Below are 144,179 nucleotides of genomic sequence, written 5' to 3'. Positions count from 1 at the left end.
CATAATCATCATTTTTCCCCAATTCTTTCCTCTAGTGCTCTCATTTCATTTATAAAATTATTGTATATTCTTTTCCCAACCAAACTTTTTCTTTTTTTTTTCTTCCTGTAATTATGGCTAAAACATTCTCTAGATATTTTGCAGTAATGACTCTTTTCCCAAGTACAATGTCTTGAGTCTCAAGACCAGTCAATCTGGTGTTTTATGATACTATGTTTTTTGCTCATCTTTCTCATCTTATTTCATGAATTGGGATTTTGTTTCAGGGACCAGGCTCTGTGAATTCCTGCATGAAGGTGTGTACCTTGTTTAGGCCTACCTTGTATTCCCTAAACTTCCAGATGTTGAGTGCTATGTTCTTCAAAGATCTCAGGGAAATTTAAGATGGGCTACTCCTAAAACTTTTTATTTTTATTTTATTTTCTTGTTGCTACCTGTGGTAGCTTTTCATACTTTCTTCCTCCTTCCTCATATACCCTTTGCCTTTTTCAGACTCAAGTGATTGCTGTGGAGAAACATAATTGGGGAACTCCTCCATTTGAACTTCTAATAGTACCACCCCACTCTCTGGTAGAAGGAAAGTTCTGGGTTTTTCATGATAACTTCTCCTTTGTCTGAGACCTATACCTGAATGTACAATTGTAGGCTTTAGATTAAATTTTATGTTGAATCTAAGACCCCACTTCAGGATCAGAGATGCAATGCTGTTATCTGCTTTTGTTCATGCTGCATTTAATAGGTCCTGTGAGATAGGCCATATCATTATTCTCATTTTATAGATAAAGAAACTGAAACAATAGAACGGTAAATGATGTAAAGTCACACAATTAATGTGTCATAATTGCAGTATGGTATGATTGGCAACATCTTAAACACTTAAACACTTTTTTAACTCATGTTTTCTTGACTGAGTTCAACACTTTTTCCATTATGCAACACTAATTCTAATTATTTAAGCACTTAGATATTGAAGTATTCCCAAGCCAAGACAAGAGTTGGTTTAAAAGAGATCTTAAGGGTCTTAATGTATTGCTAAGATAAAAATGAGTCAATGACTTGATATGGATGTCAAGATGATTAATTTCATATTAAGCTATATGTAAGAGAGAACTGACATCCAGGATTATAGGCAATAGTCCCACTTTATTTGCCATTAATTGCCCATAATTAGAGTATTATGTTGGTTTCTAGATGCTACATTTTACAAAATAAATTAGTAAGATATATTCACAGGAGGTTAAACAGGATGGTAAAATGTCTTGATATCATATAAGAATAAGTTGAATTCTAGAGAAGACTTAGGAGTGACATGATATATATATATATATATATATGTGTGTGTGTGTGTGTGTGTCTGTGTGTGTGTGTGTGTGTATTAGTAGGTATCTACCTATACACACTTATATGACTGTAACATGAAAAGACATAGAAAAAAGAAAATGTAGTCTTAATGTAATTTTAGTGCACCACTCCCAGCCAGACTCACACTCTTGTTCTCATATCTACTTGGTTTCAATACACCTCAAAATACATATAATCAGTTTGCATTCCCAAAGTATCTGCACATATTCGTGGTTCTAGAGGTAACTCTTGTGGTTGATTACTCTGGGTACTGTTCTTGAATGTCCTCCATTGTTCTTTTTCAATATAAAGCAGGAAGATGAATTGAATTTTAACAAAAAAGTATTTACTTGATAGGCAAAATAAGAACAAAAAGCACTTAACCTTCTATCTTTACATATGGTAATTAACTCCACCACTAATGTACATAATGCCAAAAAGGGAAATTTAAAACACCAAGGTGAGGAACACATGTGACCAAGGCAATTCACAATAGTGGAACTGCAGATGGCATCATTGTCTTTTTTTTCTTTTTCAGGGACTATTCCCATAAAGTTTACTAGCCTCTGGCACAATTAGACTGCTCCAGTATGGACTAGATATATTTACTTTATGTTCGATTTCTGTGCTAGACTGGGCCACTTTGCTACTGACTCATCTGCTCCTCTTCTGGGTCATGTCTCTTTGTTTTGAGGATAGTGCTGTATTTTTAAGAAAGGAGAAGAGACCCTTAGCTTGGGATTTGTAAAATCACTTCTGTTAAGGGTTTGATCTTCCAAGTAGTAGGTGCCAGGACAAAGACTCATAACCTCTTCTTTCAGATTCTGAGTTCCTATTCACTTCAAGTCTCTAAAGTGAACAGTCTCTGGTATGTTGGAACAATGCAGGTAAGGGAAGTAGGTGGATTCCTAACTTCAGAGTAAGGATTGGCTCTAAAGGCTGGATAAGTTGATCTGGGATTCAAAGCCAGGTGCACTCTCTAAAGATTGAGCTCTAGGGAATGTACTAACTGCAGAGCAGTATAATCCTATGAATGTCAAACTGACATTGTCATAGAGTTTAAGATGTTGCCAATCATGTCATACTGCCAAGTAGTTCAAAGGTGGAAGGTCTGAGAGGCAAGGCCTTACTGATAATTAATCCATCCACAAGCAGGTTAGGATATATTGAGTACTCGCATCCTGTGGCCAGATGTCACATGCTGCTGCTTCCCCTGTGTTGCTGCTGAGCCATGTTGTCTCACTATATGGGAGGAAAGGAAGCCAAGGAAAATCTGGGAGAAAAGGCAAAACTGATGATTAGAGAAAGGTTAAGATATACCTGGTATTCTAATGTTATTAAATAATACATAATTGGTGCTTGCCTATTTTGATAGTCTTTGGGCGTGTCTCACTGATTCAGAAGGAAGCAAAACAATTTAAGGCCAAGAAACTCCACAGCAACCAGACCATCTCCAGTAGTAGTTTCCTATCAATCAAGCCATGAGGTGGAACAATTCTGGTAAAAGAAAATGAGAAGGATGCCTTGCACAGCTTACAGATCACTATAATAAACATAATTATGCAACTTTTGCCACCAATCACTTGGTTGGTTGGTGTGGAAAAGGAGTAGTAAGAATAACATAGGGGTTAAAGTACCAAAATAAAAGTCCTCACTTTAACTTATGATGATTAGTTAGTATATCACCAAATCTCTATTGATGCAAACTAAGCCAACAAAAAAATAAACATTTTACTAGACCCTCAGTGAGTCACTTAACCCAGATTATCTCAGAAAAAAAATTAAAAAATAAATAAACAATTTTTTTTCTAAAAATCTCAAAAAAGTATTCTGGTTGATATTTCCCCATTTTAACTCCTAAATTCTACTGATCTTATGCAGATGAGCATTTGAAAAAGTCTATAAACATCAAAGTATTCTTTTTAAAATAAACCTTTCTCTGAATTATTATGCTAGTTTCAAAATCATTTTTTCTTATCTATATTGTATTCAAAAGTTACTCTCTTTTCTCCTTCAAAAATAAACAAAAACAAACAAAAAAACCCCAGTTTTTCAACCTAGCACAGCAAAGCTAAATAAATTCAAATATTGAAGATGACATATATGTGTATATACATATATACATATATATACATATATATGTATATATATATATATATATATATATATATATATATATATATATATGGGTTCTCTTTATAATGGCATCACTGAATCAAAGGCATTTGACAGATTTGGGGATATAATTATTTATTGCTTTATAGAATGTCTTGATCAATTCAAAACTCTACCAAGTACATTAAAATATCTGCACAACTACCTCTCCTCTCCAACAACTGTCAATTTTCTTTTGGAGGGAGTCATCTTTGTCAAGCTAGGGGGAGTGAAAGGGAACATTATAGTTGTTTTAATTTTTATTCCTTTCATTATTAATTATTTCGTGCATTCTTCCTTTGAGAACTAACTATTCAAATCGTTTAACTATATATTGGAAGGAATAGTTATTTATCTTATTTATTTGAATGCATTCCCTAAATAGTGAAGTAGCTTGACTTAGTGTTTAGTAAACTATCCCCAAAGCTATAAAGATCTAAGTTCAATTCTCATTTCTAATGAATAGAGGACTTTTTGGAGAGATTTGTTTCCTTCTTGTCTTCAAGTCCCCAGTGCTTACCACAGTGCCTGATATTTAATAAGTACTCTAGTTAATAAATATTAGTTATTTGATTTTTCTTCATTGTACTCATGCTATTATCCATTATTTCTCAATTGTGTGTACAAAGGCTTATTCTCTATTTGAAAAACCTTCAAGAACACAATCATTTCTATAACAAAATGAAGTACAGAAATGAGTGCATAAGTAAGTATTACATGTGTGATTTGAAAATATATATCTGTATTTTAAAGGAAATTATAATCAACAACATAAGACAATGTTACTCAAAGAAGATAAATATGAAAAGGCTTGTCTTAATTGGTTTAGACTTCATTTTAAGCTCAGAAAAAGGATTTTTCTTAGGTATTGCAAAATAAAATCATGTCTTGGACTTGAAAGAGTTTCAAAGATCATGTAAGTCATTTTATGGGGAAATAAACTGGAGACCATAGAGCTTGGCTTGTTCAAGGTCATACATTCTTCAAAGTAAGTGTGGTGCATGAATCCGGGTTATGTAAATTATAAATTTCTTTCTTAGGCATCCATAGTGATCTATACACAAACACATGCAAAGAATTACAATCTAATTGCTGATTGGGAAGGCATCCAGAACATTGTAATAGTGCCATGGCCAGTGAGAAACATTTCCAGAATTTCTTTTTATCCTCATCCAGATTCTAACTCTAGCCTTAATGTTCTGCATTAAATAATTGATTCTCAACCTCTGCAGGTGTGATTAGGAACACTGACACAAAAGGAATGGGGACATGCCCTGCTCAGCAACGCCATTATTATTTGCCTTTCAAATACTGTTCATTTGAGTTAATCAGTGCAACTGATCCTTACCTCTGGAATCCTTGGCAGAGTTACTAAACCAGCAACTGCAAGCAAAGTGGCATTATTCAAAATTCAACTCCCTGCATGATTGCAATACACTGTCAGGCCAAGTTCAGCACAGCTATAATCACAGATGACCTTACTGAAAAATAGAATTTAAATTCAAGGTGTTATGTATAGTGGGAAGGGAAGGAGTGGGTTGGGGACAGGGGGAGGTGGGGCAGGGAAGCAATTCTAGCATGGATAGAATAAAATATAATGTAATTGTAGGATGTTCTAGGTATTTGGAACAGAAATCCATAGATTGCTGAAGGGGTGTGATAGAAATGAGATTCATCAAGCCACAGAAAAATATTGAAAAAATTGAGAATCAAACATGGGTTTTAAATATGAAATCACAAAACATTATTATTTAATGGTTGAGAATGGTGATATTTAAAGAGGGAGACTGCGTGTTACAGCAGGAACAAAAGGGCTGATCTTGAAGTCAGGAGACATTAGTTCTAACTCTAGTTAGGCCAGATAAATCACTTCATCTACCTCGATTTTAATTTCTCTGTCTATAAAATAGAGGACTGGATTCATGACCTCTAAAATCTATGACCTGGTTCAAAATGTATGATGTTATGAAGAAGCACCTTGCAAAGATAAAATTTTCTCAATTTGTCAATTTCCTAAACATTGAATGTGATCTCTTTAAAACACTGGCATAGCTGCCAATTTAGCAAAGTATACAATTAAATAAACTTTTTTTTTATTCAAAATGTTTCATCCTGGTTTAGGAAAAACAGAAAATTTTAGCATCAGTATTACTGATCCTTCTCATTTCTGCTTTAGGGCAGAGGTTTCTGCATTATCTCAATTATGCTGAAAGGCTTGGAAAGTATAATATTCTATTTAACCACAATTATAAACTGAGACTATAGAACTCTGTAAAGCCAAATGAATCTCTCCATTGACTTTGCTATCAGAGCCATGTGTCATCTAGGAAGAGAGCTGCTGATGGAATGTATGGATTTGTATGTATTTTTGGTGGGTATTTTTGTATGTATGTACACATAAACACACACACACACACACACACACACACACACATATATATATATATATATATATATATGAATATGTATATTTATATAGTCAAATTACTGGTTTGATGGTGTTGCTATGTGCACATAGAAGTACAAATAGAGACAAAAGAGTATTTTCTTCACTAAGTGATCACTTAGATAAGCATCTGTGATTACTTCTGGTTGATTTGTTATTATTTACTTCTTCAGCTCTGCCTCAGGGCTTTTACAATATTTTCCCTTCATATTGAATACTCTATTTTGAACTGTCAGACTTATCCTGCCTAATCCTCAGCAGCCATATTGTTTCTAGTTCACTGGGTTTTTTTTGTTTTGTTTATAATTTTTTGTTTTTTGTTGTTTTTCCCTATTTCTTGAATTGATCTTATTTATTTATGGAACAATAGCTTGTCTATCTACTTTCCCCTTCATTAATCATCCCCAGTTATCCCAGTTGCAATGGAGCTATAGTAGCTATAGAATAATGCCTTGCTAGTACTTAACTTAAGGGTGATTTGATCTTATTAATAAATGTGAGCTGTGGATTGCTAATGCAACATATAAAATTGATCCAGAAAGTAGAATGGAATCTTTGTAACAGAATCATGGTTTCCCACTTATATTATCATTTATATAGTTCCTAGTATTAGGAATGTTTATATTATTCTCTATTTTGAAACAACTTTCATACCAGAAAAACTATAGTCTTATGATTTCAAACTCAGATTTCATATTGACTAAATTTTCCCAGTAATTTTCCCAGTAATAATCTATTCATAATAATACTACTACTGTTACTAGTGCTATTGCTGCTGCTGCTGCTGCTGCTGCTACTACTACTACTACTACTACTACTACTACCACCACCATATAAATCTTTATTTTTCATGACATTTTGTTAATTTATTACCCTTTTCATCTTCATCAGAAATTTCTTGGTTGATTACTGGCTTTTGCATTCATATAATGACTGAACCTTTCCGAACACTTTGCTATACAAATATCTAATGCAATCATCATCATGTATTACAGCTTATGTTTATGCTCTGAGTAGATTGATTATTTGACAGTAATATAATCTCCTTCAGGAAGGAAGGAACAGGTTATTTATTATGAATCTACTATAAGGTCTAGACATTATACTAAGCACTTTACAATGTTATATTGTGAACTCAAAACTATAGTTCAATTTTTTAATATAGAGTAGAAATAGTTACTTTAGAGTAAAGTTATATAGTGGAGTAGTAGATTTAGAGGATTTATACTAGATTATTCCCCTAATCTCTCAAAAATAGTCTTATGATTTTTACTTTTAAAAGAAAAAGTGTCAAGAAGCAGTTTCCTTACTGCACTCCATGAAGCACCAAGAACAACTTGGAAGAACAGCAGGGACATCTTCCAGAGCAAGCTTGAAGCCCAGGCCCTCAGCCTGGCACTCAGCATAGCCCAGATCTCAGGAAACAAAAGTAGGCTCAGGGAGTCACCCAGTAGTAGCCACTGGCAACTGTATCTGAGTGCTCAGCCCACAGAAAGTAAAGGACTGGAAAGTGACTGACAAGGTCTCTCATCTGTCCCTGAGACAGGACTTTGAATATTTGACTATATTCAGACCTGGTCCCAGTCTGGGCTCCCCATAGAGCAGAGAACCCCCTCACAGCCTCAGGGCAGAGGGGTATATTTTAGGTCATTCAACAGACCAGGAGAGCAGCCAGAAACTCACAAACTGAGGTCCTTATGAGGGCATCCCAATAACACCAAAAGCTCAGGAAACACCCTAAAACTAGGCACAGGTTGGGGAAATTAGTAAACAGGAAAAAAAAAGGAAGCTGACCATAGACAATCACTTTTGTCCCATGGAGGATCAAAATACTCAATCTAAAGATTAGAAAGTCCAAGCTTCTGCATCTAAAGACTCCAAGAAATATAATCAAGCTATGACAAAGCTCAAAAAAATATTTTGAAAATCAAATAAGGGAGATAGAAGAAAAATTGGGAAAAGAAATGAGAGAGATGTAGGAAAAAACACGGAAGCAAAGTCAGCAGTTTAGTCAGGGAGATCCAAAATAATGCTGAAGAAAATAACATGTTAAAAACCAGCTTAGGTGAAATGATTAAAATAGTGCAAAAAGGTATTGGAGAGTAGAATGCTTTAAAAAGCAGAATTGGCCAGATAGAAGAGGTGATAACAAAGCTCTATGAAGAAAACAAATACTTCAGATTTAGAATGGAGCTAAAGGAAGCTGATGACTTTATGAGAAATCAAGATATAATAATTTAACAACAAAAGAATGAAAAACTAGAAGAAAATGTGAAATATCTCACTGGGAAAAAATGATCTGGAAAACAGATTTAGGAAAGAGAATTTCAAAATTATGGCTACCTGAAAGTCTTGGTTAGGAAAAGAGCCTTGACCTCATTTTTAAAGAATTTCAATAGGAAAATTGCCCTGATATCCTAGAAGCAAAGGGTAAAATAGAAATTGAGTGAATCTCCCCTGGAAAGAGATAAAAATATTATAGCCAAGTTCCAGAACTCCCAAGTCAAAGAGAAAATATAATAAGCAGTCAGTAAGACATAATTCAAATATCATGGAGCTGCAGCTAGGATTACCCAGTATTTAGCAGAATCTACATTAAAGGTTCATAATATTCAGGAAGACTAAAGAGCTTGGAATGCAACTGAGAATCAACTAACCAGCAAAACTGATCATCCTCTTCCAGGGAAAAAGATGGACTTTCAATGAAACAGAGGAATTTGAAATGTTCCTCTTGAAATGACCAGAGTTGAAGAGAAAGTTTGACCATCACATGCAGTCCTCAGGTAAAGCATAGAGAGGGAGGATGAGGAAGGCAAATCATAAAGGATTTAATGATGATGAACTGTGTGTATTCCTGCAAGGAATGATGATAGTGATAATATTCATATAAACCTTCTCATATAATAGAGCAGGTAGAAGGAGCTTTGATAGATGAGACATAGGAGAGAATTGCATTTCAATATGTAATATATTATAAAAATGGAGTCAGCAGGTGAAAGGGAAATGTACTGAGAGTAAGAGAAAGGACAGGTAGAATAGGCCAAGCTATTTCTTATAAAAGATATTTCATGCTACTTTTGCAATCATATGTAAAGTGGGAAGGTGAGGGGAAATGAAGGAGCTTTCATTCTCATTGGAAATGACTCAGAGAGGAAACTACATACACTCATAGGGTATAGACATCTAGAAGAAAAAGGAGAGAAGGGGGACAGGGGGAGGTGATGGGGGAGGTGGGTGATATAAAAGAAGGTAGGTAGATCATAGGAGAGGATAGTCAGATATAACACATTTTCATTTTTACTCTTTCCAAGGTGGTGGCATTGGGTGGCCTGTCTGGGCCCATGTGGCTGGCTAGTTGCTGTGTCTCTGGGGTGGCATGTAGGTTTGGGGCCTCTTGACCCCAGAGCCAATGCTCTCTCTGCTGTGCCACTCGGCTACCCCACAACACATTTTTGATGAGGGACAGAGTGAAAGGAGAGAGAAAATATAATAGATGGAAGTGGGAAGGAATGAATGGAGGGAATTACAATCAGTAACAGCAACTGTGGAAATATATGGAAATAACTTCTCTTATGGACTTATGATAAAGAATGTGATCCACTTGAGACAGAGCTGATGGTATCAGAACACTACAAAAAACACATTTTTTCCCTTTCTTTTACTTTATTTCTCATGAGGTTTTATATTTTTGTTTACTCTTAAACAAGAATATTTTAGTAATGTATAAATGAATTAATCAAAACTAAAAAAAAATAGTGTCCCCAAAGTCACAGTACAGCATTAAACTATTAAGGCCTAATGTAACATTATGACATTTGGGACAGCCCATGGTTTACTTGTCCATGTAAACCATTTTCTCTAACTATCTACTTCAAATTAAAGGAATGTTTAATTTCTCTTTAAATTCTCAAATGGTGTCAGGTCCTCGCAAGTAATCAGTTATTAACAAATCCTTGTGAAACTGAAAACTGTGAGAACTTTGGATTCAAAAGCCCTGAGTCTCAATTCCAGCTCTGCCACTTAGAACTTGAGTGGCCTTGGATACATTGTATCCTCATCTATAAAATAATAATTGACTTGATCAACTCTGCAGTCCCTAGGTGGCACAGTGAATAGGGTGTCAGATTTGGAGTCAGGAAGACACCTACTATCTATGTAATATTGGGAAAGTTGCTTAACCTCTTCTGGTCTCAGTTTCCTCATCTATAAAATGAGCAGGAGAAGGAAATGACAAACTACTCTACTATCTTTGCAAGGCAAACCCCAAAATCGGGGCATGATGATCTTCAAGGTATATTACAGTTATAAATACATGATATTGAAAATTGACTGTGTGAGAAGCCATCTCTGCATACATGCTTTGTAATACCAGGGTGAAAATACTTAGGAAATGGTGCAAATGGTACTGTTTGGAAACTTTCCACCTTGAAAGGCAACTCTTATTCAGCTGGCACAGCACCATCAATCACCCACTCCAAAGATTTATCATTCATTTTAGCTTTTAAATCTCTTTATACTACATCATCTATCCTTGAATTTTGTGACCTAGCTAAATTGATAACAAATGAAAGCTAATATCACTAAATATCAAAATGATCCATAGCAATGGGTGCATATAATCCCTCCTTTGGTTTGGCTCGTACTAGAAATAAACTGAATAAATGATGAAATTAAAGGTGTTTAGGTTTGAGACTTCTGTGCCAAGATGGCAGAGAGAGAAGATGGGCACTGTATTAAGTGCTCCTGGTTCCCCTCAAAAACAACATGAAGGAAACCTCTTAACAGAAATTCAATCCACAAAACCTAGAAAGACAAGCTAGGAGAAGAACACCTACCAAAGAAGGTCTGTCTCAGGGGACTATGGGTGAACTGGGAGCGAAGAACAGAGGGCCAGTGCAGGGACAGCAGTAGGGGGAAGTGAGAAGCCTGGGCTTAGCCACAGAGGTTTGGTGAGTGGCGAGTACAAGGACCAACTTTAGCTGTGGAATCTTTGGTTGAAGGAGAGGAGCTCTGGGGATCCCCAGACAGAAGGGTGAGTTCCAACACATAGAGTCACAGAACATGCCTGGAAAATGACCAGCTGGGCAAGGGACCTGAGCTCCATACATTCAGCAGAGCGCTCTTCTCAGAAGGAAAGATATCACCTCCCCCCACTCCCTTGGCCTTAGGTGTGGGCAACAGAGTTCACTCAGGTGAAAGGGAGATTAACTCCCTCACCCAGGGACCAGTCCATTGTTCAAGGTCAACTCAGGCCCTGCTGCTGAGGGCCTGAAACCCTCCAGAGAAAGCAACCAGAGCCCACTAATGGCTAGTCCTTGGAATTACTAAGCCAAGGGAACAAAGCCTCTAGCCATTTCAAAAGCAAACCTTTGAGAGCCAGCCCCAAACACACACACACAAGATCCTAGGAAGATGAAGAATGGCCAGTGAAAGAGAGGCCCAAGGAGAAATACTCAGAAAAAAAATAGATTCTAATCCAGAGAGATCTAGCACTACTATGGAGAATATGAATTGGTCTTCAGTCCAGAAAGACTTCCTTGCAGAACTTAAGTAAGAGTTTAAAAATCAGTTGTAAAAATTGGGAAAAGAAACTCAAGAGAAAATTAACACACTGCAAGAGAATATTAACATCTCAAATAAGAAAACAAATCCTTAGAAAATGCAATTGGACAAATACAAAAATGAGAATTATTCTCTCAGATCCTCAATTGGGCAAATGCAAAAAGAAAATAATTCTCTCAAAACTACACTTGGGCAAATGGAAAATTCCTTCAAAAATAGAATTGACCAACTAGAAAAGGAGTTGCAAAAGGTAAATGAAGAAAATTTTTCTCTAAAAAAAAAATGGAATCGTGGGAAACTAATGACTTCATGAGACAACAAGATTTTGTTAAACAAAACCAAATGATCAAAAAAATAGAAGAAAATGTAAAATAACTTATCAGCAAAACCACTGACCTTGAGAAGAGATCAAGAAGGGATAACCTGAGAATTATAAGCCTTCCTGAAAACATTAAGAGAGAAAAAAAGCCTGGACTTAATATTACAATGGAAAATTGCCCTGATATCATGGAACCAGAGGGCAAAATAGTTATTGAAAGAATACATCGATCCCCTCCAGAAAGAAATCCTAAAATGAAAACACCAAGGAATGCTGTGTCCAAATTCCAGAGATATCAGATAAAAGACAAAATCCTGTAAGCAGCCAGAAAGAAACAATTTAAATACCAAGGAGCCACAGTAAAGAGTAAGCAGGACCTGCCTGCATCAACATTAAGGGACTGAAGGGCCTGGAATGAGATATTCCAAAGAGCAAAGGAGCTTGGAATGCATCCAAGAATCCACTATCCATCAAAGCTGAGCCTTCCCTTCCAGGGGAAAAGATGGACATTTAACAAAATGTGAAACTTCCAAAATTTCCTGATTAACTAAATAGAAAACTTGGGCATCAAACAGGAGGCTCAAGAGACACATGAAAAGGTTATAAAAAGGATAAAGGAAAATAAAATGCTATCCAATAAGATGAAATTGGCTATATCCCCACCTGGGAGAAAGATTTTTGTAACTTTTGAGAATTGAAACCCTATTAGAGAGAAAAGTCACTCATGACTTATCCATGAGACTGTTATCCAATAAGATAAAACTGGCTATATCCCTGCCTGGGAGAAATACCTTAATAACCCTCGAGAATTATAACTCTATTAGAGAGGATATACTTAGCTAGAAGTGATAGACACTCATGACTTTCCTGTGACTCAAATAGAAAGATTTAAAAAAAATTAATCCTTCAAAAGGGGGACAGTAAGGAGACAGGAAAATGGAGAAGATTGAATGGGATAAATCTCATTACATTAAGAGGTACAAAAGACCTATCTTTATCTCATCAGACCTGCCTTAAAGTTATCTTACTCACACTCAGTAAGAAACTTATCTTACCTTTCAAGTATTAAAAGGGGAAAAGGGGAGGGGGGAATGGAGACAGGGAGGGGTAGAAAAGAGGAACTAACAGAATGAAGGGAAGGAAGAAGGGGGAAAGAGAAAGGGAAAAGAAATGGGAGGGCTGATATAGGAGAGCAAACATACTGAAGGTGGTAATATTCAGAAACAAAATACTGGGCAATATGGATAAAGGGGAAAAAGGGGGGAAAATACAATCAGAGGGAAGATAGCATGGAGGGTAGTAAAGAGTTAGTGATTATAACTTTGATGAGATAAGGTAGGAAGCTATATCCTTCTAAAAGTTACCATAAATAATAAAGTAATTTCAGTACTAAATATGTATGCACCCAGTGGTATACCATCCATATTCTTGGAGGTGAAGTTGAAAGAGCACAGGAAGACATAGACATCGAAACTCTGCTAGTTCGAGACTTCAACTTCCTACTTTCATGTTTAGATAAATCCAATCATAAAATAAATGTGAGGGAAATTAAGAAGGTAAATAGATTATTAGAAACCTAGATATGATAGATTTATGGAATAAATTTGACAGGAATAGAAAGGAATATACTTTTTTTCTTTAGTACATGGCACTAAAAGCCTAATGATCAATTGCAGAAAGGCAAAAATAGTGAAAATATCTTTCTCAGATCATAATGCAATAAAAATCATATGCAATATTGGGCTAGGGAGATAAAGATCCAGAATTAATTGGAAACAATTTAACCTTATTTTAAAAAATGAGTGTATCAAACAACAAATTATAGAAAAAATAATCATTTAATCCTAGATAATGACAATAATGAAACAACATACCAAAGCCAATGGGATACACTCAAGACAACTGTTAGGGAATATATTATATCTTTAAATGCTTACATGAATAAAATAGAGAAAGAGGAAATTAATGAATAAAATATGCAACTAAAAAATTAGAGAATGAACAAATTGAAAATCCCCAATTAAATACCAAATTAGAAGTTCTAAAAATTAAATGAGAAATTAATAAATTCAAAAGCAAGAAAGCTATTGAACTAATAAATAAAACTAAGAGCTGGTTTTGTGAAAAACTAATGAAATTAATAAACCTCTGGTCAATTTTATTTAAAATAAAAGAAAGGGGGTGGTTAGCTGGTGCAGTGGATAGAGCACCGGCCCTGGAGTCAGGAGTACCTGAGTTCAAATCTGACCTCTGACACTTAATAATTGCCTAGCTGTGTAACCTTGGGCAAGCATTTGCTTCCATGGCCTGAGACAGAAGAAATAAAGAGGGACTATTGAGGAAAACCTAGAATAAGCCCTACAGCACCTAGGGAAGAGATTTCAGCAGTACAAAAGACCATCAAAAAAGTAAAAGATCAGAGAGACAGTTTGATGGATCTAGGAGTTGAGTTTCAGTCATATCAAGTTATTGAGACGCCAGATCCTTTTAACCCAGGAAACCTTAGGTGAAGACATAAGCCACTAGATAGGCTGTGGGGAAATATGGAGCAAGATCACCTTTTGTCCAGCTACAATTGGATACTCTTGCATACTCCATATTAACACCTAATGATTGGAAGCAGATACAGCATGTTTGTCACTCGGAGAATCTGTTATAGAGCAATGTAGACAGATGGCTTTGAGGCATGCACAAGGTCCCAATGCCACCATATATTATGAATAGTTAAGTGGCACAGGTCAATTTTTCAACAATGCAAACCAACTATATTATGGATTAGAGAGATATGAAAGAATTGCTACCTGTGTAAAGAATGCTTGGGGATGTATTCCAACACAAAATGATAAAGAAAGAACCATTTGCACTGATTAGACAAAGAAATGATGAAGCTTTTGTAGATTTCTTTGCCCAGTTATAGGAAGCAGTAGGAAGAACTTTAGGAGATATAGCAGGAATAGATGTATTAATAAAACAATTAACATGGGCTAATGCAAATGCTGATTGTCAGAAAGCAATGATTGACTTCAGAAGGGCTGCCACTATTGAAGAAATGATTCAAAAATGTGACAGAGTAGGGTCTCAAGTGTATCACAGAGAATTTATGAAAGAGACATTTGCTAAAATGCACATGGGAAATAAAGTGAAATGGACTTGGTTTGTTAGTGGAAAATCTGGACATTTAAAGAAAGATTTTTGGCATACCTAAGGAACTAAACCCAGAAAGGTCAGGGAATATCATCCTAGAACTCCATGCCCAGAGTGTAAAAAGGCAGAACATTGGGCATCAGAATGTAGACAAGGAAATTTAAATGGAGTTACAGGCCCTCTCCCAGGGATCCCTTAAAAACAATCATGTGGTTTGACAGTTCAGGACCAGCAGCAGAATGGAATCGAAAAACCAGTTTTGTAGTTGTAGCAGCAAGCCAACCCATATCAAACTATTGATATTCAAAAGTGCTGGGAAATTTAGGGTGCCTCCCCATGCTTCTACTGCATCCTTTACAATTAATGGATGAGGAGTTTGCAATCATTTTGGCTCCATCTAATCCAGATTATACTCACTTTATACCTTTAGTAAAGCAAGTGAGTGGGGAAATTTTCTCTATTGCAATAATGAATGATAATGATGATGATAGCTATATAAATGAGCACCAATGCATAGCTCAGTTATGTGTTTTTTCAAGATCTGGTATAAATAGGAAGGAAAGTGAGTTGAAAAAGGGGTCAAAACAGAGAGACCACAATGAAATTATGTTTACAACCATGATTTCTTCAGAAAAAACCTCTTTGTGTTATCCAAGTAGAAGGAATTGCTTTCCTAGGCTTGAATGACACTGGGCAGATCCGACTGTGTTCCCCACAGAAAACTGGCCACACGCTTACCTAGGCAGGTTGCTGATACTAACCTAGTAGGCATTGGACGTAGACAGGAAACAGAAATTTCTTGTCAGCCTTTGAAATGGAGAAAAGAAGATAAAGCAGGGACTGTCACTCCTTTCGTAGTTGAAGGACACCCTACAATATTATGGGGAAGAGACATATTATATCAATTGCGGGCTAGAATTAGCACAGTTTCTTTGATTGGGGCCACTGTTGAGTTGGGAAGTGGAGTCTCCAGGGCAGCTCCGCAGGGGGACAGAGCTTCCTTAAGCAGCAAACACAGAGGCCAGCCCCATTGCTAGCGAAAGTGATAAGTCAACATTGAGGAATCAGGCAGTCCTGCAGGGAATGAAGCTTCCTGCTCAGCAGGAGTCCTTACCAGCACCAGGAACAGGATGTGGAGGGCCTGGGTGTTGCTCCTTTTGGCCGAGGCTGCCAGCCTGTTTGCGATAAGCTCCTTAAGTACCATCCAAACCCCTAAACCTAGGGGCAGCTTTAGAGACTTCTCTACCTTGCTGATGACCCTGTCAAAGAGCCTGAAGTTGAAGCAGACTTTGATGCAGACCTTGACTCCGAAGATTAATACAGCGAGTTTCACTTTTCAGTCCACAATCCCCGGCTTCAAGGTCGAGATACTTGCTCCAGCAGCAGAGGGCTGTGAATTGTGGGCTCCTATGTTGAGAGAGAAAGTGTTACATGCTGTTGGACAGTTTGTTATGGTGATGGTAAGTATGGAAGAAACTTGGATTAGACCAACACCTCATACCCTATACCAAGACAAGATCAAATTGGATACAGGATTTAGAAATTAAAAAAATATATTAAAAGCAAACTAGAAAATCAAGGAGTAGTTTACCTGTCAGATCTCTGGAAAGGGAAGCAGTTTATAACCAAGGAAGAGATGGAGAATATCATTAAAAACAAACTAAATAATTTCGATAACATTAAATTAAAAAGCTTTTGCACAGACAAAGCCACTGTACACAAGATCAAAAGAAATGTACTAAATTTGGAAACAATTTTTACAGCTTTTATTTCTGACAAAGGACTCCTTTCTAAAATATACAGAGAACTGAGTCAAATTTATAAAAAAACAAAAACAAAAACAATTCATTCCCCAATTGACAAAGGGTGGAAGGCTATGCAAAGACAATTTACAGATGAAGAAATCAAAGTGATCCATAGTCATATGGAAAATTGCTCTAAATCATTACTTCTTAGAGAAATACAAATTAAAGCATCTCTGAGGTACCACCTCACACTTCTTAGACTGGCCAATATGACCAGAAAGGACAGTGATCAATGTTAGAAGGGATGTGGGAAATCTGGGACACTAATGCATTGTTCATGGAGCTGTGAACTTATCCAAGCTTTCTCGAGAACAATTTGGAATTAAGCCCAAAGGTCAACAAAAATGAGCATACCCTTTGATCCAGCAATATCACTACTGGGTATATACCCTGAAGAGATTATGAAAAAGCATAAAAGCATCACTTGTTCAAAAATATTCATAGCAGCCCTGTTTGTGGTGGCAAAGAATTGGAAATTAGTTGAATGTCCTTCAATTGGGGAATGGCTTATCAATCTGTGGTATATGTGTGTTATGGAACACTATTGTTCCATTAGAAACCAGGAGGGATGAGAATTCAGGGAGCCTGGAAGGATTTGCATGAACTAATACTGAGTGAGATGAGTAGAACCAGAAAAACATTATACACCCTAACAGCAATGTGGGGTTGATGATCAACCTTGATGTACTTGCTCATTCTTTTCAATGCAACAATCAGGAACAATTTTGAGCTATCTGTGATGGAGAATATCATATGCATCCTGAGAATGAATTGTAGAGTTTGAACAAAGACCAAAGATTATTACCTTCAATTTAGAAAAAAAAATACCGCTATCTTATGACGTAATTTTGCTATCTCTTATATTTTATTTTTCTTCCTTAAGGATAAGATTTCAACTTAACCAGATCCAGGAAGACCCCAAAGACTCCTTACCCTGTAGAACATCTGTTCTACAAAGATATGTAAGATACGCAAGGGATATCCAGGATAGAAAAAGGAGCATTGGCCTTATTTGAAGTCATAAGTGTACCCAGAACAGAGTCCCCTGCTGCAATGTTGACTATCATAAATTTCTGGTCAGAATGGTGACTCTCTAGGGAATGTTAATGAAAATACAGTTGTTGAAAACTGCAATAGGGGTAACTATGTGACATAGTAGATAGAACACTGGTCCTGGAGTCAGGAGGACCCGAGTTCAAAACTCATTTCAGATGTTTAATAATTGCCTAGCTGCATGATCTTGTGCAAGTCATTTAACCCCATTGTCTTAAATAAAAATTTTAAAACAGAGAAAACTGTGATAAGTGGGATGAAGGGGAAGATGGAGTAAATTCCTCTCTTTACTTAGGACACCTTTAGAAACCTGGGTCAGTCCCTCCCTTTCCTGTTGAAGAGGAGAGGAGAAGAGAGGAGAGACCTGGACTGTCTTCTTCCTTCCCCCAGGAAAGTTGGTAAGTTGTCTCCCTACCTTTGGGTGAGGATAACTCCTGTGGGCCACTTTCTTCCTCCAACTCAGGTAGCTCTTCTCCCAGGGAAGAGGTGGAAAATGGGACTGGGAAGGAGGGCAGATTTATATCCCTAATTAACTGATACAATAGCCTAAAGAGAATAAAAATAATGGACATGGCAGATGGTTTAAAAGAAAATTAGAGGAAAGAATCAACCAATATAGATGTCATTTTCAAAGAATTTATTTATGAAGGAGAGAAGAGATATAGGATGATCACTGGTCAAAGTTTTTTGATTTTTTATTTTGCTTTTTGCTTGTTCATTTTAGGATAAAAGAAATGTGGAATAAGCAGAGCTCCAATTAAGCCTTGAAGAAAGCTTTGATTATATCCAGAGGAAAAGGAATGGCATAAACCAAAACCAAAACAAAAACAAAAACCAAAACAAAAACTTGCTTCTACCTGTGATGGTCTAGATCATTCGACATTCAGTGTCTGACCTACTTGACCAATATTTGGTATTAGAGAAGCTTGTTGACTCTTATTTATCTAATGTGTGATAGCTATTTTTGTTTGTTATTATTGCTGTTATTTTCCACGTGCTTTAATTTTGGGAGCATTATCTAGGTCAGATCTTTTCTGAAGGGAGTTAATTTATAGAGATTACCCTTAATGGGCTTTGGTATTTCCATAACTGATAATTCCACGTATTAGCCTATAACAGCCTTCCTGATGTTTTTGTACATTTCATAGTGCTGTAATTTTGCCTGTTTCCCTTTCCTCACCCCAATATACACAGGATTTTCACCCATAGGAAATCTAGTGCTTGTTTCACCATTAAGCTATCTGTATTTTGGTATGAGTGAGCTGATCTTTGCTTCTTTATAGTTCCATTTTGAGATGATTTTAATAAACCAAATGGGATGTGGCATATACAAGGAAAGTGTTGATGTGAAGAGGATTAATTTAGAGACACACATTCCCTTCACCTAAAAAGAGAATTAAAAATAAATTAATATTTTTATTTAAAAATCTTATCATGACTTCCTACACTTCCTCTCAGTCCTTCAAAATACCCTACTTCTATATATTAATTGCTGAAAGCATTTTGGTTTTGACACAGTTGGCTTGGGGAGTAGGGTGGAGAATTCTTCAATTTAATAACTGAACTGTAGCATTTGTATAAAATATGGGCCAATTACTTTTGGCATTATTTTATCATGATATGAGAGCCAAAAAAATACACCAATATAAAAATCAGCAACTGAAGATATGGAGTAAGTCCTATTAAGTTATATGGTCTAGGTTTACAAAGGGTTCTGTTTAAAATATTAATCAAACTGTTAACAATTCATGCTTCAAAAATTTCAACACCAACTCTAACACAACCCTTAGTGAGTTCAAACTTCCTTAGTGATAATAGGAGACAAAAAGTATAAAAGCTCTTACGACCTCATTGGCAAAAAAAAAAAAAAAAATTTCCATTTCCTCTCCATACACTTCTGAACTTGTATATAAAATATCTATGCCAATACATCATAAATCAAATTCCATTTGAGGACTGTGCTGCAAGTGTTACACTTGAACAAGATATTTGGTAGGGGACAGAGCAAAGAGGGGAGACTTGGAGGAGGGAAATTCTGCTTTTGCCTCCCCTAAAGGCAGTTTCAACCAGATCAGTCAGTTTTTAATGGTAGCAATTTTCCTCAGTTCTAAGAACTGTCAGCTAAAACAAGTTTCTGCACAGTCAATTGATTATTTTGTAGGATAGGATCCCTTATTATGAAGTGTATGTGAAACATTGTCTGGGAATGAATGGAATAAAGGTATTTATTAAAATGCTAAATATTTTGATCCAAAGATTGTTCTAAGCTCTAAGGATATAAAAACAAATGTGAAGAAAATTCTTAGCCCAAAGTACTTTACATTCTAACAGGGGCCATAACACATTTAAAGGAGTGGTATACAAAGAAGGGTATTTTGGGACTGAAAAGTAGCAAAGATAATGAGAGATGATATACAGGAAGTAACTGACCCACCCCTTTCAGAAGCAATGGAAGTACTGATTTGATTATAGTTCCCAGATTGAAAGATAGAAAACAGGTTGGGTGAGGTCATGATTGCATAGAGTCAGGGATGGCAAGAATTTTGCTGTGGAGGATGACTAGAAAAGATGTGAAACTGGCTCTGGGGTGGACCTTTTGAATTTGTGTTTAATCACTGAACTATCAGGATAACTGCCAAAAAGATTCCCAGCATTCAGGTATCTTTTTACTTCTGGTGCCTGGCTAAAAGTTATATATTTACTGAACCCTTCCATTTTCCTTTTGCCTTCTGTTTTCTGTCTGAAGGTTTCCTGATTTCAATCTGTTTCTTTGCTATGAATTATACCCCATTTCTAGACAGGTCTTCCTGGTATGTTTCTAGGTCCAACTTGTCTCTAACCTGATCTCATCCACTTCCACTTATCTTCCTGGAATTCTAATCCTGGAATTCCAACATAATATAATTAATAGACCATCAGTATTCATAATACAATCACTCCTGAATGAAAGTTAAACATAAAGCATTCACTATTTGAATAGTCTTTTTTTATAGCATGCTGAAGTTCTAGCAAATGAGTATTTCTTAACTTCTGTATGTAGCCACTGATTTTTTTCTTGGGTTCACTTCTTCCCCACCAGGAATCACGACTCAGACTTGGGAATGTAGGTTTTGCAAAGAAAGTAGAGATTTATTAAAGGAATTTAAAGCATATTAATAAAGGGACAGAAAAGTTTGAAAGCATTTTAAGCGAAGACCATGTGGATTGCTGATTAAATTTTTGGTCAGGCCAGTTGGCCAGCATTCCACAGGAGACTGGAAGATCAAAGAGGCCTCCTTCCCCCTTCTCTCCCAGAGTTTGTGGTAGGGGGTGGTGACCTGGGCATAACCCAAGTCCCTCATTGGAGAATTTGTCTCTTGGGGAGTCTCTTTTGGGTGGTCTTCCAGGACCTGTGCTTCCTGGCTGCCCCACCAAAAGAGAATGCAACCCAAATCAGGTTGAAGGTCAGGTTCTCAGGTGTATACTAAATTAGATGATAAAGGAAGATTCCCTTTACAACTTGAACAAAAGGTTTACAAAGTTTGCCTCCAACTGATCTCATCACTCCCATGCCCAGTTTTCCCTGCATCATGTATAGCCAAATTCCACTAAATTATAAAATCACACACCTACATCATATTTTGAACTTTTATTAATCAATATTAATCAATTAAGACTTATACTTTTGACAATCAATCACCCAATGCACACCAGTCATGTGACTTTCTATACCAAAAACTCCTTTCCTAGTTACTTCTCTGTGTATCATCTTCCCCCTTATATATCCTTGAAGGATAGGGACTCTTAGGTCCCAAAGGTCTTAATCAATTTTTAAATTTTAATTACTTAAAAATACTTTAAAATTTTGAAAAATGAACTAAGATCTTTCAGGTAGCCAGCACCTAAAAGAGGGCTTTTTCATTAGTAAATCTTTTTATACTGCTGTGTTTACCCATATGATACCTTGAGATAAATTAAGTTTATTTCTTAGTTTGTTTGTCCTTATTTTTCAGATGAAGCCAACTGAGGCTCAAATAATTTATAATCTGCTCAAGGTCACATAGTGAATTAGTTAGTGACAATGCCAAGAGTAGATTTTTAAATTTTCTAATTGCTATTCTAGAGTTCCATTCACTGCACAATGTGTCCTCTCTTACTCAGCTGCTCTTAATTTCTCAGTGCCTAGCTTATTACCAGGAAGTGATTTAGGGCTTGGGGGGCAATGAGTTCAGTGAACAGCTGCACAAGATGAAGCAGATAAGGTAAGTGCTTAGAGAATCCTCTTGTTTACTTGTCCTCTATGACTGCATGGGACATCTTAGCCTAGTCCTTATTTTGTTCATGGATTAAAGAGAAGTCAATGATCAACTGTTAAATAGCAGTGTTTATTTACTCTATGTTTGGCAAACATTTGTTGAAAGGTTGTACTTTGATTTTTCTCACATTCAGGAAATACATGTTTTCTTAACACAAAGGAGGGAGGTAAGTAGGATGAATATGAAGCCAGAGACTATTCTAAGAAAATGGAATTTCCTCTTTTGAACTTGAGCTAATAGTAAAGGGCTTCGGTATTTCATGCATAGAATATGTAAAAATAAAACACAATGTCTTGCTTTTCTACAGTGAATCTTAGAATATTAATAGCAGAAGAGATCTAAAAGAATAACTAAGATATTAAGGATATGGAAACAGATTGGAAAGATGAAATAACAGTGAGATACATACACATGCATATATAAATATATGGTGGTGAAACTGAAGTCAGAAACTATGTGTATGTATGTAAATGTATATTTATGGTTATACATAAATATATATATATATATATATATATATATAGTATTTGTATAGTGACAAGATTTCTTTACTCATTTTCAGTGAATATTAGCTGTTTCCTACAGCAAGAATAAATTTTTAAAAATACATGAATTACAGCAAAATTATAATTTTTTTGATTAGACTACTCAATAAGGTATGTTGATCAAGGCTTCCTGATGTGTCACAAAGACTTAGAAAAAGGTAAAGCACAGACAAATACATAGTTAAGCAGTCCACATAATCTGGAATCAGGATAAAACCAGAACATAAGAAAAAATGGGATATTGTGCTATTCAGAGTCCTAATGGTCAAAGAGATTGGTCAGGAAATGTATGACATAGTTATGAACTTACATAGACAAATTAAATAATCAATTCAGAAATCAAAACTCAATATATTCTGAAAAGATCATTGAAAGTATCTTGAAGATAAGCAGATGATTTCCAGGAATTTTATACTAATTTAATTGAGATTTCAAGTCTTGTCTTAGGGCATGTGATAAATTTTTATTATGAATTGGTTGAAAGAGTACTGATAACATGCTATGTGAAGTGTGGATTTGGTGCCAATTGGTGAGAGACTTTGGAGGAGATCACATCTTTTTGGAGAACATCTTTAACATGTTTTTGATTTAATAGTTTTTCTTCTTAGAGACTTCAGAGAAATTCCTATATGCTCTGAATTCAAAGAAAGGTTTTAAAATCAAACTGTCTTTGACCTGTGATGTCCTCAGCTCAATCACAAAGTTTTTATACTATGTGCTTATTCTAATAAGATTTATTTGATATTTTGAATAATTAGATTGCTTAATCACTCTCTATGATACTAATTGCTATATATGATTTTATTTTGTGTAACAAGTCTTTCATAAAGAAAAAAGTGAAGCAAAGGGAGAAAGAGAAGAGAATAAGCATTCATTAAAGGTCAGGCTCTGTGCTGATCACTTTACAGATAATTATCTTTTGATTTCTACAACAATACTGTGAGGTAAGTGCTATGATTATCCATATCTTACAATCATGAAAAATGAAGCAGGTAGAAATTAAGTGACTTGCCCTTGGTCACACAGCTAGCAAAGGTCTAAGATTCAACTTGAACTCAAATCTTCCAGACTTCTATATTCTCTTAGCTAACTACAAAGGACCAGGCTAAGGATTAGTGGATAGGAAAGAATGTTTTGTTTTGCACTTATGGAAATATACCAAAGCCTGGATCAGCTGGATGCCGCAAATAGTGATCCATGTTATTCTGTGTGGCTTTCCTTCATTTTGAAAATCAATATAAATAAATGTAACATATGTGGACAAAAATTATTATTTTTATTTTTTAATTTAAAAATATTTATTTTTCTCACTATTCTACCCATTGGTTCGTTGTTGTCCTCTTTTCTCAAAGAGGACCAAAATGACATCATTTTTTTTTAGGTTTTTGGAAGGCAAATGGGGTTAAATGGTTTGCTGAAGGCCACACAGCTTGGTAATTATTAAGTGTCTGAGGTCTGATTTGAACTCAGGTACTCCTGGCTCCAGGGCCGGTGCTCTATCCACTGCACCACCTAGCCACCCCTATCATTATGTTTTGAAGTCAAGGTATAGAGTGTCTGACTGTGGTGAACTAGACCAATATGAGCTGAGAAGTCTCTACCACAGGTCAAGCAAAATAGTTTACATTAACATTTGGAGTGGATATGTCTCTAAATTTGTGCATCTCATGTTTCTTTTGTGCTATTGCTTCATTCATAGAACACAACACTTTCTTTAATGAAAAGAATGCCATTCCTCCCATTTCAATCAGTTTCAAATTCTTCAGAGATATTGAGAGTTTCCTTTTATCACTTCTGTTCTCCTTGCCTTATGTGAGTTCTCCATAAAAATAGTCTTTTAGGCAAACATATGGTTAGCATTTGAACAATTTGGCCAGCTCAATAAAGTTGTGCTCTCTTTAGTTATGTGTGAGTGCTTGGCAGTTTAGCTCAAAAAAGGACTTCGGTTGTCTGATAATTTATCTTCCATATGATCTTCAGAATCTTTCTAAGACAAATGGAAGCAATTCATTTACCTGGCATGCCATTTTCATGCTGTCCAGGTTTCACAGGCATAGAACAATGAGATCAGCACAATAACTCTGTTGATCTTCAGTTTGGTAAAAGTTTAATAATTCTTTAGCCCATGGTTTCTTTCAGAGGCTCTCAAACCATGAGCTAGTTTTGGTCATTGCATGTGGCCACTTCATTTTCTATATATGCATCTTTGGAAAGTATGCTGCCAATGTAAACAAATATCCACAACAGTCAACATTTCTCCATATGCTATAACTGAAGGATCAACATATGAATAATGAGGTGCTGGCTTGTGGACAACCTGTGTTTTCTTGGTATCGATAGGACAAAATTTTCAAAAGCAACAAAGAGGGGTAGCTAGGTGGTGCAGTGGATAGAACACCAGTCCTGTAGTCATGAGTCCCTGAGTTCAAGTCTGGCCTCAGACACTTAATAATTACCTATTTGTGTGGCCTTGGACAAGCCATTTAACCCCATTGCCTTGCAAAAAAGACAAAAAAAAAGCAAGAATCCATACTTGGTTGTATCTTGGTCTCATAGGCTATATTGAGTGCACAATTATCTATGAACAAAAAAGAATTATTTTAACAAATTCAAATAGTCAAATAAAACAAATACTCACATTGTAAAAAATTTCTTTCATTATTCATCTTAAGTATGTCACCTCACTGTCAAGAGGTGGGTAGTATATTTAATTAAGAGTTATCTGAAACTATGGTGAGTCATTAAACTGATCAGAATTCTTAAATATTTAAAGTTATTTGGCTTTATAATATTTTGTCATTATATGAATTATCTTGGGTATGTTCACTTCACTCTTTATCAGGTCATACAGGTCTTTCTATTGTTCTCTGAAACATTGTTTTCATCATTTCTTAATGAATAATAGTATTCCACTAAATTCCTTTATTATAATTTCTTCAAATAGTTCTCTATGAAGTTTTTATTACTGCAAAATAAAAGAGATGTTATAAATAGATGTGTGTGCCTATGTATAAATATATATACATATTATATATGTATATATTTAAATAAAGTTCCTTTCTTTGATCTCTTTATGGCATAAGTCTACAAATCATATTTCTAGATCAAAGGAAATACATAGGTAAGTTGATTTTAATGTGCAGTTTACACAGTCACATTTCACACTAAGATACAACTGAGCACCTCCTCAGTCTTTTTTCCTGACAATTAGATTTAAAAATATATCTCTTACTTTTAGTGCTACAAGAAGAAAAAAAAATACATAAGAGATATGGACAACCTCTAAGGAAGATGTATATCTCAAAACCTTGACTGAATCATTGGAGAAAAGCAAACCTATTTATATGATTGGTTACATGTTTGCTCCTGAATAGTCCTAGAGCCTTCAACATTTGCTCAAACCCAGAAAGACTTCGATTCCAGTACTCCTTCTTACATATGCTGGCTATGTGACCATGGGATACACTCAATCCCTGGGAGAAGCAGCAAACCTATATTGTTGGAGGAAGTTTCATAATATAGGAGTTCCTTATAACAATAAAATCATAGATCCAGATGTCTGGCCAAGATAGTAGAAAAAAGCCAGGAACTTGGTAAGCTCTCCTGGTTTATCTCAGTAATGACATTAATGAAATCTTTGAATAGATTTTGAAGTGACAGAAGCCACTAAAGAAAAGAGTGTAACTTCTTTCAGCAAGTTCTGTCAGTATTGGGGGGGGGGGTGGAATTTGGGTATGAAAAGAACAGAGAGCACTTCTCAACTAAATAAAGTCATATTTAAATAACTGGAAAAATGTCAATTGCTCATGGTTAGGTCAAGCTATTATAATAAAAATGACAATTCTAACCAAATTAAATTACTTATTCAGTGCCATATCAATCAAACTACCAAATAGTTATTTTACTAAGCTGGAAACAATAGTAATAAAATTCATCTGAAGCAACAAAAGGTCAAGAAGAACAAGGGAACCTGATAATAAAACATGTAAAGGGAGGCAGCTCTACCAGATCTAAACCTATACTATAAAGTGGCAGTCATCAAAATTCCCTGGTACTAGTTAGGAAATAGAGTGATGGATCAATGGATCAGGATAGGTTCAAAAGAAACTGCAGTAAATGATTATAGCAATCTGCTATTTGATGAATCCAGAGGCATCAGCTTCTGTAATAAGAACACAATATTTGGTAAAAATCATTGGGGAAAACTGCGAAATAGTATGGCAAAAATTAAGCATAGATCCACATCTCACACCCTGTACCAATATAGGGTAAAAATGGGTAAAGGATTTAGATATAAAGGGTGACAACAGGTGTAAATTAATAGACCAAGAAATTCTCTATCAATCAGATCTATGGAAAAGGGACAATTAATGACCAAACAAGAATTAAAGTACATTATATCCTTCAAAATAAATTATTTTGACTATATTAAATTAGAAAGTTTTTGCACTAATTAAATCAATGCTGCCAGAAAGCTGGGAAAGAATCTTCACAACTAAGAGTTCTGATAAATGTCTCATTTCTGAAATATATAGAGAATTACATCAAATCTATAAGGTTACTAGTCATTCTCCAATTGATAGATGGTCAAAGGATATGAATAGACAGTTTTCAATTGAAGAAATTAAGGATATAGATAATCATATGAAAAAATTCTCCAAATCATTATTGATTAGAGAATTGAAAATTAAAACAACTATGACATATCACCTCACATCTATCAGATTGGTTAAGATGAGAAAAAGGGAAAATGGTCAATGTTGGAGAGCTTGTGGGAGGATTGTGTCATTATTGCATTGCTGGTGGAGTTGTGAACAGATCCAACCATTCTGGAAATCAATATGGAACTATGTCCAAGAAGCAATAAAATGGTTCATTCTCTTTGACCTAGCAATTCCAATACTAGACCTATATCCAGAAGAAATCATTAAAAATAGGAAAAGTTCCACATATTCCAAAATATTCATAGCAGCTCTTTTTTGTAGTGGCAAAGAATTGGAAATTGAGAGGATGTACATCAATTGGGGAATGTCTAAACAAGTTATAATAGATGAAAACTATGCAATATTATTGTTCTATAAGAAACCATAAATGGTAAGACTCTAGAGAAGCATGGGCTGACTTAGAGGATCTGATGCTGACTGAAGGGAGCAGAACCATGAGAATATTGGACTCATTAACAACAACATCATGAGATAATCAACCTTGATGGAAGAAGCACCGCTCAGCAGTTCAGAGAGCTAGGACAACCTTATTAGACCAACTATGGACAATGTTATCCCCATCCAGAGGAAGAAAACAAAACAAAACAAAACAAACTTTCAGAATCTGTTGAATATTTTATAAAGATTATCTCTTATGTATGTCTTTCCCTTAATCCTAATTCATCACTTGAAAATGACTGATCTTTAAACAAGTTTATCAAATATATATATATATATATTTATATATAAATATATACATATATATATATATATATATATATATATATATATATATACACACACACACACACATATTCAATTCTAACCTGACTGTTCACTGCTGAGAGGAGTGAAAAGAGAACATGGAAGAAAATTTTGTAACTTAACAATATACATGTGCATACAGATGAAAAAATATTTTAAAGAAAAAGTACAGATAGCATAGACCTAACAATCCACCAGCTGTGTAGAACTAGGAAGATTCAAATCTGAGATCCTCAGCTGTGGGAGCAGACTTTTGTAATGCAGGCTGCACTATGGGAAGACTAGGAGTGCTCCAGTGAGTGTGCCCAGGTTCTGCTGATTTAGATTGTCTGATCCCAATGTTGAGCCCCTGGTCCTCCCAGCTGAGGACTGCCATCCTTGAGCACAGCACAGAGATAGCCCAGGCTGTTCCCACCTTTCTCAACAACCAAGGTAATTAATGGTTGACTTCCCCAGCTCTGACAGTCCAGAGAGAGAGAGAGAGAGAGAGAGAGCCTCTGGCATTTCCATTCTATAGCTTAATGAGTTGCCAGTTGACACAGCCCAAAAAACCCCAGTCATTCCCACCATTCCTATCAACCCAAGGAGTGAGCCACTGATATCTCAGAGCAGAAGGTCCAGAGAGAAAAACTTAAACTTTTGCATTCCTTACCACAGAGCAAACCCCTGAAGCTCCTAATATCAATGGCCTAAGGATAGTAAGCAAACCTCTAGTATTCAATACTGTAATTCTGTGAGCAAACCTCTTCCATAACACAACCTTGGGATAAGTAACAAATCCAAAATGTATTAAAAAAAATCAGAGAAAATCAGTATCTATTGAAAGTTACCTTGGAGATAAGGATACTACTCAGTAGAAGTAGGCATAAGAGTTACTACATGTGAAGCATTTGAGGAGAATATAAATTGTTCTCCAGCCCAGGAAGACTTCTTTGAAGAGCTGAGAAAGTATTTTAAAATCAAATGTAAAAATTGGGGAAAAGAAATGCAAGAGAAAATTAACATTTTTGGGGCAGCTAGGTGGTGTAGTGGATAAAGCACCGGCCCTGGAGTCAGGAGTACCTGGGTTCAAATCTGCTCTCAGACACTTAATAATTAACCTAGCTGTGTGGCCTTGGGCAAGCCACTTAACCCCATTTGCCTTGCAAAAAAAAAAAACTAAAAAAAATTAACATTTTTGCAATAAGAAGTGACAAGAAAATAAATCTTCTAAAAAGACAGTTCGGAAAATGCAAAAAAATCCTTCAAAATATATAATTGAGAAATTAAAAAAGATAATAGAAATTTAAAAATATAATTGATCAAATGGAAAAAGACATGAAAAAGCTGATGGATGAAAAACCTCCTTGAAAAAGACTATGACTAGGGAAAACTAATGACTTCATGAGACATTAAGGGTTTGTTAAACAAAATAAAAAAAATATAAAAAATACAAAAAATGTAAAATATCTCATTGGTAAAACAACTGACCTGGAAAATAGATCCAGAAGAGATAATTTAAGAATTATTAGAAGACCTCCAGCCAAGATGGTGGAGAGAAGCCAGGCAATTCTTAACAGAATTTGGATCCACAGAACCCAGAAAAGAATATAGGAGAACATCTCACAGAAAGGTTTGTTACAGGGGAATCATGGGCAAGCTGGGGGCAGAGAGCTGCGATGCAGGCTGGGGTGGTGGAGTGAAGCCCTGAGATTAACTTGAGAACAGATCAGAAATTTTGACTGTATGCATGGTAGACATGTGAGCTTCAGCTCAGTGACCCAGGCATCTATTGGGTGAGCTTGACTATTCTTTAAGATCAGGGTCTCCAGCTTCTGTGTTTTCAGTGGAGTCCTCCCGGCCATTCCTGTGGGAGAAAGTGACTCTTAGTAACATCTCCCCCCTACCTCCCCAGGGTCCAACAGATCGTTTGAGGATAACCCAGATCCTGCCACTTTCTCCACTGCCCCAGGCCTAGGGAGTAGGCATCTAATCAAAGTCACAGACTTTCCAGAAGAAGCATCTAGTATCCCCTACCAGCTGACCCACTTGGAGTTACCAAGCCCAGTGAGCAAAGCCCCTAGGGATCTCAATACTGAAGGTCTGTGAACCAGCACCTCCCCCAACACAAGATCCTAGGAAGAGGGCTCAGAATGAAGAAAGACCAGCAGAAAACAGGGTCCATTGAAAGTTACCTTGGAGCCTAAGAGAGGACTGGAGCTTCAGAGGAGAATATAAATTGGTTTCCAACCCAGAAAGACTTCTTAGAAGAGAGCAGGAAGAAGTTTAAAAATCAAATGGATAAACTGGGAAAAGGCATCAAAGGAAAAAATTAAAACTATGCAAAGGAAAATAAACATCTTGCAAAATGACAACAAAACCTTTGAAAGTACAATTAGACAAGTACAAAAAGAAAATAATTCTCTCAAACACAATTGGAATAATGGAAAACTTCTTCAAAAGTAGAATTGACCAATTGATAATGGAGTTGCAAAAGATAAATGAAGAAAATTCTCCAAAAAGCCAATGAGGATTTGTATGCCTTCAAAAGAATTGGTCAGATAGAAAAGGAAATACAAAAGCACTCTGAAGAAAATAATTCCTTAAAATGTAGAATGGAGCTAAGGGAACCTTATGATTTTGTGAGACATTGGGAAACAATAAAACAAAACCAAAATAAAAAACTAGATGAAATGTGAAATATCTTATTGGAAAAACACTTGGATCTGGAAAAGAGATCCAGAAGAGATAATTCAAAAATTATTGGACTACCTGAAAGTCATGACCATGAAAAGAGCCTAGATTTCATGTTTTTCAAGAAATAATCTAGGAAAACTGCCCTGACATCCCAGAAGCCAGAGGATAAAATAGAAATTGAAGCAATCCACCAATCACCTCCATAGAGATATCTCAAAGACAAAATTGCCAGGATTTAGCCAAATTCCAAAATTTCCCAGTCAAAGAAAAAAATGTTACAAGTAGCATGAAATAAACAATTCAAATATCATGCTAATACAGTCAGGATAACATGGGATTTAGCAGATTTTGCATTAAGGGCTCATAGGACTTGGAATAAGTTATTGCATAAAGCAAAAGAATGTGTACCACAATCAAGAACCAACTACCCACCATATCAGAACATACTCTTTCAAGGGGAAAGATGGACATTCATTGAATTAGGGGACTTTCAAACTTTCCTGATGAAACAAGCAGAGTTGAAAAAAAAAGTTTGATCTTCAAGCATAGGATGAAGCATAGAGAATGTGGAGAGAAAAACAAATTATGAGGTATTAAATGATGCTGACCTGTTTGTATTCCTGCATGGGAAGATGATACTGATAACTCATATGAACCTTGTCATTTATTAGTGCAATTAGAAGGAGCATATATGGATAGACAAGGTAAAGGAGGGAGTTGAATTTGAAAGTATAATATATTCAAAGGATGTTAATGGATAAAAAAGGAATGTGTTGAGAGAGAGAGGAGAGGTAAAATGAGCTAAATTATTTCACGTAATTTTTCATTGGAGGGGAAGAGTGGAAAGATGAGGGGAGTTAGTGAGCATTTATTCTCATCAGAAGTGGCTCTGAGAGGAAATAACATGCACACTCCATTGAGTATAGAAATCTGTCTTACCCTAGAGAAATATAGGAGAGAAAATGAATGGGGGGAAAAGGGGTGTAGGTGATAGAAGAGAGGGAAGATAGTGAGAGATGATTGTCAGATATAGCACACTTTTTTTCTCAATTAATGTTTTATTTTATTTTTCTAATTGCATTTGAAAATTTTTCAACATTCATCCATAGGCATATGCATATGTATATTGTAAAGTTACAAAACTTCCTTCCACCCTCCCTTCCCATCTCACTCCCCTCACAGATGAATAGCCTCCTGAACATTGTAGATATACATTTGTGTTTAACATGTTTATAGATTAATCATTTTCTGAAGAAGGAATTAGGATAAAGGGAAAAGAAAGAACCATGAGATAGGAAAGAGAAACATGAGAAATTTTTTTTTTTTAAAATGAATGTAATGTTCATTCAGATTCTGTAGGGATTTTTGTTTTGTTTAGTTTTGTCTTTCTTCCTATGGATGTGGATAGCTTTGTCCATAGCAGTTCTCTTATGGTTGTCCTAGGTCTCTGAAATGCTTAGAGGAGCTGTATCCATTAAGATTGATCAACTCACAATGTGATTGTTATTGTTTCCAATATTCTTGTGGTTCTGCTCCCTTTGCTCAGCATAAGTTCCTATAATTCATTCCATGCTTCTTTAGAGTCTGACCATTCATGTTTTTTTATAGAACACTAGTAATCCATAAAATTCATATAGCATAACTTGCTTAGCCAAACCATAATTTATGGATATCCACTCAATTTCCAATTTTTTTTGCCAATACATGAAGAGCTGCTGTGAATATTTTGGAACAAGTAGGGATTTTTGCCATTTTTATTATTTCTTCTGTATGTTGCTGGTTCACAGAGTATGATCAATTTTATTGCTCTTTGGGTAGAGTTACATATTGCTCTACGACACACTTTTGTGGAGGAACAGGGTGAAAGGAGAGAGAAGATAGAATAAATGGGAGTGGGAGAATAGAATGGAGGGAAATACATATTGTGGGGAAAATATTGAAGCAATTTCTCTGATGGCCTTATGAAAAAGAATTTTATTCATTCCAAAGACAGAGCTGAATACAGATAGTACCCTTTTTTTCTCTACTTTTATTTTTCTTGAGAGTTCTTTCTTTGTGGGGTTGAAATTCTGTTTTATTCTTTTAAAACATGACTGTTGATGTAATATGTTTCATGGCTACACACTTTTAACTTAATCCAAGTAACTTGCTTTCTCAACAGGGCAGTGGGGTGGGAGAAAGGGAGAGAATTTGGTGCTCAAGGTTTTGGAATTAAATGTTGAAACTTGCTTTTGCATGTAGCTGGAGTTAAAAAAAATTAAAAAATTTAAAAAATAAAGTAAAAAAAAAGTTCTTGGAAAGTTTCAGACTATGAGATTAAAATCCTGCTATAGTATATGGTAAACAAACAAACAAGCACTCCTTGAGGGCAGGGGCTACTTTTGACCATTTTTTTGATAATGTATTTCAGTAATAATAAGTGCTTTATAAATGCTTCCTAACTGGATGGGCAAGTTGAATTCTGCAAAGACTAGCATAAAATGTACCTTATTCAAGGAAACTTTCTTTAATCGACCAAGTTGGAAGTAAACTTAGCATTCTTTTAATTTCTATATTCCTTTGTTTGTATCTCTTTTATCAAAGTTACTTTTGTCTTCTCTTGTAGCTATATTTAAATTTTGCTTTTGCTTTTTTATTTTACAAAATATAAAAAAATGTCATGTGAAAAAAAGAAATGTTAGCTTTAGCAATAGGAGAAAAAAATGATGGAATTAAAATTGGTAATGAAGAAACAAACTCTAACTTCACAGCATATATTATGGTATACTTAGAGAACGTAGAAATCCTATAAAAATCTATTTAAAATAATTAGCAATTTTAGCAAATTTGCACGATATAAAATAAATCCACATAAACCATCAGCATTTCTATATATTACTAACGAGAAACATCAGCAAGAGATAGAAAGAGAAAATCCATTTAAAGTAACTATAGATAATATAAAATACTTGAGAGTCTACCTGCCAAGGGAAATTCAAACTATATGAAATTAGCTAGAGCACACTTTTCATTAAAATAAATGAGATCTAAGTATGGCAAATAGTCAATTGCTCATGGTTAGGCAAAGCCAAAATAATGAAAATGATTATTCTACCTAAAGCAAATTACTTATTCACTGCCATACCAAAACTTCCAAAAAATTACTTTATTACACTAGAAAAAATATCTAAGTATTTAGTAACTAAATTCATATGGAAGAACAAGAGGTCAAGAATATCAAGGGAATTAATGAAAAAAAATGCAAAGGTAGGTGTTCTAGCCATATACCAGATTTAAAATTATATTATGAACATCATTCATCAATATACTTTTAGCCATATACTATTAGCTAAAAAATTGTGGTGGATCAGTGGAATGGATTAAATGCAAAAAAAACCTGTAGTAAATGACTATGGCAATCTGCTATTTGTAGATGCCATTTTCTGGAATAAAAACAAAAACTCACACTTTGATAAAAAAAAAAAAGATGGGGAAACTGGAAGATAATATAGCAGGAACTAGGCATAGACCAACATTTCCCACTATATATATATATATATATATATATATATATATATATCAAAATATATATATATATCAAAAGATAAAATATATATATATATCTCAAAATAAGGTTGATATGAAAATAAGATCTAGCCATTAAAGGTGGTATCACCAACCTATTAGGAGAACAATGAATAGTTAACTGTCAGGTCTATAGAAAAGGGAGCAGTTTATGATCAAAGAAGAGATAGAGAACATTATAAAATGCAAAATGTATAATTTTGATTACATTGAATTTAAAAATTTCTGTACAAATAAAATCAATGCAATCAAGATTAAAATGATATCAGTAAGTTGGGAAACAATTTTTACAACTAATGTTTCTGACAAAGAACCCATTTCTAAAATATATAAAGAACTGAGTCAAATGTATAAGAATATAACTCATTCTACAATCAATTAAATGTTCAAAAGACATGAAAAAACAATTCTCAGATAAAAAAATTAAAGCTACATTTATATGAAAAATGCTGTAAATCATTATTGATCAGAGAAAGGTAAATTAAATGTGTACCACAGTTGTGAACTTATTCAACCTTTCTGGAAAGAAATTTGAAATTGAACCCAAAGAGCAGTAAAACTGTACATACCCTTTGATACACTAGCCTACTTGTACCATAAAGAGATCACGAAAAAGGGTAAAAAACCCACATGAACAAAAATATTTATAGCAGTTTTTTTCATAGTGACAAAGAATTAGAAATCAAGGGGATGCCCATCTATTGGGGAATGGCTGAACCAATTATAGTTTATGAATGTGATAGAACACTATTTTTCTATAAGAAATCTTTAGGTATGGGTCTTTCGAATAGCCTGGTATGCACAGATTTGTATGAACTGATGCTGAGTGGAGCAGAACCAGAAGAGTTATATGCACTAACAGCAAAATGGGGTGATGATCAGCTATGATGGACTTGGTCATTTCAGCAGTACAATAATCAAAGATAATTCTAAAAGACTTATGATAGAAAATGCTATCCATATGCAGAGAAGGAACTATAGAGTTTAACTGTAGATCAAAGTTTTCTTTCTTTTATTTTTAAAAGTTCATACATATTATCATTTTCTCTCTGTTTTTTTATCTTGATTTTATTCTTCTTTCACAATATGATTAATATGGAGCAATGTTTAGAATAGTTATGCATGTGTAGCCTAAATTAGTTTGTTTTCTGTTGGGGGCAGGGGGGGAGTGAAGGGAGGGAGGGAGAAAATTTTTTTTTAAATAACAGATCCAGTCCCTCTTTTTATACAATCCATGTCAAATATCTCTCTCTCTCTCCTTACCAGTGACATACATGTATGTATGTGTATATGTATATGTTTGTGTATGTTTTTAATATATATATATATAATTAAATGGATACATTTATAACACTTAATTTTACCTAGTTGTACAGATTATGAACATGATGTGTATATTATATATATAAACATAGGATTATGATTAATTAGTTTAAGGAACTTTCCATATGGAAAGTCTCTCTACTAATGTAGATCTACAAATGTTCTGCACCTTAATTGGGGCACTCAATGATTTGTCAGGGTCATGCAGTCAATATGCACCAGAGGCAGATCTGAAACCCAGATTTCTTGTCTTTACTATAGTGACTCCTCATATCTACATAGCTTACTTGGATTTCTTTATTTTTCAAATGAGATTGTGTCTTGATTAGTCTCACTTATTTCCATGAATATATGGGAATATTTTAATTTCTGTCATCATCATTATGGATCTTAATAAAGTTTTCATTTATTCTATCAAGCTTAGCCAAAAATGCCAAGCTTGAATTTTTTAATTAAGGCATTTCACAAAACCTTTACAATAGGAGTATAATAAGAGCCTTAATCAATGAAGTCTGTTATTGTTCATCTATATTATGGACTTTATACAGTGTTTTATCTACAACCATAAACTCATCAAGAATATGTAGTTGCTAATCAGCTTATTTTTGGCATTTTAATAGCTGGATTGGACTCACCATAAAACAAATTTAATTGACTATGAAGAAATCACTAGCTAATTTCAAGAAATGTCAAACTGATGTGACAGGCTACATGGTCATATAAATACAAGGTATAAGTCAGGTATTTGGGGGAATATATTACCTTTTTAAAGACAAGAGTACCATTTAATGACTTTGGAAGAAATTTACCAAACAGTGCTCTAATTAATTATTTTTTCCTATGTTTTTAAATAATGCAAAAATTAAGGTTTCTGTCAGTTTTGCTCTTTATAAATATACTTGATTAATTCCTATGTATATTGAGATTCCTAAATGTGCTATTTACCTCTAGCCCACATAAACTTTTACCTTGGAGCTTCAATTGGTTATAGTATATTTTTCCTCCTATCTCAGTACTAAGTTGGACATTTTTAAAGCAAGTGACATTTTAATTCAGAGGTGAGGGAGAAAATAAATCTGTGATATAAGCTGTGTGATAAGTTCATATAGCTCCCAAAGTACCTTGCAATTAATCTGTATGACATACATTATTGAAACTTAAGATCATTAGCACAGGAAACTTGGCAAGGACATAATAATAATAAGTTCTAAACATTAGTTTCCAATGTCATTTCAGAAGAGAGAATTTGAGATGAATCCCAAGTTACTTCAGGAATCATTTGATGAAGTAAAGGAAGTGCTCAAGAAAACTATGAATTGACTATATCAGCTATATGCTATGAAAAATTTTACCCATTTTTAACACAATCAGTGAAATATTTATGTTTATCATTCTGAAAATTTCAGTTTTTTTAATACATACAGTATATATATTCACATAATTTAATACTTGCTTAATATTGAATGAAAATTATATATATACATATATATATACATATATATATATATACTACAGCAATTGCCAATAGAAATTCAAATGTGTGTCCATAATTTTTTATGGTAACAGCATAATAATTCAATTTTAACAATCTTAAAATTAACTCCAAGGACCATCCTGCCTTTTTAAGTGCATAATATAATTCTTCCATAAATTCCTTGTCCAGTTAATCAAATGAACAATTAATCTACATGATCTTTGTATGCCAATTAAAAGTAATCATATATGACAATGAAATACAATTAATTTACCTCAGATTAAGAGATGAAGCACAGTATTACAGAAATAAATCAAACTGATAACCAGGAACTTGGGTTTTAGTCTAAGCTATTTTATTTGTGAAACAAGGAAATTGGATAATAATCTAAAAGCAGAAAATTATTGAATCTTATCACTGAAAGTCCTTTAAAGAAGAAGATCTATTATAAACAATAAATCCCTTAAGAATTTCTTCTAGATTCTAGAAATATAGAATATCATTCATGGATGGTCATCTAATCTCTATTTTAGTCACTGAAAAACAGTATTCATAAGAATTCATTATTTTCTTAAATTTACACTGATTTCTTCATTGCACAACTCAATAGTTTTCTCTCAGTTTTTAATCTCCTTGACCTCTTTACACCTTTTGATATTATTGACCACTCTTTCCTCTAGACACACCTTTCTTTTGACATCTGATAATACTCTCTGCTGCTTCTCAAACAACTTGTGTGACCACTCCTCATCCTCCTATGTTAAATAGTTTTCCATAAGTGCTTTTTAAATGTCAGTGTTCTCTATGGTATTTCTTTCTTTTTCCCTCTCTATTCATTCTTTATTGAAAATGTCATCAGCTCTCATGGGTTCAAGAATTTCTAATCTTTATATGAAGTCTGAATTCCTCTCCTGAATTTTAACTATATGTATTCAGCTGCTTATTGGATAGTTTCTCCTAAATGTACCAAGATCAATCAAACATACATGTCCAGAGTAGAATTATACATATATGTGTGTATATATATATGCACATACATGCATATACCCATGCATCTATACTTATATACACATATACATATATGTGTGTATACATACATACACCTCTCTTCTAAATTTCCTTATTTCTACTAAAAACAAAATAATCATCCAAAGGAGTTAGATTTATAACTTAGTAGTTTAGGAGAAGTAATACTTGACTGTTCCCTCTTCATCATGAATTTCAATCCATTCAGGTACAAATATAGTTAACACCACTGCATCCATCCCTTTCTTTATACTTTTATAAGTATGACAAAATTAGTAATATAATTCTCATTATTTTTCATTATTTTTATTTAGTTCATTCTCAATTGATCAACAATATATCAATAAGCACTTATCAAATGTCTACTAGGTTTCAAGTATTAGAAAAATTACAATTGCAAATGAAATATTTAAAAATGAAATATTGCATATACTCATCTGTTAAAATCAATCAACCAGAATTTTCTTTTTTGATATTTTCTTTTTCTTTTTTAATTTATGGAAACAAAAGGGCATTTCCATAACATTGTATAATAAAAAGGATGATTGAACTTAAATTTAGTATGTATAACTTGCTATTCCTTTTAAATATATAATAAAGTTATCATAAATTTCTTTTTTGCTTTTCCCCCCTCCCCCACCCAACTCTAGCAATGGTTAGCTAGGTAAATGTGTGTGTGTGTGTGTATGTGTGTTTCTGTATGTGTTTCTGCGTGCAAAATTATTGAATACTTGTATCTTTTTTTATCAGTTCTTCTCCCCCAGGAAGAAGAAACCATCTTTCTTCATGTATCCTTTATGATTAATTTGCATATTCATAATAGTCAAAATGACTCATTCATGCTGTCATAAAACAATAATGCTGTTACTTTATAAAGCGTTCTCTTGCTTCTGCTCATTCCCCTCTTTGCTATTTCATGCAAGTCTTTCCATATTTTTCTTAGACAATTGAGCACATTGTTTTTTATAGTACAGTAGTATTCCTTCATGATATACCATAACTTGTTCAATCATTCTCCACTTGATGGGCATTCCTGAAATTTTCAGTTCTTTACCACCACAAAAAGAACTTCTATAAATGTTTTTGAACATATAGGTCCTTTTCCTAATCATCTTTGATGATATTGTTGCATCAAAGATCATGGGCAATTTTTGTGTTTAATTCCAGATTATTCTACAAAATGATTTGATCAATTCACTGTTCCACCCACAATAAATCAATATCTCAATTTTTCCACATCCCCATCAAATTTGTTACTTTCCTTTTCAATTATTTTTAACCAATCTCATAGGTGTAAAATAATATCTCAAGATATTTTTTAAAATTTCTATATCAATAATGAATTAGATACTTTATATGACTATAAATTATTTTGATTTTAGTATCAAGGAGTCAAATTTATTGTCATATGCACAATAATAATATATGGAATATATTTAAATATATGCAAATAATTTGAGATGAACTCTAAGACAAATGAATGCTAAAAGAGTAGAAAAACATTCATATAAAAGATGGTGCTTGAATGGTGTCTTGAAGGAAGGGGGGAATTCTGCAAGGTAGAATTGAAGAGGGAGTGCACTTCAGATGGATGGCCAATACAAGAACCTATAGACAAGAGATGGCTTTCCACATATGAAAAACAGGAATAAAACAGTTTGTCTGAACCATAGAGTAAGGTAAGATGAATAATGTTTAAAAAGACCAGAAAGATATATTAAGGAAAGGTGTGAGGAACTTAGAAGCCAAATAGATTTTTGTTTGCTTATTTGCTTTCCCTTGGAAACAGTATAAAACCATTGGAGTTTTTTGAGTAGAGGAATGATAGGATCAGGAGACTGATAACAAAATAAATACATGGGATAGGGGAGAGATAGCAATCAGATATATTGATATTTTTAAACCTTGGAGAATGAAAGAATTGCAATATTTTTTGAAAGAAACAAGGAAGGTTAATAAAGGTATATTTGGAGGGGTGGAAAGGTACAGAATTCAGTTTTTAAATGTTCAATTTGATATGTCTCCACATATCTTGATACCTTGAAAGATTCAATAGGTGGTTGGTGAGGTGGGCCTGAAGATTAGGAAGAGAGATTAGGTATAAAAGTGTAGATATTTAAATCATCTTTGTAAGGAGCCACTGAGGTGGTGGAAAAGAAAAGAGAAAAAGGCTCTAGACAATAATTTAGGAAACACATACAGGAGTGGAACAAGGTATGAATAAACTCTAAAAGAAAATTGAAAAAGTATACCCAGATAGGTAGATAAGGGAATATGCATTTATTAACCATTTATTATATGAAAATTACCTCACTTTATTATCACAACAACCCAGGCAAATAAATGCTATTATTACTTTCATTTTCCAGTTAGAGAAATTAAAGCAAAGATAATTGACTTGCCAGTCACACATCTTCTGAGTCCAGAACCAGTTCTTCAACCATCATACTCCCTTACTGTAATCAGGAAGAGAAGAATCAAAAGAGAGTATTTCTACAAAAACAAAGGGAAGATGGAATATCCATGAAGATTTTCTTTGATATAGTCAGCATTATCAAATGCTATGAATATGTAAAGAACTTTTTGATCTTAAAAGCAACAGAACACCAATATTAGATTTGTCCCTTGAGAAATTTGGAAAGAGCAATTTCATTTTAATGATGAGATTGTAAACCAGATTTAAAAGGATGTAGGAGTTGGAGGAGAAGAAATAGTAGCAAAAAATATGGATAGTCTTGCTGCTTTTGTTTTATAGGACTTTGGCCAAGGAAAATATATGTTGACTTTGTAGGTTTGTAGGATCTAATGATGGAATTTGTTTTCTTGTTTTAAGTTGAAGGATATTTGGTATGTTTTTATTTATTCATTTGTTAGACTGGTTGATCTTGGGGGTCTGTTTTTCTAACTACATGCAAAGATAGTTTTCAACAATCATTACTTTTTACAGTTTTGAGTTTTACATTTTTCTCCATCTCTTACTTCCACATTCCTCCTACAAAGAACAATCTAATATAAGACATATATATATATATATAATTATGTTAAACATATTTCCATATTAATCATGTTGCAAAAGAAGCATCAGAGAAAAAAGGGAAAAAACCTAGAGAGGGACAAAACCATAAAACAAAAAAAAAATTTAAACATTGAAAAATAGTAAGTTTTGGCCTGCATTCAAACTCCATGTTTTCTTCTCTGGATATGGAGTGTATTTTCCATCACAAGTCCTTTAGAATTATCTTTAGTTATTGTACTACTGACATAAGCAAATCCTTCATATTTGATCATCATACAATACTCTTGTAATTGGTTACAATGTTCTTGTTTTGCTCACTTCACTCAGCATCTGTTCATGCAAACCTTTTCTGGCTTTTCTGAAGTCCTGCCCTTCAAGTTTTCTTATAGAACAATAATACTCTATCACATTTGTTTACCAGTAATTTATTGAGTCATTCCTCAAATGATTGACATCCCCTTGATTTCCAATTCTTTGCCACCATTTTGTACATGTGGATTTTTTACCTTTTCCTGTTATTTGAGATACTAGGGTTGCTAGATCAAAGGTTGTGCACAGTTTTATTGCCCTTTGGGTTTAGAGATGGGTATGTTTGAAGAAAAGAAGAAAGGATACAGTAACTGGGGAGAGATTGAGGTTTATTGAAAGAATTCATGTGATTGAGAAAGTGACAAGCTAATATATTAGGAAAGAAAGAAGGAGATAAGATGAAGGGCAAATAAAAGGATTTTATTATCAAGGAGACAAATATTTTATAAAATGTAGAATAATAATATAGAGAATATATTTAAATATATGCAAAATAATTTGAGATGAACACCAATAGATGAATGAATGCTAAAAGAACAGAATAACATTTACCACTTGAGTGGTGTCTTGAAGGAATTCAAGAAGTTTGAGTTGAAGGAGGGAGTGCACTTCCAACATGGTCAATGGCCAACTCGTCAGAATTTGGAGTGGAAAAAAAGAGTTAGGATGATTCAAGAAGTTTTGCAAGAATGGAAGGAAAAAATACCTTATGGCAAATCTTAATTTTCTCAGTTAAAGTAAGAAGAAAAGTCCCCTTTGAGAGAATGGGGAGTAATAATTGTAGAAAGCTTGAGAAGAAAAGAGAATGTTTTAGTTTCTGTAGGGAGAGAGAGAGGAAATTAATTGGGGGGGGGGGGGTAGAGTGGTAGAATAAACTTACCAGCCCTTGAACAAGTACCTAATTTAGTTTAATATTACCAGCTCTTACATTGTGTGACTTTCTCTAACTCTTTTCTTTTGTAGTACATGAGCCATATTGAAAGAGGCAGATGGTAAGAGTAATCAAGAAATAGGATTTGGAAAGAGATGAATTGTGGAAGAGACCAAATGCTTTTCCACTGAGATTCCTCCTTTACACAGTTGCCAAAATAGCTTTCATAAGAAATAGATATGACAATATTATACCCCATTCAAAAATTTTCAGTGGCTTTCTATTTTTGATGGGATAAAATAGAAAAAAGTAATATTTAAGGTGCTCCATAATATAACTCCTACCTACTTTTCTAGTCTTATTACACAGATTTTCCACTTATTAACTATATATTACAGCAAGACTGGAGTAGTAGATATTCACTGAACTTAATACTACATCTCTCACCCCTCATATTTTGTACAAGGTGTCCATCAGGGCTAAAATGTATCATCTTCACATCTTAGAATAACCTAAAGCAAAAAGATCAGATACATTGTACACTCACATGAGTTTTATCATATTAGAAACCTTTATAATATTAGAACCTTTTATGAAGACAGCTTAGATTCTATTTTTATCACTGAATTTCTCTCTGATTCCTCTAAGCATTAGAGGGTCTCTTCTTACTCAGTTTTCCTTAATTATGTTTATGTTACATAACTCTATAGAATAAAAGTTTTTTAATAGCAGTAATCTTTTATACTGTTTTTCTATTCTCAGAATCCAACACAATGCCATGCATATATTTTGAAATGTTGATACTTTGGTAAATATAAAAGCTAAGTGATTACTCTTCATTAATATAATGTAGACAATCCATTTCCTCCCACAAATCTTGTTCATGTTCTAGAAATACTTCATTAGGGTACTAACCAATATAGTGGGGACCTTTCTCTAAATTACTTGACATTTTGTGTTGAATAAATTATGGGTGAAGTTAAAAAAAGTGAACGCAAGAGCACAAAGGATTACTCATAAAAATACATGATTGTGAATCTCTAGTCATTCAAGTTCCATAATTTGGGCATAACATGGGGGTCCCCTGAATTTATATATTATTACTGTTCCTAGACAGTTTCATATAGGTTAAGTTAGAGTGGGAGTTTAGGTGCAACCAGTGAGTGGCCTGGACTCCAAGGGTATTGTGTTTAGGGAAGTTTGCTAATCTTACATATCTGGATTAATTGAAGTTTTGCAAACTAATTGTCATTATTAACATCTTGAATTCCTTATCTAAGTGAAAATGACTAAGTAAATTATTGGGTATATAAGAAATTCGCAGAATATGGACCAAATTGATCAGTAGTCAAAGAGAGAATCATTTCTGTCTTGAAATTCTAGAGACTTACAACTGACCAATCATCATATGTGTGTGCTATTGGAACACAAGGGTTTTCAATCAGTTATCCTTCCCCATTGCCATGTCCCATTTTCCAATCATACTTTACTATAATGCTATCCTTTTATGCTGCTTCTCTTAACACAGTTCTGCATTCCTAATATGATAAAACTCAAGTGAGTGCACAATGTATCTGATCTTTTTGCTTTAGTTTATTCTCAGCCTAAATTCATTAAAGAATCTTTCATTTCACTTGATCTTTATTTTTTTCTATATCCTCCACTCTTACACAGTGCCTGGCATGTAGTATATATAAATGTTTGACTGACATTTTGTACTAATAAATCCAAATTTTTTAAATATCCAGCTTCAATCTTATACTGTGCTTACAAAATGCATTTTTCTGTGTACAGAACCTTAATGTTTCAGAATGTCACATTTTTATACTCTTTCAACCCATGTATTTGAAAACTGATTCAGTCATATAAACCATTATTTACCCTCCTAAGTTTTGTGTTAGCTATAAATTTGATTAATAGGCATTCTAAGTTTTCCCAATAATGACATTTAATTCTTTAAAGGTAAAAATGGTTATATTATTTTGCATTTTTTGATTCTCACATTACATTATATTATTTGATTCTCACGATAACAATATGAGCTAAGCATTACAGGTATTATCCCTATATAACAAATTAAGAAATTAATGATTAGAGAGTTTAAGTGACGTTTGATGATAAAAGGTTTAAACGCAAAGCAAAAACACTCAATCCTCTATACTGAACTCCTCATTCAAATTGTTGATACAAATTTTGAATAGGAAATGATCGAGGAAATCAATTCTGATGACTATCACTGAATATTTTCCTCCAGAGTGGTCTATAAAAGAAAGATCCATTGGATACCATCATTCATCAATGATAACTGATATAGATGGATAGGTCCATTAGAATCAAGATTGACTTTTGGAATCAGGAAGACCTGGATTAAAATACTGCCTCTCTTCAACATAGGCAAATGATTCAACCTTACACACATTTGTTCAATTCTCAAAGACTATAAACTGTAGGTGAGTTTCTGATCTGCATTGGCATAGAGCACTTTTAAACTGTCAATTTTAGTCTGATAAAATGATGAATCTAGTCCAAATACATAAATGTTTTCAAACTGAGCAGAGCAATCAAATCTTTCCCATCCCATCCCAATTAAGTAATAAAATGCTGAACCCTAGAACCCAAACCAGATAATAATAAGTCTGAATTAATTAATTAATCATAGATTTTTGATTAAGTGTAAAAAATTCTTGGAAAAACTAGAATGATATTGCCTGGAAATGTTCACAGCCTTTGAGTTGTCAAAAAAATATCATCAGTTCAAAGATAGAGTGTATTTCAGCAGTGTGAAAGGGATAGGAGACATTTAAGACTGGTAAAAATGATCTGAAGCCTAGGCAAAATCAGATAAAGAAGACAAAGTCTGGTCAAGCTATGGATGAAGAAAAAGAGATCAAGGATGGCTCACTAGGCATCTTCACAGAGAAAATTCAAGTTGGCAAAAACACATCGATGAATTTTTTTAATATGTGAGGAAGATTAAAAAAAGGTTACTCTTTCTCCAAATTCCCCTTTTGATGTCTTTGGATTAACAGACTGTAAAATATTTGATTCATTCTTTAACCAAAAATTTCTAGTAACTTTTATTTTGTCTCTAAAATTTATCACGAAAAGACTATGGAAAAGGAGAGAGATAAAATTAAATGTAAATTGAAGCAAAAACTAAGCTTCTGCCAGAATGTTAGGTATTTTTCAAACTGCACTTGGAGCTGCTATTATGGGATCCCTACCTTTTCACATAAATAAACATCCGGAAGTCTCAGAAGAAGGAAATGTGAACCTGAGAGATCACAAGGGTGTGTCAGATGGATAGACAGAGGAAGGAGAGAAAAAAGAAGGGGGGGAAGAAGGAAGGAAGGAAGGAAGGAAGGAAGGAAGGAAGGAAGGAAGGAAGGAAGGAAGGAAGGAAGGAATAGGTAGGTAGGATACTAGACCAGTGATTTTACTGGAATAAGGAACTTCAAGGTGAAGAAACTCCCTTGGCGATAATGGGCATCCTTATTTCACCCCTGATTTTATTGTAAATGATCTGAGTTTATTAACATTATATATAATATTTGTTGATGGTTTAAGGTAGTTACTCCTTTTTATTTTAAGGAAAACTCCATTTGTTCCTAAACTTTCTAGTGTTTTTTAATAGGAATGGATGTTGTGTTTTATCAAAGGCTTTTTCAGTTTCTATTGAGATAATCAAATGATTTCTGTTTGTTTTGCTATTGGTATGTTCAATTATATTGAGTATTTTCCTAATATTGAACTATCCATGCCTACCTGGCATAAATCCTACCTGATTACAGTGTATTATCCTAGTAATATCTTGTTGTACTGTCTTTGCTAATATTTTATTTAAGATTTTTGCAACAGTATTCATTAGGGAGATTTGTTCTATAATTTTCTTTTTCTGGTTTGGTTCTTCTGGGTTTTAGTTTCAGCACCACGTTGGCGTCATGGAAGGAGTTTGGCAGAACTCCTATTTTTAAAAATACTTTATGTAGGGGTGGAGCCAAGATGGCTTCAGCAGAAGCATCTCTCTTAGGTGCTCTCTCCAAAATATTTCAAAAACCTTAAAATTATGACTCTAAATTTTCGAGAGAGAGAACCCACCAAAAGTTCAAGTAAGGCAATTCTCTAGCCCAATGAAACCTAGAAAATAGTGGGAAAATTTTGTTCCATGGAATTGGAGGGGCAGCACCTTGCCACTGCTAAGGAACCTCAGCCTCCCAGGAAAAGCCCCAGGGCACCTGGGAGGGCCAGTTCCAGGCAGCAGAAGCAGTTTGCTGACCTGCACCCCAAGGAGCACCAAGCATATATTGGAAGAACAGCAGGGAGACCTCTTCTAGAGGCCTAAGCCTGGCCTTGGCACCAAGAACGGACTAGATCCCAGGAAATGGAAGAAGGCCTGTGGAAACACCCAGCAGGATCCTCCAGCCAGCTGCTCTCTGAGTGCTCAGTCCACCAAAGGGAAGGGAATGAGTGAAGGGAGACTACTGAGGTCTTTCCTCTATCCCTGGAACAGGACTCGGGGTATTTGACCACATTCAGATTCTGGTGGTAGTCTAGGGACCCTCCCCCTCACAGTCCCTTGGAAGAGGGTGAGCTTGTGGTCATTCACATACCAGGAGAGCAGTTAGAGCTTCACATGCTAAGGTCTTTGCAGGTGGTGGCATGTCCCAATAATACTCCAAAACTCAGGAAACACCTCAAAACCAGGCACAGGCTAGGGAAATGAGTAAACAGAAAAAAAAAAGGAACCTGGCCACAGGCAATTTCCTTAGTCCCATGAAGACCCCAAAAAATGCTGAAGAAAATAACATGTTAAAAACCAGCTTAGGTAAAATGGATAAAGCAGTTCAAAAAGTTATTGAGGAGGAGAATGCTTTAAAAAGCAGAATTGGCCAGATGGAAAAAGAGATAAGAAAACTCTGAGGAAAACAAATTTTTCAGATATAGGCTGGAGCTAAAGGACTTGATGATTTTGTGAGAAATGAAGTCACTATACCTCAACACCAAATGAATGAAAAATTAGAAGATAATGTAAAATACTCATTGAAAAAAACAACTGATCTGAAAATAGATACAAAAAAAATTTAAAAATTATTGGGCAGGGGCAACTAGGTGGCATAGTGGATAAAGCACCAGCCTTGGAGTCAGGAGTACCTGGGTTCAAATCCGGTCTCAGACATTTAATAATTACCTAGCTGTGTGGCCTTGGGCAAGCCACTTAACCCCGGTTGCCTTGCAAAATACTAAAAAAAAAATTCTTGGTCTACCTGAAAGTCTTGATCAGGAAAAGAGCCTTTACCTCATTTTTAAAGAATTTCTACAGGGAAATTGCCCTGATATCCTAGAAGCAGAGGGTAAAATAGATGTTGAGAGAATCCACCAATCACCCCCAGAAAGAGACAAAAAAAAAAAAAACACCCAACCCCCGGAAATGTCATAGCTAAGTTACAGAATTCCCAAGTGAAAGAGAAAATATAACAAGCAGCCAGAAGGACATAATTCAAATATCGTGGAGCTGCAGTCAGGATCACACAGGTCTTAGTAGCATCTACATTAAGGGCTCATAGGGCTTGGAATATAATATTCTGGAAGGCTAAAGAACTTGGAATGCAACCGAAGATCAAGTACCCAGCAAAACTGAAAATCCTTTCTTTTCCAGGGGACTTTCAATGAAACAGGGGGGTTTCAAATGGTCCTGTTGAAAAGACCAGAGCTGAAGAGAAAGTTTGACCATTGCATGCAGTCTTCGGGTGAAACACAGAGAGGGAGGATGAGGAAGGTAAATTATAAGGGACTTAATGATAATGAACTGTGTGTATTTTTGCAAGGAAAGATGACACTGACAATATTCATATAAACATCATTTAATAAAGCAGGTAGCAGGAGTTTTTATAGATAAGGCACAGGAGAGAGCTGAATTTGAAGATAAAATATATTGTAAAAATGGAGTCAATGGGTGAAAGAGAAATATATCAGGAATAAGAGAAAGGAGAGGTAGAATAGGCTAAGATATTTCTTATAAAAGATATTTCATGTAGCTTTTGCAATGGTATGGAAAGGAGGAAGGGGAGGGGGAATGATGGAGCCTTCATTCTCATTGGAAATGGAGCAGAGTGGAAACAGCATACACACTCAATAGGGTATAGACATCTAGAAGAAAAAGGGGAGAAGAGGGCAGGGGGAAGGGAGGGGGATGTGGGTGATAGAGGAGAGGTTAGATCATAGGAGATGATAGTCAGATATAACCCATTTTCTTTTTTACTTTTATTAAGGTGGTAGGATTTGGTGGCCTGTCTGGGACCATGGGGCTGAGTGGTTGCTGGGTCTCTGGGGTGGGATATAGGCTTGGGGACTCCTGGTCCCAGGGCTGGTGCTCTGTCTACTGTGGCATTGACTGCACCACAGCTCATTTTTGAAGAATGACAAAGTGAAATGAGAGAGAAAATATAATAGATGGTAGTGGGGAGGAATGGATGGAGGGAATTACAATCAGCAACGGCAACTTTGCAAAAATATGGAAGTAACTACTCTCATGGACTTATGATAAAGGAAGTGACCCATCTGAGACAGAGTTGATGGTGTCAGAATACAGACTGAAACACATTTTTTTCTCTTTCTTTTACTTTGCTTCTCATGAAGTTTTATATTTTTGTGGGGGAGGGGGTATTATGTTTACTCTTAAACAAGAATATTTTAGTAATGTGCAAATAAACTAAAGAAAAAAATAGTTCATGTAGAATAGGAATTGTTCCTTTGACATTTGATAGAATTCACTTGTAAATCAATATGTATCTGGAGACTTTTTATTAAGGAGTTTATTGATGGTTTCTTCAATTTCTTTTTCTGAAATGGGGTTATTTGGGTAATTTATTTCCTCTTCTGTTAATCTGAACAGTTTGTATTTTTGTAAATATACATCCACTTCAGTCAGGTCATCCAAATTTATTGGCATACAATTTCTCAAAGTAGTTCTGAATTATCTCTAATTTCCTTTTCATTGGTGGTTAGTTCACCCTTTTCATTTTTGATATTGGTATTTTGGTTACTTACTTTGCTCTCTTTAATCAGATTGACCAAAGATTTGTCTATTTTATTGACTTTTTTCATAAAACCAACTCTTAGTTTTATTTTTGAGAGAAATTGTTTGCTTGCTTTTCATTTTATTAATCTCTCCTTTGATATTCAGAATTTCTAATTTGGTATTTAATTGGAGATGTTTAATTTGTTCTTTTTCCTTGCTTTTTTAGTTGCATACACAATTAATTGATATCCTCTTTCTCTATTTTATTCATATAGGCATTTAGAGATATAAAGTTCCCCCTCAGAACTGCCTTGGCTGCATCACATTAATTTGGTATGATGTCTCATTAGTATCATCAATAGCAACATATATCTAGTATCATAATTTTTGATTATTTCTATTATTTGCTGTTTGATTCACCCATTATTTAAAATTAAGAATTTAGTTTCCAATTAGTTTTTTTGTTTATTTTTCCATAACCTTTTCTTACATGTAATTTTTATTGCATCATGGCTTGAGAAGTATATATATATATATATATATATGTATATATATATATATATACATATATATATATATATATTATTTCTGTCTTTCTGCATTTGTTTATAAGTTATTGTGCCCTAGTACATGGTCACTTTTGATATAGGTGCCATGTACTGCTGAGAAAAAATTATATTCTTTTCTATCCCCATTAAGTTTTCTCCAGAGATCTATTATATTTAAATTTTATAACATTTCTTTTACTTTCTTAGCTTCCTTCTTGTTTATTTGTAGTTAGATTTATCTAGTTCTTAGAGAGGGAGATTGAGGTACCCCATTATTAAAGTTCTACTTTCTATGTCTCCTTGTAATTCACTCAGCTTTTCTCCTAGGAATTTGCATGCTATACCACTAGGTGCATGCATATTTAGTTATGATATAGCTTCATTGCCAATGGTGCCTTTACTTTATCTGAGATCATGATTACTACCCCTGATTTTGTTTACTTCAACTAAGATATAATATATTTTGATTCAACCTTTTACCTTTTACCTTTACCCTGTGTGTATCTCTCTGTTTCAAATGCATTTCTTGTAATAAACATATTTTAGTATTCTGGTTTTTTAATCCATTCTGCTACCTGCTTTTTTTTATGGGACACTTCATCCCATTCACATTTACAGTTAAGATTACTAATTCTTTTTTCCCCTCCTTGCTATCTTTCTCCATTTATATTTTCTCTTTCCTTTCCTCCTTCCTCCTCATCAAAATTGAATTCATTTTCCTCTTTGACTTTTCTTTTGAAATTTAACTTTCAGTTTATTTTCACTTATACCTTCACTTCCCTTTTATCATTCCTTTCTTCCTTTATCTTTCTCTTTCCCTTCTCCCCCACCCCACCTGGAGATTAGGATGAATTTTTAAACACAAGTGGGAATGTTTCTTATTCCATATCTGTGCCAAATCTATTGAATAGAATTTATTCAGCATTCACACTCTCCCTTCTTTCCCTTTGAAATTATAAATCTTTGTGCCTCTTCATCTGGTGTTATTTATTGCTCTAGTACTATTAATTAGGTAGCAGCAATCACAGTTTTATTATTTGATTGCTTGATAAGCAACATTGTCCCAAATTCCATCAAATTATAACTATCATCATTTTTTGTTACCTTACCCCCTTTTCAAGTTCCTTCCAAGGATACAGAATCTTGCTTATGAGCCAAAGTATCATCCAAAACCAAATCATTTCTTGAACTATTTGTGCCCTTCCTCAAGACCTATTTTCTCTCACACTTTACTACCCCCTCCCCACCCAGGATACTTAACCCCTTGCTAAGTGAAGCATGAATTAAGTCAAACCCTGATCTAATTAACTATAGGCATCTTAAAGATCTCTAAGTACTGGGAGGCTCTGAAGATTTCACCTGAGAACTTTATAAATGTTTGTAAATTATGAGAGACTCTAAATCAGAAATTCCCAGTTTAAGATGCTCTCATCAAACTAAATGCTAAACTTCCTCATTATCACCATTATTACTCAATACACTATTAGAAATGGTAACTAGCAATAAGAGAAGAAAAATAAATTGAAGGAATCATAATTGGCAATGAGGAAAAAACGCTTTTACTCCTTGCAGTTGACAAAGAAAATCATCTAAAGAAACTCCTTAAAACAATGAATAAATTCAGGGAAGTAGCAGGATATAACATAAATCCACATAAATAATCAACATTTCTATATAAGAACAAGAAAGTCCAAGAGCAAGAGATAAAAAGAGAAATTCCATTTAGAGTAATTATAAACAGCATTAAATACTTGGGAATCTACTTCCCAAGACAAACCCAAACTTGTATGAACATAATTTTAAAGACTTCTCACCCAAATAAAGTCAGCACTAAATATTGGAAAAATTTTAATTGCTCATGGTTCTGTTGAGCTAATATGATAATGACAATTCCATCTGAAGTAAATTACTCATCCATACCAATCAAACTATCAAATAACTACTTTACTGAGCTAGAAAAAATAGTGATAAAATTCATCTGAAGCAACAAAAGTTCAAGAATAGCAAGGGAACTAATGAAATAGGCTAGCAGAATTACATTAAAAATCAATATAATTTAGGTTACATTCTAGAATTGTTTCCTGAAATTTAGGTTATAGCTTTCATTAAAATAAATAATAGATCATTTCTTCAAGGTGGAGAAAGGTAAGCAAAATTCCAAATTTTGTGAAATTTTGAATTCTTCCATATACTTTGATAAGTATCACAATATTAGTTATGTTTTTCTATATGAAAACATAATCATGAAATATCATAAAATCATTTGCAATACTGAAGATGTCTTAGAATTAAAGCAAAATTTGTATGTATAGTAATATATTATAAATGCAAGAAAACACAAATCATCTATTTGAAAAGCTCAACGCTAATTGTCATACATGAGAAAATGGTATAGCAATATGTGAGAGAAAGAGAGAAGGACACTAAATTGCCAACCTCATTCTGTGAATTATCATTTTACTCTTTTTGTGTTCTGTTTCCCACAGAGTGAGAAACATTTTGTCTCTGGGCATATAGTTTTATTATTTTCCCTAAGAGACAAAATTATGGTTCAAGGTGAAGGAACTTCCTGAGCACACTGAAGCAAAGCATGTTTGATCAAAACATGCTCTGGGGTAGGGAATGCTGGGGAACATTCCTAATAAACATGTTTTGGGGTCCACAACTGGGGATTTGGTCCATCCCAGGGTGTTTACCTCAAGACATCTGGAGAAAGTGATTGTACTCAAAATCTGAGAGTGTTTTGGCTGAAACTTTTGGATCATTGATTCAGTCAAGAGCCCATTGATCACTGAGTTCAGTCTTGTAAACCCTTGGCTCTGTACCACTTTTATGTAAGCTTCATAGAGGTCTTATTTATGAAAACATACATGATGAGTCTCTAGAAAATCATGGAATGAATTGCAGAATCTGATGCTGAGCAAAGGAAGCAGAACCAAGAGAACTACACATTAGCATCAACATTGTGAGATGATCAAACTTGATGGAAGTAGCTCCTCTAAGCAGTTCAGAGAACCTGTACACCCATGTTAGAATGATTATAGTAATGTTATCCCCATCCAGAGAAAGAAAAACAAAGCAAAAAAAAAAACATTTCAGAATGTGATGAACACTGTATAAATATTATCTTTTATGTATCTCTTTCCCTTAATGCTGATTCCTCAAACTGAAAATGATTAAGCTGTAAACATGTTTGTCAAAAAGAAAAAAAAGAAAAAAGAGAAACTTCCTTGACCAATGCAATGAAGAAATACTTGAATTAAGTTCTTCCTGTAGTCAAGCCCAATTCTGTTTACCCACACATTTCTGCACACATCCACACAAATACACACACACACACACACACACACACACACACACACACACGATAGACAGAGAGAGGACAGATCTAAACATACACAACAGTTCAAAGTTTGCAAAGTATTTTACATATTTTATCTCTTCTGATGCTTATAACAATTCTGTGAAATATATAGTAGTGGTATTATCTCCATTTATTGCCTAAGAAAACAAACTGAAAAGTTCAGGAACTCATGGAGGTTAAATAACTCTTATGTTAAACTTGATATTCCATCCCAGTGCTTCATGACCACAAGTCTAATATGCTATCCACTATACCACAATGTCCTTCAAATTTACTTAATTTTAAACTATAATACAGCTCACATTTCTTCTTCTTATATACTAGGATATTATTTGTGACTTTTCTAAATGCTTTGCTGAAACCAGGATATAAGCCTCTGACATCTTCAATCTTCAATTCTAGCAAATCTTCCAAAAATTAAATGGGTTTGAATTGGCATGCCTAATTCTTGTTGTTCACACAGTTGCTTTTAGTGATCATTGCTTTCTTTTTTTAATTGCCTACATAAAAAGCAAACTGCTTAATGATTTATTCTAATATTTTGCCAGGGATTTCAAACTTACCAGTCTCTAGTTTCCAAATGATACCACAATGTTCCTTATGTCACTGAATAGTGTCTCTTTCTAGAAATTGTAGCATTGGTTCAATCATATACCTTTCATAGATTCCACAGTAATATCTATTTCTTTTAGTATTGAGTGATGAAAAGTTTTTGTGCCTAAGAGTCAAATTCATTTAAATTAGATAATTGATTGTTCTGTGTCATAAGACTCAATTACCATGATTCATCATTGATATCTCCATGGTAGACATCTTCTTGGTAGAGAAATCAAGTATTATATATTTTCTCTGAAGATTATATTAACTTCGAAACCACACACACACACACACACACACACACAAACACACATACATATAGATAGATAGATACACACACACAACAGCACTTAGAATTTGATTACTACTTTATAAAAATTATCTCTTAATGTATCTTTTTCCCTTAATCCTGTTTCCTATTACCAAAAATTACTACTCTGTAAACAGTTTATTTTGTACAATGCTAATCTGACTATTCACCACTGAGTGGAGGAGATTGGGAAGGGAAGGTGGAGGAAAATTTTGTAACTTAAAAATATACATGTGCATATTGATGAAAATAAATAAATTTCAAAAAGATTATATCAATTTCACTCTTTAATAGGTTTTTCTATTTCATCTTATTGTTTTAACAGAGTTTTTACTTTGAAATCTCTAAGGTTTTTCTGAGCCTTCAGGTGAAATTAATTTTATTTCTGCTAATCTAGTCTTAAATAAAAATAAAATCTGAATAGATAGACTTTTATTTCTCAGCATCAATGAATTCATGATTTCAATAATAGTGGTCCTTAACTGAGAGGCTGTGACTTTTTTGATGTGATTGATTGTATATATGATAGAGATCAGGTCAAATCTTAATGAGAAGTCTTATTGACACTTATCATAACTACCACCACTACTACCACCACCACCACTATCATCATCATTATCCTCATGGATACAATTTATACACATTATACTTTTTGTACCTAAAATTATAAGGATGTCTATAATGAACCTACTGAAGATGAGCTTAATATTTGATATTTCTCTTCAGCTACCAATTTTTTCTAACTGTGCAATAGTTTGAAGAAGGTTAAATATAGAAGAACAATATTATAGCATTTTAACAGAAAATATCTTTTTGAATTCCTATGAAAAAAATTTTGGTGAGAAAAATGAGATGATAATAGTAATAACTAATATTTACATAGTTTAAAATATTTCCAAACACATTCAACATCAATTAAGTCTCACAACAAAACTGTGATATAGATGCTAATTTTACCTCCATTTAACAGATGGTAAACCTGAAGCTTAAAGATGTCAGTAAAGGCATGCCCTAGGTCATGTATAATAAGTATCTGTAACAGAAAGGGTTATGGATTGCACAGATTTTTAATTTGGTTTATTCACATCTGTCCCACAATGACACATTCACTTTTCTTAAGTCTTTAAATGAAAATATAATGATTTATATACTTATAATCCAAGATTATAAACACTTATATATATATATACATATATATATATACATATATATGTATATATATGTATATATATATATGTATATATATATATATATATATCATAAGCAAAGCTAACGGAAAAAAGAAAGATAAGAGATAAATTAGAAAGAATAGTTACCCTATCTAGGAAGTGTCATAACTTGGAAAATTCCTTCCTCAGAGCTTCCTCTTTGAAGGGATGGATTTGCAAAGTCCACATTCTCAAATAAGACCTTTATGAAGCTTACATAAAAGTGGTAAAGGGCCAAGGGTTTACGAGACTGAATTCAGTGATCAATGGGCTCTTCACCGAATCAATGATGCACAAATTTCAGCCAAAGCACCCTCAGATTTTGAGTACAATCACTTTGTCCAGGTGTCTTGAGATAAACACCCAGGGATGACCAAGTCCCGAGGTGTGGACCCCAAAAACATGTTTATTAGGCATATTCCCCAGCATTCCCTACCCCAGAGCATGTTTTTGATCAATCATGCTTTGGTTCAGTGTGCTCAGGATATTCCTTCTCCTTGAACCATGGCTTAACCCGTACTTAACCTTTCACTCTTTAATAACTGATACAGGATTTGAACTCAGATCCTCAACATTCAAAATCATTTTAATTTAAGCACTTATCATACTCTTATGGGATTGTTTATCATCATCACCTTCTTATCCTCTATGATTATTACATCTACCCATTTAGTCTTCCAATAGAATCTAACATGCTTTAAACTTTTGGTAAATATTGAATGTTAAACCATTGACAAATATAAATCTCTCCCTGTGTCCTTAATTATAGACAGATATTCCTAAATTTTTCTGATCCAAAGGCATATATTTGTTCATATTTAAGCTAAAGGTATATACCTATCCAGGATCTTTATAATAAATAATTGATGTCCCTTCCATATCCTGCTGTTTCCTTCTATAAGTAGAGGACGAGGAGGGCTAGGAGTAAGACTGAGAGATGAAAGTATCCTGGGTTAGTACAGAGGATAGAAATTGAGGAGAAGCTATCTCAACTCAGTACCCTCAACACCCCATGTCTTTAACCCTACGTTCTTTTTCTCCCCCCCCCTTTTTTTGCTTTTTGTTTGTTGTTTGTTTTGGCCCTTGTCCTTTTCATAGCAGCTTGCCCAGGTCTCCAGCATCAGAAACCTTAGTAGAAGCCATTCCAGTTGCTCCAAACTCAAAAACCACTATCTTCTTGCTGACTCTATGAAACTGCACTGTTTAAGCAGCCACATATTCCATGCCATGGATCTAAGCATTCAACAAAACTCACTTTCTGGAATACCTACCTGGAGGTGATTGGAAACAATAGTTAACAATATACTAAAAACATACTGGACTCCCTTCAGTTCTCATAAGAATATATGAACAAATAATCAAGCAATTGTCAAGTGCTTGGACAAATCATGTAATAACCTCTTTGAGCCTCAATTTCCCCATCTATAAAATAATAATTAATAAAATCATTTTTTGAGGTTAGGATCGTTGAGCCCTTCAAGATATTTTAGGGAAAATATACATCTACATAAAATATATGATCTCTGTCTCTAAGGAATTTACAATATGAATGTAAAGACAAAATTAACCAAATAAACAAAGAATAATTGAGCGAAACCTAAGGAGTTAAGGGAAATGGGAGTGTAGAGGAGAAATGAATCATGTATGTCTAGATTTGTATTATAATTCTGTTTCAGTTACAGTCCACTTGTTTCCCCTTGACTCACTTATACAATAAGAGTATCACCAGTTTTCCTTCCAACCTTAACTTTATGAGTACGAATCAAAAATAGTCTAAAATAGATTAGTTGTAAAAGGTTCAAAGGCAGAGGCAACCAGGCAACAATGTTTAATAAGTGTTTCCTATCCACCAAGCACTGTACGAAGTTCCAAGGATACAGAGAAAGAACATGTTCCTGCATTGAAAAAGTGCCTGTTCTAAGAAAACAAAATGTTAACAATTATATTCATATAAAGTATATATAAGTAAAATGGGAGGTAATCCCAGAGGGAAGCTGCTGGCAGTGATTGGAACTGGGAAAGAATTCCTACAGAAAGTAAAATATGAATTGAGTCTTGAAGGAATGCAGGGAATTCAGGAAACAAAAGTAAAGAAGATGAGCATTCCAGGCATGGACAAAAGAGTTACCTCTTGACCAAAAGGAGGAGTGAAAGCAATCCACTTTTGACTAATAATGTAAGTAAAATCTCGCCTGGTATATATGAGAAGCTATCCTAACAAGGTAATATAGTATATATGGAAGAATATGAAGACATGGTGAACCAGATGAGAGAATATCTTAAAAGTCATATGGAAAAATGTGGACTTAACTTGGTTGATATTAGGGAGTAGATTCAAGAACAAGGAACTTCTGTGATTGGGGGGAGGGGAACAGAAAAGCTAAAGTCACTCTAGTAGTGAAGCAGTCTGCTTCAGATATCAAAACATAATACTTAGGATATTGGCAATTGGAATGGAAAGGAAGGACTAAATTCAGGATATCATGAATGAAGAAATAATAGAATTTGGGAACATACCAACTTTCAAGGGAGTTTTTGCACACCACTTTGCTTTGTTGGCTTCATTGAAACATAATTTTGTCTCTTGGGGAAAATAATAAAACTATATGCCCAGAGAGAAAATGTTTCTCACTCTGTGGGAAACAGAGCTCAAAACAGCAAAATGATAATTCACAGAATGAGGTTGGCAATTTAATGCCCTTCTCTCTTTCTCTCACATATTGCTATACCATTTTCTCATGTATGACAATTAGCATTGAGCTTTTCAAATAGATGGTTTGTGTTTTCTTGCATTTATAATATTATTATACTTAACAACTTTGCTTTAATTCTTAAAACATCTGAAATATTGCAAATGATTTTATAATATTTCATGATTATGTTTTCATACAGGAAAACGTGTAATATTATAATAGTTAACAAAGTATATGGAAAAATTCAAAATATAGAATTTCACTTACCTTTCTCCACCTTGAAGAAAAGATCTATTATTTATTTTAAGGAAAACTATAACCTAAATTCCAGGAAACTGAATTCTAGAATGTAACCTAAATTATTTTGATTTTTAATGTAATTCTGTTAGTTTATTTCAAAACATTTCTAAGCATTTTTGACACTTATGTGTTATGACAAATGTATGCCATTCGGTCAACAAGCATTTATTATACATTTCTATGCATTAGAAGAATATGCCCCTTTTATAGTGCTCAGCACCGGAGATCCAAAAAAAAAAAAAAAAAAAGGAAAAACGGGGCCCTACCCTCAGGGATTTCATATTTTCATTGTCATTGGCAATTTAAATGGCAAGTGGTTCAAAAGTACTTCCATGTAAAATAATTTGAGTTATGAAAAAATATTCAATACTATCATTAACTAAAATATTAACCCCAAATCATTAGTTAATTTCTGGGGCAATGGGAGCTATCAAATGATAGTAGCCACAGAGAATCTGGAACCCAGAACTCACAAGATGCTAGGGGAGAGTATTATGAAGGGAAGGACTAAAGAATTTGAACATTTTTTTTTAAAATTGCTCATTCTAGAACATTTAGAAAATAAGAAAAAAATTATTGCCAACCTCGCTTTGTAAGACAATGCAGGAAATAATTAGGCCTATACAGTAACATAAACTGAGGTAGTATTATTGATGGCTAGTATGATAAAAGATATGTTGATTTTCATGTATATTTTAACTTTCTTAAATTCTACTTAAAATTGAAATAAAATATTCAAACATGGACTGACATAGGATAATCTGGAATTTATTTTCAAATAAGTCTTTTTATAAGATTGAAGAATTTTTTAATCTACTTTCATCCTAATGCACATGTATATTCTTAAATTACAAATTTTTCTTACATGCTTCCTTCCCACCCCACTTCCCCTCAGTGGCTAACAGTCAGGTTATCATTGTACATATATACATATTTTGGGAAACATATTTACAGATGAATTATTTTTGGTATGAGGAATTAGGATTAAGGGAAAGAGATACATAAGAGATAATTTTTATAAAGCATTCATCAGATTCTGAAGGGTTGGTTTTTAGTTGAGTTTTGTTTTGTTTTGTTTTTCTTTCTCTTGATGGGGATAACATAATCCATAACTGGTCTAATACAGTTGTCCCAGTTCTCTGACCTGCTGAGAGGAGCTGTTTCTATCAAGGTTGTTCATCTTGCAATGTTGTTGTTGATCTGTACATTGTTCTCTGGGTTCTAATCCCTTCACTCAGCATCAGATCCCATAAGTCACTTCATGCTTCTCTAGAGTTTGACCATTTATAGCTTCTTCTTCCATAGTATTCATGTACCATAACTTGTTTAGCCATTCCCCAATTGATTGGCATCCCCTCAATTTCCAATTCTTTGCCACTACCAAAAAGAGCTACTATGAATATTTTGGAACATGCAGGACTTTTCCATTTTTCTTATAATTTCTTCTGGATATGGACCTAGAATTGGAATTGCTGATATGAACAATTCTATTGCTCTTCGGGCATAGTTCTATATTGCTCTCCAGAAAAGTTGGATCTGTTCACAAGTCCACCAGCAATGCATCAATGTCCCAATCTCCCATAACCTCTCCAACACTGATCATCTTCCCTTTATCTCATCTTGGTCAATCTGATAGGTGTGAGATGATACCTCATTGTTGTTTTAACTTGTATTTCTCTAATCAATACTGATTTGGAACATTTTATATGGTTATATATACCTTTAATTTCTTCATTTGAAAACTATCTATTAATATCCTTAGGCCATTTATGAACTGAGGAATGACTGATGAACTTATAAATTTGATGTGATTCTCTATAAATTTTAGAAATGAGACCTTTATCAGAACTCCTAGTTGTGAATATTGTTTCCCAGCTTTCTGCTTTATTCTAATTTTGGCAGCATTGATTTTATTAGGGCAAACCCTTTTTAATTTAATAAATGTAGTCAAAATCATTAATTTTGCAGTTTATAATGTGCTCTAATTCTTGTTTGGTCATAAATTTATCCCTTTTCCATAGATCTGATAGACAGAGTATTTCTTGGTCTATTAATTTATCTATGGTGTCACTCTTTATGTCTAAATACTGTACTCATTTTGACCTTTTTTTAGTATAGGGTGTGAGATATGGATCTATGACTAGTTTTTATCATACTATTTTCCAGTTTTCCCAATAAATAAAAAGTCTTTTAAAATGTCTTTAAAGACTTTGCAACAATGTTTTAGTTGACTTCTTCCTCTCCTCCTGTGACTCTCTTTTACCATTGATGAGATACTCCTAAAATTTTATTTTGAGAAAGGACCCAAAATAGGCAGCTTTCATTTGCTAAACTTTATCACCATGTATTTCTCCTCCATCCATTTTGACAACCTTTTTAATTGTTCAATGTCCTTCATTAGAATATAAGTCCATGAGGCTTTCTCTTTGTTTACATTTGAATTCCCAGAGCTTACCACAATAACTAACACATAGAAGATCTTTTTTACATGCTTTTTGATTTGATATGGCTTCAAATAACTTTATACCTTTACATTATGTTTTCATATTCATAAACTGGTATACTTAGCAACAACCCTGTGAGGTGGATAATATACATATTATTGATTTGGAAATGCAGGTTCTAGAAACTTTAAGTGATTGTCACTACATAGCCAAGAAGTTTCTGATTTGAGCTAGTCTCCTGATACCAAATAAATCAGTTTGTCATTTAGACTGTACTGCTTAAAAAAACATTAAAGGGAATATCATTAGTTTTGAAGACATATAATTTTAATAATGAATTTAGAGTTTGAACAATATTTTCTAGGCCATTTAGTTAGTGAGTAAACTGAGATTGTAAATCAAATCTAAAACTTTCAATTGGACATTCAGACCTCTTTGCTAACCACAGGCCTAAATTCCCTAGCTATTTATACCATTTGTTTACTTTTTGCATTTCCTTCCCTAGGACAGGGACTTTTTGCTCCTAGTCAGTTTCACTCCTGATTTTGGCTCATAAGTAAAGTTTCCAGTACGTCTGGAAAATGTTAAATCTAATAAATTCCTTTAAAACAGATGATGGGAACATTCCTCCTGGGATTTAGTTATCCTGAGTGTTGGCAATGATAAAGACCCCAAGACAAGGACCAATAAAAAAAAGAGCACAGTTTTAGCAATATTCCCTATTAAAATAATTAGCAAAATATAGAATATTTCCTTCTCTCCTGGAAATAAAGGCAAAAACTCATGTTGCTGAATTATTGACTCCTTGTATATCTGTGCCTTCTGATGTAGCACTCCCTGGGTCCTGCCTGTATAACATCAAAACTTTTGATCAATATGATACCTTTTTGTTCCAATTTCCTTACTTCTAAGTTGACAGTTCTTTTATGATTGAATATGTCTTACTTAATATAAAACCTACACCATTGGAGGAAAGAGGAAGGGAACAAGCACTTATGAATCATGTGAATTGTTTTATAAATGTTATCTCAGCCCTCACAACAGACCTAACAACATCCTTGTGAGGCTGTGGCTATCACTATTTCTATTTTACTCCTGAGAAAACTGATATAGATAGAAGTCACTTACCCAGGATCACATAGCTAGTAATCATGTTATGTTAAATTTGAACCCAGGTCTTCCTGACTCCAGGGCATTGTCTACTGTGCAAACCAATTGCTTCACAAGCTGGTGAAAATTTGGATTCATTTTGTAACCATCTCATTTAAAAAGGAGTTTTATATATATATATATATATATATATATATATATGCATATATATATATATATATATATATATATATAGAGAGAGAGAGAGAGAGAGAGAGAGAGAGAGAGAGAGAAACTGTTAGCAGTGAGGTGATAGAGTGGTTAGAGCACTGGGTCTCACGATTGGAAGTGCTGAGTTCAAACTCTATATCAGATATTAGCTTTGTGCCCTTGATCAAATAAACTAACACTGTTGTTTCAGTTTTTTTCTGTTTGTTGGTCATTTGTTTTCAGTCATGTCTAAGTCTTCAGAATCCTTTTAAGGGGTTTTCTTGGCAAAGATACCAGTGTGCCTTGCCTTTTCTTTCTCCAGCTCATTTTAGAGATGGGAAACTGAGATAAACAGAGTTAAGTGACTTATCCAGAATGAAATACCTAGTAAGAGTCTAAGTCCAGATTTGAACTCATGCAGATGTCTTACTGATTCCAGTTGAGTGCTCTATTCATTGTACCACATAACTGTCCCTTTGCCTATTTGTTCTTCAAAAAATTGGGGATAATAACTCCCAGGGTTATTGGTTACTATTTCTCTTATCCTTCCATGTCCCTAATTATAAATATACTCCTTTTATTTGAATGAATTATTGATAAAGACATGAAACGTAAACTTTCAAGCCAGTTTAACAAATGTTTACTAAATATCTACTATGTGCATTTTGCTGAAAATGAAGGATAAAAGGGACAATATGAAAAAGCTTCTGCCATCAAGGAGCTTACATCCTTTTGGGGGCTACAACACTAAAACAACTAAATAACATCTTATTTCCTACTTTACATTCAGTTGAGTATTCTAGCCTGACATGAACTTCTTGTATTCTAATAATGTTATCTGATATATCCCTCCCATATTTGTATCATCTGTACATTTGAGAAACACAGCATCTATGCTTTATTCAAATTATTGATGAGGGGGATAAATTATAGCAAATGAGTTTCAGCATTTTTCTTTATGATAACATGACAGTTCTCATAAATATACATACATATATATACATATATATATATATATATATATATATATATATATTCCTATCAAACCTAAATCAGCTGCAGCATCTTGTGGAGAGACTAATTTTTGTAGGAATCCTGGCTTTTCTTCTACCCAGGCTAAAGTAAAACAGAAGTTACCATGGTGATCAAATTTACAAGAGGTTCTAAGGAGCCAAAGATCTCTTATTCTTTCCCTCTCTGGGCAAAATTTGCATTCTAAAATAATCTGATGGGCATTGAAGAGCAATTAATTTTAAATATCACTGCCATGGGGATCACTGTTGTAGAAGAAAGCAAGTAATACAAAATGCTCAACTGTCCTTGAAAAAAAATCTACTCATTTCATTCTAATGGAAGAGAGAAAGAGAGAGTAATATAGATAGAGACAGAGCAATGGACAGGGACAGAGAGGCAGAGAGCAATAAAGAGAGACAAAGATTACAGACTGGAGAGGGAGAGGAAGGAGATGGATAGATATCACTATATCTTCACATGTCCATTTGTATACGTACATGTGTGTATGAATATCTATGTGCATATACATGTGTGACTTAGATGGGTTTATCTTGCTATGCATGGGAGAAAATGGTCTTTGGATATCAAGAAAAATATTCCTTGACTGTTTCATTCTTCTCCCCATTTAAGTGTTAGTAACAATCTACTAATATTGATTGCTACAATCATTTAGCAGAGTGCTAAGAGCACTCAAAGAACAAACAAATGTCACAAAGGGAAGTCCTTGAATCTTTAATTATTGAAAGTAGAGGAGTTTACATGAGCATATTTGATTTCATTTACTTCTATGGTAACACAGTGGTTTAAATTAAGAATGTTTTCAACATCTGTCAGCCTAGGAAGAAATGTAGTTTCAGCATAATGTTAAAAGAATGCTTAACATTTTATACATAGAAACTCACTTGAATGATAACAAAACTGTAAAATGGGATAATATAATATCCATATAACTCTCATAATTTTATTCTGCTTATTCTTATGGCATTGGCAAAAAGCCTTTGGAAATACAAATAAGATATGTTTCACTATGACATCCAAACTATAATATGAAGAATATTATTTGGAAAAAAATCACAATTTTAATTGGATTATAAATAATAGAATTATGGGAATCAGAGGCTGGAAGGTATCAAGTTCAGCTGTCTTATTTTGGTGTCCTAAATTGTGCACACGAGAAGCAAGGTGATTTGTCCAAATTTCTGAATATTAGTAAATGAGTCAGTTTTTCTAACATGTAATCTAATGAGGATATCACTGTAACATGCTATGATATAAAAATATTCATTTATATATTTTGAAATGCCAAAAAAATCTATTTCAATCAGTCAGTTCATTGTTTTTAATAGTCCCATGAAGAAATTTATGTTTGGAATGTATGAATAGATTTTACAAATAGCATTTGTGAATAGATGGTATGTCATTCAAAATATTTCTAAATGTAGTATGCATTCTGCCAGTAAAGTGGCACAGTGGAAATAATTATGTGCCTGAAGTCAAGAAAACAAAATTCAAATCTGTCCTAGAAAATTTATAAAATTTATAAGAGGTTCTAATGAGCCAAAGGTCTCTTATTCTTTGAACAAGACAAGTAACTTCTGTTTACCTTAGTTTCTTAATCTGTAAAATGGAGATGATAATAGCACCTATCTCTCAGGCTGGATGTAAGGATCTACTTATGGCAATGTCTTTCATATAAGTCCCATATAAAATTTAGCTGTTATTATATTTATCCACTATAAACTGCCCCAAATTACAGAAGATTTGCACAAAAGAGTGTGAATTCATGTTTGCTTAGTTTTATCTGTAATTATTCAAACCCATCTTTCCGCTGCCTTATATTTTTCATGTTTTTCTCTAATTTTGTAAGATTTTATTAACTGCCATTATGTAGATATTCATGTAATGTGTGAATATATGTAAGAGTTTATAAATCATAGAGGGTTTTATTAGAGGAATGGAAATTCTAAAAATAAAATTTATAATGGAACTACTAAGACACTGGAAATATTGAATGAGTAAAGAAAGATTTCTAATGAAATAGCAAAGAAGTATAAATTAAGTAAATACCATAAAATTTCTATAAAGTTCAATTACATAATAAATACAAGTAGAATTGTCAAAAAGTCAATAGTCAAAAGGAATTTATTAACCCCTACTATGTTTCAAGTACTGTACAAAGTGATAGAATAGAACATAGAATGATCATATTTATATAGAATTGGCATTAAATTATCACTAAATAAATGAAAGAATAGAGGTAACAGTGGGATTAAAGCACAATAATATATCCTTAAAGTATATTTGATGCCTTTGGCAGAGTCTTTAGGGAATCTAAAACAAGATTTGGTTTTTCAAAAAAAATTACCCTAGAAAAGGAAACAAGTAGGTGAAATAATGGTTGAAATTGAGTTCCACAGGTGAATGTCCTTTAAATCAAGATGTGACTAGAAATAAAGATCTCAAAAATCACACCTTTCTCTGTGATGGACAAATAAACAACATGAAATAAAATTTATAATGTTAAGTTGGCTATAATTGAGAGAAAGGGGATATCTAGGGCAGTGAATAGGGTTAAGGAGGAGATCAATTGAGGTAAAACAAATTACTACTCTAGAGACTGATAATAGTAAAAAATTTAGAGGAACAACTCTGATTTGGAGGGAACTGGAAAGAAGATTAGAATGTTATTATTCCATATATTAAAATATAATGATGATGCCTAATGCTGATTTCTCTCCTTTTTTTCTTTTCATTTATTTTCTAACTGAAAGCAAAAGAAAAAATAAGAATATTTAGCAATATTTCATGAAGGGAAAAAAAAGAATAAAAAAAGATGTGTTGAAGGGATTTCTTGTGCCAAGATGGCAGAGTGAGGAAGGAAACCTCTGAAAATCTTCCTAAATTTCTCTCAAAACAATGAGAAAACTACTTCAAAATTGTAATAGGATCAAGAAAGCAGCTTACCAGTCAGGCAGGAAAGGTCTGTCTCATTGGAGTGAGAAGGGAGTATAGTCCAAGAACAACAGTAAGCAAACAACCTTTTAGAAAGAGTCCTGCAAATATAACTTCAAACCTGTGGAAATTCATGACCCAGGTCCCACCCTGCAACAAATCAGCATGTCCCCTAAGCAAGTGAGCTCTCTAAGATCCCACCCTAGCCATCCCACTCCTAATGCAAGAAACTAGTAAAAGTGTTGGTCCTATTATTGAGCATTAGTGAAGCCCCATGCTGGAACTGGTTAAGAGGTAGACCTTGTCACCTGTGTAGAGAGATCTGATTAAAAAGCACCCCAGCAGAAGAGCCCTGCCACTCTATAAATCAGAAGAGAAGACTACTCTCCAGAGAAAGCAAGCATCTAAGGCCTGAAGCCCAGGGAAAGACCTTGACTAGCAGCACAAAAAAAGCTTGGAATGGTGCAGGACAAGAGTCCAATTCTCACAAAATACCCCAAAAGGCATAAAATTGAGCAACTGGGGGGCTTGCTTAATGATAGAAAGTTACTGTGGTGATAAGCAGAATCTAGGCAGTATGTCTTAGAAGAGGACATGTGTCAAAATGATTACATTCAAACAAAATGGTAATTTGGTCTCAGACCCAAAATGAATCACTGGAAGAGATTAAAAAGCACTTTTAAAAATAGATTAGAGAAGTAGAAGAACAATTGGGGAAAGAATTAAGAGTAATATAAGAGAATCATGAAAAAATAAGTCAAAATTAAGGGAAATATATATATATATGTATATATATATATATATATATATATATATATATATATATATATATATATATTTATTAAGGAAAAAACTCCCTAAAAATAGAATTGACAAAATGGAAAAAGAAGTACAAAATTTCAGGGCAGTTAGGTGATGTAGTGGATAGAGGCCCTGGAGTCAGAAGCACCTGAGTTCAAATCCGACCTCAAATATGACCTTATGTGACCCTAGGCAAGTCACTTGAACCCATTGCCTTGCAAAATTAAAAAAATTAAGTACAATAATTCAGTGAAGAATATAATTCCTTAAAAATTATAATTCAGTAAGTGGAAACTAATAGCTCTATGAGACATTAAGTTATGATAAAGCATAAAAGTAAAATAAAAAGAAATTGTGACATTACTCATTGTAAAAACAACTGCCCTAGGGAATAGATTCAGGACAAATACTATACTAGAAATTTTAACAAGAGCAATAAGAGAAGGAAAAACACACAAAGAAATTAGAATATGAAATAGGGAAAATGAAATATCACTCCTCACAGTTGATATGTTGTTTTAGAAATTACTAAAGAATCAAATATAAAAAAAATCTTGAAATTATAAACAACATTAGCAAAGTTGAAGGATACAATACAAAACATATAAATCATCAGTAGTTTATATATCACCAACAGAGTTCAATAGTAAGAGAAAGAAAAATTGCATTAAAAATAACTGTAGATATTATTAAATGATCAGGAATCTATCTGCTAAGACAAACCTAGGAGCTATATGATCTAAAAACCCTTTATACACAAATGAAGTCAGGTCTAAACATTTGGGAAAAAATATTGTTTACTCACAGAAAGTCAAAATCAATATAATAAAAATAACAATTCAATTTAAATTAAATCATTTAAACAGTACCATACCAAACTATCAAATATTATAGAACTAAAAAAATAATAACAAATTTAATCTGGAAGAATAAAAGCTAAAAGATATCAAGGGAATCAAAGGGAAAAAAACAAACAGAAGATGACCTAGCCAGAACAAATCTCAAATTGTATCATTAAGGAGATAAACAATTTTTTTGGCTAGGAAATAGAAGGGTGGATCAGTCAAATATTTTAGGTATAAATTACAATACAGTAAATGAGCATAGTATATGAGTATATGATAAACCCTAGGATCTAAGTTTTGGGAGCAAAGAAATCATTATTTGACAAAAATTTGGAAAACTGGAAAACAATATGGTAGAAAATAGACAGAGATCAATATTGCACACCATTTACCAAGATAAAGTCAAATTGAGTATGTGATATAGAAATAAATTATAAATTAAGAGACCATGAAATAATTTATCTGTCAGATTTGTTGATAAGAGAAGAATTTAGGACCAAAGAAGATATATAGAATACTACAAAGTGTAAAATAGATTATTTTGATTACATAAAACTACTTTTGCAAAGCCAAAACAAATGCCATCAAAATTATAAGGAAAGCAGAAAAGTGGGGAAAATTTTTTGTACAAGTATCTCTGATAAAGATAATCATTTCTCAAATATACTAAGAATTGAGTCTGATTTATTAAAAAATATAAGCTATCCCTAAATTTATAAATGGCCAAAGAGATGAATATTAAAATTTTAGACAAAGAAATCATAGCTATGTTTTATGTAATTGCACATATATATTCTATATCTATTTTCTTACTGTTTCAGGGAGGCGGTAGAATTGGGAATGAACAAGAGCTAGAATTTGGAAATCAAAACATTAAATAAAAATATTAAAAATAAAACAAAAATAAACTTTAACTAAACACATAGATATTAAAATAATATTTGATAAAGAGAAATACAAATAAGTATAAGTGATTATAAAAGAATTTTCCTATAAAATAGAAAATGATGGAAGACTAAATTTTAAAAGCTCCCAACCCTTTCCAATAAAAGTCATTTTATAAATATACAAAACACATTAAGAGATCAGTAAAACCTTAAGAATGAAGACAAGGTAATTTGAAAGACCTTTAATTTATACTGCAAAAACAAAAAAAAAAATCAGGATAAAAATATGCAATACATACTTAGGTACTTTTTTTGTAATCATTTCCAAGTCTTTGATAAGGTCTTCTCTTGTTTTCTTGATAAAGATTCTGGAGTACTATTTTTTTTAATCCAGTTATTTTACAGATGAGGAAACTGAGACAAATACGTTAAGTAACTTGTCCAAAGTCATATAATAAGTATATATTTGAAGCAACATTTGAACTCAGGTCTTCCTGAGTCTAGTCCCAAAGCTCTATCCACTGGCCTACTTGGCTGCCCTGCAATATAGATTAACCGTGACCAAATAAGAGAAAAAGTGAATGAAACTAAATCAACCAAATACTCTAACGAAACTTTGAATATCAAGTCAAAAAGCTATTGTGATATCATATGAAGTAAAATTAAATGTAAATAATTGCTAAACAAGTTTAATTTATCTTATTCAATTACAGTGCTAAGGTTTAAGAAAACAGCAAAAAATATGTTTATTTTTTTTTTCTACAGGAGAGGCTACCATCTCAGACAAGGTAGTATTAAAAACACATGCAATAGGGCGGCTAGGTGGCGTAGTGGATAAAGCACCGGCCCTGGAGTCAGGAGTACCGGGGTTCAAATCCGGTCTCAGACACTTAATAATTACCTAGCCGTGTGGCCTTGGGCAAGCCACTTAACCCCATTTGCCTTGCAAAACCCTAAAAAAAAAAACCCCAAAAAACACTTGCAATAAAAAATTGGTGAAATTATAAATAATATATACATATATATGTGTATATATGTATGTACATATATACTATAACAAATAAATGTATTAAGGAAATAACTAATAGCATTATAATAAAAGTTAGTTAAATAAAAATTGTAGTTGATTTCAGTTGATCTCTTTCAGAATTGAACAAATCTAACAGGAGCTCAAAAAATAAATTAAGGATTTAAAGAAAATATTAAAAATACCATGCATGGTAGAATTTTCTTAATTATCAAATTAGAGGTGGATTTAGAGGGAAATAAATCTCAGTCAGGTATGAAATCTGAGGACTTATCTTTATATCCTAGGTCTCTCATTTATAAGTATTGTGACTCTGGAAAAGTTATTGAAATAATCTGATTTTTAGTTTTCTTCTATGTAGTGGATGAAAGATAAAATGGCTGAGAAAACAAAGATACATGACTTTCCTGAGATGTACAATTATGAGAACATTTCTTGCATCAAATTTTATACATGATTGAGCTTGTGATCAGTAAAACCTAAGTCCTTAGTTGAGAACTTTTAAGCAGAAGGGAGATGTTATCCAGTTGCACAGGGCTAGGTTCAACAATACAATAAGGTTTTCTTCCAATTCCCACAACCAAATAAAATTTTCTTCAAAGGACAGAATTGGGAATTGCACTAGCTCCAGAATTGAGTCTTAAATAGAAGCAATATGATTCAATAAATTCTTACAATTAATCACTTGCTCTCCTAATCCCCTCAGTTCCCTCACCTTTAAAATGAAAACAGTACATTAGATAATGTGCTTGGACCCCTTCTGGTTCTGTATCTATGATATTATGATGAATCCTTTATTATCACAAAGTCATTTAGAAAAATTGATCATATGCTAAAGTATAAATGCAGATTTTTCTAAATCATAAATGTGAAATTTCAGAAATGTATAACACCTTTTTAATTATTCATAACACAAGATAAAAGAATCAGTAAGAGAAGATAGCTAGGTCAGATAAAAAATATTAGAGACAAATGATTATATTAAATAAAATATTAACAATAGTAATCCACATAAAAAAAATCTGTGATATGGAGCTAAAGCTATACTTAGAGGAAAATGTGTAGGAGAATGTGTTGCTTGTGTCAAAAAAAAGTGAGAAAGAATAATGAAATGTTCATGTATTTAAAAGAATCATAAAATAAATTGGAAATATCAAAACCAGAACCATTTAAAAAAATTTTGGAGCCGAAAAAGACAAAAAGTAAAATATAAAAACCATTGTACTAATAAAAATACTTTTTTGTTATAAATATAAATATAATTAAGTCATTAGTAATTGTAATCCAAAACATAGAACAGCCAAATTACCAAAATTAAACAATTAAAGAGGACAATTAATGAAAAATAGAGAATAAGGAACAATGCAAGATATTATCATTCACAACCAAAATTAAAGTAAATATGAAATGTATGGATATTGTTTTAACAAAAACCAAAAATATTCAGTTTACCAACAAGGTAAATGCCCACAAATTGAAAAAAGAATTTTGAAAATCTTTAAAAATTCCAAAGGCAACACAAAATAAAAACACTCATCCCAATTTTTTTAAGTGATTTCTATCAAAAATTCAAATAATGAATGAGACTAGGTGAAAATAAACTTTTTTCCTCTATTATTTATTTTTTTAAACAAGCAAAGATAGTTTTCAACATTCATGCATTTGCAAATTTATGAGTTTTTCGACATTTCTCTAACTTTTTCCATTTCTTTGCCCCACTCTACATGATGATGAACAATATGGTAAAAGTTGCACATGTAACAACATATTTAACATATTTCCATAATAGTGAGGGCGTGAAAGAGGAATTAGAACTAAGGTGGAAAAATGAAAAAAGAGAGAAAAAAAAGGTTTAAAAAGTGAACATAATGTGCTTAGTTCTGCATTCAGACTCCATAGTTGTTTCTCTGGATATAGATGTAATTTTCCATAATAGATCTCTCAGGATTGTCCTTGATGACTGAAATGCTGAAAGGAGCTGCATCCATCAAAGTTGATCATTCTCACAATCATGTTGTCAGTATGGTGCTACTCCACTCAGTATCAGTTCTTGCAGGTCTTTCATCATTTTCTAAAGTTCAGCTGCTCATGATTTTTTAAAGAACAATATTACTCCATTATATTCATATACCATAACTTATTCAACCATTCTTAAACTGATGGTTGTTCTCTCAATATCTAATTCTTTGCCACTATAAAAAAGAGCTGTTTTAAATATTTTTGTATAATTGGGACTTTCCCCATTTTTTTGATGATATCTTTGAGATATTCTCCTAGTAGGGATATTACTAGATCAAAGGGCATGCAGTTCTATTGTTCTTTGGGTATAGTTCCAGATTGCTTTCCAGAATGGTTAGATAGTGCATTACCATCCCAATTTTCCACATTCTTTCCATCATTGATTATTTCCCTTTTTTGTCATCTTAGCCAATCTGATAGGTATGATATGGTACTTCAGACTCGTTTCAATGGTTTTTTTTTCTAATAAATAATGATATGGAGCATTTTATCATATGACTACTAATAACTTTAATTTCTTCCTCTGAAATCTGACTGTCCCTAACTTTTTTAATTTTTTTTAGGTTTTTGCAAGGTAAATGGGGTTAAGTGGCTTGCCCAAGGCCACACAGCTAGGTAATTGTTAAATGACTGAGACCGGATTTGAACCCAGGTACTCCTGACTCCAGGGCCAGTACTTTATCCACCACGCCACCTAGCCGCACCTTGTCCCTAACTTTTGACAATTTATTGATTAGGGAAGGGGCAGCTAGGTGGTGCAGAAGACAGAGCACTGGCCTCAGACACTCAATACTTACCTAGCTGTGTGATCTTGGGCAAGTTACATAACCCTATTACCTTAAATAAATAACATTTTTAACAAATTTATCAATTGGGGAAATATTTGTAATGTTCTAAATTTGATTCAGTTCTCTATATATTTTAAAAAATAAGTCCTTATTAGGAAAACTAGATGTGAAAATTGTTTACCAGCTTTCTGCATTCCTTCAAATAAATATCAACTGCTTTGGTTGTGTAAAACTTTTTTAATATAATGTAGTTGAAGCCACACATTTTGTAATTATAATGTTCACTATTTCTTTTGAGTCATAAACTGCTCCCCTTTCCATGGATTCAACAGATAGAGTATTTCTTGTTCTTTTAATTTGTCTATGGTATCACCTTTTATGTCTAATTTTGATTTTGTTTCAGTGTAAGATGTGGGTCTGGTCTACTTTTTGACATACCATTTTCCAGTTTTCCCCAGCAGGACTTCTTTTGTCAAATAGTTATTTCTTACCCCAGAAGTTAGTATCTTTCGGTTTATTAAACAATAGAGTGCTAGTCATTTATTGCTGAGTTGTTTTTTTTTTTTTATTTTGCATCTAATCTAATCCACTAATCCCTTTCTCTATATATTCTTGCCAGTATCAGACAGGTTTGAAAAATACCACTTTTAAAGACATCTTTTTTTTTTGTTTTTTGTTTCTTTTATAAATTTCTACCACCACCCCATTCCATGAAAAAGCAGGTTTCAGCATTCACTTCCAAAATCTTGAGATCTAAATTCTCTCCCTTCCTTCAACCCTACTCTACACATTATGAAATCAAATTACTTGATGTATATTAAAAATGTGTAGCCATGAAAAACATTACTATAAGAATTATGTTGTAAAAGTCAACATAACCCCTCCCCCATAAAGAAAGAGAATCAGGAGGTGGAGCCAAGATGGCAGCATGAAGACAGAAATTCCCAGAAGTTATTCCCTAGATCACTCCAGGTGTCATAAAATTATGATTCTAACCAAATTCTAGAGGGGCAGAACCCACAGAAAGACAAAGTGAAGCATTTTTTTCAGCCCAAGACAACTCTCATGAGCTAAGAATCCATGTATAGTAAAATTTCTTTATATTCTATTTATATCCAGTATCTCTAGGCACACTCTTTCCCGCTTTCTCCATAGAAATACAACTCTTGTGAGGTAAAATATCATGTAAATCAAAATAAGTTCATGATTCATTTATACCAATATCAGTTAAAAAATTAACACTTCTTTGATCAATATATTTTCATATCTTCTTTCTACATGTTTCTTTTAACTATCCTAAGAGAAACACAATCCCATGCACCTCTATGTATACAGCTTAATGCTACTGATTAACATTTGGCTCTTTCCATTTATCTTTTAACACAACTCTTGAGTCTTATATTTCAAGACTGAAATTTTTCATGTTATTTATTATTTTTGAATAATTTTGGAAGTCTTTATTTCATTCAAAATCCATCTTTTCCCATGAAACAATGTGCTGAATTAGGGGTGGCTTGGTGGTACAGTGCATAGAACACCGGCTCTGGAGTCAGGAGTACCTGAGTTAAAATCTGGCCTCAGACACCTAATAATTACCTAGCTGTGTGGCCTTAGGCAAGTCACTTAACCCCACTGCCTTACAAAACTTAAAAAAAAATAAAGAAAATGTTGAATTTGGCAGGGTACTTTCTTCTTGGTTGTATCTGCCATCTTCATTCTCTGAAATATCATATTCCATATACCATATTCATGTTGAACCTGATCAGTCTTACATAAGCTTGGCTTTGGCATTCTCGTATTTAAATGGCTTCTTTTTGGCTACTTGTAATATTTTCCCCCTGAAATTTGGCTCCAATATTCGTTACAGTTTTATTAATTTTTGAGGTTATTGACATATTCTTTCAAAGATTATTTTGTCTTCATATTCTAGAGCAGTTTTCCTTGACAATTTAAGGAGAGATATTTTCCAACCTCTTTTTTTAATTGAGGCTTTCTGGTAGACTATTTTACAAATTGGTCATTTTTCCTAAGTCACATTACATTATCTTCTATTTTTTCAGTCATTTGGTTTTGTTTGCTAAGATGTTGGTGACTCATAGAGTCATCAGTTTATGTTTGTCCTACTCTAATTTTGCAGGGTTTATTTCCTTCAGTTAGTTTTTGTATTTCCTTTTCCTATTTGTTAATTCTACTTTTTTGATGAATTGCATTCCTTTTCAAAGGGTCATTTTCACTTTTCAAGAGCATTTTTCCTTTTCCTTTTGTTCAATTTTACGTTAAAAGGAGTTGATTTCTTCAGTCAATATTTCCTTACTCACCTGTGTGATTCCCATTTCTTTTCTCCATTTTTCTTCTTTCTTTTTCCTTTGATTTTTAAAATCTTTTTGGAACTCTTCCAAGAGATCTTTTTGAATTTGAGACCAATTCATAAACTCCTATAAGGTTTTACATGAAGGAATTTTTTTCCACTGTTTTCCTTTTCTGAGATGGCATTTTTATTGTCCCTATCAGAAAGGTAGCTATCTATAGTTAGCACTTGTTTTGTTTTGGTTTTTTGACAATTTTTATAGTTGAACTCTGTTCCTGGGTACAAGGATTGTGATCCCCAACTTTTCATGCCAAGGTTGGTTATCTGTCCCTGGCTTATCTCTTACCTATGTGTTGGGTTTCTTCTCTCATTTAGAATAGCCCAGGCTTTTCACTTACCTATGGCATGACTATGCAGGGTTTTGTTCCCTTCTTAGGGTATTTTCTGTTTTACCTGAGTTCCCCAGGGTTTGAATTTTGTCTTCCAACCTGGGGCTGGGTCCTTCCCAGCTTGTTTATTACACTGCTGAATTAGGCTTGAGCTGTGCTATAGCTAAGAGCCTCCTGATGGCTTTCCAGCTCTCCTGCCTACTCTGAGATATATTACCCTTTTAACAAAGGAAGACAGATCTTTTCTGATGTTCCACCACAATATCTTGAGTTGAGAACATGTTTTACTCTGTTTTTTTCTGTTGGATCTGTAGCTTGAGATCTGTGTAGAGGTTTCATTTAAAGTTGTTTCAGTAAAAACTTTGGGAATTTTCTATTTTGTGCCACACTCTTTACTAAAGTCTGGAAGTCCTTTGGCAATAAACATTTAATGAAAGTAGAAAAGTCACCTTATCAAACTATGTCTAAGAATGAAATATTGTTCTGATACATAAAACAGGAAGAGATCTATCAAAATATGTAAGCTTTAGGTAAATATCAAAAAATGAACAATTTTAGAAAACCTTTTCAGCATAAATTAGAAAAAAAGAATATTAGAATTTGTTCAAATAAATATTTACTATATCTACTTTGAATTTTCAGCAAGAATGTAAGAGTATTGCAACAATGGGAAAATTATTGATATTAAATACCATATCATAACTTATGGCACAGCTTTCCAGTTACACTCCCAAGTTCTACTCTACTGGCTTTCATTGACCATGTATAGTATGCTATAGGCAGAAGTTATTCATACATATTAGAATCTCTTTAGGACATATGATCCTATCTAAAGTTTCTACAGGAATGTCTTTAAATATGAACTATCAAGGCTTCTATAAATGTGGGCTATAAAGTTCTCAAAAAGCTTTAGATGCATGAAGGAAATAAATCAATATGGACAGAAGGCTAGATTTATTTTAACCCATAGTTGACAGCAACAAATGAAAAAGACTCACGCAGGTAAAGCAAACATTTGGGACATTTAGAGGAGCACATGAACAAATACAGAAAATGTATCAATATTTGAATATAGCACAAACTCATCTAGGTCATCGGTAAATTCATTTAATTGATTATGGAAACTTCCACTCTTGTAAAACTCTTATTACATTATGAATAGGAAAATAATTAAAATTTCACAATTATATAAATAGACTTTGATAAAACATTTGAAAACAAATTGACCATATTAAACCTAGAACTACCATTACTTGTAAGGGAAAATACTGTAAGTTCTTCCAAAAAGATCAAGAGGAAAGCAAGGAGGATCACTTTACCCATTAGCATTTGTGATGCTCTGAGAAACATTTGCCATGGCAATGTAAAGGGAAATACAGAGGATAGGCAAAATTATAGAGGAGGAAAACCAATTTATATATATATATATATATATATATATATATATATATATATATATATATATATGCAGTTGATATGATATTTTGTTGAAAAAACCCTAGAAAATCAATTAAAAACTATTTAAGTCAATAAATACCATCAGTAAAGGAATAGGATAAGATTATAGAAATAATCAACTTTTCTACATATTACTAGTGAAACCCAAATGAAGGAGAAACACATAGAAAAAAATGGATTTCACAACAAAATGCATTGAAAACTGAGAATTAATCTACCAAGATGAAGGGCTTATATAAAGAAAACTATAGAACAATTTTCACAGGAATAATAGAAGACATAATTAGAAAGATATTCAATTTTCATGCTTCTGACATGTCAATATGATAAAAAATGATGCTGTTATCTAGAATATTGTACAGAATAAGTGCTATATCAATCAAATTAACAAGGAGATACTTTATTCAATTAGACAAAATGACAAGATTCATTTGTTGTGATAAAAGGTCAGTAATACCAAATTGAAGAGGGAGGGAGGGTACCTTGTCACTATTTGATAAACTATAATATTAAGCAGTAATTATTGAAATTATTTGGTATGGCAAAGAAGAGTTGAATACACTAGAACACCAAGACATGGAAACCAGTGCACATGACAATCCATTGTTCATAACACAATCTACAAGGTAAGGGACAAAACATACAACAAGAATTATTTGAAAAACCAGAAAGTGTTTGGAGAAAAGAAAAAGTTTGTCAGCATTTCAGGTCTTTTGACATAGTTACTTCAAAAATGGATAAGTGGCACATATTATTCAAAAGCCATAGCATAAAAACAAGAGAATGGAGGACCATAACTATTGCAATTTTGATTTGGGATAAAAATATAAGCATATAAAGGAAAGAAGACATTATAAAGGACAAAATAGACTATGATCAAGATATAAAATCATGAAACTTTTTTTACAAATAAAATCAATGCAGTTAGAATCCAAAGGAATATATAGTTTTTTTATGGGGGATCTTTCTGCCAAATATTTCTAGATGGAATTAATTTTTATTGTTCAGTCAATTCTGTCATTTTCAACTCTTCTTGACCGCATTTTAGACTTTGCTTGGCAAAGATGCTTAAATGGCTTGCCATTCCTTTTCTAGCTCATTTTATAGATGAGGAAACTGAGACAAGCAGGATTAAGTGACTTGTCCAAAGTCACTCGGGTAGGAAATGTCTAAGACCCAGTTTGAACTTATTAAGATTAGTCTTCCTGAGTCCAAGACCATTGCTCTTTCCATTGTACCACCAAGATATTCCAGTTTACTCATTTCTCCACGGATAAGTGGTCAAAGAACATGAACAAAACTTTAAATATAAAAATGAATAACTACTTAAAATAGTCAATATTACTAGCAATCAGAAAAATAAAAATATAAATATATCCAAAGTCTACATAACACATAAACATATCTCAGAAATGTTAAAAGATGTAAAAAACTTATTGTTGGAGTGACAGGAAGGCACACATTATCATTCACTAGTCTTAGAGTTGAGAATTGGTTTGGCCAACCTGGAAAACAGTGTTTTATTTATGTAGGTGCAATTACTAAATTGTCCCTACTTTTGACCTTTGGATTAGAATATTGGGATTATCAGTATTTTTCCAAGAAATTTATTAACAGCAAGAAAAGAGTTACATGTACAAACATAAATCTTAATTATTTAACAAAACATAGAAACAAAATTTATCCAATGATTAGAAAATAGGTAAATTATGCAATATAAATGTAATGGAATATTGATGTTTTATAAGGTATTATAAAGATTTCAAGTAAACAGGAGACTCATATGAAATAATATAGAATAAGGAGAGGCAACTATGACATATCCAATGAAGACAAGAATATAAATAAAGATGACATGAAGATTTGACAAAATCTAGGTCAAATATAATGGTTCAACTTAGAGGAATAATGTCAAAGTTAAAGGACATCTTCTTCCTTTTTAGTTAATAATTAATGAAGTGTTACACAGATACTCACTAAACATCCCTTTAATAATACATTCTAGAATTTTTCCAGGAATCGAAGTCAAGCTCACAACCTTTAAAGAATGTTATATATTTAGAGTAAATGACCTTTTCCTGTCTTCTCCGATAACATTTCTTTTTTATGGATTTTCTACAATGAAACATGTTTACCATTTCAATTCATAAGAGATATTCACAAATCCATGTCCAGCAATTAAAGAAAATGAAAACAAAATAAATTGAGCAGATTTGCCTTCTTTCTATTGTCAATTATCTTCATTTGACCTCCTTTGACCATTCTATCATTTCTTTGACTTTTTTCAATTAAAAAAACAAATAAATAAAACATTAAAAGTACAGACAACCAAAGTCTTTTTTGTCCTTTGATGTCCTTAATTTTCCTTTCCAGTTTTGGCATTTTGGGGAGCTAAAGCTCCCCTGATATTATTTTTGCATTTTATATGTATCATTTTAACTCTGCTTCCATATTCTATTTAAATATTTTAAATATTTCAGTTGTGTGTTGGGCTTCCTGATGTGTAAATTCATTGTGTAAATATCTATCTGTTTAGATAATTTTCCCTTTTCTCTTCATCAAAATTTCCTTTTTTTTGCTTCCAAATTTCATTCTAGGGAGATTCTAGATCCTTCCTCAACTGACTTCTTTTAAAGGATTTTAAGCCTTAGGATTAGACATGTTCTTATTCCAGGCTTGACATAATTTCTCAAATATGTCTTCTTATAAAAGCTTTATAATTTATGGATAAATACTTATGAGAGCAAATTAGAATAAATATTGTATTAACAAATTGAGAATGCATTCTTTCTATAGAAAGCTAGTTATAAGAATGGGAGTGACAGCATAATATAACAATCATGCTTTCAAAGAATTTTAACACTCTCTTGATATATATATATATATATATATATATATATATATATATATATATATATATATATATATATATGATAATTGGCATACTAAGACAAAAATGAAATAGTTTTTACTCAATTACCCTATATTCTAGTAGTAAATTTGCCTTAGAGCTTGCAAGACATACTTTCAATTTCTATCTTTTTCATATACTGACTCTACTATGCTGGGCTTTCAGTGTACCAGACAATCTTCTCAGAATGAGGTACAAGGGGGCGGCTAGGTGGTACAGTGGATAAAGCACCGGCCCTGGAGTCAGGAGTACCTGGGTTCAAATCCAGTCTCAGACACTTGATAATTACGTAGTTGTGTGGCCTTGGGCAAACCACTTGACCCCAATGCCTTGGGAAAAACCTAAAAAAAAAAAAAGAATGAGGTACAAGGTAGATGATACCATGAAATATAATACACGGTAGAAGCAGTTTCCTCATGGGAAGTTCACTTTATCAGGGAAGGTATAGGCCTATTAAAAATAGTAGGCATAAAGGGAAAGGCAAAAGCAAGTAAAGTAATAAGAAAATTAATTCCTGATATTTATCAAAAATGCATGAAAGGGCATTTCTACAAAGGTTGTCCAAGCTTATATATTTCATAACTAGAAATTACCTTAGTAACATTTTATTCTAGTTATTTTTATTTGTTTTCCAATTAAAAACAATAGTACTTTCTACCAATCATTTTTTGTAGGGTTTTGAATTTTACAAATTTTTGTGGACCCCTCCCTTCTCTCCCTCCTCCCTCCAATAGAGGGCAATCTGATAATCTTTATATGGTTTCCATGAGATGCATCGATCAAAATTGAATGTGTTGAGAGGAAAATTATATCTTTGAGGAAGAAATAAAATATTAGAAACAGCAAAAATTATGTAGTTCATAAGACAGGTTTTTTTTAAATTCAAGATAAGAATCTTTGGCCTTTGTTTAAACTCTTTAACTATTTCTCTGGATACAGATGGTATTCTGAATCACAGAAATCCTAAAATTGTCCCTGATTATTGTACTGATGCAATGAGCAAGTTCATTAAAGTTGATCATCACCCTATATTGTTATTAGGATATAAAATGTTGTTTTTGTTCTGCTCAGTTCACTAAGCATCAGTTCATAAAATTCAGCTTCTCTAAAATCCTATCCCTACTAACTTCTAATAGAACAATCATATCCCATCACATACATAGACTACAATTTATTTAATGATGGACATCCCCTTGATTTCCAATTCACTACAATTAGAACTGCTATGAATGTTTTTGTACAAGTGAAGTTTTTACATTTTTTCATGATATCTTCAGGGTATAAACCCAGTAGTGGTACTGATGGGAATACACATTTTTATTGCCCTTTGGACATAATTACAAATTTTTCTCCAGTTTTCAATCAGTTCACAGTTTCACCTAGAATGTCCCAGATTTCCCATATCCCTCCCAACATTCATCATTTTCCTTTCTGGTCATGTTGTCCAATCTGAGAGCTGTGAGGTGGTACCTCAGAGAAGCTTTAATTTTCATTTCTCTAATCAGTAATGATTTAGAACAACTTTTCATATCAAAATAGATAGCTTTTATGGCCTCATCTGTAAATTTCCTTTGCACGTCCTTTGATCATTTGTCAGCTGGGGAATGGCTTGTTTTTTATTTATATAAATTTGACTCAGTTCTCTATATATTTTAGAAATGAGTCCTTTGTCTGAAACAATAGTTGTAAAAGCTGTTACACAATTTTTTATATTTCTTTTTATCTTGGTTAGAGTGCTTGTATTTCTGCAAAAGCCTTTTAATTTAATGTAATTAAAATTATCCAGTTTTTTTTTTTTGATGATGTTCTCCATCTCTTCCTTGGTCATAAACTACTCCACTTTCAATAGATCTAACAGGTAAACTATTCCTTGTTTTCCAAGTTTGCTTATAATATTGTTTTTATGTCTAAATCCTGTACCCATTTTGATCTTATCTTGGTATAGGGTGTGAGGTATTGGTCTAATCCATGTTTGTGACATACTATCTTCCAGTTTTCTCAGTGGCTTTTATCAAATAGTGAGTTCTTATCCCACAAGCTGGACTCTTTGGGTTTATCAAACAGCAGATCACTATAATCATTTCCTGTTGTATCTTTTGCACCTAGTCTATTTCACTGTTCCACCACTCTATTTGTAAGCCAGTACTAGATAATTTTAATGACTGATGCTTTATAATGTAATTTTAGATCTGGTAAGGTTAAGTCATCTTCTTTAATTTTTTTTCATTAAATCCCTTCATATTCTTAATATTTTGTTTTTCTATATGAATTTAATCAAATTTTTTTCTAGCTCACTAATATAATTTTTGGAAGTTTGGTATGATATTAAATAGTTTAATTTAGGCAGAATTGTCATGTTTCTTTTATTAGTTTGGCCTATCCATGAGCAGTTGATATTTGCTCAGTTATTTAGATCTGATTTTATTTATATAAAAAGTATTTTATAGTTGTTTTCATAGTTTCTGAGTCTGCAGTGGCAGACTCCTATGTATTTTAAGTTGTCTGAAATTATTTTAAATGGGATTTTTCTTTCTAATTCCTGCTGTTGTGTCTTTTTAGTAATATACAGAAATTTTGAGGATTTATACGGGTTTTTTTTAAATCCTGCAACTTTAATAAGGTTGATAATTGGTTCCAGTAATTTTTTAGATTTTTTTTAGTGTTCTCTAGTATTCCTTCATGGCATCTGCAAAGAGTGAAAGTTTTGGTTTTCCTTCCCAATTCTAATTCCTTCCATTTCTTTTTCTTCTCTTATTGCTGGTTAATATTTCTAATATTATATTGAATGGTAATTCAATGAATGCCCATTGTTTCATCATTGTTTCAACCCTGATCTTATTGAGAATGCCTTTAGCTAATCTCCTTTGCATACAATGTTTGTTGATGGCTTCAGATAGATACTGATTATAATTCTAAGGGAGAATTCATTTATTCTTATATACTTTAGTGTTTTTAGTAGGAATAGGTGCTGTATTTTGTCAAAGACTTTTTCAGCCTCTAGTATAATAATCATATGATTTCTGTTACATTTGTTATTGATATAGTCAATTACATTGGCAGTTTTTCCTAATATTGAACTTATCCTGCCTCTTTGGAATGAATCTTGGTTGGTCATAGTATATTATCCTAGTGATAACTTGCTGTAATTGCTTTGCTAAGATTTTATTTAAGATTTTTGCATCTATGTTCATTAAAGAAATTAGTCTATAATTTTCATTCTCTGTTTTGATTCTTCCTGGTTTAGGTATCAGCACCATATTGCTGTCATAGAAAGAATTAGGCAGAATTCTGTTTTCGCATATTTATCCAAATAGTTTATATAGAATTGGAACTAATTGTTCTTTAAATGTTTGATAGAATTCACTTGTGAATCCATCTGGCTCTGGAGATTTTTTCTTTGGGAGATCATGGATAACTTATTGAATTTTTTAATGAGATAGGGTTATTTAGGTATTTAATTTCCTCTTCATTTAAACTGGGTAATTTATATTTTTGTAAATATTCATCCATTTCATTTATATTGTCAAATTTATTAGCATACAATTGGGCAAAATAGCTCCACATTATTACTTAAATTTCCTCCTCTTTGGTGGTGAGTTCACTTTTTCATTTTTGATACTAATAACTGGTTTTCTTCTTCCTTTGTTTTAATCAAATTAACCATTTGTTTTTTTTTTTTTTTCAGAAAACCAACTCTTGGTTTTATTATTTGTCTAATAGTTTTCTTGCTTCCATTTTTAAATTTCTACTTTAATTTTTAGAATTTCTAATTTGATATTTAATTAGAGGTTTCTAATTTGTATTCTCTAATTGTTTTTAGTTTCATGCTTAGTTCATTGATTTTCTCTTTCTCTATTTTATTCATGTAAGCATTTAGAAATATAATATATCATAATAATTGCTTTGGCTGTATCCCACAAGTACTGGTATATTGTCTTGTTATTGTCATTGTCTAGTATGAAATTATTAATTCTATCTATAATTTTTTGCTTGATCCACTCATGCTTTTAAAATGAGGTTATTTAGTTTTCAACTGGTTTTAGATCTATTTCTGCATGACCCATTATTGCAAATGATTTTTATTGCATTATGGTCTGAAAAGGAAGTATTCATTATTTCTGCCTTTCTACATTTGATTATGAGGTATTTTTATGCCCTAGTACATGGTCAATTTTGTGTAAGTGCCACATACTACAGAATAAAAGGTATATATTTCTTTCTATCCCCATTCAATTTTCTCCAAAGGTCCATCATGTCTATGATTTCTAACATCCTAATTACTTCCTTAAATTCCTTCTTATTTATTTTATGGTTAGATTTATCTAAATCTGAGAGAGGGAGGCTGAGGTCTCCCACTAGTAACATTTTGCTGTCTGCCTTCCTGTAACTCATTCAGTTTCTCCACTACAAATTTGGATGCTATAAAATTGGATGTATACATATTTATTATTGAAATTGCTTCATTGCCTATGGTATCTTTTAATGAGATCTATTTTTGCAGCTCCTTTATTTGAGATAAGGATTTCTACACCTACCTTTTCACTTCAATTGAAGTATGATATATGCTGCTCCAATGTTTTACCTTTACTCTGAGTGTATCTCTCTCTTTCAAATGAGTTTCTTGTAAATAGTATATTGAAGGATTCTGATTTTTAATCCACTCTGCTATCCCTTTTTGTTTTATAAGAGAATCCATCCCATTGAAATTTAAAGGTATAATTACTAACTCTTTATTGCCCTCCAATACTATCTTCCCTCTGTTTGTATTTTCCCCATTTTTCTCATCACTATTTCCCAAAATTTTGCTTCTGAATATCACTTCCTTCAGTGTGTTTGCCCTGTTGTCTCTAAATCCCCTCCCCTTTCTTAGAAACAACTTATTCCTACTTCTTGATTTTACATATTAGGAAATCAAAACCACAAGCAGTTATTTTATTAAACATCAATATCAAAATGGTGCTAAATATAAGAAACAGAAGTGAAACTTGAATCTGTGATATATCTTTCCACTAAACCTTCATTTAGTTTAAAAATCTGGATTTTCTATTTCAGTGCTATATCAACTATACTATACTGCTTCTGTAAAAAAGGAGGAAAAAGTCACTTTTCCTTTATTCCAGGCAAAATTAGGAAATAAAAAATAAGGAGATTAACAGCAAGAGTTGAATCTGGATGAGGGCAACGTAATTATCTCTCTTTGTCTCCAGAAAAAAAAAGATCAAAAGTTCAAAAACATTCTGTCCAAAAACATTCTACATATAAAGGTGAGTAAATAGATAAAAGAAAGGTTGAAAAATATTGAGTTCTATCCTTTCCTAAAAGTGTTTAAAGTCTAACAATACTTATTATTATACTATAATTTTTCAAATGTCAATTATCCTTTTGAGTTGCCCTTTCTAATAACAATAACATTTTGTCCATCATAAGGGTATAAATGGAAAGAAGTATGTGTCTGGAAGCAAATCTGTTGGGAAGATGGATGGGTATATTGCTTGATAGCACATAAAATATTGGCTGATCTGTGATTAGCTAGATATAGTGATCTAGGTGAATTTTCATTTATTGACTCAGCACAGACCCATTCTGGATGTTCTAAATCTCAGTGTTATTAATTAATACTATGCAGAAACCATAGGAAGTCATAAGTTTTTCAATAAGCCATTAAGTAATTATTAAACATCTACTGTGTGCAAGGCATTAAACTGATTACTAGCAAAGAAAGCTAAAAGATGATTATTGTTCATGAGTTTACAATGTAATTGAAGAGTTTATTACCTAATGGTGTGGCAGAAAGGTTCAGATGGCAAGTTCAATGGCAAGGTGGTAAGAGTAGACAACTGATTATCATTTGTTCTTTTTTTCCTAGCTCCAGAAATCATACAGAAATTAAAAAGTGTTGTTATTGATATCGAAAGTTGTGAGGGAAGAACAAAGAATAATTGATTCACCTTTATGTAGCATCATTGGAACTCTTTTAGAAAGTTCCAAAGACAATCTTGAGAAATAAGGAAGATGATTTCACCATCCAAATTTCATAAGTGCTAGATCTCTAACATATCTCTGTTACCCTCCTTGCCAGAGGCTTTACAACTTTAAATACATGCACACATACAATCACACAATCTATATGTATGCATATATATATATACAATCATGTATATGTATAGATATAGATATAGATTAGATAAATATAAATAAATTTGTGAATGAGTACTTGGTTTGAATGAGCCTTTGTCCACTTATGACAATTTTTCAGTTAATAAATGTTAAGTGCCTATCAATTACTAGGCCCTGGGATTAGTGCTGGAGATATAAAAAGGACCCATTCCTGTCCTCAGGGAGTTCATAGTCCAATGGAGAGATAACAAAGAAAAAAATTAGTACAAATCAGTTACATCATGATGAGAAAAATTAATTAATAGAGGGAAAGTTCTAGAGTTGAGTGGTTAGAAAAGTTATCTGTAGAAGTTGGGATTTTATATGGGACATGAAGGAATTCAGGAAAGTAGGCATAGAGAAATGAGGAGAAAGGCCATTTCTGGTGTGAGGGGACAGTCAGAGAAAATGCCCAGAGTTGAGAGAACCATCATTGCATCAAAGCAACATGGTGAGATAGTGAGAAATAACATATAGGACTAGAAATGTAGGAGGAAGCTAGGATAGAAAGGATTTTTACTGCTAAACAGAACATTTAATCCTGAAGGCAAAGAGAAGCAATGTAGATTATTGAGTAAGGTGGTGACATGGCTAGATAAACTATATTGGTAGTTGAACAGAGTAGATTGGAGGGGGAGAGACTTGGAGCAGATCATCAGGCTATTCCAGTAGTCCAAGTGTGAGTTATCAGAGCCTTGTACCAAAGTAATGCCAGTTGTAGAGGAGAGAAGGTGGTGGATTCAAGATACATGGCAATGGTGAAATTTATGGGCCCTGGCCACAGATGCAATTCGTTGAAGGACTGGAATGAGACAGTGAGGGGTCAAGGATGTCACCTGCATTTTGAGTCTGATGAACTGGAGGATGGTCAGGTACATGACAGAAATAGAAAAGTTTAGAGACAAAGAGTATTTAGAGTGAAAGATATTGAGTTCAAGAAATGAAGAACATATCTATTGAACATCCAGTTCAAGATGTCCAAAAGATAGTTGGAGATTCAAGATTGGAGATAGAGAGGTTAGGTTGAATAATTAGATGTCAGAATCATAAATATAAAGATAAAAAATTGAATCTATGAGAACTTCACCAAGGCTAGTAGTATAGAGGGAAAAGAAAAAGGGGCCCAGTACAAAGTCCTTTAGGTATCTATTATTAAAACATACATACCTGGATAAGGATCCAGCAAAAGAGATTGAGGAGATGTTTGAAAAGTAGGAGAAACAGGAGACAGTGCTAAACTAGAGATAAGATCAAATTAAAGAGATAAGGGTAAGAGATCAAAAAGAATAAGGATTGATCTGAGTGGTAGATCAATGAAATGATCTGAGTAAATAACTCTTAGAACCAAAGGATTTAGAATTAGAAAGACCTTTAGAGATTATCTAATCCAAGCCCCCATATTTTACAGAAGGGCAAATAGAGGGCCAGAGAATTAACATCTATCCTCACAATGATATTATGTAGCAGAGAGGAAGGATCTGAATGAACACTCCTAATAGAGTGCTCTTTAATCGTTAAAATGTTGTTCTAAGCCTAAAAATTCTTAAAAATAAGAATTACATGCTCCTTATTTTGTTCTAACAAAGTCAAAGTATTGAATCTCCTCTCCTCCAGAAAACTGATTTGTTGAGAAACAAAAGGAAGATTGAATATTCAAAGGAATGATGGATAGGCCATATATTTTGACTCTACATATATGTCCAACTGTTAACACAGATAACTAGCATAAGAAAACATTTTAGTTCCCAAAAGTATCTTCCTGAAGAGAATCCTTTAATAATTAAACTCAAAATAGATAAATAAATTTTCTTCCATACTAGGAAAATTTGAACTTGATTAACCTATTGAGAGAGATCAGATGTTTACTCTCTTTCTGACTTTGATTTTAATGTCCTTAACTGTCCTCTATCTTTTCTTCAAGCAAATTAGAGACAACTGAGTAATTGGTTTCATTTATAAGTTAAGAGAATTCAACTAATAATGGAATATTGTTTTTCAGTCATTTTAGTTGTGTCTGATTCTTATGACTCTCTTTGGAGTTTTCTTGGCAAAGATACTGGAATGGCTTGCCATTTCCTTCTCTAGCCCATTTTTCAGGTGAGGAAACTGAGACAAGCAGGAAAAAATGATTTACCCAGAGTCATACTGCTAATAAGTGTCTCTAGATAGATTTATATTCAAGTCTTCCTGACTTCAGGCCAAGTATTCTATTCACTATGCCAACGAGCTGCCCCCATCCAAAGACATGGTGCAATATTTGTTGTTTGTCTTTCTTTCTCAAAGAGAACCAATGACATTAAGAAGGAGATATCTTGACTTGCAAATGAATTGGATTTAAGTGAGACAGGACAATGCAATGTCACCAGCATCACTCTCTTCTCCAGAGTCATCCAAGTCAAGTGGTAAGATCAAGAGGACTGTAGATATCCCTGATGCCATGGGAGATTCTGACCTTTTTAAGGTAAAGTCTTTGCCAGGTTTCTGGCAGTCTGAAGCAATACCCATTCAGTAATTGTGGTTAGGTAGTGATTTAGAGTCCATTGGTATTACTGTAAATACCCTATTCCTGAATGAGAAGAATCTTAGTATGATAGATTTCTGTTTAGGCTCTGAAAATGTCCTTCAGCTTCTGGGTTTCCAAGTATTTCTATAGATGCTTGAAAAATGTCATAGCCTAAAACAAAGCAACTGAGTAAGGACTTCAAGACCTTGAGAGTTGTGGGTAAAGATTTTGGCATACATTTCCCTCAAGCATCATATTATTCTTGACTGCAGACATACCACATTCCCTTAGCCCTTTTTGGAAATGAAGCAGTTATTCTGAAATTTATTTTGGCCTCATTACTGAAAATATTTTAAAATAAGTTAAAGAGTTACAAAGTGCTACTTTCTCTCTAAATAAATGTGCAACTCATATCTATTTATAAACTTTTATGCAATAATTTTATAATCAAGCAGCTGTTATAACAATGAATTTTTATGACCATTATCTCTATGGTTGATTTCTTCCTACATATGACAAAATAACATTTTTGCGATACCAAATCATCTATGTAAGATACTAATAATATATATATATATATATATATATATATATATATATATATATATATATATATATGTATATCCTAAAAAGGAATGGCAGTCATTGGTGTTCATATTTATTCAAGGCAAAAAACTGAAGTGTCAAATGGAAGTAAATTTTTTTACCTGCCCTTATTTTTATATCCTTAGCTACAGTTGACTATCATGTGCTTGGTCAGTTGTCATTGTCGCTTTAATTTCATCATTAACATTTGTTTTGGGTATTTTTTTTGTAATATTTATGATTTCATCAATATATGAACAACTTTTTCCTTTGCAAATTCTAATCTTTGGAGACTAAGTGTAGTGAGAGGTTAATTAATGCACTCACTGAAACACTCACTGTGTCTAAGTCAGGATTTGTACTCAGATCATTATGATTTGAGGTCTGCCTTTATGTCCTCTACAATATGCTTCATAATGCTCAATATTAACTTGAATACTAGCAAAACTGGTTCCAAAAATCAAGGATTCTCCAGCCACAAGAAATCAATTGGTAAATAGCTATACTACAAGATAAGCAAATAAATCCAATTGGGTCAGGCTCTAAGCTTTTTACTCTTTACATTCTGCTTAAACCCAAGCCTGGAAGTGGAGGGGAGATGGCTTTTCCATTTGGTGCCAAAACAAAGCCTACAGTTTATATGCATAAAAATCAACCCAAAATTAGCTAGCCCTTACTCTTCAACAAGGAAAAGATGTGCATTTTCCTCCTTTCATGTGCGCTCTGCTAATCTTTGCTAATTTCTTGAGGCTTTTGGAGGATTCCAACTACATACAACTAATTTCAGATACCTTGCCCTTGACCACAAGGCTTCCTTATTGCACTTGTTTTCTTAAGTTTATTGATCACTAATACTCTCATTTCAGGGACTATAGCCCTAACCTTCGACACTTATACTTGTTTTGAAAGGTTTAGGAAAATTTGTTTCTCTCTCTCTCTCTCTCTCTCTCTCTCTCTCTCTCTCTCTCTCTCCCTTCCCCCCTCTATATATGCATAAATACATATACATACACATTTATTATACACATAAACATATATAAATACAGTTATATACCTACATAGAGACTACTCTGATATATATATATATATATGATAAATATAATGAAATCACATGATTTGATGATATTTGGTATACTTGAGTATCTGTGGGCACTTCTCTTTCCTCTGTTTCCAGAATATTAAATACTAAATACTAAATCTGAATATGCTCCAACTTTTCTTCTTGGAAAAAGAATGTGCTTTTCAAATTTATTCACAGGGGAGAAATTGAATATACATTTAGAAATAATATATAATGTAATATATATTATGATATAATAAATATATATAAATATAATATAATAATTGAGATAAGCAAGGTAATTAAAAAACTTAAACCCTTTAATATAGCTATGTCTTCTTTGATTCAACATTTGTCCTACATTGTGATTTTTGTCTAATTTGTTTCTAAGGTTCTCCTCAGAATATTTAACAAACATAGATAGTGATTCTAAGTGGAGTTTTGAAACTGTCTGTTTTTAATCTCTTACTTTTGTCACATAAACTGGCTTTTTCTTAGTATCTATAAATGAAACTACTTAGTCCCTGATGGAATGGTTTCTTTGGGTGTTGCTTTTCATGGCCAGAACTTATTAATATGACATTTTCTTTAAATTCCCTGGGTCTGGGTCATCTGGGTAGCATAGTGGATAGAACACTGGCCCTGGAGTCTGGAGTACCTGAGTTCAAATCTGACTTCAGACATCTAGCTGTGGGAACTTGGGCAAGTCCCTTAACCCCATTGCCTTGAAAAAATAAAATAAAATTCCCTGAGTCTAATTGGATATTATAGCACCTAATTCCCTTGATATCACAAAAAAGAAAGCTATTTATCTACTACAAACAGCCCCAATATGGACAAGTGAAATTTCACTCATTCTCTTTTGTGACAATCCCAGATCAAATGTTTCCTATGGAGAAATTTGAGTGTAAGGAAAGAATAATACCTAAATTCTAATATAATCATTAGCAATCCCTCAGAGGAGAATAAAATAATTTAATACAAAAAGTATTGGACTTGCAATAAAGTAAAAGAAAGATTTACATTGTATCTTTGATGCTTATCAGTTATATGTCCTTTTCCTGATTCCTCAACCTTCTTGACCTTGCTATAACTTTTGTCACTGTTGCCCACTCTTTTATTCAGATACTCTTTCCTTTCTTGGTTTTTCTGATATTGTAAACTTCATTTTCTTTTGTCAATATAATGATTCTTGTTATGGCCTGTTATTATGCGTGGACCCCTAAGTCTTTGTTCTGATGTCTCTTATCCTTTATCTCTATAACATTTTAGTTATAGTTGAACCAATGGTATATAATTATAGTTATAATTAAACCAATGGGTTTAATTGGCATCTTAATCTTGATGCTTCCAAGTAAGATCTATATATCCAGACCAAGTCTCTATATATTTCAGGTACATACTACATGTTTATTGGATATATACATATATATATATATATATATATATATATGTATATATCCTGTGATCATTTTAAGTTCAATTTGTCCAAAATAGAATATAGAATTCATTTTTTTTATCCTCAGATGTACACCTTTTCTTAACTCCCCTGTTTCTGTGGAAGACACCAGCATCCACATTCCCAATTGCAATATTATCCTCATCTTTACACTCTTACTTATTCGACACTCTTTTTTACCCCTTATTCAATCACATAACAGATCTTTTCATTTCTACTCTGCAAAATCTCTTGCTTATTTTCTAAGTGATATCTCTGCCTCAAGTTCCTTCTACTCCATTATATGTTCAATACAACCACCAATGTATTATAAAAACTCCAGTAATTTCCTAAATTCTTCCATTTATATTTAAATTTTTTCACAACCTTATCTTGTTCTACCTTTCCAGGTTTGTTGTACACAACCCCCATCACACACAGTATAATCTAATGAAGTTAGTCTTCTTGCTATTACTCACACAAAACACTCCATTCCCCATTTCTGCCTTTGCATTTACAACTCCTAAGGTCTGGACTACTCTATCTTCTCACCCATCTCTTGAGAACTTTGTTTCCTTCAAGACCAGACTAAGCACCGCCTTTGGACCTCACCACCTTCTGTGATCTTCCCCTATAAGATAACATCCTGCTGTTATTGCATATCTTTCTTATATCTATATGAGCCCATGCTATATTCACTGTTAAAATGTATACTGCTTGCTGACAGAGTTGTGCTATTTTGTTGCTATGTCCCCAGCACCTACCATACTACCAAGGATATTGTGGGGACTTAATAATAATAATAATTGTAATTATATATATATATATATATATATATATATTGGTTTTAGTGATTACATGAAAATTGGCAATAATCATAGACTTGGTAATGTATGATCATAGACTTGAGGACAGAAAGATATTCTCCTTTCACACTTACTTCCCTATGACAGTGGGTAAATCATTTAACCACACCAAACCTCATTTTCCTCTTGTATAAATTGGGAGTAATACAGGAATAATCCTTCTTCAGAAAATGTCTTGAAAAAAAGCACATTTCCAAATAAATAGGGGTATTTAGATGTGAACTATTGTAGGGAAAGAGAAATGTCCTATGGGAGTAATGAATACCCCAAGTATAGAGAGAGGCCCATCTGTGGGAACTCTTCTTGTGAGGTTTAAAGGGAAGAAGAATAGACATCTCTAGTCTATTCTCCCCTAAACCTTTTCCATGGCAATTCCAGCCGAGTGGGGAAGCAAGAATGTGAAACCTGCTCTGGTTTCCTCAAAGAGAGAGGGCTAACTTCCCTTTTTTTTATTTTTGTTGGGTGTAAGGAAGTCCCCCAAGTCATATATCTGAGGCTTGATTCTTTTCCTATTGTTCCACAAAGAGAACATAAAGTGAATAACAAAGAAACACATTTATTCAAATCCTACTGAAACAGATATCAGAGAAGACATACATCAGAGAATATTTACCAAACAATATAGACTCAAGGACCTCTCCCATTGGGAGCAAAATAACGCAAATCAGTTTCCTAGATCTCACCCAAGGGGAAACTGCCTATAGTTGTTAGAGTAGTTCGCTGGAGGCAGAGAGAGGGGAAACTGTCATCCTCATTCACATCTTCCTGGAGTCTTTTGTTTCATGAATCTGAAATGGGGTTTGCCTCTTTTATCTTCTTTCTTAGAGATGAAGCCAGAAGCAACTCAATATCTGAAGAATTCCAAAAAAAGACTTGATTTTCCCACATCAGAAAGAACTTGCCCATTCCAGAGGGAACTTACCCAGAAGAGGTACCAAAAGGAATTTGCTAAGAATGAAGTTCTTTTGTCTCTCTTCAATTCTACCCCATTCCCCACAACCACACAGGACAAGGTCCTCTTTTGGATCAGGAAGGAGAAAGTAACTGGGCTTTGGGTCAAAGGTTGCGCTATTATTCTAAGAGGTTTGAAAAGGGAATTGAAGATGATAAGACTGGCTCTTAGTAGAACCGGATATTATATGTCCACTTAAATAGCAGTCTGACATGCTAACAGTGAGTTTTCAAAAAGGGGGGCAAGGTTAATTGTGATGAAAAAGGAATTTCCAAAAGAATATTTCAGCTAGTTTACAGTGAAATTTCCACTCACTATGACAGGAAGAAATACTGTTAAACATTAAAGATTATCAAATAAACAAATATCAGGAACTAATGCTCCCAAATTTTGCATGCTTTTCTTCAGATATATTAGCATTCTTAGTTAAATTAAATTAATAAATGAGATGATTCATGGTATATTAAAATAACACAATTCTGTTTTATAAAATTAATCTACTCCTCTAAATAAAAGATTTGCTAAAGGACTTTGCATTAAATCCATCCTAAGTATTGAAAGCGAATTGTTCTAAGGTAGTTGTAAGAAATATAGGGTTTGTGAATTCACAAAGTGAAAATTATTGATGAACATTAATCATCCTAATGACATTCACTTCTCAGATTGCTAAATGAATACTGTTACCTGTCAATTAGAGTCACACCAAGAATACTTTAGAAATGCATACAAATAGCTTTTTATTTTTTTCTTTAACAGCAAGGGTACTTTGTCCCATTGAAGGACTATATTTGTCAACCTGTCAGGTTTTCAAAGAAATGGAGTCTACAGTGCAATGTGATTGATTCTCAACAGTGACTGGCATCAATTCCATGTCTTCACCTATATGCACGTCTTTTAGCAGAGTTGAGCATCCCGAGAGCTCAGGGATACTGAAGAGATTCTGGGTAGCTCAATGTGTAAGGATACATGTTGCTGAGATTTTTCCAAAAGCACAGCAACAGACCAAGTCAGAGAATCAAATTTGTATTGAATCTAATCTTCATTTGCTGATGTTTATCCAGTCTATAGAGGAAAAGTACTGCATAGTGACTTGAAAGTTTATCTAAAATCTGTGTTTGATTATTACCTACAAATCACTTAACCTCTCAATTCCTCCCTATCTCTATATGTTACAAAGGACTAGTCAGGTAATTTGCTGGGAGGTAGCTCTATGCTGGGAGTTCTCTATACTGATGATGTAAAAGATTTATATAAACATAAACACAAACACACACAATCCAATATGTTATGCTATAAAGCAGATTTGTCCAACACATGGCCCATGGGCACATGTAGCCCACAACACTTCTGAGTATAATACAAACAAGATTAAAATGTAATTGAGAGATATTTAACAAACTAAATAAAAATACAATAAAACAAGGATAATGTTAACATGTGTATCTATGTTATTAGGAGGACCACATGAATCTCTGTACATAAATCTGCATGGATCAGTAGCCCCATTTCTATTTGAATTTAATAATACTGCTATAAAGATATTTGACTATAAGGTCACATTTTGATTTTAGACTTATTTATTTACTATTAGTGGCTATCTTTACAAATTATTTCACCACCCTTTCTGAAACTAGATAAATTATCTATAAAAGGCATCTTGGATTAGACCATTTCTACGATTTTTCTCTATCTGGGCTCCAATTTCTTTAACTATGGCATGTCTCCATAAAGTTATTTTTATAAAGGGCAGAAAACATTCTTAAATTGCTTTAACTATAACCTTTAATTCCATTGATTAAGGAGAGTCTATCTACTAGCAAGTATAATTAGTATGACTGAAATTTAATAGTAATCTTGGCATTGTGACAGAAATGATCTGAGATTTAGGGCTAAATTAAATTGCTCCCTTTCTGAATACTGGTGATTATCACAATTTTATGGTGAAAGAATGTGGTTAACTAATTCTGAGAAGGAAAAGATAACATTTACCAAGAAGTGAATCTATGTGAAATAATGGGAGATTCTGAAAATCAAGCTTCTATGTGACCCTTGTTAACCTTCATTTCCACCAAGTTCAACAAAAGATTGGTCATTTCAAGCAGGATGATTAGCCAGGATAGTAAATTTAGTATCTGCTTTTATTCCTGATACCTAAAAATTTTCCTTAAGAACTCACCCATTTTGTAGAATAAAAACCTGAAGGTGCTAAGGATTTCAGCAGGTATTGAATAAAATACAAACTTGAAAAATGAACATTGTTGGAACTTGCATTATATGAGAATAAAATCATACCATGCATACAGGTAAGTAAATTTTGATGTAGAATGTGATAGGGGTGTAAGATAAAATGGGGCAAATGTTTTAGGAAATAGTCCTCATATGGTCCAACATCTCTAAAAAAATTGAACTAAACTGATACTGCAAACAGCCTACCCACCTGGTCTGATGTACTTACCTGAATTTGGCCTTAGAGTTCTCTCAGCCTGCTTTACTAAGAGTGTTTTACCTAGATGATACCTGAGCAAATTAGCAAAAAAGAATATATCTGTGGGTTATTATAACACTGGATTAAAACTGCTCTTACATTACCACTAGTGTTTTTTGCTAACTGGTGCCCCATGTTCATACTATGATTGGATTACTAAGAAGGTGAAAAGCTGGAATTGAGACAATAAGTACTTGAGTTTTTGTTGTTGTTGTTGTTGTCGTCATCTCTGATGTGCTAAAAATAGCACTTTAATCTGGGTGGAAAAATAACAAACCTTCCTTCTCTCAGGACCTTTAAAGAGTTCTCATGGTTCCAAGGTAATCAATACTTTTATTCTTCCCTGCTTCTATTCCTTCCTTATATTAGCTTTTTCAAATACACTCTCTTCTGAAGCACTTCATCACCTGGCCTCTTCCTACCTTCTTTCCAATCATTTTATACCTTACTTCGACTTCATACACTCTCTGATCTAGCTATACTGGCCAATTTGCAGAAATAAGCCATTTAATTTCCCCTCTCCCTGCTTTTGCATTGATTGCCAATTACTTTTAGAATTCTCTCCCTGATTACCTTCATCTCACTTTCCCTGAGTATCTTGAAGTCTCAGTTCAAATCTCACCTTCCACAGGTGACCTTCCCTTCTTCTCTCAGCTGCTAATGCTTTCTCCTTTCAGACTAACCTTTATTATACTTTATGCATCCACTATTAGAATGCATATTCATAGTGAACAGGAAGTGTGAATTTGTTTCGTTCCTATTGTTTGTTTTTTTTATTGTGTCTCTAGTATTTAGTAAGAGGTCTCAAATAATATGAGTCATAATTGTTTAGTGGTTTGACTAGATTCTACAATCCCCTGTGTCATCCACTGCATATCTTCTTTTTCTTAGCAAACTATCTTTCTACTTTACTGATAAAATCCAAGCCACTCATATGAGCTCCTTGATTTCTCCCCTCAACATCCTCCATATCTTTAACTCTCCTTTGCTCCAATCTGATATGAATAGATGTCCTTTTGAATATCAACCTTCCTATGTGTATTTTGCTTCAGTTTGTTCTCTTATCTCTTTGGTAGTTTGTTTCATTGGACATTCATATTTTCTCTTTCCCTCTTCAGTTTTTTCCCCTAATTGCTCCTTCCTCCTAGCTACAGAAGGGCCAGGGTCTTTCCATCTATAAAAAACCCTGTACTTTCTTATGATATATTGTGACCCAAATCACTTAACCAACCCCATTGCCTGAAAAAGAAAACAAAACCAAGACTTGTGCCTTCCATTCCCTCAAACTTTCATTCTATATATCACTTCTATTTCACAGGTACGTTTCTAAAAGTACTTAATGGCTCTCGCAGTCTCCATTTCCTACCACCTATTCACTTCTCAAAACTTTTCAATTAAACTCTCAATACAACAATTCTGCTGAGAAGTTTTTTTCTCTAAGATTGTCAGTGATCTTTTTACTGCCAAGGGACTCTGGTTCTGTAGCTTTTTGATACTATGGATCACGACTTCTCCTGGATTCTCTATCTTCACTTGACTTCTATAACACAGTTCCTTTCTCACTCTCCTAAATTTTTACCCTTCTTTTTCAGTCACCTTTGCTGATTTATCTTCTACTCCCACTCCCTATGGATGTGTTACCAAAAAAAAATATGTTCTTGCTGAATACTATTACATCTCTATATCCTGTTCTCAGGTTCTATTCAACTCTAGTCTCCTGTCACCAACTATGTTTGGCATAGCTCCACCTTTATATCTCTGGCATATTATTTACAATTTGCCTGATGTAGTTGTCATCTCCTTAAGTATTCCCCTTTTCCAAACTTCTTTTTTTTCTTTTCAAATATCCAAATCAGCCAGATCTATTTCATAAAGCTTCTTGTGCCTTCTTCACTTTCCTTCCTTTCATAGATAACATGGATTCTTGATTCTATCTCACATTTCTCTTATCTATCTCTACCACACTATTTCATTCCCTTATCACCTCTTAAGTAAAGTATGATAATTGCTTTCTAATTGTTCTTGTTTCTAGTTTCTCCCCAACTGTAGTAAGATAAATCCATCACTTCAAATCCTATTACCCTGATGTTAATTTAAGCCTCTACCTTCCTTAGCCCCCTCTCCCTTCTAATTGGAATACTGGGGGTTAATGTAACAAACTCTTCCCAAAGTCTTCCCTCACAAGGGCAAAATCCAACTTTCAGTTCATTCTACTTTATGTCTGCTTCTCTGTCCTTTTTCAACTCTACTAAAAAAGATGACCCTGCACCAGATTCACCTCCCTCCCACCTTTTCCTGACAGCTTTTTTATATTATCTCATCTGCTAAGATTAAAAGCTCTTTTAAAGCAGACAATTATTTTTTTCTTATTTGTATCCTCAGGATGCAGTGGTACTTAGAATGGTGCTTGGCATATATTAAGTGTTTAAAACCTGCTTATTGAATGGAATTTATTGAATTATTTTACAAATTGACTGTCAGATCTCAAAGAGTCTTTCTATTCTAATATTCTATGACTTGAAGGATTTGGAGTCAGGCCACCTGAAAACCTACCATTAATTCATTCTGTGACATAGGGGTAAACCCTCTCCTCTCATTGGACATCATGGGCAATAACTCTTGTACTGATTTCCTCTCTCTCTCTAAACCAAGGTGAGATTCAAATAAAAGCATGAAAAATGCTTGGTAAACCAGAGAGCACTTAATAAACCTACCTCTGTGTGTGTGTGTATGTGTGTGTGTATGTATATATATATATATATATATATATATATATATATATATATATATATATGCATTTATATTACCTATAAAGTCTGCAAAGTATTTTGCTCCTCAACGCATTCTTGGGAAATAGTTTTTTTATAATTTTTCCCATATTACAGATGAGATTAAGAGAGGTTAAGTTACAGATTTTACACAGGATCCCATAATATAATAAATGTTTGAGACTGTATTTCAATTCAGGTCTCTCTGATTTCAAGTCTAGTATTCAATCTACTTCACTACCATACTATCAAAGCAGACAAGTAAAAAGGCTGACTCAATGCTAAAGCTCCAAAGTATCTTTGGACTCTACTTAGGGACCAAATTCATACTGGAGAGGAGAGCAGGGCCAAGCTTGCAGGTGAAATCCGAATATTCCAGGATATAGAGTTAGAGAGCCAGGTGGATCATGATAGACTACAAAGGAAAGAAGTGCCAAATGGTGACAGAACAAGGCAACTCACCTCCCTCTTCATTCTTCATCCCTATTCTGTGTTACAAAGGCCCAGATGGTGCCTGACAGGACAGCTTCATCCCCTGCCACCATCCTGCCACCCCCTACTCTTTCCCTGGCCTCTTATTATTCAACACCATTCCCCAAGGTAGGATATGAGTCTGCGACCCAAGAGCAGTGTCAGTCCCAGAACTAGACAATGACAGGATAGCAGGAAATGTGACACCACTGAACAAAGATAAAGTGGGGGTAATAGGTTGTTTTTGTGGTTCCTGTGGTTTCTGGGGATAGGTAACACTAATGATTTTTTCGAAGGGAGTTTTCTTAAAATACTCACAGTCCCCCTGCAAAGTACAGTGATACAGAATATTCAGGCAGGCCATTGTTATGAATTACTCTTGGGGGACTAGGCAGCTGTCCCTCACCCCACAAGCCTAGCCCCTGCTAAGATTTGGATTGCTTCTTCTTCACAGAATTTTTTCAGTCATGTCAAAGATAGACTATTCTGCTTGGCCTCTAGCTAAATAAACATATAATAACCGAGTCTTTGCATTTTTATGGATATTTTACCTTCTATCATCATTCAATTATTTTGAAAGCAGTGACCATATCTTCTATTTCTTCTATAACTGAAAAATGGCTTATAATCCTAGAACTTGGAAAGTTCTTTGAATTTTGCATTTCCCACACTGACACATATGATGCTCACCTTCAATGTCTTTGAAATGATCAGCTTGATTCTGCTTTAGTACTCCTAGTGACTAGGAACTTATGCCTTTCTCCTTTTGAAATTACTAATTGCTAGGGAATTTTTTCCCCTACATTTTAAGTAGAAATCATATCATTATGATCACCTAGTTCTGTTTCTAACCTGGAGTGACAAGCACAACAAGTCAAATCCTTCTATCACATAAAACATGGATTTCATGTGTTCACTATTAGAAGATGAATTTCAGATTTCAATTTCCATTGACAAAGGAATTCTGGACAATTCAGGAAAACAATGAAATGCCAATTACCCCTAAATATGCACAAAACTTAAATGATGAGTCTATTTAGTCCTGACTGCCAATACTGATAAATGTAACAATGATGACAATGATAATTTATATATAATTTATAATAATAATAATAATAATAATAATAACAATAATAATAATATAACTTTACATATATGATGTCTCTTAGTCATCCCAAAACCCTGGAAATTTATTTGTTACATTATCACTCACATTTTATAAATTAAATAGTTTAAAAAGATTAAGTGATTTCTTAAGTAATATGCATAGCTAGTAAATACATGAGAAAAGAACCCTCATAAGTCTACATGAGTAAAACTCTGCTTCTCTATCTAAACTATAAACTACCAGCAGGACAACAGGTTTAATTTGCTCAATTTTTTTCCATAACTCCCCTGACCATTATGATAGTTTTTTTCTGTGAAACCTAGTAGTCAAAATATGACCTTAAATATATTTTAAAATCTTTGTACTTTATGTTGAAATTGTACAAATCATCAAGACAAATACGAAACAAAAAACTTAAGCATTTAAATTGTATTTTAATAATTCATTCAGTTTATTAAGATATTTGATATGAAAGAAATTAATATATTATTATATTAATAACTAATTATCAATTGGTTATTCAATCATTTCCTATTAAAACCCAATTCCTGAAAAGTCTGTAAGTCTCTGATATCCATGGATGACTGAAGAGATAACTGGACAAGGCAGGAGGACTCTGAATATCTGTCTTTAAACAAAAACCAGTTGGGCAAGCCTCTGCCTGAAGTAGGGACCCCCCTGCCCTTGAAAATAATAAAACTTGAACCCCCTAGAGTTCAGAACACCTCAGCACATGAAGGAGAAAATGAGCTAAAGAGGTCCCAATGGAAATGACTTTCCTTGCTTAGAAGCCTTAAGGCTGTTGAGTCTCATGATCAAGTAACATTCTCATCCTGAGTAGCTGAAGACTTTCATGCCTCCCTGTTGTTAAATGTTCACCAATCAAGATTGATTTTCACTTGTCAGGGAAGTTCCTTTTTGGAAGGGATTTAAGGTATTTCAGGGAATCCCTTGGTAGTTTTAGTTACCAAGAGAAACAACCATCAATTTATTGATTGCCTGCTAACCTAAATAATAAATTGATTATTAATTACACAGATGACAAGGCACTTTTTTTCAAATAGCAGATGAAATTACAGCAATAACAAGAATATCCTTTTTTATGCTAACATAAAATAAACTTTTGTAAGAATCAATAAAATCACAAAACTATGTGCTTCCATTTCTACTATTGCTGTATGGTCTTGGATAAGCCATTTACCATCATATCTTTGACATTTTTTTGTAAGGATCAAAGTCAAACTCTCAAGTGTTTCATTTGAAGAATCCATCCTTTTTTTTTACATACTCATAACTTGTAACCTTTTCCGCATGTTTTGTCAAGGATCACTAACAACAAACCAGGATCAAAGATATGGCTCCTTTTTGTACTCTGGAATATCATTTGTCCAAGACTGAGACTTGTGCTTGCAGAGAAAATTTAGATGACTTCCTCACTTCTTAACTTATCTGAAGTTTCTATTCTCTATTAATCATTTTATTGTATACTACTTGCTCTAAACATAATTTTCTTTGATAAAGAAAACAAAACACTATATAAGAGAACTAACTTTTCCTTCTTTCCACTATGTTCATTGTCCTATCTTTCTTGAGTCATATTTCCAAGCTTATTTTTATCCTTTTTTTGTCTATAATAGAGTTTTTGTAATTTTTTTGCTAGCTTTAATGGAAAATCTCATATTACTTTGAATTTTAACATTCTTGCCATCTTATTTTAGTACTAATATTCAGATACCTGCTGCAATTTCTTTTATTATCTCACCTGACTATATTATATATATATATATATGATTATGCACATATAAAAATAAATATATGTAAATTTTTGTTATACATGCATAGATATGTATATTATGTTATAAATCTTGGGTTGTGATATTGAGTAAAAAGTCAGTGGCTTGAACCTAGTTCAACAAATGACAAATATTGACTATGAATCTGAGCATATTACTTAATCTCTCAGTGCTGTAGGCACATCTATTAGACTTCTGAAAGTTATTATTAGGGAAAATCTCATCATAGGAAGTTCCTTACATAACTGAAATCATAGTTCTAAAACCTATAAGTATACATAGATAAGTTCTGAGTTACATGGTGATAGCCCTAAAGATCACTTTGGGTATTTCAGACATATTCTTCCCATTTTATCCTTCATCCAAACAATTTGTGTTTATTTTGTCAGGATTTCATCCTTGAGAATTTTCTACTACTCTTAACTTCCTGTGAGGAGCATTGGGCTTTGGGATCTTTTTTCTCCTTTAACTGAATGGTCTGCAATCTTTTCTTTCAAAATGTAGAGTTTGTATTTTATTCCCTGCTTGATTTTCTCCTTCTTATCTATCATAAAATCAAAGTTAATATGATCCCTTCCTCCTAATGTTTCTGAGAATTCTGTTTCAGCAGTAGTCTTCTCCTAATGTGTCTTCTATGTGACTTATTAATAGAATTCTATTTTCTCTACCTTTTGAAGAATGTAATTTTAATAAAGGAAAATCAAGAATATATCAGCTACTCTACTTTTAACAGAGATAGAGAGGGACAGACAGAGGGAAAGACATCTTATGTCCTGATAGCTGAAGTTCCAATGCCACTATGCAGGTTTTGAGGTCTGTTTGTGGAACTCATTGTCCATATTCTCTCCTTCTGACTGGGTGATCTGTATTAAATTTCCAGGAAAATATTTCCATTTTTCCCTTTGTTGAAATTCACCTAAATCTCCTCTACCACATTTCACACTCCTCATGTAAGCATATTATCTTCATAAAGAATATTGTTTATTGACTCTTTTTACCCTAACTTTTCCTATAATAAATAAAACATGCCATTATATGGCATATTCTAGCCATGAGATGCATATTATTTAATGTAAATGAAAATAAGAGAATGGACAAAATTAAGAGCTCTAACTCATGTTTGTGTTGTGATGTTGTTTTACCTAAATTTTATATATTTTATACCAGATTATTATTCTTCTTCACTACCTTAAAATGTGAATCTAAGATTCTCTCTATATAAAAAAAGATTCTCTCTCTATATATACTACATTGTCATAATACCTCTCAGTGTCTGGCTGAATCAGACGACTATGGGCAATTATTTCCTTTGTTCATCAAATTTTAAAAATTTATTTATTGATTTTCATTCATATGCACATGTATATTTTTAAGTTACAAAATTTCTTTCCACCCTTCATTTCCACCCTCTTTCCCACAGCAGCAAACAATTAGGTTAGCATTATACATATGTATTTTGATAAATATGTTTGCAGATTAGTAATTTTTGATATGAGGAATTTAGGATTAAGGGAAAGGGATATGTAAGAGATAGTTTTTATATTGTGTTCATCAAATTTGGAAAGATTGGGGGTTTTTTTGCAAGTGTTTTATTTTGTTTCATTTTTCTTCCTCTGGATGGTGATAATATAGTTCATAGCCAAGCTAATATAGTTGTCATAGCTCTGTGGACTGCTTCCAGCAAGACTGCTCATCTCACAGTGTTGTTGATTTGTACATTTTTCTCTTGGTTCTACTCCTTTCACTCAGCATCAAATCCTGTAAATCATTTTATGCTTCTCTACAGTTCAACTATTCATCATTTTTTTAAAATTTTACATCCTTTGGATTAGATCCACAAATCTCTAGATAAATATATTCTCCTTTTTTCTTGTTTGATTGAATCATCCACAAAAAACCCCCATCATTCTTGTTTCTCAACTCTTAAATTCTCATTTCCAATGCTATTTTCTTAATTTGATTTCTACAATCCTGTCTTTTTTCTCCCAAAGTTCTAACATCATTCATCAGCAATGAGGATTTTGAGGATCCCCAAGTTCTTTTAGTTTCTTACCAAAAATACTTTGGCCCTGCAGATAGTTCCTAGTAGCTTTAAGTGTTTCATTAGAAGATAAATTTCAAGGCTAGAACATGAATTTAGATGGGTATATCTTATTTAATTTAGGGGAGGAATGGGTAAAAAAGAAAGAATGGAGAAATATTTTTATCAAAATAATAGACTTCTATGAGAATGGGTAGCACGGTGGTGCAGTGGATAGAGCATCAGCTCTGTAGTCATGAGGGACTGAGTTCAAATCCAGCCTCAGATACATGATACTAGCTGTATGAAATTGTGCAAGTCATTCAACCCTAATTGCCTCACATCCAGGGTCATCTCCTGTAGTCCTGATTCATAGCTGATCACTGGATTCAAATTACTCAGGAGGAGCAATTGAGATTGATGTCTCAACACAGCATACCTTCACTAATATACAATTCACTTGTTTGTCATGGCATCCTTGATGTCATGGTAGAGTGAAGGACAAACATCATCATTATCACTTCTATGAGATGTACTGATCATCAGGCTAAACAATTTTCAGGAAACTGTCTACTTTGTCTTAGAATCACAACCCAGGGAAACAATAATGTGCCTGATTTCTTATAGGAGTTAAATATATCACAATCTTACAAACATTTAGCAAGCAGTCATCAACTGACTTAATTGTGTCCATTTTCTCCCATAGCCAATATTACATGTGTCCCTTTCCTGTGACTCATGTGATTCATTCTTATTCAGATCATCCAGATCCACTATCGTTGAGAAGAGCCTTCAATCTCATACATAATTCAAAATAAATGGCTATTTTTCTTCCTCTCCTTCCCTGTACCATATTCCTCAATCTCACGTCTCCTGATACAGGTTTGATTTCCTATCTCCTGGGTTTTATTTTTTTGATTACTTAAAAAACATATCTTTCACTTTTTGGTGAAACATTTCATTTGTCTTGATAAGCCAGAATAGAAAGCACTATTTCTTTAGCCCTGTTACATTTTTTCTAGCAGGATAATCTGCATTTTATAAACGCATGGTTGTTAGTTGGCACTGGCAGAAACACAAATATAGTACAAAGAAAATATGTTTTAATTCATTCTTTAATCAATAATATTTTTACTATTTAAAAGGAAAATATTTACCAGATATTAGAATGTATTAGGAGTGACTTAGATACTTTTTTGACATTTTTAAAGTGCAAAAAATAGAACAGCAGGTTATTAAGTTCAGCAAGAATCCCCCCCCCCCCAAGCCGTGTTAAGGAACTTAGTAGATAAGAATAGCATTCCCCCTCCCTGGTCCACTTTTCATCCACACTTTGCCTCAGAGAGCTTATAAAAAGCTAATACTTAAGGCCCCCTAGATTTCAATTATACTTTATTTATTATCTTAGCTGTTCCAACATTTGAAATGCAGAGTAATCTTACTACACATTGACTGCTTCCGCCTTAATGGTTCTGAAGGAGTTGAGATGATGTATTTTGTCATTTAATATTAGGTTTACTATGTAAAACACAGCTAAATCTTGACAGGCTCCATAAAAACCTATTCTAAATGAACCATTACATTGTATGCTGTCAATGTACAATAAGAAATACAGTTCACCACAAATATTGTACAAACAGCAGAAAATGGTGAGTGATGTAGCACCTAAAGGGTTCATAGGATTGAATAACATCACTGATGTCAGGGAAAGAATTGTTACTGTGAAAATAAGTAAGAGAATAGGATGAAAAGACCTAGGGACAAAGAACAAAAACTCAACTTCAAATTATACTTAGCAAGCATTTCTAGTTTCCCTTGTGTTTATTTACTGATTTACAGTGAGCAAATTTGTCTTTTTTTTGACCTGGCTAGGGGACCCCTAATATAAGTGAAGCTAGATGCTATAGTACATATGGAATCGAGTCTAGAATCAGGTAGACTCATTTTCATGGGCTCAAATTTAGCCTCAGGAAAGTTACATAACCCTGTTTGTCTCAATTTCCTTATCTGTAAAATTAACTGTGGAAGGACAAAACAAGCCACCTAGTATATCTACCAAGAAAATCCCAAAAAGAGTCATTAAGAATCTGACATGACTGAAAACTACCAAACAACAAAAGAAGATCAATATTAGCTTTCACCCGCCTAGGGCTTAATTAAACCAAGAGTAAATCAAAAACGACAGTGGCCAGAGTTGAAAATTAGAAAAGACTTCACTTCTGAAATTCAAGAGGAATTAAAAACTGGTATTAAGCTAGGCTTTCCACATTATTAAACATGAACAGAAAGAAGAGAAAGGACAAAAGAGGAAGTTGCTGAATTGGAACAACAGTGAAGAATCAAGGAACCATTATAATAGAACCAAAGAATACATTCAGTAAGGGTGATGGAGTACCTGTACTCTGTATCCATTGAAAAAACAGTTGCTCTTGAATTCTCCCTTCTCTTTAAAATAATAACCTCCAGTAGTTTCCTAAGTTCCCAACTTGCTTCCTAAATCAATCCCCCATTTCAGTACACACCAAATATAAAAGGCTCTAGTGTTAAAAACCCTTCATGGGTCATCAAAAGAAGGAAAAATGCAGGTTTTTATGAGGCTGAATTCTCCTAATAGTCATCTTCAAACAACTTGTTGCAAGTGGACAACCCAAGCAGAACCACAAGGTAACATGAAACTAGGAACCTCCCATGATTTTTCCCCAAAACATTGTTCTTTCCTTTCTTTCTTCCTACGTTCCTGCTTTCCTGTCTTCCTGCCTTTCTTCTTTCTTTCCTCTCTCTCTCCCTTATCTTCTCATTCTCTCTCTCTCTCTCTCTCTCTCTCTCTCTCTCTCTCTCTCTCTCTCCTTATTCTTTTTCTCCTTCCTTCCTTCCTTCCTTCCTTCCTTCCTTCCTTCCTTCCTTCCTCTCTCTGTCTCTCTCTCTCTCTCTCTCTCTCTCTCTCTCTCTCTCTCTCTCTCTCTCTCTCTCTCTCTCTCTCTCTCTCTCTCTCTCTCTCTCTCTCTCTCTCTCCTTTCTTTCTTTCTTCATTTGGTTTTTGAAAGGCAGTGGAGTTAAGTGGCTTGCCCATGGTCACACAGCTAAGTAAGTTCCTCCTGATTCCAGGGCCTATGATCTATCTACTGCCCCACTTAGCTGCTGCCCCATCCAAAATAAATGAATTTTGAATTGCAGTTGATTCTTGGTTCTAATTCAAGGTAGTTTGCCTTCTGCATTATCATATTCCAAGCCCTCCTAACCTTTAATGTTGTTAAGTCTTTTGGACTGTGTCTCCTGAGTATTTAAATTTCTTCTTTTTTCTCAGCTTGCAGCAGTTTTCCTTTAGCTGAGAATTCTGAAATTTGCCTATAATATTCTTAGGTGTTTTTATTTTGGGAACTTCTTCTGGAGATTATTAATGAATTCTTTCAAAATTCAGCATATTCTTTCAGAGGATAAGTTGGACTTTGATTGAAATAGGGGATTTTCATGGCTTTTAGGAAGACCATAGCTAATTGAACATAATTGAACAGAAAATTTGATCTTCAAATGTGTCTTAAGAGCTACATAAAAAGTAAACAAAAAGGAAAAAAAGTTAGTTATTTATATTAAATTGTTTATATCCCTACACTGAAAACTAATACTTGTAAATTGTATTTCCTATAGGATAGTTACAATAAGCATATTTATACAGAGGGTGTAAGTATAAATTGATCATGAAAGTGATGTTGCTTTAGCTGATATTTTAGCTCAGGAGGGCTGAAGGTCTATCTGGACAGTTGGAGGGCAGCTACATAGAGGGAGTGAGTATAACTACATCATGAAGTGATTTTGATTTACATGATACTAGCTCATGAGGGTTGCATTTCTATTGATATAGTTGGTAGGGGTACACTTGGAAAGAGGGTTTGAGTGTAAATTTATTAAAATTTGATGATGTTTATGGCTCTTAAAAATTTTATTTCCAATAGGACAGCTAGGGGAGGGTACTAAGACAAGTTGTGTGTATGAATTGATTATGAGATAATAATGCTTATAAATCAATCAATCATTCAATCAATCAAACCTTGAAAACTATACCTCTATCAAGACAGACAAAGGGAATATAGTTTGACAGAGATTGTGGATATAAGACAGGTATGAAACAATAAAGACATGAAAAGAAGTGTTGTGGGAGAGAATGAGAAATTAATGCAGGGGTGGAGAACTTTTTTTTCCTGCCAAGGGCTACTTGGATATTTATAACATCATTTTCCTGTTATATTTGATCCACAATTTAATTATTTCATGCCTAAAAGCTCCTAGAATTATAGAATTTCCAGTGCCAACTGCAATTTCCAGTATACTGTTGCTACAACATGGACAGACCAAATGCTGCAAGGTCAGATATTCCCCATACCTGCAGTAAAAAATAAATTAAACCACAAAGGACCCTTTTTGGTAGAGGGAAAGAAGGGAAAGCCTGAAAATTGAATAAATCTTACTCTCAATAGATTTGACCTAAAGAGAAAAAGAAAACCCATTCCAAGTTGGATTTAGAATTTTTCCCTAACCTGGGGGCAGAACCAAGATGGTGGAATGGAAGCAGAAAGTACTGGAAGATCTACTCCAGATCACTCCAAGTCCCTTAAAATTATGACTCTAACTAAATTTTAGAGTGGCAGAACCTACAGAAAGACTGAGTGAAATAATTTTCTGGTTAAAATAACTTGGAAGATTTGTGGGAAGGGTCTGATCACCAGGGTTGGTAAGGAATATAGTGCAGCCCTGGCCACACCCCAGAGCAAACCAGCTCCAGCTTGCCAGGAACAGCCTGCCAGCCACCTAGCTCCCTTGGTACCTGGGCTTGCTTGAATCCTTCACAGCAGGGAGGTGTCCAGACTTCTCAACCCAGTGATGGCTAAGAACAATTCGAAATGTCAGCACAAAATCTCTATTGCACTAGAGTGCGTGTGGAGCCCAAGCCAACCAGGCTTCAGTGCAGCAACCCCCTCCCACCCCCCCCCAGAACCAGAAGCAGACCTGCAGAGCCACTCAGGTGGTGCTACCAGAGCACTCAGCACATGGTAAAGGAGTCGGGGGAGATTGCAGAGGTCTCTCTGTTATCTATCCCTGTGGCAGGATTCTGCAGCTTTACCCAGGCTCAGATCTAGATGACAGTCTGGGATATCATAGTACCACAGTAGAACAAGGACCTTCCTCACAGCTCCAAGGCAGAGGGGGATACTTGTGATCATCCACAGACCAGAGCATAGGCCAGGTCCTTGGGAGACAGGTGTCCCAAAACATCTCAAAAGCTTGGGAAATTATGCTAAAGTCATAGATCCTCCCATGAAGGATCAAACTACACACTGAGAAAATGACTAAATCAAAGCTTCTGAATTCAAAGCCTCTAAGAAAAATAGGAATTGTTCTCAGACTATGGGAGAGCTCAAAAACTATTTTGAAAATAAAATAAGAGGGGTACAGGAAAAATTGGGAAGAGAAATGAGAGTGATGTAGGAAAATCATAAAAACTAAGGAAGCAGCTTGGTGAAGAAATTACCAAAAAATACTGAAGAAATAATGTTAAAAAGCAATTTAGGGGTCAGTTAGGCAGTGCAGTGGATAGAGCACCGGCCCTGGAGTCAGGAGTACCTGAGTTCAAATCCAGCCTTAGACACTTAATAATTACCTAGCTGTGTGGCCTTGGGCAAGCCACTTGAAAAACCCATTGCCTTACAAAAAAAAAAAATTAGGTCAAATGAACAAAGCAGTCCAAAAAGTAAATAAGGAGTATACTTTAAAAAGCAGAATTGAACAGATGGAAAAGGAAATAAAAAAAAAGATCTCTGAAGAAAACAACTCTTTCAAATGTAGAAAGGAGCTAAGGGAAACTAATGACATTTGTGAGATATCAAGAAACAATAAAACAAAACCAAAAGAATGAAAAACTGGAAGAAAATTTGAAAGATCTTATTGGAAAAACAACTGCCTTGGAAAACATATCCAGAAGAGATAATTTAAAAATTACTGAACTACCTGAAAGTAATGACTAGGAAGAGAGCCTGGACTTCATTTTTTTAAAGAGATTCTCCAGTAAAGTTGCCCTGATGTCCTAGAAGAAGAGGATAACATAGTAATTGAGGGAATCTACCAATCTCCTCCTAAAAGAGATTATAAAATAAAACCTCCCAGGAATATTATAGACAAATTCCAGAATTCCAAAGTTAAAGAGAAAATATTGCAAGTGATCAGAAAGAAACAACCCAATATCATGGAGCATCAGTCAAGATTACATAGGATTTAGAGTGTCTACATGAAAGGCTTGCAGGACTTGGAATATGATATTCTGTAAAGCAAAAGAGATTAGATTACAACTGAGAATCAACTATCCAGCAAAACTAAACATCCTCTCTCTGGGAAAACAATGGACATTCATTGAAATAGGGGGCTTTCACACTTTCCTGGTGAAATGACCAGAGATGAAAAGAAAATTTGATCTTTAAGTACAAGATTCAGGGGAAGTATAGAGAGGGTGGACAGGAAAGGCAAATGATGAGGGATTTAATGATATTGAACTACTTGTATTCATTCCTGCATGGGAAGATGATACTGATTACTCATATGAACCTTCTCAGTTATTACAATAGTTAGAAGGAGCATAAATAAACAAGGCACAGGAGGAAATTGAATATGAAGGTATATCATAGATATGGAATCAATAGATGAAAAAAGCAATGTATTTGGAAAAAAGGGAAAGGAGAGGTAGAATGGGCTCAGATATTTTATCTGAAAAAGTCATATAAATGCTTTTGCAATGTAGTGAAAGCGGAGAAGGTGAGGGGGGAAAGAATGAGCCTTCATTCTCATTAGAAGTGACTCAGCAGGAGTGGCTAGGTGGCATAGTGGTAAAGCACAGGCCTTGTAGTCAGGAGTACCTGGGTTCAAATGTGGTCTCAGACACTTAATAATTACCTAGCTATGTGCCCTTGGGCAAGGCACTTAACCCCACTTGCCTTGCAAAAACCTAAAAAAAACGTGACTCAGAGAGGAAATAAAAAACACACTCAATAGGTAATAGAAATCTAGAGCTAAAAGGATAGAAAAGGGATGGGAGAAAGGGGACATGGGGAGGGGACGGGGGTGTAGGTGATAGAAGAAAAGGGTGATTGTGGAAGAGGGTTGTCAGATACAACATACATTTGAAGAGGGATAGGATGAAAGGAGAGAGAGAAAACAGAATAAATGGGGATGGGGGAAAAAGATGGAAGGAAATACAGCTAGAAATGTAACTCTGGGAAAAAAATTTGTAGCAAATTTCTCTGATGAACTTATGATAAAGAATGTAATCCATCTCAGAGTCAGAGCTGATGGAAACTGAACACAGACTGAAATACACTTTTTTTTCTCTTTATTTTTCTTGAGGTTTCTCGATCTTTGTGGAGGGGGCTTGTTTACTATTACAGCAAGACTATTGTTGTAATGGGAAAATAAATGAATAAATAAATAAATTAAAAAAAGAAACTTCAAGGTGTATGACTTGCTATAGAGTAAAGCGAGTAGAGGAAAAACAATTTATATAGTACAACAACACGGTAAAGAAAAACTATTTTGAATGTCTTAAAAACTATTATCAAAGGAATAGGGCTAACCATTGTCTCCAGGACCAATTAGAAAGCATGACATCCCCCTCCTATCAGATGATAGATATAAAATGAAAGAATATACCATTTTGGACATGGCATCATTATGGGGATTCATTTTGCTTCATTATGATTATTTATTATGAAGAATTTCTTTCTTTCTTTCACTTAACTGGTGGGTAAGAGAGAGCAAAAATGTTACCAAAAAGAACCACTGTGACATTTTGTAAAATGAAGAGTGGAAAACAGAAGGAAGCTTGGGGCATAGAGACAGTAGAAAAATTTCAGATTAATAAATCATAAATTTATAATTATTTGTAAAATTAAAATAATTTCTATATACTTTTAAAAATAAATATGAGAGAAATCAAAAAATATTTATCCTACCCAATATGGAAGTGGGCTGAGGAGAAGGAAAAGAAAAGGATAGGGAAAATAAAAGTAAAGATAAAATTAGTATAATTTTTTTAAAAAAGTAAAAAGGGAAAAGCAAATGGAAAGGGAAGAGGACTGAGAGAAAGGAGTGTTGGTCGGAGGCAGCAGTCAGAAACAAAACATTGGCAAGAAGGGATAAGGGGAAAGAAAACAGAAAAGTATAAACAGGTAAACGATAAGATTGAGAGAAAAACAGAGTTAGCATTTATAACTGTAAACGTGAATAGGATGAACTCCCCCATAAAATGGAAGCAGATAGCAAAGTGGATTAAAAGCAAAGTCCTACAATCTGTTGTTTACATGAAGTATATTTTAAGCAGAGAGAGATACACACAGGGTACAGGTTGGAACAGGATATGTTTTGCTTCTGTTAAAATTAAAAAAAAAAGCAGGAGTTGTAATCTAAATCTCAGGCAAAGCAAAACCAAAAATAGATCTCATTAAAACTGATAGAAAAGAAACTGCAACCTCCTAAATGGCACCATAGGTAATGAAGTAGTTTCAATATTGAACATATATGCACTAAGTGGTACAGCATCCAGATTTCTGCAAGGAGAACCTAAATATGTTACAGGGAGATACAAACATTGAAACTCTAAGCGCAAATGATCTCAACTTCCCACTCTCAGAATTAGGTCAATCTAACATGAAAATAGACAAGTAAGAAGCTAGGAAAGTGAATAGAATTTCAGAAAAGTTAGATATGATAAACCTCTGGTGAAAATTGAATGGGGAGAGAAAGGAATATACCTTCTTTGTAGTACATGAGTCTTACATAAAAATTCACTAAGAATTATGGCATCAAAACCTCACATTCAAATATAGAAAGGAAAATATATTAAATGCATCTTTTCAGATCATGAGGCAATAAAAATTTCATGTACTAACGGGCCATGGAAAGATAAAATAAAACTTATTTGGAAACTAAATAAACTAATTTTAAATGAGTGGATTAAACAAAAAATTATATAAGTAATAAAGAATTTCATCCAAGAAAATGACAATTAGGAGACTATTGTAAGCAGTCTTACCCTTCATCCTACTCCCCTTCATCCCCATTTACTCTATTCTCCATTGCGAAAACTTTTTCTTGACTGTTTTAGATGAAATATCTGAACTCATTCAATCTCTCCTTTTCTTTTCTGCCAGTATATTCCTCTCATATTTTGGCTCCATCTTTATAATATATTATACCTTCATATTGAACTCCCTCCTATGCTTTGTCTATAAATATATTACTTCTAATTGTGCTAATAAATGAGAAGTCATCAGTATGAGTCATCAGCATCATCTTCCCATGCAGGAATACAAGCAGTTCAGCATCATTAAAACCCTCATCAGTTGCCTTTCCCATCTGTCCTCTCTGTGTTTCCCCTTTGTCTTGTACTTAAATATCAAATTTCTTTTCATCTCCCGTCATTTCAGCAGGAAAGTGTTAAAAACCCCTATTACACTGAATGTCCAAATTTTCCCTTGAAAGAGTATTTCTGGAGATTACATCATAACCCTTGTCATCACTTCTTCATGTCATAGAGTGATACTAATGGTATTTTCTTATTAAATGTTTTATTTATTTTGAGTTTTACAATTTTCCCCCAATCTTATTTCCCTTCCCCATCCCCCACAGAAGGCAATTTGTCAGTCTTTACATTGTTTCCTTATTGTACATTGATCCAAATTGAGTGTAATGAGAGAGAAATCATATCCTTAAGGAAAAAAACATAAAGTATAAGAGATAACAAGATCAGACAATAAGATATCAGGTTTTTTTTCCTAAATTAAAGGGAATAGTCCTTGAACTTTGTTCAAACTCCACGGCTCTTTATCTGGATACAGATGGTATTTTCCATTGTAGACAGCTCAAAATTTTCCCTGGTTGTTGCAATGATGAAATGAGCAAGTCCTTCAAGGTTGATCATCACCCCCATGTTGCTGTTAGGGTATACAGTGTTTTTCTGGTTCTGCTCATCTCACTCAGCATCAGTTCAGGAAAATTCCTCCAGGCTTCCCTGAATTCCCATCCCTTCTGGGTTCTAATAGAACAATATTGTTTCATGACATACATATACCACAATTTGCTAAGCCATTCCCCAATTGAAGGACATTTACTTAATTTCCAATTCTTTGCCACCACAAACAGGGCTGCTATGAATATTTTTGTACAAGTGATGTTTTTACTCCTTTTGAATTAATGGTATTTAAAATTTTTTATATTCTTCTTACAAATAGCACACACAAAGAAATGAAGACATTTCTTGTTTGTTTTTGTTTTGTTTTGTTTTGTTTTTGTATGGCTGTGGGGTTAAGTGACTTGCCTAAGATCACACAGCTAGGCAATTATTAAGTGTCTGAAGCTGGATTTGAACTCAAGGACTCCTGACTCCAGGGCTGATGCTCTATTCACTGTGCCACCTATCTGCCCCAGAACATTTCTTTTTTTAATTTTATTTTCAATAAAATTTCCGGGGATGGCTAGGTGCACAGTAGATAGAGCACCGGCCCTGGAGTCAGGAGTCTCTGAGTTCAAATCTGGCTTCAGACATTTAATAATTACCTACACCTCTGTAGATTGTGTCTTTCTTCATTTGTTTATTTTCCACTTGTGGAGTTATAACAGTCAAAATGACTTAGTCACTCAAAGTCATTTTTAAAAAATATTGCTCTCCCATATAAAATATTCTTTTGGTTCTGCTCACTTCATTTTTCAGCATTTTGTGTAAGTCTTTCTATGTCTTTCTAAGACTACTAAGCTCATCATTTTTTATTACACAGTAGTTTTCTTTCACAATTATATACTAAAGTTTGTTCAGTCATTACCCAACTGACAGGGATCCAAAAACTTCCATTTCTTTGTCACCACAAAAAGAACTTCTATAGACATCCCATTAACATTCAAATCTATCATTACTATTTGTGATAATTTTTTGGTTTATCTTTTCCATGACCCTTTATTACATATAATTTTTATTGCATCTTGGTCTGAGGAGTGTATATTTATGATTTCTACCTTTCTGCATTTTATTACAAGGTTTTTGTGCCCTAGTAAATGGTCAATTTTGGTATAGGTGCCATGTACTTCCAAGAAAAAAGTTTCTTCTTTTCTATCCTCATTAATTTTTCTCCAGAGCTCTATCATAACTAAGTTTTCTAATATTTTGTTCACCTTCTTAACTTCCTTCTTGTTTATTTGTCATTAGATTTATCTAGTTCTGAGAGAGGGAGATTAAGGTTCCCCATTATTAAGTTTTGCTGTCTATGTCTCCTTTTAATTCACTTAGCTTTTCCTCTTTGAATTTGGATGCTATACCACTAGAGGCATACATATTTAGTAATGATATAGCTTCATTACCAGTGGTACCTTGAAAGAAGATGTGATTTCCTTCCTTATCCCTTTTAATGAGATCAATTTTTGCTTTTACTTTATCTGAGATCAGTATTGCTACCCCTGCTTTTTTTCTTCACCTGAGATAATATATTTTGCCTAGCCTTTTACCTTTACCCTGTGTGTGTCTCTCTCTGCTTCACATGTGAACAATATATTGTAGGATTCTGGATTTTAATCCATTCTGCTACCTGTGTCTGTTTTCTGGGAGAGTTCATTCATTCACATTTACAGTTAAAATGACTAATTCTGTTTTTCCCTCTGTGCTATCTTTCTCCATTTATATATTTCTCTTTCCTTTCCTCATATTTCTCCTCACCAAAATTTTACTACCTTTCCCCTTTGACTTTTCTTATAAAAATTTAACTTTCATTTTCTTTTCACTTATACCTTTACCTTCCCTTTTTATCAGTTCCTTCTTCCCTTTTCTTTCCCTTTCCATTCCCTACTTCCTTCACTGTAGATTAGGGTTGGCTTTTAAATCCAAGTAAGAATGTATCTCATTCCATCTCTGGGTTAAATCTATTGAATAGAATTTACTCAGCATTCACATTCTCTCTTCTTTTCCTCTAGAATTTTAAATCTCTGTGCTTCTTCATCTATTGTTATCTATTGTTCTATTATTTAGGTATCATCAATCACAGTTAAATTATTTGATTGCCTGATAAACTCATATTGTGGTTAAGGTATCATCAGATTATTTGCTTGATTGCTTAATAAGCAACATTGTCTCAAATTACATCAAATTATAATTATAATCATTTTTTGCCTTATCCCCTTTTCAAGTATCCTCCAAGTACATACAATTCTGGTCATGAGCCAAAGTATCATCCAAATCCAAATCATTTCTTGAACTATTTGGTCCCTTCCCTAAGCTCTATTTTCTTTCACACTTTACTTCCCCAATCCACCCAGAGGACATAATCCCTTGTTAAGTGAAGTATGGATTAAATCAAACCCTGATATAATGAAATACAGGTATCTTGAAGGACTCTAGGTCCTGGGAGCCTCTGGAGGTCTCACCTGAGAATTTTACATATGATTGTAAAAGTTTAAGAGACACTAGGTCAGGACCACCTAGCTTATGATGCTCTCATTAGATAAAGTGCTAAGCTTTTGTCATCACAGCAAAATTAAAGTGGGTCAAAGGATAATGAGACACATGTTTAAAGTTAATATCCCTGATTTTCATCAGGGCTTTTTGATTCAAACATAGTGATGTCATCTTGGACAACTTCATTGGAGAGATAAGACTCAGCTATACCCATATTCTTTAAGTGCGTACTCTTCAATTATATTCCACATTTTAATTATCCCAATAGAAGCAAAGTTCTCAAGAATTAGAAGTGTTATATCTTCCCTTTTAGGGTTGTATTCAATTTAATGGGCTTAATTAACATTTGCTTTGTTTGGTTTTCTCCTTCCCCTTTTCATTTACCATATTATGCAACTCTTGAGTCATGTATTTGGTTATTGAATTCTCTGGTTACTTCATTGAACATCTATCTTTTCCCTTGATAATATATGCTGAATTTTGCAAGGTAGTACATTCTGGGTTGTAATCCCAGGTCCTTTGATCTTCAATATATATAGTATTCCAGGTCTTCTGATCCTTCATTGTTAAGGCTGATAAGTCTGTTTGGTGAGTATGATTATATTTTCTTTGTATTTGAATTGTTTTCTTTTTGCTTCTTGCAATATTCCTCTCCTTTATTTGAGAGTTCTGGAATGTAGCTATAACAAGCCTTGGAGTTTTTATCTTGTGTCTCTTGAGAGGGTTCTGTGAATTCTTTTAGTAATTATATTGTTTTCTTTATTTTAACAGATTTCGACAATTTCCCCTTATAATTTCCTACATGATGATTTCGAGGTTCTTTTTTAGATATAGGCAGTCTAGTAGTTCGAGGATTCATAGATTGTTGCTCTCTTGGATCTATTTTCCAGGTCACTTGTTTTCTCTAAAAGATACTTTACCTTTTCCTCAATTTTTTCAACCTATTTGTTTTGTTTGATGGAATCTTGTAGTCTCATAGATTCACTGGTTTCTATTTGTTCAATTCTGATTTTTAGGATTTATTTTCTTCATTTACCTTTTGTGTTTCCTTTTTAAAGGTGTTGAACTCGCTGGTTAATTTTTCATAATTTCCTTGCATGACTCTCATTTCTTTTTTTTCCTTTTCTCTTCTTTGTCTCTTTGGTTTTTTACATTCTTTTTTATGTTCTTTAATGAGCTTTTGTATTTGAGTCCAATTTATAGATTATTTTGATACTTCCCCTCTGAATGATGTTTTACTAGTTTCTTTTTCAGACATAGCAGTGTTATTATCTTTGTCTGTAAAGTACTTTTCTATAGTAAGCATTTATTTAGCTTTTTTGCTCATCTTTGTTGTTTTAGCTCTGCTCCTAGGGTATAGGTAGTATACATCAAGTTTTTGTTTTTGCTTTTTTGCTTGGGCTGGGGTCTGATCCCTGGCTTGTCATTGGCCAAGATGTTGCCTATACAGTCCAGGCCTTGACTTTTCAGTGGTTTGTTTCCTCCTTTATGTCCAGGTTCTGAGGTAGAAGTGGTTTATTCCCAACCCAGTCCTGTCTTTTACCCTGTTGTTGCCAGGGTTTAGACTTTGTTTGAGGTTGGGATCCTTCCTGCTGGCTTGCTATTTAGATGCTGGGGCTTCTGCTGTTGTCAAACTATCTGGACCTGGACTGCTCTGTGACTAAGAGCCTCCTGCTGGCTTATTGGCTCTTCTGCCTCCTGGGCTTTACTTCCACTTTTCCCCCTAAGAGTCAGACCCTTACTGAAGATCCTCCATGATGTCTTCTGTTGTAAACTTCTTCGAATCTTCTCCTTTTTCTTGGTGTTATCTGTATCTTAAATTTCAGGTTAGAGGCTTCATTTATCTTTCCTACGGAAAAGCTCTGGGAGCATGTTAGCTTCCTACTACCATTTTGGCTCCACCCAAAAATTCCTGTAATTCAATCTTAATCAGTTCATATACATTTTCTAATTTTTTTGAGTCCAACTTATTTAACATTTCTCTCCAATTTTCTGTACTTTAAATTTTAATATTCCCTATCATAACTTTTCAGTTTTTCCCAATTCATTTTATCATATTGCATTGGGTTTACTTTGCCCTATCTTGAACTAGAGATACTTGAGTTATCTCAATTCTTTTTTTAATCTCTTACTATTTCTCTCTGTCCCTGCCTCTCTCTCCCTGTCTCTCTTTATGTTTCTGTCTGTCACTATCTCACTTTCTCTCTTTGTGGATCTGCCTGTGTGTCTGTCTGTCTGTCTGTCTGTCTGTCTGTCTGTCTCTCTCTCTCTCTCTCTCTCTCTCTCTCTCTCTCTCTCTCTCCTTTTCCACTGATGAAATAATACTGTATTTTTAAAAAGTTAGTTCTTTCTTTAAGGGAGAAACAAAGAATAATTAAAATCTTACCAGTAGTCTTATAGGAATCTCTGTAAAATAACTGGTCTTACATTCTTACATTACATAAGTAGTAAAATGCAGAATTAGATTCTAACACCATCTGTAACATAGAGTATAAGCTGATTGCTATGCAGTAATTCATTGATTCCTCTATTGATTCTCTACCTTATTCCCAGAGATTTTTGTGCTTCTTAATATGAAACCCCTTATCATTCCCAATAAGAAAATCACTTTCTAATTTTATTAATTTTTTTTCTTTTTACACCACTTTAGTATCTGGATATATAGCATTTTTCCTCTTCATTATATAGTGAGACTTACATTAAAGCAAAGACATTGAAAGAAAAACAGGAATTAAACAATCAACTCGTACATTGTCTGACAATCTATTAATTATTTATTATTTCATCTCCATAGTTACCAATTCTTAAATTAAGTAAATATATTATTTTCTTACCTCTTCTCTAGCACATTGCTTATTCTTTATAATTGCAGTTTTTTTTTATTATTTTGGTCATTTCATTCATATTGTAAAAAACCATTTTGCATGTAATTTTCAAAGTTCTTCTTGCTTCATTCTACATTAATACATGAGTATTTCCATGTTCCTATGAATTCTTTGTATTCATTTTCTCATGGCTTGGTAATATTCCATCAAATGCACATGCCACCCTTTTTTGTAGTTATTTGTCAAGCATTAGGTACCTATATCTTACCCATACTTTATTATCACAAAATGTCATATAATAAATATTGTGGTATTTTTATACTCTTTATTTATGTCTTTGCATAACAATTTATGGCTCTGCTTAACAAAGGATATGTACATTTAAATCATTTATTTTTTTTGGTAATCTCAAATCATTTTTGAGAATGATTGGATCATTTTCACATATGTACTAACATTCTATTAGGGTGTCCATTTTCCATAGCTGCTCTGACAACGTCTATTTCTATCTTTTGTCACTTTTGCCAGTTTGCTCAGAATGAGATTAAATATTAGTGCCACTTTATTATTATTATTGATAGCTTAAGGTAATATTTAATATATGTGATGCATAACATTTCTTTTAAGAACTCTTTGTCCTTAACTTTGAGCACTTATTCATTAAGGAATGACTTTTACTTATATAAAGATTTTTCCAAACACACATACACACACACACACACACACACACACACACACACACACACCCCTATATATGTGTATATTTATATAATTATATGAAATGAGACTATTGTCATAAATATTTGATGCAAATCTTTTTCCATTAATTCCCTTCTAATTCTAAAATAATTTAAATTTATTAATGCAAAATATTACATATCATGTATTAAATGTATTGATTTTGTTTTTGTGATCTATATTCTAATTTCTTTATGTAAAGATGTGGACATTTTATATTTAATTAAGATATCCATTTGGGAACAATTATGACACAAAGAATGGGGTGCTAATCTAAAGCTACATTTTGTGAAACAATTCAACATGCCTTGAATTTTTTCCTTTAAAGAAGGGAATGCTTTCTGAGTAGTTTATTTTTCCAGCTATCAAATATTAGGTTATTGAGTTCAACTTTTTTATTATTAAAGTCTAAATGAATCCCTCAGATGACACATTTCTAATTTTATTCATTGCCAGTTTGAATGATTGCTCTTCTATAATTTTAACTATAGAAGTAGGATTCCCTCTATTGTCCTACATTTTTCATTAATTTCCTTTTGATCATTAAAATAAATTAGGTAATTAGTTTGTCTAACTGTATAAGTAACTCTTTGGTAGTGTGATAAATGTAACATTAAATATGTAAAGAATTTAGAAGTGACATTATTTTTTATCATCAGTTGAGCAATATATATGTACATATATATATATATATATATATATATATATATATATATATATATATATATATATATATATATACCATCATTTGTTTGATTCATTCTTTTTCCCCTCAGTGTTTTTCTGGCTTTTATTCATAAAAAATCTTGCATTTTGATTCCAGTATATTTTATGTATGGTGTACTTATTTGAATAGGAATTCCTCATTCTATTTTTCCCTCTGGGTTTCATAATTATTCCAAGAAAGTGCTGATGATTTCTGTCTATGTATTTTTATCTTACTATTTTCCTGAAACTATTAATTGCCTCAATTAACTTTCCTTTTAATTCCCTAGAGTTTTCTAGGAAAACCTTTAAGTCATCTGCAAATGGGGGGAATTTTATCTCCCTTTGGTAATGTTTATGAATTTAATTTCTTTCTAATATTATTATCACTAGCATTTCTAGAACTATGTCAAACATTAATGAGGAAAGGGCTAATTCTTATTTTACCCATACATTTACTGGAATTGTTTCTTGGGGATCCCTATTAAAATATAATGATAAAAGGGTTTAGATGGATACTTTCATCTTCTTTAAAAAAAAGGTCCTTCTTTGTGTGACCATGCCTGTAAGATTGTATCATTAAAAAGCGATGCAGTTTGTGAAAGATTTTTCTCTATCTATTGATATAATGATGTTTGTGGTATTCTGTTGCTAATATGATTTTATTGTGCTAAGTGCTTTCCTTGTGTTGAACAATGGTTGTGTCACTGTTAAATCAACCACAACTAGCAGTTTGCATATAGATATTTTTAACATAATTTCTTTTTTACTAAAATTTTATTCAGTATTTCATATATCAATATTCATTTTGACATTTTTCTCTCATAAATTTTACTAAGCTGTCATACATACTAAGATAATTGTACCTCATAAAAAGTATTTGGGAAAGGGTATATCAATTTTTGAATTATTTCTATATCATATGATTTAATTAGATGTTATAGATCTTGCCAAATTTACAGGTAACTATCTAGTCCAGGGTTTAGTTTTTGTCTTTCATTCCAATTAGTAGAACCTTTAAGATTTATTCAATTTCATTCTCTAAGATTGATTGTTTTCTTTGATGTTACATTAATTTGGATATTTTTAGAGAAAATCAGTTCTTTTAAGTTTGTGATATTGTTAGCATGTCAGTGTGCACATTAGTTTCTGATAGAATGTTCTTTGTTCTTTCTCATTTTAATTTTTTAATATTATTAATTGAATTTTCTTTTATCAGTTTTGCTAGACAATTATTAAGTTAATTTTGCAGAGTAAATTTGTAACTTTCTAAGTCATTTCTATTGTATTATATTATCTGTTTTATCTCTACTTTGACAATTTTGTCAAGATTTCTCCTTTTTTTCCTTATTCTGTTTATTAATTTGTAGATTAAGTGCTTTGCATTCTTTGATTGATCAGTATGTTAATTTTTATTCAACATTGTTTTCAAAGACATTTTTTCTTGCGACTACTTCAGGTGCTTCTCGAAATTTTAGTTATATTTTTTAAGTTTTATTTTTTTTCTAGTAGTTATGATTTATTTCAATGACTTATTGTTTATCCTTCCCATCAGTCAAGGTTTTGCTTTTAAGTCACTATTTAGAGCTGCATCATTTGTGTTCTCTATGTTATATTATTCTGTTATGTTTGTATCTGCAAAATGCATCTCTACATTTCTGAATTTTTTACATTCATTCATATTTTCCATATACCCTTTTACATGGTGTAGTCTTTATAAAGTACCATATGATGCTGATTAATAGCTAGATTCCATTAATAGCTAGATTCCCATTAATATTTCACCACAAATCAGTCAAATCCAAATAGTCTTTTCAGTTAAACTTAATAGAGTTTCCTTTAACATTGTTCTTGATGTTATAAGTTTTAATTTTTGCTTTTTTGAGAAAATGATAGTATCTCTTACTTACTGTAAATCATCTGATTCATAATACATAAGCTATGCTCTGGTCTTTCATTTGGCTTACTGGATATATACAGTTAACTAATCCTTTGATTCAGCAATATCACTGCTTGGTCTGGATCTCAAAGAGATTTTATAAAAGGGAAAATATTCCCAAGTTCAAGAATATTCATAGCAGACCTGTTTGTGGAAATTGAGGGAATGCTCATCATTTGGGGAATAGCTGAATATGTTCAGATTATGTTACCCTAGACAATTAACTCCATTTATAAGTGTCCCCCAGAGAATTCTCTAAGGATAAAAGTTGTAGATTTAGTGCTGATCTTCATTGGTGAAGAAGGTTTACTCACCAGTAGTACCTTATTCAAGAAAAATCACAGAATCCACTCCTTACATCATTTTAAAATGTCTTATGAATTCTAGAAATATTGAAATTTTATTGAATTAAACTATTTAAAGTTAATTTAATGACTCTTCAACTTATTGTTCCACATATTACTTTTGATTTAATTTATTCCATTTCTCTTTCAATTTATTACCTATTGCCATAATTAATTTTTGCTTATATTACTTTGATGTATTTTCCTAAAATACTTCCCATCCCACTCTCATTTAGCTGTCCCATTCCAAATTCTTTGAAGTTACTAATTTACAAAGTTTTCATGAATATTTTTATATCGGTTACTTCCCTCTCTAATTTTTCACTTTCCATACATTATTAGATGTGTGATAGAAAATTTCTCACTATGTACCCTTGGTTAGTTTTTTTAACAAGTCAATGATGTTAAGTGACTTGCCCAAGGTCACACAACTAGGTAATTATTTAGTGTCTGAAGTCAAATTTGAACTCAGGTCCTCCTGATTCCAGGGCTGGTACTCTATCCAGCTGTGTCAACTAGCTGCTCCTAGTTTCTTGATTGTATTAGTTTTATTTGGACAAAACCTTTTCAATTTAATGTACTCAAAATTATTCATTCTTCATTTCAAAATGTTCTCTATCTCCTATTTCATCATAAATTCTCCTCTCCATAGATCTGACAAGCAAATGATTCCTTGTTCTTTTAATTGGCTTATAATATTACCCTTCGTGTCTAAATCATATATTCATTTGGACCTTATCATTGTAGAGGGTGTGAGATGTTGGTCTATAGTTTTTGCCATACTATTTTCCAATTTTCCCAGGAGTTTTTTTGTCAAATAATAAATTTTCATAACAAAAGCTGAAATCTTTGAATTTATCTCACAGTGGATTATTATAGTCTTTTCCTAATGTGTCTTAATAAACCTAAACTATTTCACTGACATACCACACTAATTCTTAGCTAATAAGAATTATTTTTGATAACTCTAATTTTATTTCTTTGGATTGTTTTGTTTCATTTTGTTTTGTGGGTCATACAAATATGATCGTGTTTAACATATTTCCATATTAGTCATATCATGAAAGAAGAATTAGAAATGAGGGGGAGAAGCCATGGGAAAGAAAAGAAAAACATAAAAGAAAATTTTAAAAGTGAATATAATATGCTTTCTTTGCATTCAGACTCCTTAGCTTTTTCTCTGGAAAGGGATAACATTTTCCATAATAAGTGTCTCAGAATTGACCTTAATCACTAGAACTGTATCCATCATAGTTGATCATCTCACAAAGTTGCTGTTAATATGTAGAATGTTCTTCTGGTTCTGTTCACTTCACTCATTTTGAGTTCATGCAAATCTTTCCAAGCTTTTCTAAAGTCTGGATGCTCATGATTTTTTTTTTTAATTTAATATTTATTTATTCTCATTTTGTACGAATAATGTTTTATACATTAATAAAATATTCTTGTTTAAGAGTAAACAAAATACCCCCTCCCTCAAAAAAAATTTAGACTCGCTTGAGAGATAAAGTAAAGTGGAGAGAAAAAATTAAAATTAAAAAATTAGTAATAAATGTAGGTATGGCCAGGTGGAACAGTGGATGGGGCACCACCCCTGGAGCCAGGAGCACCTGAGCCCATATCCAGCCCGTACACCCAACAATCACCCAGCTGTGTGACATGTAAGCCACCCCAACCCCACTACCCTGCAAAAACCAAAAAAAAAAAGGGAAAAAAGACCCAAAATAAAATAAAATAGTAATAATAATAGGGGTGGCTGGGTGGCAGACAGAGCTCTGGCCCTTGAGCCTAGAGCACCCGGATCCAAATCTGGCCTCAGACACCCAACAATCACCCTGCTAAGCTGCCCCAGGCAGGCCACCCAGCCCCATTTGCCCTGCACCCCACCAAATAATAATAATAATAATAATAATAATAATAATAATAATAATAATAATAATAATAATAATAATAATAATGTGCTTCAGTCTGTGTTCCAACACCAACAAATCTGTCACAGGTCGATCACATTCTTTATGATAAGTCCAACACAAAAGTTACTTCCATATTTTTCCACTGTTGACATTGCTGATCGCAATTCCCTCCTTTGGTATTTCTCCACTACCATGTACTATATTTTCTCTCTCCTTTCACTCTGACTCTGCTGTAGGGTAGCTGAGTGGAGCAGCAGACAGATCCCTGGCCCTGGTGCCAAGAGGCAGTGAGCCCCCATACCACCCTTTAGGCTGAGCATCCACCTGGCCCTATGGTCCTGGACAGGCTATATAATCCCAGCCCCTTGCAAGAAGTAAAAAAGAAAATGTGTTATGCATGGTCCATCCTCTCCTCCATCACTCATATCCCCCTTCCCCCCGTCCCCCCCTCCTTCTTACTCCAGATGCCTATACCCCATTGAGTATATATGCTGTTTCCTCTCCTAGCCACCTCTGATGAGAGTGAAGATTCCCTCATTCCCCCTGCCTTTCCCCCATCCATATTATTGCAATAGCTCATTGCAATAAAGAAAAATCTTATTATATGAAATATCTTGACCTATTCCCCTCTCCTTTTTCTTTCTCCCATTACATTTCTCTTTTTTCTATTGACTCCAATTTTACACCATATTTTATCTTCAAATTCAGCTTTCTCCTGTGCTTCAACTAAAAAAGCTCCTTCTACCTCCTCTATTAACTGAAGAGGTTCATATGAGTATTATCAGTGTCATTTTTCTATGTAGGAATACATGAAGTTCATCATCATGTATCGTCCCTCAGATTTTCCCTTTCTCCAAACTCTATGCCTCACCTGAGTCTTGTATTTGAAGATCAAACCTTCTGTTCAGCTCTGGTCATTCCAACAGGAACATTTGAAATTCCCCTGGTTCATTGAAAGTCCATCTTTTTCCCTGGAAGAGGACATTCAGCCATGCTGGGTAGCTGTTTCTCGGTTGCATTCCAAGCTCTTTTGCCTTCTGGAATATTATGTTCTAAGCCCTACGAGCTTTTAATGTAGTTGCTGATAAGTCCTGTGTGATCCTGACTGCAGCTCCATGATATTTGAATTGTGTCCTTCTGTCTGCTTGCAATATTTTCTCTTTGACTTGGGAGTTCTGGAACTTGGCTATAATATTCCTGGGGGTTGGTTTTTTGGCATCTCTTTCTCGGGGGATCAGTGGATTCTCTCCCTTTCTATTTTGCCCACTGCTTCTAGGATATCAGGGCAATTTTCCTGTAGTCATTCTTTGAAAATTATGTCAAGGCTTTTTTCCTGATCATGACTTTCAGGTATTCAAATAATTTTTAAATTATCTTTCCTAAATCTGTTTTCCATATCAGCAGTTTTCTCAATGAGATGTTTCACATTTTCTTCTAATTTTTCTTTCTTTTGGTTTTGAAGTATTGAGTCCTGATTTCTCATAAATTCAACAATCTCCCTGAGTTCTGTTCTTTGTCTGAAGGATTTCTTTTACTCATAGAGCTTTCTTATCTTTTTTTTCCATCTGGCCAATTCTGCTTTATAAAGAATTCTTCTCCTCAATATCTTTTTGAACTGTTTTATCCATTTGACCTAAGCTGGTTTTTAGCATGCTATTTTCTTCAGCATTTTTTTGGATTTCCTTGACTAAGCTGCTGACTTCATTTTCATGTTTTTCCTGCATCTCTCTCCTTTCTTTTCCCAGTTTTTCTTCTAACTCCCTCATTTGATTTTCAAAGTCTTTTTTCTGCTCTGTCATTGCCTGAGCCCAATTTCTGTTTGTCTTGGAGTCTTTAGATGCAGGAGCTTGTGCTTCCTCATCTTCAGACTGGGTGTTTTGATCCTTCTTGGGCTCACAGGCAAAATATTTCTCAATGGTGTTCCTCTTGTTTCTCTGCTTGCTCATTTTCCCAGCCTAAGCCTGTTTTGGGGGTGCTTCCTGAGCTTTTGGGATACTCCCACAAGGATCTCAGTGTGTGAGGCTCTGTCCTCCCTCCTGGTCTGTGAATGACCATAAGCTCCCCCCTCTGCCATGGGGCTGAGGTGAGGGGGACCCTGCTGTTCTATGGGTTGGCCTAGACTGCAATCAGGATCTGAATGTGGTCAGAACCCCAGGGTCCTGTTACAGGGTCAGAGGACAGAGTTGGGCAGTCTCTCTTCACTCCCCTCCCTAGGTGCAATGGGCTCATGCCCTGGGGGCACCTGCTTACCTGCTCCTGTTTCCTGGATCTGGACTGCCTTGGCCATGCTGCTTGCTGTGTGCCCTGAGGGCTGGGCTTCATGTACTCCCTCTGGCAGAGGTCTCTGCCTTCCCAGGTCCTAGGTCAGGAAACTCCCCCACTGCTGTGAGCCATGGCTCCCAGTGCCCTGGGGATGCCTCCAGGAGGCTGAAGTTCTTTTGCTTTGGATAGCTCCTATTTTATAATATAGTATTAGGTATATTTGTCAATTACTTTTTTAAAAGCTTTTTCAGCATCTATTGAGATAATCATATGATTTCTGATCTGCTACCTGGTACTGATAGAGCTAGGCCACCTTCCCTGTTTTTTTTTAATTCTTCCAGATACATTTTTTTTTTAGGTTTTTACAAGGCAAATGGGGTTGTGTCTTGCCCAAGGCCACATAGCGAGGTAATTATTAAGTGTCTGAGATCAGATTTGAACCCAGGTACTGCTGACTCCAGGGCCAGTGCTTTATCCACTGCGCCACCTAGCTGCCCCCAGATACATTTTTAAAAATTTTTTCTAGCTATATGAAAAAATTTTGCTTTGTTTTATTGATATAACACTGAATTGTAGATTAATTTAAGTAAAATTATCATTTTTATTTATAAACTCTGCTTATCAACAGCATCTGATTTTTTTAGTCTTTTAGATTTCATTTGTGTGAAAAATATTATATAATTATATTTATAAAGTACCTGGGTTTTTCTAGACAGATAGACTTGCAAATATTTTATGTTGTCTACAGTTGTTTTGAATTAAATTTCTCTATCTTGCTATTGGGTATATATATATATGTGTATATATATATACATATATATATATATATATATATAATTCATATGGATTTATTTTATAAATTGAAATTTTGCTAAAGTTATTGTTTCAAGTAGTTTTTAATGGATTCTCTAGGATTCTCTAAGTATACCATAATATCATCTGCAAAGAGTGAGAGTTTTCTTTCCTAATTGCCTATTCGATTTATTTTGATTTCTTTTTCTTCTTATTGCTAAAGCTAGAATTTCTAGTACAACATTGAATAACAGAGGTGATAATAAGTATCCTTGTTTCACCCCTGATCTTTTTGGAAAAGTTTCTAGTTTATCCCTATTACATATGATATTTTGTGATGGTTTTAGCTAGATCATTCTAAGAGGGAAAAAATCCATCTATTCATATGCTCTCTAATGTTTTTTAATTGAAATGAATATTGTATTTAGTCAAAAGCTTTTTCAGCATGTTTTGAGATAATCATGATTTCTTATAGTTTTTTTTAACTGATATGGTTGCTGAGTTTTCTAAACTTGTGCCAGCATTGTATTCCTTTGATAAATCTGTTCGGTCATAGTGTATCATTGCCTGGTGATAACTTAACGGCAATATCTTTCCTATTATTAAATTAAAACATGTTGGTTTTTTTATTAAAGTTATATATTTATTTTGAATTTTAAAATTTACCCCCTAATCTCACTTCCCTTCCCCCACCCCCCAGAAAGCAGTCTGTTAGTATTTACATTGTTTCCATGGTATACACTGATCTAAGTTGAATGTGATGAACGAGAAATCATATCTTTAATGAAGAAAAATAAAGTATAAGAGATAGCAAAATTATATAAGATGACAGGGCTTTTTTTAATTAAAGATAATAATCTTTGGTCTTTGTTCAAACTCCCCAATTCTTTCTCTGGATACAGATGACAAATTTACCCCTATTCTGCTTCCCTCGTGCCACCCTGACCCAGAAGGCAGTCTGCCAGTGTTTACATCATTTCTACGGTATGCATTGATCTACGTTGAAAGTGATAAGAGAGAAATCATATCCCCAAGGAAGAAAAATTAAGTATAAGAGTAGCAAATTACATAATAAGATAAGGTTTTTTTTTTTTTCTAAATCGAAGGTAATAGTCTTTGGTACCTGTTCAAACTCCACAGCTCCCTCTCTGGATAGAGATGATATTCTCCATCACAGACAGCAAATTTCACTAATTGTTTCAGTGATGGAATGAGCATGTCCACCAAGGATGATGTTGCTGTTAAGATGTACAATTTTTTTTTCTGGTTCTGCTCATCTCACTCAGCACCCATGCAAATCTTTCCTTGTTTCTCTGAATTCTCATCCCTCCTGGTTTCATTTTTTTTTTTTGGTTAATATGACTTTATTCATACATGACTAAAATATTCTTGTTTAAGAGTAAACATATAGGGGTGGCTAGGTGGCACAGTGGATTGAGAACCAGACCTGGATTCAGGAATACCTGAGTTCAAATCCGGCCCCAGAAACTTAATAATACCTAGCTGTGTGGCCTTGGGCAAGCCACTTAACCCCATTTGCCTTGCAAAATCCTAAAAAAAAAAAAGAGTAAACATAATACTCCCTCCCCCACAAAAATATAGAACCTCATGAGAAATAAAGTAAATGACAGAGAAAAAAAAATGTGTTTCAGTCTGTGTTCTGATACCATCACATCTGTCTCAGGTGGATCACATTCATTATCTGAAGTCCATCACAGAAATTACTTCCATATTTTTCCACAGTTGCCATTGCTTATTTTAATTCCCTCCATCCATTCCTCCCCACTACTATCTATTATATTTTCTCTCTCCTTTCACTCTGTCCCTCTTCTAAAATATGCTGTAGGGTAGCTGAGTGGCGCAGGGGACAGAGCACTGACCCTGGAGCCAATAGGCTCCAAGCCCACATACCACTCCACAGACCCAGCAAGCATCTCGCCCGGTAGTGCTGGACAGGCCACCCAATCCCAGCACCTTGCAAAAAGAAAAAAAAAAAAGAAAATGTCTGACTATTCTCTCCTATGATCTACCCTCTCCTCTTTCACCTACATCCCCCCATTCCCCCTGCCCCCTTCTCTCTTTTTTACTCTAGATGTCTATACCCTATTGAGTGTGTATGCTGTTTCCTCTCTGAGCCATTTCTGATGAGAGTGAAGTATCCCTCATTCCCCCTCATCCTACCACCTTCCATTTCATTTCAAAAGCTCATTGCAAAAAAAAAACTATATGAAATATCTTTACCTATTCTACCTCTCTTTTCTCTTAGTACCATTACATTTCCCTTTTAGCCATTGACTCAAGTTTTACAATATGTTATATCTTCAAATTCAGCTTTCCCCTGTGCTTCATCTATAAAAGCATTCTACCTGCTCTATTGAATGGGAAAGTTTATATGAGTATTATCAGTATCATTTTTCCATGCAGGAATACATACATTTCATTATCATTAAGTCCCTCATAATTTACCCTTCTCCTCCGCTCTGTATTCTTCACCTGAGTCCTGTACTTGAATGACAAACTTTCTGTTCAGCTCTAGTCATTTCAACAGGAACATTTGAAATTCCCCTGTTTCATTGAAAGTCTACCTTTTCCCCTTGAAGAGGATGGTGTTTTGCTGGTTAGTTGATTCTCCATTGCATTCCAAGCTCTTTTGCCTTCCGGAACATTATATTCCAAGCCCTACGAGCCTTTAATATAGTTGCTGCTAAGTCCTGTGTGATCCTGACTGCAGTTCCACAATATTTGAATTTTTTTTGTTCTGACTGCTTGTAATATTTCTCTTTGACTTGGGAATTCTGGAACATGGCTATAATATTCCCGGGGGTTGTTTTTTTGGATCTTTTTCCCGGGGAGATTGGTGGATTGTCTTGCTTTCTATTTTGTCCTCTGCTTCTAGGATATCAGGGCAATTTTCTTGTAGGAATTTTTTTAAAAATGAGGTCAAAGCTCTTTTCATTTTCATAACTTTCCGGTATCCCAATAATTTTAAAATTATCTTTCGTGAATCTGTTTTCCAGATTTGTTTTCCTCAGGGAGCTTTTTTGTTTCCTTTTCCATCTGGCCAGTTCTGCTTTTTAAGGCATTCTTCTCCTCAAAAAATTTTTGAACTGTTTTATCCATTTGACCTAAACTGGTTTTTAACATGTTATTTTCTTTAGCATTTTTTGGGTCTCCTTGACTAAGCTGCTGACTTTGTTTTCATGTTTTTCCTACATCTCTCTCATTTCTTTTCCCAATTTTTCTTCTATCTCCCTTATTTGATTTTCAAAATCTTTTTTGAGCTCTTTCATAGCCTGAGCCCAACTTCTATATTTCTTGGAGTCTTTATATATAGAAGCTTTATGATATAATTTTAGATCTGGTGAGGCTAAGCCACCTTCTTTTGCACTTTTTTTTATTAAATCCCAGGAAATTCTTGACTTTTTATTTCTCTATATGTATTAACTGACAGTTTTTTCTTACTCATTAAAGTAATTTTTTGGAATTTTGATTGGTAGGGCACTAAATATGTAGTTTAATTTTGGTACAATTCTCATTTTTATTATATTACCTTGGCCTATCCATGAGCAGTTGATATTTGCACAGTTATTTAAATCTGATTTTATTTGTGTGAGAAGTGTTTTGTAATTGTTTTCAAAAAGTTTCTGAGTCTGCCTTAGCAGGTAGACTACCAAATATTTTATACTGTTTGAAGTTACTTTGAATGGGATTTCTCTTTCTAACTCTCTGTGGCATCTTGCTAGTCATATATAGAAGTGTTGAGGATTTAAGAGGGTTTATTCTATATCCTGCAACTTTGCTAAAGTTGCTAATAATTTCTAGTAGTTTTTAGATTATTTTTGGGATTCTCTAGGTATACCATCATGTCATTTGCAAAGAATGAAAGTTTTGTCTCTTCCTTCCCAAGTCTAATTCTTTCAATTTCTATTCTTCTCTTATTCTTGCAGATAACATTTCTAGTACCATATTGAATGGTAGTGTTGATAATGGGTATCCTTGTTTCACCCCTGATCTTATTGGAAATACCTCTAACCTATCTCCATTACATATAATGTTTGTTGATGGTTTCAGATAGATACTGCTTATTTTTCTAAGGAACAATCCATTTATTCCTCTTATCTCTAAGTGTTTTTAGTAGGAATAGCTGATGTATTTTGTCAAAAACTTTATCAGCATCTATTGGTATAATTATATGATTACTGATAGGTTTGTTATTTATATTTATTTAAATTTTTACATCAAATATTCATTAGAGAAATTGGTCTAAAATTTTCTTTCTTGCTTTTGGCTCTTCCTAATTTAATTATTCACACCATATTTGTATCATAAAAGGAATTTAGTAGGACTCCTTTTTGCCTATTTTTCCAAATAAGTTAAATGGTACTGAAATGAATTGTTCATTAACTCTTTGGTAGAATTCACTTCAGAATCCACCTGACCCTGGAGATTTTTTATTAGAAATTCACTGATGTTTTGTTCAATGCTTTTTATCTGACATGGAGCAATTTAAGTATTTTATTTCAGCTTCTACAAATCTAGCTAAAATAGGCAATTTCTATTTTTTCAAATATTCATCATTTCATTTATATTGTTAGATTTGTTGGCATATAGTTGAACAAAATAGTTAATTATTTTTTAATTTCCTTGAAGTTTTTTAAAGTATCATGAATAAATAATTTGAAAACAGCAGAAAATAAGTCAGACTTTCAGAGAGAGAGAGAAAGAGAGAGAGAGAGATACTCAGTCACATTCAATTATGTGTGACTCTTCATGATCCCATTTGGGATTTTCTTAACAAAAATGCTGAATTTGTTTGCCACTTCACTTTCCAGGTCATTTTACATTTGAGGAAGCTGTGGTAGTCAATATTAAGTGACTTGCTAGAGTTATATAGCTAGTTATTTGCTGAGGTCCATATTTGAACTTAAGAAGATGAGTCTTCCTGACTACAGACCTGGTCTTTTCTCCACTGTGGTACCTCCTTGCAATAGATATGTATATGTGAACACATATACATACACACACACACACACACACACACACACATATATATATTTTAAAAGACAAAGAACTCATCAGCAGCTACTTGATACAGATGCTTGATTACGCATCTCTATAAAAAATTGTGTGAGAATCATCTACATTGAAAGCATCCTGAGGAAAAATAAGAAGAAAATAGGCTATCTTTTGCAGATGGTATTCTGAAGCAGAAAATATGTCTATTTAGGTACACAACTCTCTAAGATGTAGAGATTATGTTTTTAATGCTTATTGACTTTTTAAGATATACAGCACCTAGATTTATGCTTTGCACATAGTAGGCATTTAAAAAATCTCTGAATTATATTTATGGTTTACCCAGGCAAAGTGCTTGTCATGAAAAATAGAATTTCACATCTATGAAAATAGAAAATATAATGATGACTATGTGCAAATATCTGCTAAATCCTTATATTAAGAGGGTTAGAAAGCAGAGTGACATGTTGATCTATGACATTTTCAACTGAAATTTTGATGTCCAAAGTTATTTTTTCTTCTTTTTTTACATTTTATTATTCATTTGTTTTAATATTATTACAATAATCTTGGTATGAAAGCAAACATAAACGCCCCTCCCCTCAAAAAGATAGAGGAAACCTCAAGATAAATGAAGTGAGAGGGGGAAAAAAGTATATTTCAGTCTGTGTTCAGACCATCAGTTCTGTCTCCAGAATGAGTTGCCTTCTTTATCATAAGGCCATCAGAGAATTTGTTTCAATATCTTTTCTTACAGCTGCTATTACTAGCCATGTCTCCCTCCATTCTATTCCTCCCCACTCTTATTTATTCTATTGTCTCTCTCCTTTCACCCTATCCTTTCTCAGATGCTAGTTAAATCTGATTGACCTCTCCCACAATCTTCCCTCCCTTCTATCACCTACTCCCTCCCCTCCCCTCCCCCTGTCCTCCTTATCCCATCTCTTCCCTCTCATTTTTATCTAGGGTAAAATAGATTTCTATACCTTATTGTATATGTGTGTTATTTCTACACAGAGCCATCTCTGATGAGAATGAAGGCTTACTCATTCCCCCTTGCCTCCCCCCTTCACTCCATTGCAAAAGTTTTTTCTTGGCCCCTTCATGTGAAATATCTTAGCCTATTCTACCTCTCCTTTTCCTTTATCCAAACTCATTCCCTTTTCACCCATTGACTCCATTTTTAACTATATATATATATATATATATATATATATATATATATATATATGTATATATATATATATATATGATACCATCAAATTCAACTCCCTCCTGTGCCTTGTCTATACATGCCCCTTCAAACTGCTCTTATAAATAAGAAGGTTCATATGAGCTATCACTATCTTCCTCCCATGTAGGAATACACACAGTTTAGCATGGTTAAATCCCTCATAATTAATTCTTCCTATCCACCCTCTCTATGTTTCCCCTGAGTCCTGTACTTGGAAAACATATTTTCTGATCAGTTTTGGTCATTTCATCAGGAAAGTTTGAAAGCTCCCTGTTTCATTGAAAATCCATCTTTTCCTCTAAAAGAGGATGTTCAGTTTTGCTGGGTAGTTGATTCTCAGTTGTAATCCAAGCTCTTTTGCCTTCTGGAATATCATATTCCAAATCCTATGAGCTCTTAATGTGGATGCTGCCAAATCCTTTGTATGCTGACTGTAGTGCAACAGTAGTTGAATTTTTTTTCTTTCTGGCAGCTTGAAGTATGAAGTATTTTATCTTTGTGCTATCCAAAGTTAAAACAAAATAAAGAATCCCTAATAAATATGACAATCTCCAAATACTTCTATTCCATTGGTGATATTACACTATGTGCACCAAATTTTACTACATGACAAAATTTGCTCAGTGAAATCTGTAGTAATGGACAAGAGAAAATCTAACTGTTCTCACATAGTAGGTGCTAGATATATGACTCAGGATTGCCTGTTACCTCTGATGTATCTAAAGAAAGATGAATCTGAAGGATTTTGACATTGATATCTGAGAAACAGAAGAATAAAAATAACAAACCCAGCATATCAGCTTGCAGAGTAGGGCATGGTATGTGACTATGGGCAACCTATCCAATATTCTTTGCACAGTTTTCATGTCTGACACAATAGATCAGTCTGGGTCAGAAGATTTAGAAAAATACTTCTTTTAATGAAAAAAATCAGGAATGTCTAGATTAAAACAGTTCCTACAGTGGGTAAAAAGCAGTCCATGGGAAGGTAAGTATGATAACTGTCACTGAAAAGATATAAAAAAGTAGTTTAAAAAGTTTTGTAGGACCTCAGGAATTTCCTTTTATAAATTCTAAGAAAAAATATTTTCTTGTGGAAAAGTCCCAAAACTGGATCTCAGATCAGTCTTTCATTGTTGTTCAGACATATTTCAATTATATCCACCTCTCCATGATCCCATTTAAGATTTTCTTGGATTGGTTTGACATTTTCTTCTCTAGATAGTTTTTTAGATGAGGCACTGAAGGGTTACAGAGTTATTGAGTATCTGAGGTCAGATTTCAACTGAGAAAGATGAGTCTTCCTGACTCCAGGCTGAGGACTCCTTCCATTGTTTCACCTACCTGCTGTTTGTCAATCTACCTGGGAACAAAAGTTAACTCAAACTACTCCACAGAGTCTTGGTTTACAATAGACCTTATTGGTTTTATGGAAGGGTGAAAGTTAACTAAGGACTTCTAAGTTCTACTAGGAATTTGTTCACAAATTTGTCCACAGCTACATCCTCACCCTTGAACTTTAGAAGACAATACAGTACAAAAGAAAGAACATACTGGCTCAGTTTAAATTCCACCCTGTATGATCCTGTGCTGATCCCTTAAACTCCCTGGATATAACTTTCCCTATGTGAAAAGTGAACAAGTAGGTCAATATGGCAATACAGATCTCTTTTCTAGATTTATGAGCCTAAGATATTTTTTCCCTCTTTGAAATGGAGGGACTTCCGGAAATAATTGAAAGAACCGTTATTCAGCAGCAGTATCATTGAGTCACATTGTCTGTATGTTTTATCTACATTGGAACATAGAAGAAATCTGTAAAGATCTTTATATTTGTGAATAATTAGACTTTTGAACACAAAATGTTGTTTACTATAATATAACATGAGTTCAAAATGACCTAGAATTTTCTCAGAAGCAATGAGTCATATATATTCAATGGAAGATCTATGCTTAGTGCTATCATATTTCTATGTTGAAAGAAATATAAGGGGGGGGGGTAATGACTTTCATAATAGTTATAGCATTTACATTTACATGGTGCTTTAGGCTTACGAAATACTTTACATATATTCTCTCATTTGACTACCACAATAAATCTGTGAATTAGGTGTTATTTTTATCTACATTATACAGATGAGGTAAATGTAGACTACTAAAGTCTGGTATTCTATCTTCAATATGCTTACTAACTTAATTTCGTGATGGAGTGTATAGATCTGGATAATTCCAACCTTGAAAAGCCTTTAAGAGAAGATAAGTAAAGACTACTGAAGGGGTAAGCTTTGTTTGAAGTTATTGTTCTAAAGCTGTCATCTGATAAGTGCCAGTTCCTTATTACCTGCTTTAATAATTTAAGTTACATGGTCTCCATAGCAAGAAATGAGTAGTGATTCTGAAAATATGGAAGTATTCATTATATACCTATTTCTAAAAAAATTTAAAAAACTATTTTTTCTTAAAGAGGCAGTATTGCTAACTAAACACCAAAATACGTTCAGAATCAAAAAACTCTGAATTCAAGTCTAGCAAGCAACACTCTAAAGACCCACACAGAAGATTTTCTAGAGCTTAGACAAATGTAAACATTGATCAAAACAAAATATAAAAACAACAATAATGAAGAAAATCAAAATATTTGTTGAGGATTTTGTGGCAATTAACAAAAATGTATAGAATATTATCACTAAGCTTTAATCACTATACTCATGTGTATAGATTGTCAAAACAACCTGGAAACAAAAAAAAATACAATTTTACATGAACTATCTAACATCATATAGTAATTATTGGGATAAAAAAATGTGAATAGACCTTCTAAGACTGGAACAACTGTCTAATACATGCACAAGTGTTGTCTCTTCATCATCCAAATGATAAAATTACACTGGTCTATAGGTCACCAAAACTATGTTACTATAAGAAAAGAATGATCACCAGGAGCACATTGCATTTGTTAGTAGATAACTCTATAAAAGCCAAGATTGGTTATCCCTTAGCAAATTAGAGTTGAGAATATTGAGCTTGATTTCATGTTTGAATGTACAACAATTCACTTACATATTTTGGCAAATGCTAAATTGGAAGTTGTCATTCCCAAATGTGTAGCAACATTAGTAATTTTTGAGTTCACCCTTTGCCCTATCCCTTAAGGTCTAATATTTTTGAAATCATTATAGAAATCACAAAAGAGATGAAGGTAATTTGTGACATTTGTCTAGGAAAGTGAAGTTGAGAAAGGAGGAGGAGGATTTCCCATGGAGAACATCTCATTGAAGTAGTTATCCCTGTCTTCTTGGATTTGGTATGAGCCCAGAGGTCATCATGTCCAACTGTTTTATTTTAGAGATGACAACAGTAAAGTTCAGAAAAGTTAAGTAAAGGACTTGTCTTGAATCATACAAGATTCAAACATAGGTCTTCCTGTTTTCAAGTTCATTGCTCTACCTAGTAGAACAAAATGCTGATATATGAAAAGTGATATTGTCCAAGTAACATGAAGTTGACTATTAGGATTTCAATCTTTATTCCCAGAAAAGTAAATCCTGTTTTATTGAGAAAATAGGAGAAATAAGAGCTATATTATGAAGTACTGTAACAACTAACAACCGATAGCAAGAAAGATGTATGAAATTTATTAGTTCTACTTTGTGGAAACCAGTATGTGAATTTTGGGTATGTCTGTGATTTGGTCTGTGGGTCAAGAAGAAAACCTGGTTCTAGTATGAAGGAGATACTTTTGATACAAGATAGTAGCAAAGAGATGTAGGAAGTATGAAACCTACAATATTCTTGATGTGTCAAAGGAGAGAGATGCTAAAATCACATGGATAATCTGGAGAATATAAATTCTAGGAGATAAACAGTATAGGACTTTTTGACATTTTCAATCATGAGCAATGAGGAGCATAGTAACTAATGGTTCACGTGGTAGTCAGTCACTTGATTTGTCAAATAACAAGAACATATTTTTGCTGTTGTTTTTTCTTTTAATTGTTAATGTCTATTGATCACAATGCTTTTTTGCTGTTCCCTATACTGACTACCATGAGGAAATGTAACAGAAATTAAAGATATGTCCCATGATCCCAAGGAATTTTGGATAAATGCAAGACAGGACTAAAACACAAACAACAGAAACAAAATAGAGAAAAGTTTCAAGGAACTATTTGCATTTGACAAATAAGAGGGAATTCCCAGATAATTAAAACCAATGTACCAATGCAGATGGCTACCTTTTGTTGAAACTTTATCTTAAAGAATTAGCAAGAGCAGTGAAAAGTTATATTACTTACCCAGGGTCACATAGCACCCATACATCCTTTATTATTTGTTCATACATGCATTATTCATTTATTCATATAGGTCAGAGACAGCAACTGAACTCAGCCTCAATAAGTTTTCAGGCCAGCTCTCTATCTTCCATGATACATTGCTTCTCAAACAAATACAAGTGAATCTAGTAAGCATCTATCTGTGTACTCTATCCTTTAATCTTTATTCCATTTCATTCTAACTCCTTTAAAAGAAAAAAAAATGATCATGAGGTTAACTTCTAGAGAGCCTCCATTTCACTCTTTCAATACCTTTAACAATAATGTTTCATAGCCATATATCCTAACCATATTTTTAAAGAAAAAAAATTTCCAAGTTATCCTTGGGATCCTTGAAGCTTCTTACATTGCATCCTTAGCTGAGTCTCATCACTCCAGTATAAATGTATAGAAGGAAAATAATGAACATTTATTAAGGGCTTGTTCTTTGGAGGGTTCTATGCTAAGACCTAGGAGTAGAAATGCAAGCAAATACTGTCTCTTTCCCTTACTAGGGGAAGGCAGCACACAAAAAGGAGCTGAAAAAGCTGAGACGGGGAAGCAATAATAAGAAAATAAGAGGAGAGAGATAGAGGTACTTGACACAAAGGCATGATTTTGAACTTCAAGAGTCAGAAATAGGGCTAGGATTGGAACGAAGGGCAATGGAGGCCCCTCTACAAAATGGAGGTTCCAGGAGAAACTCAGCAATAGTAGAATAGGTGGACTTTACAGAGGGCCATTACATGTTGGGAAGAACATGAGTGGTTGCATGTTCTAGGGTTATGGGGGCCAGATTCTGACAGGAGTTCAAGAATGTGATATCATGACTTTGAAGTCTAGGGATCAGAAACAGACCTGGGTGTGGGAAGTAGAAGTGGAGGAAATAAAAGCACAACCTGGATTCCTTCATGGCTCCAAAAGGAACTCCTCTTCTGGAATTATGAAGATCATATTACTTCAGCATCCATCACAATTTATTCACGTTTATATAGCCTCATTTGTCAAATAGATCACAAGGGACATTTTTGTTCCTTCTGTATATGTAAGGAATTTGCTATACCCTTACAAAAGAGTTTTGATGAGTTTCTGATGAAATAGGCAATAAACTCCTTGTTCAAGAATTATTTATACAGTAGGTGTTGCAACAGTGACTTGAGTAGGAAAGATATGAGTATTGATATATTTTTGTTTATTTTTTCAAAGATTGGTAAAAATGGCAAAGGCAAAAATACAGTTTAAATATAAGGAAAAATAGTCTAACAACTAGAACTTTCTAAAAAGGGAATGGGCTGCTTTAAGTGGTAATGGATTCCATCTCATTGGAAATGGTTTAAAAAATGGGTATTCTATTAAGGAGAATCTTTTTCTAGCATCATCCTTATGGAAAAGTCCATTTAGTGAGAAAGTATAGACAGCCAAAATCGGGAACTAGAAATTATCCACATTTAATGCTGTACTTTAAGAAACTAATTCCTAGTATTTATTGAGATTTCATGGAATGTAAACTAACCATAAGCAAGATTTGAAGAGGTTATTGTAAGGAAGTGTTAGCTTTAGCAAGAATTAGGCAACTGAGAACCTCGGTATATTCCTCAGAGATACTTCCAGGCAGAGAATTTTAATTGCATACTGCTGAACATACTTGTAGTCCTGGAAACTAAGTGCAAGGGTCAGTAGAGTTAATAAGTAAAATGTTCAGCGTATGTAAAAATAATACTATGTCAGGCATTGTCATATATTTGAACCACATTTACTTTTATCTAAAGATGGAGACAAGTTGCAAACTCAAGATCAATATTTGATTTCTGATTGCCTGAGAGATTGGTTTATATTGGCTTTCTCCCAGTTATAGATATTTTCTGAGGAGAATTCAGAGGGGAAAAAACTGTGGAGTGCTAGTTCAGTTAACCATCTAACTATTTGGATTAAATATATCCAAAACTTTACCCAGAAGATCTATTCATCCTAAGAAATCTTGGTTTCTTGGGTAAAAATAATGTTTCACTAGAGACTAATCCATATCAAGTAGTTCAAAGATTGTTCAATAAGTCAATCTACAAAATAGATTTTTTGGAGAATGATTGTAAACCTAATAAATCCATACATAAAAGTCATCAACTACCCTCAAAACAGTTAGCCAAACTACATGGGATCAGGGGCACAAAAGAGATAGAACTGTTCTAGATTTTTCTGAGAAGGGCTCCTTCAACATTAGTAGATAGGGTACTGCAGTCAAATAAAAGCTCCAGATATAATTCAGATGAAAGAATAATATATGTTGAAACCTTTTTGAAGATCAGGAGAGACTGCCTGAAAGGACATAGAAGAATAGAATTCAAAAACCATCCTGTTCCTTCTAGTTTTATAATGCCAGTCTGGATGTATAGCCCCAAAAGTAATGAAGACCAGCTATGTCTTTAGCATTTACTCTATTCTGAGCGCTGCTCTGTTCAGTAAAGTCACAAATGAGCAAGCAAGAAAAAAAAATGAAGGCAGGAAGAAGGCAGGAAAGAAGGAAGGCAGTCAGGAAGGCATGAAGGAAGGCAAAAAAGGATAAAGAAGGAAAGACAAAAAACAAAAGGATATTTACTTGCAAGAAGGTTACATTTTGTTAAAGGCAACAAGTATCTATATCTATATCTATATCTATATCTATATCTATATATATATATAGATATAGATATAGATATAGATATAGATATATATAAGCATAATGTAAAATTAACAAATATATGCAGAGGAGTTAAATATAATGAATTGAGAGGAAATGTGCTAGCATTTGGGAGGATCAAGAAAGGCTTACAGCAGAATAATGCCTGAGCCACATAGAGGTAGATGGGGCTTGAATTTCAGATATGAGTGATGGGCCAATGGAAAGTATACAGATCAAAGATGTGCAGTTATGTATGAGGATCAGAGAACAGCCTGGTGTGTCTGATTCTTAGAGTATAGGAAAGACTTTCATGTCTAATGAGGGTGAAAAGATAAGTTGATGTCAGGTAATATAGGGTTTTAAAAGTTAACCAAAGGCATTTGTATTTGATTCTGGGGGCAATAGGAAGGCATTAATGTTGGTTGAGTTGGAAGTAATATAGTCAGATACTTGCTTAAAGAAAATTACTTTGGGTAGCAGTGTACAGGTAGACTAAAGTATCAAAATACTTGAGGATGAATGTACAGTTTGGAGACCACTGTAATAATTTAGTCAAGGGCCTAAACAAAAATGGTAATCTGGTTGGTAAAGAGATAGGATGGATACAAAGGATGATGCTGTGAAAGCAGCAATGGAAAGATTTTACAACTCATTGACTTAGAAGAGTGAAGAAGTAAAAAATTAGGTTAATGCCAAGATTTTGAACCTGAAATACTCCAAAGAATCCTGCTGTTTTATAAATAAATAGTTAAGTTTAAAAATGGAAAGTCTTAGGGAAAAAGACAATGAGTCCATTTCTAGCTATATAGCATTTTAAATGGCTTCAGGATATACAGTTTGAAATATTCCATTGAAAAGTAAGATTAATACTAATATATACTCAAGGAAGATTAATAGGAACATATCCTCAAGGAAGCTAGTGCAACTGTATGTACATGTATGCATACACAGGATATACAAAGACAGAACTATATGAAACTTGAATGGGATCATGTATATAAAATGGTTTGCAAACTTGAAAAAACTATTTATGTTATGTTCATTATAGAGTAAATATAATATGATACTTATATGTACACTCAACATTTGATTTTATTTTGTATTTGACATCTACAGTTTATCTAGAATATATAACACAGTTATTACATGTGATGTGTTTTGTTTCTTCATGTCACCTATATGTGTGACTATTATAAACTATGTTCCTTCTTGAATCATTTGGGATAATGACCTATGATTATGCAAAATAGTAATTTATGAATATTTATTATGTGACTGTAAAAACAATGTGATTTTAAATGACAGTAATCTTGTGGTGTTGGGAATGGGCCATAGAACGGAGGTGGAGAGAACATGCTTGGGACTGACCATCTCTTCCAACATTTGGAATCAAGAGAGAAAAATTCATTTAGAAAAATTCTCCAGTTTATGTTTCCTATAAAAATCCCTCATCTTGAAAATGTCACCAAGGATATATTATTATTGTAGCTATACAGAGGATCATATGAGTCCCTTAGTAGATGGCGATATGCATTTTAACCTAACTACGCAACTGACTTGGATGGGGGGAAAAATGAAAAAGGAAACCTCTTACAGGTTGTAGAAATACTGAAGGTAGGATGAGCTAGCTATGCAAAAAAGAAGTGAGGGTCCTCTAGATTGCTATGCTGAAAAGTCGGCATGCGATATATTGCTGATTGAAATTGAAAAGTTTAAGTAAAACAGTTTTGGATAATAAGTCTTTGGCCTACTTTTGCTTCAGTCATCTGACTCTGCCCTTTTAGCATTATATTTGGGAAAACGAGTTATTTATTGAGAAATAAAGAGCTCAAAACTGCAGACATTGGATGTTGCAATGCTTTGATACAGGAATTGACAACATTTGCTGCTTGATTCAATTTCTTGTTTTTTGTAACAACATTTTAAAGTACTTTTTGACCTGAAATCCTACATCACCTGAGATGTTATGACATAGAGATATGCTTTGGGATTATCAAAATTTTCTATTTAAATAACTAATGACACAAAATAGCATTATTAACTTGATTATAAGTGATATGGTTGCTTGTATATCTAGTACATATGCATAAAAATTGTTTTGAAAGTGGTACATGTTTTAAAAGGAAAAATGAATTGAGTAGATGTATTTTGGGGACTATTGCAATAGCCCAGGATGGAGAAAGAAGTTGATAGCAGTGGAAATAGAAAAGTGGTATACAAACACTTGCAGAAGCAAAACTAAAGAAAACATTAATAAAATGAAAATGACATGACATGGTCACTAATTGGACATGAGAGATGATAAGGAATGGTAGTCTCAATAGATGATGAATTAGTAATACCATATGGAAAAGAAGACTTAAGGGAAAAGATAATAAGCTCTGTTTTTAACCAGTAGGGTTTGAGGTACTATTTTGACATCATGGTACAAGCAGTATGAGCACTGTGTGTGAGCACTGTGTTTGAGCACTGGTATTTGTGTGTGTGTGTGTGTGTGTGTGTGTGTGTGTGTGTGTGTGTGTGTGTGTGAGAGAGAGAGAGAGAGAGAGAGAGAGAGAGGGAGAGAGAGAGACAGAGAGAGAGACAGAGAGACAGAGAGAGACAGAGAGAAAGAGAGAGAGAGAGAGAGAGAGAGAGAGAGAGAGAGAGAGAGAGAGAGAGAGAGAACAGTGAAACTTCAGGAAATTAAATATAATAATGGGAAGTAGAAATCTAAGTACAATGCAAAATTAAATCCCACCTTTGATTTGCTTGTCCTATAACATCACTAAAAGATTGGGAGAAAGAAAAAATCCAGAAGCCCCTGCTTGTCTACTACAAATGAAAATCAATTGAAGGTTTGGAAAATACCAGCAATCCTTTGAAGACACCTGTACTTGTGACTTCTCAAGCTCCAGAGATAGACTGTAAAATTGTCCAATCTAATTATTGACCTTTTTCTGCTTTAATACTCACCCTATGACGAGAGAAAATTTGTGATGCAAGGAAATTATACACATTGTGAGGAATTTTGAGAGCGCTCTATTTCTCTCTCATTATACTTGTAAGTTGGTATGTTAACCATTTCCAAATTCAAGTCACGTAATACAATCTTGTGAAATTGGATTGTTCTATAAAGTCATCACACTATTTCCCATCTTTCATCTTCCGAACCCAATGTTTTCCTTTAATTAAACTTTCTTAACAAAGAA

Source organism: Macrotis lagotis, chromosome 5 (genome assembly GCF_037893015.1).
Source record: "Macrotis lagotis isolate mMagLag1 chromosome 5, bilby.v1.9.chrom.fasta, whole genome shotgun sequence".
NCBI classification, from domain to species: Eukaryota; Metazoa; Chordata; class Mammalia; order Peramelemorphia; family Peramelidae; genus Macrotis; species Macrotis lagotis.
The sequence above is the reverse complement of the archived record's forward strand: the minus strand, read 5'-3'. Positions refer to the sequence as shown.